This window comes from Rhinichthys klamathensis, unplaced genomic scaffold (genome assembly GCF_029890125.1).
Source record: "Rhinichthys klamathensis goyatoka isolate OS25496 unplaced genomic scaffold, OSU_Roscu_1.1 h1tg000850l_1, whole genome shotgun sequence".
Taxonomy (NCBI): domain Eukaryota; kingdom Metazoa; phylum Chordata; class Actinopteri; order Cypriniformes; family Leuciscidae; genus Rhinichthys; species Rhinichthys klamathensis.
In genome coordinates this window covers 125,343-247,238 of record NW_026607224.1, presented here as the reverse complement: position 1 = coordinate 247,238, position 121,896 = coordinate 125,343, and the positions used below count along the sequence as shown (strand labels likewise).

The 121,896-nt window shown below is 40.7% G+C and overlaps 1 protein-coding gene across 6 annotated transcripts; it reads left to right on the top strand.

Annotated features, from left to right (window-relative positions):
• Positions 1 to 22,352: 22,352 nt before the first annotated feature.
• Positions 22,353 to 111,929, top strand: garnl3 (GTPase activating Rap/RanGAP domain like 3). Of its 6 annotated transcripts, none has more exons than XM_056243834.1 (31): positions 22,354 to 22,857; positions 63,964 to 64,033; positions 78,035 to 78,109; positions 79,235 to 79,334; positions 81,235 to 81,353; positions 81,656 to 81,720; positions 81,826 to 81,889; positions 82,262 to 82,288; positions 82,426 to 82,501; positions 89,603 to 89,701; positions 89,805 to 89,908; positions 95,334 to 95,442; positions 95,635 to 95,680; positions 96,160 to 96,266; positions 96,745 to 96,860; positions 97,709 to 97,813; positions 97,915 to 97,989; positions 98,074 to 98,188; positions 101,172 to 101,198; positions 101,402 to 101,506; positions 102,205 to 102,321; positions 103,021 to 103,196; positions 103,308 to 103,466; positions 103,736 to 103,802; positions 103,878 to 103,985; positions 104,132 to 104,250; positions 105,083 to 105,218; positions 105,555 to 105,614; positions 109,201 to 109,419; positions 109,951 to 110,068; positions 111,113 to 111,929. In XM_056243834.1, exons 1-31 carry the CDS (start codon positions 22,757 to 22,759, stop codon positions 111,261 to 111,263), a joined length of 3,135 nt encoding a protein of 1,044 aa, XP_056099809.1. In that variant the 5' UTR covers positions 22,354 to 22,756; the 3' UTR covers positions 111,264 to 111,929. The 6 variants fall into 6 exon arrangements, with proteins under 6 accessions (XP_056099813.1, XP_056099811.1, XP_056099809.1 ...); XM_056243833.1 differs by having other exon boundaries at positions 97,691 to 97,813; XM_056243837.1 differs by lacking the exon at positions 22,354 to 22,857 and adding an exon at positions 49,634 to 50,015 and having other exon boundaries at positions 97,691 to 97,813.
• Positions 111,930 to 121,896: the final 9,967 nt, after the last annotated feature.

Here is a 121,896-nt window from a genome sequence, read left to right as displayed (position 1 = left end):
TAACCTCGGTTCTCTCTAGAAGAGGGAACGAGTATTGCGTAAGTTTAGCTTACGCTACGGGAAAGATTCATCTTCTCGAGATATTGAAGCCAAAAAATTATCCTTAATTTTGTATATGTTGTCAACGCAGTGCAGCAGCTAGCAGACCTAGAGTGGGCATTCTAGCGCGCTCATAGGCTGCCCTGCGGGAACTGCACAGCCTACCAGTGAGCCCGACGTGACGTCACGTCCAATCTAGCCAGTCCTCGCCCGCCAGAATGGGCGTGGCTTAGCGTATATAAGCGGGGCTCGGAGGCTGATTCTCTGGTTTTCATCGACTGAAGCGAAATAGCGCTTGTGGCGTTTAGCACGGCAGGTTACGCAATACTCGTTCCCTCTTCTAGAGAGAACCGAGGTTACGTTAGTAACCAGTATCGTTCTTTTACGAGAGGTTCTCTCGTATTGCGTAAGTTTAGCTTACGCTACGGGAACCCATTGTCCACGCCGTGTGCGCCCGCATCCACCTCATGAGTCACAACACTTCTGTGAACCCAGAAAGTGGGAAAAACACGCATGTACATAAGCGCGAGCATAAGCGCGAGTACTATGAGCGTATAAGCGCGTGTAAACAAGCACTGACAGGCAATACAGAGCGGCCGTGTGTGGCCGGTGTATAGGCATATATATAGCCCATAACCTGAAACAGCGCAGCTCAACCAGAAGAGCTGAATTCACGTGAGGGTAGTCTGCGCATGATAGTATCTGGACAGGGCTAGCCTCTCACTTAAACAGACAGCAGTTTCGCCTGCAGGGCGGGAACTTCTAGGTTATAAAACCTGACAAAGGTGGACGGGGAGGACCAGCCCGCCGCCACACATATGTCTTGAATGGAAATTCCGCTTGACCATGCCCACGACAAGGCCACGCCTCTAGTGGAATGAGCCCTGATGCCCAAGGGGCACTGCAGACCTTTTGCCGTGTAAGCGGCTGCGATTGCGTCTACTATCCACCTGGACAGGCTCTGTTTCGAGGAGGCGAGACCTTTAGTGCGCCCACCGAACGAAACAAACAGCTGCTCAGAGCGCCTGAATGGGGCGGAGCGCGTAATGTACAATCTCAGAGCTCTGACTGGGCAGAGGAGATTAACATTACTTTCACTATCGGATGCTGGCAGAGCCGATAGAGAAATGACCTGTGCTCTGAATGGGGTGCCAACCACTTTGGGAACGTAACCATGTCTAGGCTTGAGGATGACTTTAGAGTCATTCGGGCCAAACTCAAGACACGACGCGCTTACAGACAGCGCGTGTAAATCCCCCACGCGTTTGACTGATGACAGTGCGATCAGAAAAACAGCTTTGAGCGACAGGTATTTTAGGTCCGCTGTGTCCAGGGGTTAAAAGGGGAATGCTTTCAGGGCCTCTAGGACCAGTGAAAGGTCCCACATAGGAACCGAGGGGGGGGCGCGGGGGGTTCATCCTTCTGGCTCCTCTGAGGAAGCGGATGATAAGCTCGTTTCTGCCTATTGAATGGCCATGCATTGATTCAGAGAATGCTGCGACAGCCGCCACATAGACTTTGAGCGTGGAGGGGGATCTGCCCCTATCCAGCAGCTCCTGAAGGAAACTGAGCAGCCGCGGGACCCCACACGCCTGACCACAGGCCGAAGACTGGTCTGCCCTCGAGGGTGGCGCCCCAACCTGCGTTGGACGCATCCGTCGAGATGACCTTCCTGTATGAGACCGCCCCCATAGTCACTCCCCTCTGGTACCAGTCGGCCGCTGACCAGGGCTGCAGAGCTGTGATACAGCTCTGAGTCACTCTGATCCGCTCACGACCCGACCTCCAACTTCGGTGTGGGACACGCGCGGCCAGCCATTGCTGTAGCGGGCGCATGCGTAGTAAACCTAGCTGGAGTACCGCCGAGGCTGAAGCCATCAAACCTAGCATACTCTGGAATTTTTTCAGAGGGGAAACGCTGCCCGCCGTGAATGACATGGCCAGTTGCCGGACACAGCGCGCGCGCTGTGTAGACAGGCGAGCCGGCATGGTCACTGAGTCCAGTTCTATTCCTAAAAAGGAAATTGACTGACTGGGCAGTAATGAGCTCTTGGTCCAGTTCACCGTGAGACCTAGGCATTTCAGATGGCTGAGAAGCGCAGTTCTGTGAGATAATAGCTCTGTCTCTGACTGTGCTAGAATCAACCAATCGTCCAGATAGTTCAAAATTCGCACGCCCTGAGTTCTCAAGGGGGCGAGAGCCGCGTCCATGCACTTCGTGAAAGTACGGGGTGCTAGGGACAGGCCGAACGGCAGGACGGTGTATTGATAAACCCGATCGTCGAAGGCGAATCTCAAGAATGGCCTGTGACGGGGTATTATCTGAATCTGGAAATAGACATCTTTCAGATCGAGAGATATAAACCAGTCGCCCTGGCGAATGTGCGCGAGGAGTTGTCTGGTTGTAAGCATTTTGAACGGTCTTTTCATAAGAGCTTTGTTCACATGCCTCAAATCCAGTATGGGTCTGAGTCCCCCGTTCTTCTTGGGCACGAGAAAATAACGGCTGTAAAAGCCTGACTCGCTCAGAGAAGGCGGTACCGGTTCTATGGCCCCTTTGCACAGCAGTTTTGTTATTTCTGAGCGAAGTAGGTGTGCTACTTCTGCTTTCACTTTGGTCGGGGTCCGCGCTCGAAACCGAGGGGGACGGCGAGCGAACTGTAACGCATAAGCCTGCTTTATAGTGCTTAGCACCCACTTCGATACCCCTGGGATGTTTTCCCATGCTTTTATATGTGCAGCTAAAGGTAGAATGGACTCCGGGCTCTGGTCGCCGCGCTGTGTGGGCTCAAGAGACTGAACCGGAGGAGCGGGCGCAGCGCACCGCTCTGTGTGCTTATATGGGGCGGCTCGCTGAAAACAGTGACAGGCTGTTTCATATGCAGCTTCCCGATTTACTGTGAATGGGGGGAGCTTTGTGATCACATTGTGATGCTCGAGCGGCGCCTTGAGAGGTGTGCAGGCTTGTAAGCGCGGGCGCTCGTGGGCGGACGCGTGACTTACAACCATAGATTGACCGGTATGAGCTTGCGCTTTGTGGCGTGTGTTTAACAGCACTGGCGAAGCGCGAGTTAGTAAGCGTGAGCGCTTGTGAGCGGGCACGAGACTTACGTTTATATTGTGGCTCATGTGGGACTGCGCACTGTGGTGCGCGCGGCTTGGCCGTGTGACAGAGCGGGCAGATAGAAGATGTGTGCACGTGGGCACATCTGCTATGGGCAACACTCGAGCAGCATTTGCCTGCTTCATGAGAGTGGGCTCTATGTGAGACACGGGAAGTGTTGTGTTTACATGTAGTGGTGAACACTGGGTTGTGGGCACTTTTACTACACATAAAACACCTTCGGCATGAGCCGGATAACCAGATAACTTGCTCTTTATGAGATTTCTCTGGGTCGCCGTAAAAACGGCGTTTGTGTGCAGGCGAGCGGGTTGTGTAACCGACTCATTGACTGCAAAATGATCCACTGCAGTAGCCTGAGATGAGGGGACTGACAGGGCTAGAAGTTTTGACGGTGGTCCGGCCGCGGCGAGACACAACCGTCTTTTTCCTCCTGATGGTGCTAGGAGGGCTTCGCGTGCTCAGGTTTCAACGCGATCCTCGGCCGAGGCCCTCGTGGGGGGTGCGGCCTGCTGCGGTTAGCTGAGCGCGATCTAGGGCGGCCGCCCTGTCGCTGCGAAGACTGGCTGTTCTGTCTGGGCTGAGCTGGGCGCTGCGTGGCGGCTCGTGCAGGCGGCTGGTCACGTGAGCGACCTGCAGCGGAGCTAGCGCGACGCGGCAGGAACAGGTTCATGGCTTGCGACGTTTTCTGAACCTCAGAAAAACGTTCGACGATCCCGTTCACTGCTGGGCCGAAGAGACCGGAGTGTGAGAGAGGGGCGTCGAGGAAAACGGATCGCTCAGACTCTCTCATGTCAGCCAGCGTCAGCCAAAGGTGCCTCTCAGTTACAGTTAACGAGGCCATGCATCTCCCCAGGGCCTGGGCCGCAGACTTGGTAGCACGAAGGGAGAGATCAGTCGGGCTCCTCAGGTCCGTAACGGCAGCTGGGTCCCGGCCTTTCTCGTCCCACTCACGGAGGAGATCGGCTTGGAGAATTTGTAGAACAGCCATTGAGTGCAGGGCGGAAGCTGCTTGTCCGGCGGCGGTGTATGCGCGACCGACAAGGGCAGATGTGGTCCTGCAGGCTTTAGATGGTAGGGCAGACTTTGAGCGCCATCTCGCGGAGGGCGGGCAAAGGTGCGCTGCGACAGCTTCCTTGACCTTTGGGATGGAGCTGTATCCAGCTCGGCGGCGCCGTCCACTTGGGAGAGCGACGCGGAGACAGAGGAATGAAGCCTCGCGGAGAAAGGGGCATTCCACGATTTAGCCAGTACTGAGTGCAGCTCACGGAGGAAGGGCGCGGGCCTGGAAGCGGGCGCTTGGCGGCGGCAACTCTGAAGAAAGCAGCCATCAAGCCTGTTGGGGGCGGGCTCCTGAGGCGGTGACCACTCGAGCCCGAGGCGGTCGACGGCCTGTGACAGGAGGCGCTTCAGTTTGGCTTCCGCTCCAGCGCGTGTTCTCCCATACTCCTGAATAGAAGAGGAGGCGGAGCGTTGAGAGCTCGACCAGTCCTCGCTATCCGAAGCTAGGATGGAACAGCTATCTCCTGCGGCGGGTCCATCCGCGTCGTCCTCAGACTCGACGGCAGGGCGGGCCGTAGCCGGCGGCTGCGCGTCAGTGAGAAGAGGCAGGGAGGGCGTCGGCGAGGCTCGAGGGAGGGACTCCGGCGAGCGCGTCGCAGCGGCGGCAGGCTCCTGCAGCCTTTGTGAACGGCGCTTCTTTTTCCTGCGCGGTGCAGCAAAGGGCGGAGAGATAGCTTCGTCCTGGCAGGCTTCGAGTCGAGCCCGCAGGGTCGACATCGGAAGATCCTCACAGTGCTCACATCCTCCCGAAGAGAGGGCAAGAGCAGCATGTTCCTGTCCCAGGCAGAGAGCGCATATAACGTGGCAGTCTCCGATGCTGAGAGGGGCTCTGCACGAGCCGCAAGTGGACCGAGGCATCTTTAAAAAGACGCTCGTGCTCATTTAGATGCTCGGATTTGCAATGAGAAAAGGATACAACACCGGATAGCGTAGCTCGCTTCGGAAGGCTGAAGGTGGCGAAGGCGGCCGGCTTCCTCAGTCACTGTCCTAGCTGGCTTTGTCGCTGTTTCAACGGCGGCGGCTTCTCAAGGTCCAGCGATGCGAGCAGCTTCGCTGAAGAGATGAAAATCAGAGAATCAGCCATTCTGGCGGGCTAGGACGCGGCGAGGGCGCGAGCGTCCTCGATTAGACGTGACGTCACGTCGGGCTCACTGGTAGGCTGTGCAGTTCCCGCAGGGCAGCCTATGAGCGCGCTAGAATGCCCGCTCTAGGTCTGTTAGCTGCTGCACTGTGTTGACAACATATACAAAATTAAGGATAATTTTTTGGCTTCAATATCTCGAGAAGATGAATCTTTCCCGTAGCGTAAGCTAAACTTACGCAATACGAGAGAACCTCTCGTAAGAGAACCCATGAAAACTATTGCCTAGCTTAAAGTCACAGAGCAGGGTCACCGAGTCGCATGGTGCATTAAGGTCGCCAACGCTCTGCAGATTTCATGATGAAGAGCTCTAAACTATCACTGGCATTAATATCAGCACAAAAACTGTGCAGTAGAAGCTTCATGGAATGGGTTTCAATGACCGAGCACGAGCAGCTGTATGTAAGTCTCACATCACCAATGCAAACCATCAGATGGAGTCGTGTAAAGCACACCGCCACTGGAGCAGTGGAAATGTGTTCTGTGGAGTGACAAATCACACTCATCTATTTGGCAGTCTGATGGGCAAGTCTGGATTTTGTGAACACCAAGAGAACATTATACCTGCATGATTGCATTGTGCCAACTGTAAAGTTTGATGGAGGAGGGATATTGGTGTGGGGCTGTTTTCAGGGGTTGGGCTTTATGCCCTTTACTTCCAGTGAAGGGAAATCTTAATGCTTAAGCATGCCAAGACATTTTGAACAATGCTATGCTTCAAGCTTTTTGAGAACAGTTTGGAGAAGGCCCTTTTCTATTCCAGAATGACTGTGCCCCAGTGCGCAAAGCAAGGTAAAGACATGGTTGGATTAAATTGGTGTGGAAGAACTTTACTGGCCCGCACAGAGCCCTGACCTCAACCCCATCAAACACCTTTGGGATGAACTGGTACAGAGATTGTGAGCCAGGCCTTCTTGTCCAACATCAGTGCCTGACCTCACAAATGCTCTTCTGAATGAATGGGCAAAAATATATACATTTCCTTTCAAAAGTTTGGGGTCTGTAAGATTTTTTAAAATGTTTTTGAAAGAATTATCTGCTCACCAAGACTGCATTTAAAAACAGTAAAGCAGTAGTATTATGAAATATTTTTATATATTTTAAAATCATCCTATGGTGGCAAAGCTGAATTTTCAGCATCATTACTCCAGTCTCCAGTGTTGCATGAACCTTCGGAAATTCTTCAGAAATCATTCTAATATGCTGATTGTCAACAGTCCAGTCATCTTGTCAGAAACTACGTTTCCCAGCATCCCTCCCGTCCCTCACCTGCACTCACTCTGCCATCACCCGCACCTGTTTCCCATAAGCTGTTCAATCTGGACCTGAATAAAGCACACACCTCAGTCAACCATGTTCAGTGGCCATATTCACAAAACATCTTAAGGCTAAAAGTAGCTCCTATCTTGCCGATTTAGGAGAAACTCTTAAAAATAATGGGTGTGTCAGTCCTAATTTTAGGACTCCTACATTTTTGCTCTACGAGTATTTCACAAAGCATTTTAGCACTAAAACTAGTTCCTAAATCTGTGAAACATTAGGAGTAGTCAAGAGGACTCCTAAATCATTAAAATAAAATCACAAACAATCCTAATCATGGCTGTTCCTGGCAATCCGCCTCAGAAATCCGCCCAAAGACACTGTACACCACTGAGGCAATAGCAATAGACCCTTGGGTGCGGAACCTTTTCTTCATAATTGCAATACATATTTTGATTTATAGATTTTAATCTATGAGAAAATGCCAAAAATAAATATTTAATAAATAAATAAATAATGTCCGATTACCTGTGGCAGTTGTTTTCTCGAGTTCACACTTACAAATGAATAGTTAACAAGGGGATCGAGGGCTTCGATCTAGGAATTTAGCCCAAACCCAGAGTTCTCCCCGTATCCCCAGTCCAGAGTGAGGAATGGGGTGGCGGAGGGATTCAGAAAACTGTAGCGGTAACTAGGTGAGTCGGCTCTCGGCTGTGTGCTATAGCCTATACCTCCTCTCGAGCTGATTAGATAGATAGACCGTTTGAACGTGCTCCTCCCGAACTTTGTTCATAAAACATAATTTGTCGCTTGAATTCTGCATTCTCTTGAGATGCAGACATGTAAGAGGCTGACAATTAGCTGAAAATATTAATTAGTGACACTTAGCCTACATTTTAAAACCTTTATTTGAATATGGCAACATATTTATTTTAAAATCTTAGTTTAAATATGATAACATTTTTATTTTAAAATCTTAATTTGAATATGGCAATGTTACCTCGTTCTACAATATTTATATCACTGACAGAGACCCCTCCTCCATTAGCCAATCACTGTGATCATAGTTTGTAAGCGTGTACATCATCCATAGCAACGAGGTCGACCCCACCCTTCTCTTAGCTTAAGACTTGTCTCTATTCCTTAGTAAAAGTTAGTTTCAGAACTTTTACTGCCATTTAGGAGAACTCTTAGTGGGTAAGATAAAATGTTTTGTGAATACGGCCCCTGGTCTCCAAAGCAGATTACGGAGTACTTACCTTATAGGCTACTAACTGATGTGTTGCTCAAGAAACGTTCCATCGTGACGACGAATGGGGTTTCGCTTAAGCCTAGTTCACACTACATGATTTTAAAACGTCGGGCTGAACTGTGCGGTTCACAATGACTTGCTCTCTGTGAAATCAGGAGTGTTCAAGTTGTTGAGCAGGAGGTAACGCACTACACGAGTTGACAACAACTCTGTCACCCAACGATTCTATCTTGTCTACAAACCACGTTTTGTCACGAAAAATCACGCGATTAAACGAACCGGAAATGACGCGAAACAGCACGCGCACAAATACCCAGCGAAGAAGACGAAGAAGAACACAACACGCGAATATGGACATTAGACTAGTGCTGCAAACTGTTTGCGCGATGATTTGCTCTGAGAAAAAACGCAAAAAAAGAAAAAAATAAGATTTACCCGGTGACCTCAACCCATGCCTTGCTCTGATTGGCTGTAGCTCATAACATCACGTGAGGTTGAGCCGTGCGACAGCTCTGGATATCTAGCATGCTAGATATTTTTCTGGGCTCGGCGACGCGTCTGCGAGCGTCTTTGATGCGTTGTTGGCTCTTTCATAACAGATTGGCGAGCGTTCATCGCCCGCTAATCGCCCGCGATTTGCACACGATAACACCCTGACCTGTCGGCGAACTCAACGATTTGCAAATCGGGCTTAAATCGGGCTTAAAATCATGTAGTGTGAACTAGGCTTTAAGCCGAGTTCAGACTGCACGATTTTCAAAGTAGTCGGGTCACTGTTCTTTTCACACTGCGTGACTATCTGGGGTAACATTCTGTTGCTGCTGTGTTCACACTGAACGATGGCTCGGCGACAGGAGGTTTCACACTGCATGACTTTACAAAAGAAAGTATCGCCGACAACTTCTGCCTGGTCCGCAAACTATGTTTCACAACCAAACACACGTGAAAAGTGATAAGGAAATAACGCAAGATCACGCGTGCGTGAGACCGGAGTTCTCGCACGAGACTCAAATTGTTATTAAAAATGATAGCCTGCAAGAAGCTTGCGATCCCAATTGTCTGTGCGCTGATTTGCAGTGAAAAGGAGAAAAGAAAAACAGATTATGCAGGAGGAAATGGTTGGGGAGACGAGAGCAAGGATTGTGTGTTCTGCAAAGAGAGTTGGGGGTAAACAAAATAATTTTGCAATGTGCTGCTGGTCAAGCAAATGTGTAGGCTACTTTGTTTCTGTTTGATATAATTGGATATATATCTATTAAAATACTGATATTCTGGTCTAACTCCTCCCCGAACATCATGCGCAAGATACAGAACAGTATTTTGCTCTCTCATGTCATGTCGGCGAGCCAAAATCGGGGCTAAAATCGTGCAGTCTGAACTCGGCTTTAGAAACCCTATCAACTTCGAGTATACAAAACGAGCCAATGGCAAAGAAATGCCATGGGTCTGCGGAATTTGCATGGCGCAACTCCGACCCACCTCGTGGGTATAAAAGGAGGACGCAGGCAATATGTAGGTATGTTTCTTCGCTGAGGAGCCGAGACTGAACTCAGGCGGTCCCCGTGATACAGCGGAAGTGGCAGGAAGACGGAACGTCTCCGTTCCCTACTCAGGGAACGAGGATTACATACGTAACCGAGACGTTCCCTTTCGTTGTCACTACGAGTTCCATTGTGACGACGAATGGGGTTTCAGTCTAATCACGCCACCTTCACAGCTGTCTTCCAGTGCCCTGCGTAATTATTATTATTAAGGTTTATTCGGTTACTAAACATAGAACAGAATGTATGTACAGCAAATTCATAACAAACAAAGAAGGTAACCGAACGGGTATAGGCTGAAGCCGTGGCTTATTACGCCTACCCTATTTACAAAACAACATCTACCCATCAAAATTTGAACATAAACAATATACATGTATAAACATATGTATACATACACACATTATACACATACCTACTGTATACTCATATACATACATATATACATACAAACATTCAAACCTCTGCACTTAATTACAAATATTTATTTATTACTTGTGTTATTTACATTTATTCACAACAATTATACATAAACTTATCTTGAACAATTTTTCTCAAGCATCCAAATATTTGTCAAAAATTAGGATTTTAAACAGTTTTTTAAAATAATAAATGGAATTGCTCCTCTTAAGATCATCGGTGAGATCATTCCACAAGTCGACCCCTTTTACCGAAATGGTGTTCATTTTAAAGTTTGTTCTGACCATTTGTTTTTTAAACATGTTCTCTCCTCTTAGGTTATATTTCTGTTCCCTGTTTTCAAAGAAACATAGTATATTTTCAGGCACTATTTTCCTATTAACTTTGAACATAAAGACGCCAGACTAAATCGGAAAATTTTATTGCTTTAAATTTACAGAATATAGAATTTGTCGGTTCATTATACGGTGAATGATTGACTATCCTTATAGCTTTTTTTGTAAAATAAAAATAGGTTTTGTGTTTGTGGTGTAAGCATGCCCCCATATTTCAACACAGTAAGAAAAGAATGGAACAATAAGAGAACAATACAGAATATACAAAGAGGGCGTATTTAAAAAATACTTGGTTTTACTTAAATTAAAGGATAGTTTATTTCGGTCAAACCATTGCTTAATTCTGGATAGTTCTCTGGTCACATCAGTAATTAATTGATGAAGATTATCCCCAGATACATACAGTGTTGTGTCATCTGCGAATAAAACACATTTTAACAAATCGGATACCTTACAGATGTCATTAATATATAAAATAAACAACGTAGGACCAATCAAAGAACCCTGGGGCACCCCACAATTTACTTTACGCATTTCTGATTGATGCTCATTAAAATGAACATATATATCAGACACATACATCGAGGAAAAGTTCCTACTGATATATTCGCAACTCTTTATGTTTTTACTTTTTGATTCAATAATACCTTTTGCCAGATTGACACCAACATTCACAAAATAATCATTGAATTCGTTTACTATCGCCTTTGGATTTCTAATAAGGACTTCATTGTCATTTATGAAATAACTTGGACACTCTCGTTTATTATTCGTTTTTTAAATAATTTTGTTTAGTACTTTCCAAGTTCCTCGCATATTTTGCTTTTGTTGTTATAAGAGGGTATGAAAATATTGCTTTTTACTATTTCTAATAATATTTATCAATTTATTTTTATATTTTTTGTATTTTTCTTTCGACTCAATAGTCCTTTTTTTTAAACAAATTTTGCATATACTGTATTCTTCTTTTTGCATGCATTTTCAATATCTTTTGTTATCCATGGCTTTTTTGCTGATTTATTTTCTTGGTTGTGAATCATCTTCATGGGGCAATTGATATTATACAACTCAAAAAGTATCGTATGCCACATTTGCATCACTTTAAACATAAATATCAGACCAGTTTTGGTTACTGAGTTCCTTTTTGAATTCTTCAATATTTTTTGCCGTACATCTTCTTATGAATTTATTAATGGTCTGGGATTTGTTTTTTTTTCGTATAAAAAATTTTGGAAATATTGCAAACACTGGCAAATGATCACTAACATCCCTAATAAATAAGCCCCCAACAACCTTTTCCTCAAGTCTGTTGGTAAAATATGGTCTATTAGTGTTGCTGTTTCTGTTATAATTCTGCTTGGCTTATCAATGAGAGGACATAAATGATTACTGTACATTATATTTATAAACTCCGAAATACCTTTATGGACACATTGATTAAGTATATCAATGTTGAAGTCTCCACACACTATTTGTACTTTGTCAGTGGTCATGTTGTTAAGCAAATCTGCAATTTTTTCATTAAATGTTGACAAACGTGTTCCTGGTGGTCTGTACACCCAGTTCATAATTATATTACTGAAGTGTTCTACTTCAATTTCACTGGGGTGTCCAGCCGAAGGTGGAATATTTCAACCCCAGGGGTGGCAAGGTAGTTTGCCAAGGGAAAGACACATGCTCAGAGAGGCTTACAGTGGAAATTCACATGTGGGGGTCGCCCGGAGGGGGGGCCATGCACACAGAGGCACCTAGCCATCGCGCAGGCAATAGACACTGGCGTCGACGTCAGCAGTGCTGGAGGAACTCAGGGCTTATCGGGGAAGCTCACCTGAGGAAATATCGCACGTATCTAGTCCGTGGAGTGGAATGGCGAGCAAGTGAAGACACCTGAGCGGGTCCTAGTACTGGCTGGTTGAAGCGAGTACACGAGAGGACACAGGCTCCACTCCCTGCGTGCAGCTCTGCAGATGTCTGTTAGCGAGGCGCCATGCGCTAGAGCCCAAGAGGAAGCCACACTCCGGGTGGAGTGGGTTGTCACACCAAGGGGGCATGGTCGACCTTGCTGCTGGTAAGCCAAAGCAATGGCGTCCACTATCCAGTGAGACAACCTTTGGTTGGAGAGAGCCTTTCCCTTCAGCTTCCCACCATAACAGACAAAGAGCTGGTCTGAAGTCCTGAAACACTGCGTTCTGTCTACAGAAGCGGCGGAGAGCGTGTACTGGACAGAGCAGTGCCAAGGCTGGGTCTGCCTCCTCCCGGGGCAGCGCTTGCAGGTTCACCACCTGGTCCCGAAAGGGAGTGGTGGGAACCTTGGGCACATATCCAGGCCGGGGTCTCAGGATCACGTGAGAGTCGGCCGGCCCGAACTCCAGGCACGCTTCGTCAACAGAGAATGCGTGCAGGTACATTTATTATGTACACTGATAGCTGCAGGACTTCCCAACAGGGTAGCTACCTTGTGAAATTTTCTGATGACACTGCCCTACTGTCACTTCTTCAGGGGGCCCATTCGGGCCATGGAAGTGCCTTATCACAATTTGTGAATTGGTGTGATGATAACTTCCTGGACCTTAATGTGACAAAAACTAAGGAGTTAATCATTGATTTTAGAAAGAACCGTTTTAACCCAGAAGCCAGCATCATTCATGGCGAAAACGTTGAAATTGTAGAGACGTATAAGTACTTAGGAACCATGTTTGACTCTAACCTCAAGTTTGACAAAAACACAGAGTCAATCACTAAGTGGGGACAACAAAGAATCCACTTGATGCGGAAGCTAAATTCTTTCAATGTATCTCAGAGGATCTTATGTAACTTTTATTATTCATTTATTTAAAGCCTTTTAACATTTTCTTTTATCTGCTGGTTTTATGGATTGTCTGTGACGGACAAGAATAGCCTCAGCAGTATTGTTAAAATCTGCTCCAAGATCATTGGAGTTCAGTTGACAGACCTGAGCTCCCTCTGGAAAAAAACGGGTGCTCCAGAAGGCTAGACAGGTCATGAGTTATCCTGACCATGTTCTTGGTCAGGAATTCTGTCTAATGCCCTCAGGATGGCGCTACCTCGCTACCAGGGCAGTTAGAACCACTGAGAGGTCCCAAGAGGGAACAAGAGGAAGGCTCCTCTCAGGAACCTGATGATCAGGTCGTGCTTTCCCACGGACTTATCTTCAACTGCGTCATGATGTGCAGCAATAGCGGCAACATACACTTTCAGGGTGGAGGGAGACAGCCTTCGCTCCAACCCATCTAGCAGGAAGGAAAGCACGACACTGATCGGGCATCTCTGGGGGTCTTCTCGGTGAGAAGAGCACCAGTTGACGAAGAGGTTCCACTTCAACGAATAGACATGTCTCGTGGACGATGCTCTAGCGGAAGTGATGGTAGCCACCACCGCTGGTGGTAGGGTACTCAAACCTACCTCGTCCCATCCAGGAGCCACACGTGGAGGTCCCAAAGATTGGGACGAGGGTGCCATAGGGTGCATAAGGAGGTCCTTCCTCAGAGGAATTGGCCAGGGAGGTGCTGTTGCGAGGAGTACAAGTTCGGAGAACCAGGTCCGGGTGGGCCAGTGAGGCACGGCCAGAATGACCTGCTCCTCGTCCTCCCTGATCTTGCACAGGGTCTGTGCTAGAAGGCTCACTGGGGGAAACATATTTTCCATATTTGTGGAAGCCCCGTGGCCAGCTATGCGCCAGTGCGTCCATGCCGAGCGTGCCCTCGGTCAGGGAGTAAAACAAGGCGCAATGGGTCGAGTCGTGGGAGGCAAACAGATCTATCTGAGCGTCCCCGAACTGGTCCCAAATCAGCTGAACCGACTGGGGATGGAGTCACCATTCTCCAGGGAGGGGCTGAAGCCATGAGAGCTCGTCGGCTGCACAGTTCAGGGCTCCAGGAATGTAAATGGCTCGAAGTGACCTCAGATGCTTCTGACTCCATAAGAGGAGGTGGCGGGCGAGTTGCGACATACGGCGAGAGCGTAGACCACCCTGATGGTTGATGTACGCTACTGTGGCGGTATTGTCTGATCGGACTAGTACGTGTTGACCCTTGAGCAGCGCCGATCTTGCGGTGCAGAGCAAGGCGTACTGCCAGCAACTCGAGGCAATTGACATGCCATAGGCGCTGGGGTGTCCTGTCCAAGAGCCCGCGGCAGCATGTCCATTGCACATGGCAGCATCTGTTGAGACAACAACATGCCTGGAAACTCGTTCTAAGGGCACTCCAGCCCGTCGAAAGTTGAGGTTTGACCACGGGGTGAAGGTCTGACGGCAGGTCGGAGTAACTGGTACTCGGAGCGTGCCGTATTGCCATGCCCACCTCGGGACTCGGTCGCGAAGCCAGAGCAGAAGCGGTCTCATATGAAGCAATCCGAGCAGCGTTGCCGTGGCTGCAGATGCCATATGCCCCAGGAGCCTCTGAAATAACTTCAGTGGAACCGCGCTCTTGCCCTCGAATTGTCTCAGGCAAGTCAGCAGTGACTGTGCGCGCTCGCTCGTAAGCTGCGCGGACATGGCGACCGAGTCGATTTCCATACCGACAAAAGAGATCCTCTGCACGGGGCAAAGTTTGCTCTTCTCCCAGTTGACCCGAAGGCCCAGACGAGCTAGGTGCCGGAGCACTAGGTCCCTGTGTTCGCAAACCTGGTCTCGAGAGTGAGCTAGGATCAGCCAGTCGTCGAGATAGTTCAGGATGCGAACCCCGTGTTCCCGTAGGGGAACAAGGGCTGCCTCGACGACCTTCGTAAAGACGCGAGCAGACACGGCTAGCCCGAAAGGGAGAACCGCGTACTGGTATGCCTGCCCCTCGAAAGCAAACCGCAGGAACGGTCTGTGTCGTGGGAGAGTGGAGACATGGAAGTAGGCGTCCTTCAGGTCGATCGCTGCAAAGCAATCCTGGGGCCGCACACACTCGAAGATGCGTTTGGCTGTGAGCATTTTGAACGGCAGCCTTTGAAGGGAGCGGTTCAGGATGCGCAGGTCCAGGATTGGCCGTAACCCACCGGATTTCTTCGGAACAATGAAGTAGGGGCTGTAGAACCCGGACCTCATTTCGGCTGGAGGCACAGTCTCGATCGCACCCTTCGCCAGTAGGGTAGCAACCTCTGCTCTCATGATATGGGCATTGCCACCGACCATAGTAGAGCGGACTCCCCTGAAGCGGGGAGGAGACCATGTGAACTGAATCGCATAGCCAAGCCTGATGGTTCGTACGACCCTGCGGGACAGGTTGGGAAGCTCTAGCCAGGCTCCCAAGTACTGTGCTAGCGGGGTCATGCGAACCACAGACGTCCCCTTGGTGGTGCAGCGAAGCGGAATGACCAGCCCGGACGTGGACGGCATAGCGGCCCGGTGTGGGGGCACGGTCATAAACCGCACCCTGACAGAGGAGGCCAGGGAAGGACCAGCGTTCTGCGGGGGCTTGCTCTGCCAGGGGTCTGGCGACAGAGGGGGATGAGAGTGGTACGGTCCGTGGACGGCGCGCACTGCCGTCCGAGAACTCTGTGTGCTCAGGGATGGGGATGTCAGTTCTTTCTTTAACCATATTAGGGTGCTGCCCACTCGAGGGTGAGCGGCGGGGAGTGGAGAACAAAAGATTCTCCCCCAGCCCTCCACCGGGGGAAAAGGTGGTCCTGCTACCACCTCCTGAAAAGAACTGATAGCCATCTCTGAGCTGCCCGTCTCAGGAGCGCCGCTTAGTCTGGCGTTTAGCGGGGCTGGAGAGGGCGGTGGCGCCTTCCTGCGGCTTCCTCCACGACCGGGCCCGGGTGAAGGCTGCTGCTTGGGCCGGGCGGGAGTGGCGGGAGCCGCAGGAGGGCGCCCTCGGCGGCGAACTGAGTGAGGGTTCTGCGCCGGCGGCTGGGTGGAGGCAGCAGCTGGCCGCCGGGGCAGAATATGCTTGATCGCCTCAGTCTGTTTCTGGGTGGCTGAGAACTGTTGGGCGAAGTCCTCAACCGCACCGCCAAAGAGGCCGGCCTGGGATATGGGGGTGTCGAGCAGCCGAGACCGCTCGGCATCCCGCATATCAGCCTGGTTCAGCCACAGGTTTTGCTCCTGGACCACCACAGTGGACATCACCAGACCCAGGGAACTAGCGGTCACCTTCGTCGCCCGGAGAGTGAGGTCGGTGGCGGCGCGCAGCTCATCAAAGAGCCCTGGGTCTGTCCTACCCTCGTGCATGTCCCTGAGCATCTGGGTCTGGTAGACCTGCAGAGTGGCCATGGCATGCAGAGAGGCGGCTGCCTGTCCTGCGGCTCTATAGGATTTCGCCACCAGGGTAGACGAAAACCTACAGGCTTTGGACGGGTGCTTAGGTTCACCCCGAGAAGAAGCACTCTGAGAACACAGTTGCATCGCAACAGAGCGTTCAACCGGGGGGACCCCAGTGTACCCATGGACAATGGCCCCATCGAGGGGAGGAAAGGAGGAGGAGATCAACAAGCGATCGCGGGAAGACATGGGAGTCTTCCAGGATTTCGAGATCTCCTCATGCACGTCCGGGAAGAAAGGTATTGGGGTTGGACGCCGACGGGGATCGGCGGCCGCACCCAAAAACCAATCGTCCGGCCGCGAGCGCTCGGGACAGGGTGGAGGGTTCCACTCTAAACCGATGCTCGCGGCTGCCCGGGAAAGCATGGCAGTCATCTCAGGATCCGGCTCGACGAACGCCATATGCACACCCGAAGGTGGCAGTGCTGCCGAGTCTTCACTTCCTGAAGAATCTTGCCCACCTTGTGATGCTGCGATAGACATCACATCTTCCTCTGTAGCGCCAAAGGAAACTCGCGGGGTATCCGAGGATGGACCCGCGGGAATCCCCTGAACACTAACAGGTAGTGTCACTGGAGGGGGAGGTGTGGGGCACGGACAGATAGTCGGCGCCTTGTTCCACACCGTCACCCTCAGGTCACCCTGGCCACCAGCCGAAGTACTAGCTCTCGAGGAGGAAGTAGATCGGGGTGTGGATGAGGGGACTCTCACTCTTGCGAGATCACTGAGTCTCGACCTTAATGACGCAATGGTCATGTTCCCACAGAGAGAACATGAGTCATCCACGAGCGCTGCTCTAGCGTGATCAATGCCCAAACACGCAGAACAGCGATCGTGCCCATCAGAGTCAGAGATGAGTCAACCACAACCAGAAGTGCACGGGCGAGGCATCTTTAAAAAGACGTGCCGCGTGCAAAGCTCTTTTGTGAGAGGAAAACTCCACGGATGTTGAAGCGCCCAGGGAGAAACACACTCACTGGCAGACCACTACACAGATCAGCAGGTAGTATGCACTCGCTGGAGAACGCCGTCACACCAACACCGGAGAGTCGCTCGTCTCATAGCTGACAGTTGATCAGAAATGGCTTATGGAGTGAAGAAAAGCTCTTGGCTCCGAAGCGAAAACATACCTGCATATTGCCGGTGTCCACCTTTTTTACCCACGAGGTGGGGCGGAGTTGCGCCATGCAAATTCCGCAGACCCATGGCATTTCTTTGCCATTGGCTCGTTTTGTATACTCGAAGTTGATAGGCTTTCTAAGCGAAACCCCATTCGTCGTCACGACAGAACTCGTAGTGACAACGAAAGGGAACTTATTATCAATGGTTTTTCAGGATTCCTTGATGAATTCAAAGTTTAAAAGAACAGGATTTATTTTAGATGGATTTTTTTTGTAACAGTGTAATCTTTCGCTTTATAGAATCCAAGACTATGTGTGATGCAGAATGAATTATCAAAAATGACTTTAATGACTTTCAACTTTATCCTTAACTTTTAAGACAATGAACAAAAAGAGCAGATGGCTTAAATACACAGAGGAATATCATTAACAGATCAGGGAACATGAGAACTAATTAGAAACCATGACGACTAATAATGAACTAGAACGCAGGCAAAAGGTAACAGGAAAAATTAAACTGGACATGGCAATGAAACTAAACAGAACATGACTGTGACAAATGTCACCTGTGATCAAAAACAAATCAATTCAATGGCGGTGTACAGAATATACGTTAAAGAATGTTGTTCGCTTGCAAATAATAATAAAGTTTTTTTTTTCAGAATACACAGCTACTTTTGAATTGCTATCAATAAACAAAGAAGCTTTTTAGAAACAGATGGTGAAGTTACCACATCTACCAGCAGGGGTTGACGGGGTAATGCTAACCAGACAAACCTTGACTCCTTATTCTTTAAAAAAACACGCAGGTCCTCATTCATGAAACCTGAGCAGAATGAATTTTATGTAAATTGTTTGTAAAACCATGCTTATGTATACTCTGTTTATGTAAGAATAGGAATTCGTGCTGCATGTGTTTCCTGAAGGAAGCCCTTTTTTTTTTTTTTATATATATATAGGCATAGACTCGGTATTATAGGTCTATTTTCTTCCTGTTATCACATTGTTAATTGCCTTGTAAACCCATTACAGCTAATAATGATCTCAAAATCTCTATGTACATTAATGTGCTCCCATTCATCAGAGTCACACATTATCAGCTGATCAGTGCTTCCCAAAATACCCACTGACGTATCCAGGGTAACCCTCTGCTAAATACATGGAGGATGGGGTTTTTTTTCTTTACCAATTTCAAATTTACAAAATGATTTAATGCCTGACAATAACCAACATCTTAATCTGTTTGTTACTCTACATGTCCCTTCTGTTTCTCTTCTCTTACCCATCCTGCTGTCTCAGAGAAATTGACATGCTGCTTCCCAGCCAAGCTCTACACACACACACACACACACACACACACACGCACGCACGCACGTTCTCCTTCAGTGAGTGAAATGTACACGGTATTACCATCTGGACAACACGGAATACTTACAAGGTCTGGACACCATCTCTCATACAAAATATATAGCTCAAATAGGCATGTCATAGATTTTTATAAGTTTTAACTCACTTTGTTTGGCTGAGGATTTGATTCTGTTGTTAAGTAAAAAATAAAAAATCTGACTGATTAATGTCTTTGCCATTACTCTACTGACAAAAACATCTATGCCAAGTAAATCAAGGGCAGCTGGTTTGTTTAAAAGCTCTCTCTTTCTCTCTCACTCTCTGTCTCTGTTTCAATTTATGAGAGTCAAAACCAACAAAGCTTTATTGATGTGACTGTAATCATTACAGTATTGCTAAGGCATTCAAGTACTTAAATAGTACAGGGGTATAAAATAATAATAAGTATGTCATTAATTAATGTACTCACGACGCACATGTTGATAAGTGTGCTGTCAGGCAGACAAATATAAAACACACAAAGATGGAGACACACACATATACACCTTTAGAGCAAATTAAATGACCTCAAGCTTGATTTTTGCTGCCACTAGACAAGCATGAGTCATGCTCAGACAGTTATTCCAGTAACACTTAAAGAATCACTGTAACACACAAACACTAGCAGCACACAACTGGCAATGTTACAATTAAGTTGAACACTCTTGATACGTAGTCAACAACAAAAGACTTAAACAAAGGAAGCTTTTGCCTCCCTTGATGAGCTTATTTATTTTGCTGTGTTACTGTAACTATGAAAGATTATGTGGTTATTTGCACTGTATTTGCATCTAGCATTGCTACAGTATTTCCCTGCTGTCCATGACCCAATCAAAACAGACATGCCACCCATTTTTGGGTCCTGAACCATTAGAGAATTCTGCTCTGTTTGAGTCTTTTGTGAATCTTTTTATCCAGTCTTGAGCTTGTGTATGTGTTTGCTGTATCAATAACCTGATAACTTGACCTGAGTTTTAGTATATATAGTTATGGTCAGAATTAATGGCACCCCTGGTAAGTATGATCAAAAATGGCTGTAAAAAAATAAATCTGCATTGTTTATCCTTTTGATCTTTCATTAAAACAATTTGCAAAAATCGAACCTTTCATTGAAGTAAAAGAATTGAAAGTGGGGGGTAAATCACATTATGAAATAAATGTTTTTCTCCAAAACACGTTGGCCACAATTATTGGCACCCTTATAAAATATCTCTGAAGTATATTCCCATTAATATTTACCTATTTTTCTTTAGCACACCAGGGTGACTAGGAACATGAAATTGCTATGACTTCTTGTTTCACAGGAGTTTAAATATGAGGAAACACAAAGGCCAAATTCCCTTCATCATTCATCACAATGAGTAAAACCAAAGAATATAGTTCTGATGATTGTTGAGCATCACAAAATAGAAAGTGGCTGTAAGAAAATAGCTAAAGAATAGAAAATCCCCATTTTGACCATCAGGGCAATAATTAAGAAGTTCCAATCAACTAAAGATGTTACGAATCTGCCAGGAAGAGGATGTGTGTCTATAAGGAAAGTTTGAGTGGCCAAAGACTCTCCAAGGATCACAGATGGTGAATTGAAGAGATTACTTGAGTCTTGGTCAGAAGCCTACCAAAAAAAAAAAAAAAAAAATCTACATCTCCACATATTGTTTGGGAGGGTTTCAAGAAAAATCCTCCTCGCTCATCCAAAAACGAACTCCAGCGAAATCAGTTGTCAGACACGACTGGAACTTCAAACGGCACAGGGTTCTGTGGTCAGATGAAACAAAAAAAGGGGCTTTTTGGCAGCAAACACGCTAGATGGATTTGGTGCACACAAGGATAAAAAGTACCCCATGTGTACAATTTAATATACCATTGGATCTTTATTGTTGTGGGAATATTTTTTTGCTGGAGGTCCTGGACATCTTGTTCAGATACATGGCATCGTGGATTTTATCAAATATCAACAGATAAAAAATCAAAACCTGACGCCTTCTGCTAGAAATCTTATAATGGGCCGTGTTTGGATCTTCCATCAGGACCACGGTCCAAAACAAACATCAAAATCAACACAAAAATGTGTTACGGTGCACAAAATGAAGCTTCTGCCATGACCGTCCCAGTTCCTTGACCTGATGAGTGGAGTGAACTGGAGAGAAGAAGCACCAACATGGATCTGGGAATCTGAAGGATCTGGGGAGATCTAGGGTGCCAATAATAATTGTGGCCAACGTGTTTTGGAGAAGAACATTTATTTCATAATGTGATTATAAATATATATATATATATATATATATATATATATATACTGTTTAGGCCTATATATAGTGCTGGTCAGAATTATTTGCCCCCTTGGTAATTATGATCAAAGATGGCTGTAAAAAGTAAATCTGCATTGTTTATCCTTTTGATATTATTATTATTATTTATTTATTTTTACTTTTATTGAAAGTGGGGGGAATTCACATTATGAAATAAATGTTTTTCTCCAAAACACATTGTGAACAATTATTTGTCCCCTTTTATTAAATACTTTTTGCAACCTCTTTTTTTCCAAGATAACATCTCTGAGTTTTCTCCTATAATGCCTGATAAGTTTGGAGAACACCTGACAAGAGATCAGAGACCATTCCTCCATACAGAATCTCCCCAGATCCTTCAGATTCCCAGATCCATGTTGGCGCTGCTTCTCTTCAGTTCAGCCCACTCACGTCTGGGGACTGGGTTGGCCATTGCAGATGCTTGGTTTTGTGCTCAGTGACACATATTTGTTTTGATTTTGATGTTTGTTTTTGGATCACTGTTCTGTTGGAAGATCCAAACACGGCCCATTATAAGATTTCTAGCACAGGCTGTCAGGTTTTGATTTTTATCTGTTGGTATTTGATCGAATCCATGATGCCATGTATCTGAACAAGATGCCCAGGACCTCTGGCAGAAAATTAGGCCCACAGCTTAAAGATACAGCAGAGTATTTCATTTTACACATGGGGTAGCCTACTTTTTTATCCCTGTATGAACCAAACCCAGATTAAGTGTTTGCTGCCATAAAGCTCTTTTTTTTTTTGTTTCATCTGTCCATTGAACGTTTGAAAAGTAACTGACACTATTGGAACTTCAAAGGGACGGGTTCTATGGTCAGATGAAACAAAAATATAGCTTTTTTTTGTATCAGTAGCTATCTGCTTTGAGGTTTGGCACCCTGAGTGAGTTCTTCAGAATAGAGTGTAATCTGACACAATGGTTATAGGTAAAGAAATTAATAAAGAAAGAAAAACAGTGTCTCACTGTTATTATACTGTTCTCACCAGAAAAGGAGGGAAAAAATTACAGCGCGTAATGTAGGCAACGTTCATTTGAGAGTCGCCGCCGCCCCACAAGAATTCATGTCTTTTCTTCCATTCTTCTGGGTAGACATTAGGACCGCGCAGACTCTGCGGCTGGAGCGTTATATTACTCCAGTATACATGCCCTAAACAACGGGGAACTGGGGGATCGACCAGGAGATGATCTAACCGACGACTTTTTGCACTTTTGATCCAAAGGAACCGGTGTGGATGGAGTTTACGAATCCCTTTACTCAACCCGCACATTTTACCCTTTTGAATCATATCTTCTCTGGCCGCAGAAAGTGTGTGGCTCACTTTTTGGTTTTCCCGTGGAGGAGGACCCTCTGTTGATCCCTCTGTGCGCCCTCTCGGTTCTCCATTCGCCAGACGCGGAGCAGAGCCGCATCACCATCATCATCAGCGCTCGCGCTGCCTCTGTGTCTCTGCTCGTGCAGTCAGGACCCGTGTGCCCTGCTATCCCACCACCATGAATTCGGATATTAACATGTACTTGGGGCGAGAGAAAACAGGGATAATGCGAAAGAGAGCCCTGCTACTCAGGAAAGGCTGCAGTTTCGAAATAACGAGGTGAGTTGATATGGGGAAGGGGGTTTTATGTGGGGAGTGGGCATTTCCGAGAGCACCGCATCATCCGGTTACCGGATGGTGGGATTGTAAATTATCACAGCAGTGTGTGGGGCATCTGAGATAGACATGTTTTACTCAAGTTTGTGGGTTTAGACTAGCTTTCAGGGGGATTTGGCATAGACCAGCAGCATATTAAAGTGTCTTAAGGCTGTCGCAAGGGATCTCAGAGTCAACAAAGCTTTATTGGCATGATTTTCAGCATATATTGCCAAAGCATATGCAGCATTCAAATTATTGCAATAAACAGAAAATACAATAACAGAGAATACAGATAATACAGAAAATAAATAAGAGTAGAAATAAAAAATGGGAAAATTGAATATAATGGACATTGACATATGGATATAGCCTACGTGTGTGTGTGTGTGTGTGTGTGTGTGTGTGTGTGTGTGTGTGTGTGTGTGTGTGTGTGTGTGTGTTTATATATATATATGTATATATATATATATATATATATATATATATAACCTATACATAGGCTACATACATACACACATTTCTTGAGAGTTTAGACGCGAGCCATGGTCCATTAAACGCTGAGACATGAGCCTTTAACGGCAATAACCCACTTTTTCCATCGGGATTCCCCATGAACAGTCGTGAGGAGATCCGGGTTTTCTGTTTGCAAAACAGAAGATGTTCTCAGAGAGCTAAGGTTTGAGAATCATTCCTTCCTATAAATGCACATCTCGAGTATCGACCCGTTGCTCTTGTATTTGCAAGAGTACCTATTGTGTTTTCAATGTTGTTTTCCATTTCTGTCAGTGAAAGTGAAAGGATGATAGCATTGTAAAAGCTCATGCTCAGTAATGGTTCTGCATCAATCACCAACACAAGCACTGGTGGTTCAGCACATGAATGTAGTGTGTCTGTGTTGTGTCAGAAATGCAGAGATAGCCTACATGAAGGAGAGTGGTCACACCCCATTTTGGCCTATCTCCTGTGTTAGGACCATCATAGTGTAAACTGCAGTGTTATGCTGAGACAATACTGTATAGCAGGGGTCTCAAACTCAACTTAACTGGGGGCCGCTTGAGGTAGAGTCGGGGTCAGGCTGGGCCACATCAAGTATTCCACAAAAAATAGTATTCAAGTATTCCAAAAAAGGAGCACAACTGATCCAATCTTCTCAATATTTATTATTAACGTTTCTTCTGAACTGTTCCTCTGAATTTGAACATTCCTTTCTGTACATGATTGGTTCTTCATGAGCTGTCCTTCTGACAGTTGAAGTTCATTTTACAAACTTTCTTTGCTATAACACATATTTGTGATATTTATATTTGCTTATGTCCTTTTTATTTTCTCTATACAACACATTAATGATATTGAATGTTTTTTTTGGAAGGCACATTTCCTTTTATTATACTTAGAAAAACAATTATTGCTTTTGAAATACAAATATTTGCAGTCATGTCTGCCCGTCTTATTGAATTGTTTCTACACATGTATAGTGTCTCAAATTACTGACTGCACAAATCAGAGCAAACCTTCTTATCAACCTGTTGGACACATATTACAAGCTCAAAGTGATTATTCTCACATTGTTTTAGGGTCTCTCTCCAACACGTCGCTCGCGAGCTACCAGTAGCTCGTGGCCTGATTGGTGGTAGCTCGCCAAGGGGCCGTTCACATATCGCGCTCACATATTTTGCGCGCTCAAGTTCGTTATTTCAAATGTAGGCGCGCGGTAAGCGCGCTCATAATTGAAGCGACGCGCTCATTTTTTCCAGGCGCAGTATGTTTGTACTTCGCGGTTGTCTATGACAACTATTGACAACAAACCCACCGTAAGCTGTCACGAGACTATCTATGGTAGCCCATAAGGGATAAAAAAAAAAAAAAACTCGGCACACGCAATGACGGGCCGCACTAACATTAAAATTTAATGTCAAGTAGGGGGCCACAAAATATCACCCCGCGGGCCGCAAATGGCCCGCGGGCCGCGAGTTTGAGACCACTGCTGTATAGCCTATTTCTAGGTCTAGGTCATTTTGAAATGAGAGACCCTATATGCACAGTAGCCTAATACAAGTTATGCAACACTGCATTGGTCTTTCATTAAGTTGCTCTTTGTCGAGTAAAAATTTACCACATTACTGTGCTCATATGTTATTATAATTGATTAGGCTTATAATAAGGGGTGTGCATGTGCGGTATTGACAAAACATAATAATGATGAACAGATGATATTTTGGTATTTTGGCAGGTTTAGGACTACCGTGGACAGTTAACTCCTAAAGTTTTTGTTATTCATCATATTCTGTGTGGTGGTCAGTTTGCAGCAGTGACAGAAATTACATTTTCCAATAAGTTTAAATAGATTTTTACCTTTTATTTGCATTTTTACCTTTATAAGAGCAATATTTCTTACATAATTAAATGTAACCTATGCAACATTTATTATGTCAACTTATTACATTTAATCAATCATTTCAATTAGAATAATAAGACACTATATGGCTGTTACCAATCAAATGAAATCAGTATCAACAAAATCTGTCTTTGCAATGCAAAGGAAACAGAAGCTGCATCTGCAGTGGCATTTGTATTTACACAGACTCATTAATTGAGCTCAGAGGTGACATGAATGCATTTAACCTGCTGTTACAAATGCATGTTTTGAAGTTTTAAAAAATAAAACATTAATGATATATGAAATGATTTTAAAATTGAAAAGATACTTTAAATATGAAACCAAAACTGCCAGTAGGTGGCGGCAAGTCACTGTTAATGAGCGAATCATTGAGTCATTAATTCAACCGATTTGTTCAAATGGACTGATTCATTCAGGAATGAAACACCTCTGGCTCTGTGTGCTGCTCAGAGACACAAAACAGTTCTGCAGTAGCTTTGTTTGGACCTATTTTCATCTGTGAAATAGAGAAAAGCAGGCAAAATTGTGTCTAAAATGTAAGTCACTTAATTGTTTATTAAACTAGTATATTTTTTTATATTTTGGGAAAAAACAACACTTTTTGTGTGATTGCTTAACTGTATCATATGATATAAATAAATAAATAAATATAGCCTAAAGGACAATTTTACTGCATTTTAATTTAGTAAATCACGCAGTGAGAGACTCTAAATGGGTGCATCACATTATGAAATAAATGTTTTTCTCCAAAACACGTTGGCCACATTTTTTTGAGTAAAATATCTCTGAAGTATATTCCCATTAATATTTACCCTTTTCTTTAGCACACCAGGGTGACTAGGAACATGAAATTGTCTATGACTTCTTGTTTCACAGGAGTTTAAATATGAGGAAACACAAAAGCCAAATTCCCTTAATCATTCATCACAATGAGTAAAACCAAAGAATATAGTTCTGATGTGCATCAAAAGATTGTTGAGCATCACAAAATAGAAAGTGGCTGCAAGAAAATAGCTAAAGAATAGAAAATCCCCATTTTGACCATCAGGGCAATAATTAAGAAGTCCCAATCAAAGATTTTACGAATCTGCCAGGGAGAGGATGTGTGTCTATATTGTCTTAATGCACGGTGAGGAGGAAAGTTTGAGTGGCCAAAGACTCTCCAAGGATCACAGATGGAGAATTGCAGAGATTACTTGAGTATTGGGGGTCAGAAAGCCTAAAAATATATATCAAACAACCCCTATATTAAACCAAAAAAAAGGGCTTTTTGGCAGCAAACACGCTAGTGTTTGGTGCAAACAGGGATAAAAAAGTACCCCATGCCTACGGTTAAATATATGGTTGGATCTTATAAGTTGTGGGCCTATTTTTTTGCTGGAGGTCCTGGACATCTTGTTCAGATACATGGTATTATGGATTCTAACAAATACCAACAGATAAAAAATCTAAACCTGACAGCCTGTGCTAGAAATCCTATAATGGGCCGTGTTTGGATCTTCCATCCGGACCATGGTCCAAAACAAACATCAAAATCAACACAAAAATGGGTAACTGAGCACAAAATGAAGCTTCTGCCATGACCGTCCCAGTCCCCTAAACTGAACCCTATAGAAAATGAGTACACAAACAAGAAGAAGCATGAAGCACCACCAACATGAACTTGTGAATCTGAAGGATCTGGGGAGATTCTGTATGGAGGAATGGTCTCTGATCTCTTGTCAGGTGTTCTCCAAACTCATCAGGCATTATAGGAGAAGACTCAGAGATGTTATCTTGGAAAAAAGAGGTTGCAAAAAGTATTTAATAACAGGGAGCAAATAATTATGAAACAAGAAGTCATAGCTAGACAATTTCATGTTCCTAGTCATTCCTAGTCAAATTTTGGCCAACGTGTTTTGGAGAAAAGCATTTATTTCATAATGTGATTTACCCCCCACTTTCAATTCTTTTACTTCAATGAAAGGTTAGATTTGTGCACATTTTTTAAATGAAAGATCAAAAGGATAAACAATGCAGATTTATTTTTTACAGCCATTTTTGATCATATTTACCAGGGGTGCGATTAATTCTGACCACAACTGTTTAATATGGCTGATATTTCTGGTCGTCAAATTTAGCCAGCGGAGCGATTTTTTTGTATTACTCATATTGCGCATTCTAGACAGACTGTCAATCTGTTATTTAGTGGTGGAGATTGTTCAGAGACCCTTTCTGCTGGTTACATAATTATGCAATGTGGTGACAAATTTCTGTCTTTGTAAGTGAATCGTTGAATCATTCATTCCAAAACAATTAATTAAAATCACTGATTCATGCAGGAACAAAACAAGGGACTGCCTTTATGAACAAGTCATTGAACCATTTACTCAACTGAGTTGTTCAACAACACTGAGTCTTTCATAAACTAAACAAGTGACTGGCTTCATCCGAATAAGCATACTTCCCTACCATATAGTAAGCAAAAAATAGTATGTGATAAGAGTAGGTGAAAATTATCTACTCTTCCGGCGACAGTCTAAAAGTGCACATTCAATAGGCACTTTACTATCCACGGGAGAGGATTTGTGAATGGTAGTGAACTGAACTGACGTTGCTAAGTCACATGACAATGACAACATGATGAATTTAGTACATCTGGGTTACATTCATAGGACACACATTCATATTATATACTATAGAACACTCATTTTAATGTTCTTATTCAGAAAAGTACCTACTCATAGATTATGCGATTTTTAATGTCATTGAATCATTCATTCAACCGTTTCAATTAATTCAAGAGCAAAACTAATGTGTATTGCTCAGATACGCAATGGCTATACTTCTACTGTAGTCTGGCTATACATTTTGAATTATTTTAGTTTGTGGTCCAAAATTAGACAAACTGGCAATATTGTGTCTAAAATGTAAATATTAACTTATTGTACATTGAAACATTACAAAAATCAACTACAGAGAGTGCATCAAGAATGCTGTTGGTCTGAATATATCAGCTGTGATACTTGAAGCACTTGCAGGTAATTAGTTACCTAAAAACATAAAGTCTGTAAACTATGACCAAAAATTGCTTAATATCTTCAATAGGCTCCATGGAATGTACCTTATTTCTATACAAGCTACACAAATCCCTTCCCATATAAACCACAAATTAATTGCTCCCCAAACAAGCAGCAAATTACTCTAGTGGACAGACGTATTGTGTTCAGACAAGGGCATTGATGAGGAGGAGAATCCATTAGCCCCTAATGACATGTAGGTGAGAGGCTCACTGCTTTCATTTTATTCTTCCATAATGTTTTATCATGAAGACAGCCTTTTCTCAAGTGCAAGAGTATAACATGATCATGCAATTGTTTTGAAGGCCACACACAAACACACATGCACAGTACTGTGTCTCTTCACAAAGAATGTCTTGTGAAATGCAGTGAAATTGGTGAAGGCTGTTATAGTGACAAAATAGTGCTGTCCATTATGGAGTTCTATTCTATGGTATGTTTGTAACAGCTTTCTATTTTGCCTAATTTGCTACCTTTTTTTCTGTACTGAACACTACTTGAATGACAAAGTCCTCCTTTCTCTCTCTCTCTTACTTACTAGGTCCTTTCTGTGCTCATTCATGCACCATTTATGTTGCTCTCGCTTATCTACTTACTTTTGTAGCCTCTCTGTCAGGAATCAGTTGTAAACACCTCTAATGGGACTTTAATTTCCTCAACATTATAAATCATTCAAGACACAAAGATACCTGTTGTTTATTCTTGTCTTTTTCAGTCATTCAAAACAAATAGTCAAACAAACTAAAATAATAAAAAGTAAGAAATTTAGAATCATGAGATAATCAATTCCAGACTCCATGTATTTTTAAAAAAAAATAATGAATTATATTTAATTACAAGACATTGTATTAAATACATACAATAACAGAGCCTCATTGTGACCATAGAACGTATAGCAAAGCATTTTATAGCCATTTTTTCCTTTTCACTATAGAGGAAAGAGAACTAATGTATTCTTGTGGATTGACAGTGTTGGTTTTGTGTTACCTACCTCCTTTGTATTGTCGCCATAAAAAAAGCAGAAATAACAGTGGACTGCCAACGCAACGCTCTCCACAGGACAATACAAGAAATGATCACTGCTGATGTAGTTAAACACAAATCTCCACATTCACAAACACGCCATAACTTTTTATGGCATTAACACTTTATTTGACAGTGTCCTTGATGCACATCTTACATGTACTTACAGCCTAATAACAATAGTATAAGTTATCAATTGATGTTATTTATTTGTATAATTACACTCTAACAAGGACACCCTAAAATAAAGTGTAACCAAATGTTCATGCCACATTTATGTCTTGATTTTATCCTGTCCTTCTGAATTTGAGCACTCATCGCTAAGCAATCTACAGTTAATAAACAGTTATCAAACACAAGCCTGCCTCCCCCTGCATTCTGTAGTTATTACTAATGAGAGAATGGTGAACATAGAAATGAGAGTGAGAAAGTTCATGGCACCATTTAAACTGTTAGGGTGGAGATGACACTCTATGACTCACACTGAGTTCATTTGTGTTTGAATGTGTGAATGTGTGTATGCTGATCAGCTGAACACAAACTCATCCAGTAACCTGAGCAAGAGCCTGTATAGTATCTCATGAATCTCATTTGAATCATTTGGATTGTGCCTGCAAAGAGACTAAAGAAAAGACTAAAGTTCTGGTTATTTTCAGCCATCTCTCTTTCTCTCTTTGGCTTCTGAGCAGCCCTGCAGTTTGTACCAATCTGATAATACTAGCACTACAGCTAACACTAATCACTCTCAGCTGTGCGGTCTGCATGTGCTCGAGCACAACCTCCTCATTTGCAGAGAAAAATAGACGGAAATCAAGCAGAGGAATAAAAGAAAGAGTCCCGCTCTGATTACAGCCCTATGTAAACTTTCATTCCGAGCCCACATATGCTTCCATTTAAGGTTTAAAGACGCATACCTACACATTAGTGTTTTTCGCTCCAGGAAGCCTCACTAGGAAAGACTCTCTTCCCGTTATAGCAACCTGGAACGCACCCAGCGTAGGATGGATGGAGCTTTTTGGAGTTTAGCCTTTTGAAAATACTGGTGGTTAGCTCCCCACCACAAGGGCATTCACACTGGGTGTGTGTAGCATAAATTTAGCGGTGTGGGTCTGTGTTAGGATGGCTAGGGAACTTTAAATTGGTTAACTTAAATTAACCTTAACTTTTTCTATAAGACTGATCAAAAAGGGAGGGGGGAGGGGGTTAGAAATGCAATCACTGGAGGAAGTGATGTACTGTATGTGTAATGCCCTCTGACATAATGTTATATGAAGGTAGGCCTATTTAATTTGACTGAACAGAGAAGTAAAGGAAATATTTTTCAAATGTGAAGTTGATGACACTTTTATTGTTTATTTAAAGGGGTCATATAATGGTGCATGCACTTTTTCAAGTTGATTGTACTGAAATGTGTGTTGGCAGTGCCTGTACACAACCATCATATAATGATAAAAATCCATCCAGTGTTTTTGTTTTAATCTCCTTATATGTTTTCCCCTGCCTCAAATCGAGCCGTTCGACCGTGTGACGTCACACGGTCGGACTCCCCTCCCGTGATTGTTGATTGACAGGCGCGTTTCAACACAGACCCGCCCTCGCTCGTGAGCCAGCTGTCAATCATAGTCTGCGCGGACCGGCGCGGTCATTGTTGATATGCTGGAGCACTGTCTATGAGCAGAATGGCGTCTAAGCGATTGTGGTGTTCTGTTCTTGGGTGCAATAAGGAACCCAGCAGTCATTTTGATGTTCCTAAATCCGAACCGCTGAAGACGCAGTGGCTGAGTTTGTTTTCGAAGGGAATATTCCCCACGAGCAACGTCAATGCTTTCATGTTTGCGCGAATCATTTCTCACCAGATTCCTTTATAAACGAGGGTCAGTATAAAGCTGGTTTTGCTAAGCCGCTGCTCCGGATCAGTACCAGCTATTCGTGTTCCTGCTGAACCTCTAGAACAACTGAAGTGAGTGTAACGTTTTATTAACCTTTATATTAATATTTATATCTTTGCAAATCGCTTCACGATGAATGAGTCTAAGGTTTACACTCAGGGTACATTACTGCATGTTTTCTATGTATGACGTTCTCCATATAATTCATAATCCCACGTTTATAATGAACAATGCGTTATGGTTATTGTGTTACAAACGTGTACGCACAGAACAGAGGGGCGGGGTGAGCAAAGCTCATGATCATTTAAAGGCATATGCACTGAAACGGCGTGCTGAAAATAGAGCTGTTTTTGACCAGGTAAAATAAGTGTTTTCTTACAATACTAATGAGAATTTTTAATTAAAGTATATTACAAACTTTTAATTTAGACCCTAAAGAATCATATTAGCTTGTACAAAAATGGCATTATATGACCCCTTTAAACAAAGTAATGGGGTATATTAAAGTCCACCAATAATTTTATCTCTTAAAACTCATTTTTGATCACCAAAATTACATATTTAAACGTTTTTTCCTGTGAAAAAAAATTATTCATGCCTTAAAATAGCTTGAATGCAACTCTACACCCATGCTTCATTTAGTATCCGCGGATACATGATTATGCTAATTAGCCCCGTCTCCACTCACGCCAACTCACAGATTCACTCGGTCAACTTACTGAGGTAAACGTTGCACAATGGTATCGCTCTTTACAACGTCGGACACATAACGATAATTAATATGATTAGCCTTTTAATTGACTATGTTATGAAAACGGGTAATAATGTGTTGTTAATGTTACACAAACTATGTCCCCGTTCGCCATCTCAGTCTGCCTTCTAACTATCATCTGAAACTCTTTGAACAACTCAGAATGGCAGTGGAGAAAGGCATAGTTCACCATAACATCGCAATATACATCATACACCCGCTATATTGCAAAATCCACCCGATTTTTCATGTCAACAAAAAAATATATGGGGATAACCTGGCATTTCTCGAGACTCCCCTGCTAGTTCGCTGTTAAAGGTGCTGTATGTAACTTTCACTCTACTAAAGCATAAAAATACCATATATGTTTGCCGAAATTAAGGAAACATGCTGAGTTCACATACTCGTTTCTCTGAAAAACACTTCTACAGCCAGTTATTTTACTTTTAAATGTGCATTCCGTGTTGGAATGTCTGTTTTTGTTTTGGTCTGTGTGATCTCGCCTACTGCCAGCTCACCCTATAGTATTTCGACACCCCGGGATGCCAGTTGACAGCGTATTGCAGCCATTGCAGCCAGCAAACAAACTGGGTCAGAGGTTGCAGATTCTACCCAACCTAAAAAGCCTCGGTATCCATCTAAAAAATCTTTATGAACGAGACCATATTAAAACACGGATAAATCAACTCGTCAACTTACTTAGTGTTTAAGTCTCCTCGGCTTTCATTGTCAAATGCGCTCGTTCCCGTTGCGTGTCCTCAAACTGGCAAGCGTTGAGTCTGAGCAGGAGGGGGCGGGGGAAACAACGATCTTTTGAATTTGGACTGCAGTGCCTATTTGGACCACTAGCTGTCATTCTTACAGACTGCACCTTTAATGATATGCTTAAGCCCGTCGGCACATTGACGTGATTGGTTACAAGGTAGTTTGTGACATCAGAAACACCAGCGATTTCAAACCACGTTTTTGAGTATTTTTTTCACTGCAGTTTGAAGGAACTTTAGTTATTCAGCAATGGTGTGTTGACTTATGAATATGCAGATGGTTTGTCTTAAAGCACATTGAAAACACCAAATAGATATAAAAACAACATTCAAAATTTGATTTTCACCACAGGGGGACTTTAAAAAATGTCCCTGGCTGGTGTGTTAGAGCAGGTCTGGAAAGGAGCAAGGTTGAGCTTGTATCAGCTAGTCTATTTATGTATATAGTTTATCCATTTTGCCCCACCTGGTGGTCAGTGACCACCACTTCTGATTATAAGATGTAATTAATAAAGCAACATGTTTTCATATTATATGCAAATAATTAATGTAAGTAAGTATATAGTCACATGATCTTTTTAAAATATTCAGATACATATTTTCCATTTCTGTTACATATTTATCTAATGAAAATTATCGACATTTCAGTATTTGCAGTTTTAAGAATAGAATTTCACATAATTTTATTTCAAAAACATTTTTGTTGAAAAAGCCTACATTATTATCTACAGTAAGCAAAAAGTGACTGAGCGTGATGGGAATCATTGGGTTGGAATAAAATATAAAACTATGTGAGTCAGAGTACTAGGTGCTTTAAAGGGATAGTTCACCGAAAAAACATTTATTCTTTCATTTACTCACCCTCAAGTTTTTCCAAACCTGTATGAATTTCTTCCTTCTTCTGAACACAAAAGAAGATATTTTGAATAATATGGGTAACCAAATAGTTGATGGACCCCATTGACTTAGTAAAAAATAAAAAGCGCACCTCAGGAAAGAAAAGGCCTATGGAAAAAAGAAAATACTATGGACGTCAATGGGGCCCATCAACTGTTTTGTAACTGACATTCTTCAAAATATATTCTTTTGTGTTCAGCAGAAGATTTTTGGGTGAACTATCCCTTTAAATAATTTAAGATATTTTCTGTAACTCTTCCTAGTGTATATTTTATTGGATGGTCACTCACAAAAATCTCAGAGCTTGCTGCCTTTGGATGCCTCGCTTTCTGCCTTTCTTGACAGTAGTGAATTACCTCTAAATCAGAGGGGAAAAGTTTACAGATACCTTTTTAATGCAACTAGTCAAAAGACATTTTAGATCACATTGCAAACTGTATCTGGTTCTGCAATAAACACATATTACCACTAGAGGACACTGTGGTCAAATATATGGAACCCATTGGATTTTAAGACACAAGAACCAAGTCATAATTTGGCTGTACTTTCCTAGTCAGTTGATATTTTCGGAGAGATTTGTACTTGAGACAAAGCATTTCAACAAAAGAAAAAAGTACAAAAGAAAGGTAAATGGTCTGATGTTTACCTGCCAATGGTCTTGTAGTAGCCTATCATGATACACAGATTGAGGCACAATACAAATGATGGCTGGAAGTTTTGCTTTTAAAGGGATAGTTCACCCCAAAATGAAAATTATGTCAGTAATTACTCACCCTCATGTTGTTCCAACCCCGTAAGACTTTCATTCATCTTCGGAACACAAATTAAGATATTTTTGATTAAATCTGAGAGCTGGATCACTCCTCCATAGGCTTCTAAGGGATCGAGATAGTTCCTCGAGATAGTTCACGTAGTGGAACTGCACAGCGCTTCTGTGTTGTACGTCACACGTAGGCTCACTATTGGCCGACGCTGGTCATGTGTGTGATGCATGTGACGTACAACACAGAAGCGCTGCGCAGTTACACTACGTGAACTATCTCGAGGCCAACAGAGAAGGAAATGAATGGTTGAATAAAGTCGTTATTTTTGTTTGTTTTTTGCTCACAAAAAGTATTCTCGTCGCTTGATAAACTAAAGATTGAGCCACTGTAGTCACTTGGACTATTTTAACGATGTCTTTAAAAACTTTGGGGCCGGCAAGTTTCGATCCCTTAGAAGCCTATGGAGGAGTGATCCAGCTCTCAGATTTAATCAAAAATATCTTAATTTGTGTTCCGAAGATGAACAAAAGTCTTACGGGATTGGAACAACATGAGGGTGAGTAATTTCTGACAGAATTTTCATTTTGGGGTGAACTATCCCTTTAAGATCCAGCCTATAGTGTTCCCTAAAGGGCATCCAGATCACACTGATCATGCTGAGTATTTTGTCTAATGCATTTGCAAAAAAAAAATTAAGGAATATTTACTTTGGTACATTCTTCTTTCCTCAGGGAGAGTTTAGCCCTTAACATCTGCCCTCAGTCTGATCTGCTCTAAAATGCCAGCAGTTCACAGACTGGGCTCTGAAAATGTCACCCTGTCAGACACACACCATGACGAATGACCCCAGTCTTTATCATAATCAAGGGACATAACCTTTGTGCCACAGCTGCCCAGCTGCCAATATGTGCATTTATATGCATGCTCATGTTTGTGTCAAAGTCATGATTTTTCGGATCATCTATTCTACATCCAAGTTTAAAAGGGAAAAGGTTGCTGTCCTGTCCTATCTGGTCAGAAATGCTTTTTTCTTGTCCTCGTGTGTTCATTTAGAAAATTCTATATTATTTCTTATGTTTTTATGGAAGTTGTTATGGCTACTGTTTCTCTCAAACTCCCATGAGATTTTAACAAAACAAAAGGCACTCCTAATATAGCTTTAACACATTATTTGATGTTTACAGTGTCTAATAATACAATAATAATGATCAAACAAAACAAAACAATTTAGTTCTTGGTGTGTCTCTAGAGTCAGACCTTAGTTTCAGTAGTCATGTCAAAGCAATAACTAAATCAGCATACTATCATCTGAAAAATATTGCAAGAATTAGATGCTTTGTTTCCAATCAAGACTTAGATAAACTTGTGCATGCTTTCATCACCAACAGGGTGGATTATTGTAATGGACTCCTCACTGGCCTTCCTAAAAAGACCATAAGACAGTTGCAGCTCATACAGAACGCTGCTGCCAGGATTCTGAGCAGGACCAGAAAATATAAACATATCACACCAGTCCTCAGGTCTTTACACTGGCTCCCAGTTACATTTAGGATTGATTTTAAAGTATTATTACTGGTATATAAATCATTCAATGGGCTAGGACCTCAATATATTGCAGATATGCTCACTGAATATAAACCCAACAGATCACTCAGATCATTAGGATCACATCAGTTAGAAATACCAAGGGTTCACTCTAAGTATGGAGAGTCTGCTTTTAGCTATTATGCCAGCCGCAGCTGGAACCAGCTTCCAGAGGAGATCAGATGTGCTCCTACAGTAGTCACAATCAAATCCAGACTCAAAACACATCTGTTTAGCTATGCATTTACTAAATTAGCATAATAGTCTTTTTGCTTGTGTTTTGGGTTGATATTAGTAAGTTTTATAGAAGACAGAGTGGCAAAGCTGTACCTTTTCCAGAAAGTGTTGATGATAGTGACTGCAGTGCATCAGAAAATTAGGTTATAGTAAGAAAGGAAGAAGATCAAAGAGGATAGAAGCAGAGAGGTTGATGGCAGAGATTAAGAATATAAGTCATAGATTGTTGTGGAAGTCATGCATTTGGGTACTGTCACAGTCTTCGTCTGCACCAGTCTGTCCTTGTCTCTTCACTACACTTCCCAGAATCCTTCTCGTCTCCACACCTGTATTCACGCCCTCACTTACCAGCCTGTCCCTCGTTATCATCATCTGTGTCACCTGTCTTCACATCATTATGGTTCATTTGTCTCTGTATTTAGTTAGCCTCTGTTCATTCAGTCCTGGTCGGTGGTTGTTGAATGTAAGCACGTCAATGCTGATGTTTATGTTACCTTGGTGTGTTTATCCTCTGCCCGTCTGCTAGTGGTGGGCAGATCGAGGCTTTGTGAAGCAGTGAAACAGTTGAAGCAAATGTGCCATATTGTTTCGAGGCTTCGAATCAATCCGACACCCGCCTCCACGGCAACACCTAGTGGTCACTTGCAGGTGTTGATCTGAAACAACCTTTACAATGAGCCATTAAAAAATGTGTTTTTTTTTTTATTATTGTATTTTTCTAATATGTGAAGCTTGTAACCTGTAGGCTCTTCACATTGCATAATGTTATTTTGTTCATGAAAAATGAATATTAATAAAAGAAATCAAGCCACAATGTCTCACTTTCTTAAAGATTTTTATTCAAAAATATTAATTTCTCTGCTGTCGAAAGACTCAGCCTACTTCTTTTTTTTACAGATAATTTCTCCAGCCTTTGAAAAAATGCTCTCACAAGGGACACTTGTTGCTGGTATGCAAATATATTATAATATATAAGGACATACAAATGAGGAAAGATTACTGCTCTCTCTTTCCAGTAAGTTAGGGGATCATGAGTTCTGGGCAAAAACGCATCGTTGAGGTATTTTTTCACTTCTACTGTGGCATCAGCTGTAGCATTGTGTATCATCTGGGTTTCACGGATACGATTATGAAAATGTTCCCATAAACTGTAATGTGTTTCAACTGGTGTTGATGATGATGATGGGCCTGATGTTGACATTTGTGGCTCTGAATGAAAATGAAAACAGCAATTAGTAACAAATCCTAAACTGACGGCACAAATATATTGGAAAAAATAGTAGCCTACTGTGAAAGTAGCCTACTGGTTCATTATTTGGAAACCATCCTAAACAAAGTTATGTTATGAATATGTATGCTCAGTGTGCAGAGAAAGATAAAGTGGATTGTAGAACTACTACAATTAGAAAAAACTCAATTATATCTCGGCTGTAGATTGGGTACTCATATGTAGACCTATAAAATGTATATTCACAGTAAAGCTGTTTTTATCTTGATTGGCAGTTGTGATTAGGACGTTAGGTAGGGCTTGGCCTATGGACTTTCTAAACAGTGTCCCAACAGTTTGTTATTATATTTCAATTATAATTAGCCTATATTTCAAACAATGCATACCTTGCTTAGATGGCCCAGCAGTGTCAGTAGCAGGCCTAGGGGGGATGCTATCCTCTGCACCCTGCAGAATAGCAGGATGAGTGCTTCTCAAATAGCACATCATGGATGATGTATTGTTGAGGTGGCTAGCTCCCCATCACAATACACACATCTCACTTTATTTGGGGTTTCTAAATGGAAATGCTCCCACACCACATATGTACGGCATCTCTTCTGTGGAGCCTCCATTTTTATCTATCTATCTATCTATCTATCTATCTATCTATCTATCTATCTATCTATCTATCTATCTATCTATCTATCTATCTATCTATCTATCTGTCTATATATATTTCTATCTATGAATCTATTAATGTGTCACTATACTCTATCTGTCTCTCAGTCAATGTGTAGCCTACATTTAAATGGAAGCCTAAATATAACTAAACAAATCGCACTATAAATGTCACTATATCCCCAAAAATCTGCTATCTCAAAACCAAATTCCGCTTACAAAAACCCACGATGTGAAAATGCGTTGACTTCACTTTTATACTGTGTGATTGTGTGATCTGTTCCTGACCGACCTATCAATCAAACCCTGACTCGGCGGACCATGCCACCTGTTGAAACACTCAGAAGCTTCATTTAGCCGTAGTCACGTGACGTGGGTGTTTTGAATCACGCTTCGGATCAGTGTTTCGAATCATCTGCGCTTCGGGATCTCGCAAAGCTTCGGAACGTCTGTTTCGCGTCAGCCATCCCTACCGTCTGTCTGCCTATACCTGTTTCTTGAGTTGTTTAATAGTAAAGTTTATTTGAATTGGAAATCTGGACTCTTGTCTTCATCTACCTTCACCACACCCGTGACAGAACGACCGACCAAAAAGTAATGGAGGACGACGCGATGGATGCTTTTCTGTTTGATCAGAATGGGAGTTCTCTGGAGGAATTTGTTGAAGTTTACCTGCATCTGCATCAGGACGTTTACTGGGAGGAAGAGGTCTTAAAGCAGCGGTTCTGGAGAGGACTGGATGATCCACTAGCCCAGATACTGCTGCTCGAAGACTTATATCGACCTTTTGCTGAGTTTATGGACAGAGCTCTTTGGGTTTGTGGTTCTTCCCTCACAGTAACACCAGCTGATCCAAAAATAGCTGAGCCAGTTCCTGTCATCTGCCCTGCCGAGCCAGCTCTTCATGTCAGCTCAGCCAGATCCACCGAACAGGAGCCCCGTATCCGCCCCGGACTGGTTGCGGGATCTCCTGGTCAAGAGCACGTAAGCTGGTTCCGAATAGCGCTGTTCTGACGTCCAAGTTGTTCGATCCCCCTCTTACAGCCGTCAGGCGGGCTCTAAGATATGCTTTTCCTTACCATTCTTCACACTATATGCCCATTCTACAGAACCATATCCACATCAGTCCTACCGAGTCCGCGCTTTACGTTGCGCCCGCCGAATCGAAAACTGAGGGCGTGGTGACCACCGAAGTAGAGACTCTTCAGGCAGCACTTGAGTCTAGTCTGGAAGACACTGTGCTCGTTGTGATGTCCATGGCTGTTTTGTGTGTGTGGGCAGCACTCACATCTGTTACAGCCTCTGAACCCAGCCCAGCCGAGCCTTCACCGCTGGTTCCGTCCAGCCCAGCCGAGCCTTCACCGTTGGTTCCGTCCAGCCCAACCAAGCCTTCACCGCTCGTTCCGTCCAGCCCAGCCGAGCCTTCGCCGCTGGTTCCGTCCAGTACCAAGCCCTCTTGGCCGCTGGTTCCGTCCAGTACCAAGCCCTCTTCGCCGCTGGTTCCGTCCAGCACCAAGCCCTCTTCGCCGCTGGTTCCGTCCAGCACCAAACCCTCTTCACCGCTGGTTCCATCCAGCACCAAGCCCTCTTCGCCGCTGGTTTCGTCCAGCACCAAGCCCTCTTCGCCGCTGGTTCCGTCCAGCACCAAGCCCTCTTCGCCGCTGGTTCCGTCCAGCACCAATCCCTCTTCGCCGCTGGTTCCGTCCAGCACCAAGCCCTCTTCACTGCTGGAGTACGTCAGGCACGCAGAGACTGTTCACGTCCCGTCTGCCCAGCCAGAGACTATGCATGTCACGTCTGCCCAGTCAGAGACTGTTCACGTTCCGTCTGCCCAGCCAGAGACTATGCATGTCACGTCTGCCCAGTCAGAGACTGTTCACGTCTCGTCTGCCCAGCCAGAGACTCTTCCTGTGCCTGAGCCAGTGTCTGTTTCTGTGTTTGTGTCTGTCCTTGTGGCTGTTACTGTTCTAGTGGCTTCTGTTCCTGAGCCGGTGTCTGTTCCTGAGCCGGTGTCTGTTCCCGATCCTGAGCCTGTTCCTAATCCGGGCACTCACCCCAAGCATTTTTCTTCGTCCCGGCCGTCCAAAGGTCCACGGCTGCCCGAGGGGTCTTCGCCGCCGTGGCCGCCCGAAGGGTCTTCGCCGCCGTGGCCGGCCGAGGGGTCTTCGCCGCCGTGGCCGCCCGAGGGGTCTTCGCCGCCGTGGCCGCCCGAAGGGTCCTCTTCGCCGTGGTCGCCCGAAGGGTCCTCACTGCTATGGTCGCCCGAAGGTCCGACTGCTCCGCCGTGGCCACGCCCACGTCCTGCTCCGCCATGGCCGCCTGGACCATCCTGGAGTCCGTCCTGCTGCACCCGGTCCGCCTTCCCGTCACGGACTCCAGGATGCCCACCCTCCCACCCCTGTTCTACAGCGTGAGGACACGCCTACCGGGAGGGGGGTGTAATGTCAAAGTCTTCGTCTGCACCAGTCTGTCCTTGTCTCTTCACTACACTTCCCAGAATCCTCCTCGTCTCCACACCTGTATTCACGCCCTCACTTACCAGCCTGTCCCTCGTTATCATCATCTGTGTCACCTGTCTTCACATCATTATGGTTCATTTGTCTCTGTATTTAGTTAGCCTCTGTTCATTCAGTCTTGGTCGGTCGTTGTTGAATGTTAGCACGTCAATGCTGATGTTTGTGTTACCTTGGTGTGTTTATCCTCTGCCCATCTGCCTGCCTATACCTGTTTCTTGAGTTGTTTAATAGTAAAGTTTATATGAATTGGAAATCTGGACTCTTGTCTTCATCTACCTTCACCACACCCGTGACATGTACATTATCCTATGCCAGTTTGGAAGATGTGATCCAGACTACAAAGGTCAGATGCCCTTGGTCAGATGTCATTGCCTATTGGCCTCACTACACTGACAAGCAGGGATGGTCCAAAAATGATGACTTAAAGGGGTCATATGATGCAATTTCTTGTTTTCTTTTTTCTGTAGTCTGTTATGTAGCTGTTTGTGCATGTATAAGATCTGCAGAGTTACAAAGCTTAAAGTCTCAAACCTAAACAGATATTCTTTGTAAAAACACCTTCCTAAAACGCTTTGTTCAAACACGTCCCCACAAATCTACGTCAGTCTGTGGGGGCAGAGTTTCATAACACCGCCCAAATATATATGCAAAGAAAGAAGGCGTAACTTTTATTCTTGCTGTATTATTGTTGCTGCCGGCGCCACCATGTTGTGGAGATGCTGTGTTTTTCGATGCGAAAGCCAAACTACTTTGTTTGTCCTTCCAAAAGAGGACACAATTAGAAAACAGTGGTTAAGCTTTATTTACAACACTGTTCCAGGGGTGCGTTTCCCAAAAGCATCGTTGGCCAACTATGATCGCAATTTCCATTGAACTCTATTGGTAACGACGGAACTTGCGACCATAGTTGGCTTTGGGAAACGCACCCCAGAACAGTGCAACCAAAATATTCGACTGTGTGCTGTGCATTTTTCGGAGGACTGTTTCCAGAACCTGGAAGAGACAAGGCCGGCTGTGCATAAAAGGTGATTCTAAAAAGTGGGGCAATTCCATTTTTGCAAGTACATTCTGGTGCTTCTGACTCACAGACACAGCTTGTAAGTATGTTAACTTTTCATATTTAAGAATTTGCTACTGACTATTCAAACATGAGTTTTGAGCAGTACCTATAGAGTAGCGCTTGTAGCGGTAACGCTTGTTTGTCTTTTCTACGATCACAAATGCAGACATGGGGGACAAATGCCCCCCATCCCATTGCGTAAAAAGACAGTATAAGTCATTATAATCAGTAATTATGTCCCCAATGAAATAAAACCTTACCAATCTGATACGTTCTGGTCCAGTCGCGAGATGGGCGTGGCAGAGCGGCACGCTCCATGTGACAATCACCCCAGCCTGCCGCCAAACCCTCAGACAAATAAATATTGTAACTGTGGTCAAATGTAAATTAACTTGTGCCTATTTAACATTATTCAAAAATTATTATTTACTTCTGCAATTTGCCTTTATTAGCGATTATCATCAATATGATTACACAGATACTAATTAAACTAAACTGAGCTAGACAATGGCATCTCTGAATTCAATAATGAAATGCCTTTAACTGAAAATTGAATGTTTAATCTTATTATTATACATTACTGACACTCTATCCTCCAATTTGATACTGTTAAGTGCTTTGACACAATCTGTATTGTTAAAAAGCAATATTTCACGAGTTCACATTTACATATAATTAGAGTGGATAAGATTTAATGCGTATATGGCGTGCTGTCCGGGGGGAGGGCTCCGAGCTCGGAGTTTGGCCCGAACCAAGAGTACTGCCCCCTATGTAAGTCTTTAGGCCTGGAAGTGTGGAGAAGGGGCGGTGGAGGGATGGTGCTAAACTATCAATGGAGTGAGGTGAGATTGCTGAATCTATATATGCACCTCTTATCATTGATTGCTGAGTGCACTCCACTCGTGTTAATTAACTGAACGTGCTCCTCCCGAACTTTGTTAATAAAACATCATATAAATAAAGGTGACTTGACTTCATGCCGATCCAGTGAGCATTGTTTCCGCGTGTGATGCACGCACGTTTGCGTTTAAATCTGTTCATCAAATTACGTTAATGTATTAACCAGCATTTATGACCGATGAGCAATGCATTTGTTACAGTATATTTTAATCTTTGATAACAGCAGGTAATAAAAATACAACGGATCATGTTAGCTCTGGTCCAATGAAAAAATATTAACAGATAGAACTCAGGACATTTTTGTTCATGTAAAATATACCTCATTGTCATGTTCTAGACTTGTTTTATTTAGCTTTAAATAAAAAAATACCCCCTTAATGTGGCAGTTTTTTCTCTGTGGTATCGAAAATGGTATCGAATATCGATATTTTTCAAGGTATCGAATCGAAGTTAGAAATTCTAGTGTCGTGACAACACTACGGGGCACCCGCGTCCAGACCACTGGAAACTCCATGTCTGGTCCCTGGACGGGATGCGGAGGTTTTAGGTGATCTACCACAAGCTGTTGTAGACACCATCACTTCTGCAAGAGCACCCTCTATGAGCCATGCTTGCGCTCTGAAGTGGAACCTGTTCATTGAGTGGTGTTCTTCTCACCGAGAAGACCCCCGAAGATATTCAATCTGTACCGTGCTTTCCTTTCTGCAAGAGGGGTTGGAGCGAAGGCTGTCTCCCTCCACCCTCAAAGTGTATGTTGCCTCTATTGCCACACATCACAATGCAGTTGATGTAAAATCCATGGGGAAGCACGACCTGATCGTCAAGTTCCTGAGGGGCGCGAGGAGACTGAATCCGCCTCGCCCCCCTCTAAACCATCTTGGGACCTATATCTGGTGCCCACAGCACTGCAGAGACCTCCCTTTGAGCCATTGCAGGCAGCTGAGTTAAAAGTCCTGTCTATAAAAACAGTTCTCCTGCTTGCTTTGGCCTCTATCAAGAGGGTAGGGGACCTGCACGCATTTTCAATCGACGAATCGTGCCTGGAATTCGGGCCAGCTGACTCTCACGTCATCCTGAGACCCCGGCCTGTATAGGTGCCCAAGTTTCCAACCACTCCCTTTCGGGACCAGGTGGTGAACCTGCAAGCGCTGCCCCCAGAGAAGGCAGACCCAGCCCTGGCTTTTCTCTGTCCCGTCCGCGCTCTGCGCCTGTACTTGGACAGAACGCAAAGCCTCAGGACCTCAGACCAGCTCTTCGTCTGTTACAGAGACCAGCAGAAGGGAAAGGCTTTCTCCAAGCAGAGGTTGGCCCACTGGATAGTGGATGCCATCGTCTTGGCGTACCAATCCCAAGATGCACCATGCCCCTTCAGGTTGCGAGCCCACTCCACTCGGAGTGTAGCTCTTCCTGGGAGGTGGCACAGGGTGCCTCGCTGACAGATATCTGTAGAGCTGCGGGCTGGGCAACACCAAACACGTTCGCTAGATTCTAGAGCCTTCATGTCGAGCCGGTAGCTTCCAGTGTGCTCTCTTCTCATATAAGCCAGTCAACACCGTAGGCCACGCTCGAAGTGTCGGCTTGCTCAAAGTCAAGTCAAGTCAAAGTTTATTTATAGAGCACTTTTAAAAACAGCAAGTGTTTGACAAAGTGCTGTACATTTATATCCTATATCACTGCTACAAACAATCAATGACACAAAAAATAAAAAAAATAAAACCAAAGCAATAAAACAACTCTCACATAGCGTCAAATCCCAAACTGTAATAATAAGTTTTAAGACTAGATTTAAAAGCAGCAAGTGTCTGAGCCTGTCTGATATACAAGGGCAAATTGTTCCAAAGCTTTGGTCCAGCTACTGCAAATGCTCTTTCGCCCCTGCTCTTCAGCTTAACCCGAGGGACAACTAAAAGCAAATGGTCAGCAGACCTAAGCGCTCTTGGCGGCGCATACTGCTTGATCAGTTCAGACAGATACTTCGGTGCAAGACCATTAAGAGATTTGAAAACAAACATCAAAATCTTAAAATTAATCCTAAAATGGACAGGCAACCAGTGAAGAGAGGAGAGAATAGGGGTAATGTGTTTCCGCTTTCGCGTACCCGTCAACAGGCGTGCTGCTGCATTCTGGACCCTCTGCAATCTGGAGAGAGAGGCCTGACTAATGCCTACATAGAGGCCATTACAATAGTCCAGACGCGATGAGATAAAAATATGAAGCAGTCTTTGAAAGTCTATAAAAGACAGGAAAGATTTAACCTTGGTGAGTTGTCTCAATTGGAAAAAAACTAGACTTAACTACTAAGTTAATCTGTTTATCCAATTTAAAATCACAGTCCATAATCACACCCAAATTCTTAACATATGGTTTCACTAGTGGATTCAATTCCCCAAGATCCACCTGTAAGGATTCATAAGTGCCACCCGGCGTGAACAACATGACTTCTGTTTTACTTTCATTAAAACTTAGGAAATTCAGTGCCATCCAGGCCTTAATTTCCTCAAGACACTGTAATAGAGGCCCTAACGTATGAGTGTCTCTCCTTTTCAAAGGCAGATAGATTTGCGTGTCATCTGCATAACAATGAAAAGAGATACCAAACTTCCTGAAAATATGTTCCAGAGGGAGCAAATACAAGGCGAACAAAATAGGCCCCAAAATGGAGCCCTGGGGGACCCCACACGTAAAAGAGGCCGATGAGGAGGCAAATTCTCCAAGGCGAACTGAGACAAATATGATTTAAACCATGCCAACGCAGTACCCTCAATACCAACACATTTTTCTAAGCGTGTAACCAAGATCTTATGGTCTATGGTATCAAATGCAGCGGACAGATCCAGTAAAATTAGAATCGCACAGTTCCCTGAGTCAGTAGTAAGTAACAAATCGTTTGAAACCTTTAACAGTGCAGTTTCTGTACTATGCAGGGACTTAAAGCCAGACTGAAACACTTTATGGATACCATGTAGATCTAGGAATGCATTCAATTGTCCAAGTACAACCTTCTCCAGTAATTTAGACAGAAACGAAAGTTTCGAGATAGGTCTAAAATTAGCAAAGACTGTGGGATCCAGGTTAGATTTCTTGATTACTGGTTCCACTGATGCATGTTTAAAAGACTTAGGTACAACTCCCGAGGCCAGGCTGCTATTAATAATCGCAAGTACAGAAGGACCAATAGCATCAAGTGAATCTTTTAGAAGACGTGGAGGAACAATATCCATGCAACATGAGGAAAATTTCGTTTCCACAAAAAACTCCCTCAGAGAGGCAAGAGACACCGGCACAAACTGATCAAAAACAGCTGTGCGCTCAGAGGAAACGGATAAAAAAGTCAAAGGCGGGGATATATTAGATCTGATAGCCTCAATCTTTTCAATAAAAAAGTGTAAAAAATGTTCACACAACTCGGCGAAAGGTTCTAAACAAGTAGCTTGGGGAGTGTTCAGAATAGCATTAATAGTACTGAACAGCACAGCTGGCTTATGGGGATTGTTACAGATAACATTAGAGAGATACTTTGATTTCTCTAATCTAACAGTTTTCTGATATTTAGACAAATTGTACTGTAAAATATCAAATGAGATCTGTAATTTATCCTTCTTCCAGCGGCGTTCCGCCCTTCTGCATTCCAGCCTTATCGCTCGAGTAGTAGCATTCAGCCACGGTTGAACTCAAATTTTTTCACGAATCGTCCTGAAAGGGGCAACTGTATCCAAAATATTTTGGCAAGTTAAAAAGAACGATGTAGTTAGTTCTTCGGTATTTTGCCCACATGCGGGCATTGAATAATCAACTTCATTTGCATTAAAAGCTTCAGAAAATAATTGAGCAGTTGAAGGGTTAATCGCCCGACAGCGACGTTGAGGGACAGTCACTTTGGGGTCACGAGAAATACATATCTCAAATAAAACAGGCAAATGATCAGAAAACGTGGCATCACAGACTTCGATGTTACTAATAGGCTGCTACTAATTGCTGCGCCATTTCCCTCCTATGGACTGGATACGTGCGCCATTCTTTCTCCAGTTGAGTTCCCCGTTGAACCCTGTTGAGTTCCTCCACACCCCTCCACACTCCCCAGGCCTAGCACTCGTATGCATTGGTGGAACCTGTGCTAGGCTGGGTCCCATATGTTGTGATCCCTACGGTGATCCCATATATGTATTCTTCCATGGTACGGCTCCCTGCGGCGAGCCCGTGTCTTTCCCTTGACAGAGCCCTCTCTGCCATCTCTGACCGGGGTTGTCTCCCCCCTGCTATAGGCCAGAGCCACCTCAGTGACATTCCATATGTTGTACTGCCGGAAACGCCCAATCCATATGTGTAACTTCCACATGATACCTCCCTACGGGCAGGATGTGGCTTCCGCAGCGTCTCCTTTTCCACCGAAAGGGCATGCTTTCCCAGTGTTATCCAAGTCTGTCTGAGTGGGTCATTCGGAACAGCAGTGGATTTCCCTGGCCTAAGCCCTGTCCTATCTCCGCCTCAGGGATCAGGAGGCTTTCGCTAGGCACTGGAAGGTGGCAGCACTGGGTGGCTTGTTAATTGGGATCCCAATCAGTACGGTACGTCCGACTCATGTCGAACGTGACCGAACTGAAAGGGAACGTGAGTCCCGTCGCCACCATTGCTGGACCATCGCTGACCCCGGGCTTCGCTCGGCTCCTTAGCGGAAAAACAAAAATGCGCTGTACCTGTTGCTCATTATATGCTCGTGCTGCGAGGCAATCGCATGCCAATATGCATTGGCTCGTTTTGTTACACTCAAAGTAGATTGGTCTCTCAAAGTGATCCCAATCAGTACGGTACATCCGACTCACGTCTCCGTTCCCTCCTTCAGGAAACGAGGGTTATATACGTAACCAAGACGCTCTAAGTGAATGAAAACATCCTGCAAAGTTTTAAATCTGAAAGTGCACCGTATATAAAGTTATTGTCTCTCAAAAGAATGGACTCTGAGTCAATTAAATGAATCGTTTTTCAAACGAGTCCTAAGCCGTTTTGTTGTGATGTCAAGACGAAACATTAGCATATTGCCCGCCCCTCTTATTGCGCGTGCAGACACCAGGGAAAACTTGAACCCTCTTAATCACTGCAGCTGATTCCTGTGGATACTGGATAGCATCATGTCGAGAAGACGCTGTGCACTAAAATGTGAAGGTAAAGCCAGTTTTTTTTTCACTGCCCAAGGATGAGCATATGAAGAGTTGTTAAAGTTCATCTTTACAACGATTCCACAGCAGTATAGCCCGAACCTTGTGTTGTGTTCCCGTTATTTTACTGACGACTGCTTCTTTAACTTAAATGCGTTCAACGGTGGATTCGCAAGCCGGTTGTTATTGAAAGATGGGTCATTACATGCACTAAGTGTCAAAAGCACAAGTATTGCAGAAACAATACACCTCCTTGCAGTAAAGATTTTCAGCCTCGCTTGGCATTACACAGTTCCCACACATGCACCTAAATAAATTCAGTAATTAATTGACGCGTTACACTGAACTAACAAATGGCGAAAGACAGCAAGATTAATCAGATTACAGCACGTTACTTATCAGACATTCTTACTCCGATTTTGCATGTTCCATCGGCCTGAAGTGCCATAAACTACATAGACACTTACCATTGAGAAAGGTCCTGATCCAGTTGTGATTGCGATTTGACTTTCTGGTTCATCAGCAACTCGTTTCCTCGTCGGACTCTGGCTCGAATTGGTAAGGCAAAATTGATGCCATGTCTGTTCATACACTGTATACAATTTTCAACACTTGACAAGCCGTAATCCAGTAATACACTGCACGCAGTATATACCAATCACAATGGACTGGGTCATCTGACCAATCACCACAGATTAGCGTCAAGAAAAGGAGGGGATTTGAAAAATTAATCATTGAGCGAATCCTTTGGGAGTCGTTGAGCAATTAAGGTAAAAATAAATGCATATGACAATGAAAGTGTTTTTTGTCCTTGCATGTAAACCTGTTGTTGGGGACTCCCAAAACAAAAATAGGAACCTTTCAAATGCCATAATAGTGGTACTTTAATAGAGTTTTTAATGTTTTTTTGAAACACTAAGACCTTTTTACTACTTTTCACTACTTTTCAGACTGTGAAAATGCATTTGAATGTTACATTTCAGACAATTTGCCAAAAAGAATTTACCCTAATAGGACAAAGTCAGTTATAAATGATGGCACCCTTAAAAAAGGTCAAAGGTCAGATGTAGAAAACTAATTCAGAAAAATTATTTTAGTCTTAAATATATGTAAAATATATAGTAATTTATTTTTTTTAGCTTTGATTTCACTATAACTCCCATAGAGGGTTAGTGACTGTTAAACAAGTCAAGTTTACACTCAAATATCACCCCCTTATTAATATTTCTAAATTACTGGATAAATGTTGGTAGCATATCATACTAAATAACGAAAAATTACAAATTAATGCAAAAACTTGTAGGCCTATATAAGCATGCAATATTATTAGCATATTATTCAAAGGCTGTTTGATTTCTAATTATGCATTTGCATTATTTTCTTCCACTAAAAGGAAAGGGTCCTAATGAATTTTGATGCATTAGTAATGTTTTTATTGTGCTTTGTACAAATAGAAAATGTACAATTAATTATAAAACATACATTAATTATAAAATCGACCTATAAGCAAATCGATGTTAAGGCTCTAAATAGTCTACATTTTTGATAGTTTTGATGCAGTTATTCTTTCTGTTTTCACCCAAAAATGAAAATTATGGCACCAGTTTCCATGAAACCCAGCATTTAGCAAATGATTGGAATACTCAATATGGAAAGTGTTTTTGTTGATGGTGCAAAATGCTGATTTTGTATAGCATGCTGTCAGTGAGGGTGCTTTGCATCAAGGCTGATCAATGTGGGAAAAGATCGTGCTGTGCTTAAGTCTGTACTTGGCAAGGAAACACACAATATGTTCATGTGATTTTGGGCCCACTCGATCTTTGCTCTCCAAGGTGTGTGTGTGAGAGAGAGAGAGCAGAGGATCAGTGGTGTGGTATTACAGGATTATCTATCAACACATTTCTAGTTCTCAGGTATACAGACAACAACAAATACTCACAGAAGAATTCTGCCAGACAGTTATTTCTGTGTCGCTCTATCGGCCTACTTTCATTTAAAAAAAAAAATCTTCTGATGGTCCACAACATTCATGATGGGAGCAGTGAAAGGGTTTAAGTCGACTTACGAGGATCTTGTTGATGATGAGCAATGAGGATGTTAATAATGTTTTTGTTGTTTCAATGATTGACATCTTTACTTTTGCAAGGATTTCAATTTTGCCATTTTGAGCTTTTTTTCAACCCTCGGAAGTCAAAGACTCACCCATGATCTACTTAAAGTGTCAGAACACCAATAGGTAAGGGGGGGGGGCTGATTGTATTGATTTTATATTGGAAAATCCCATTCAGGGTTTTTTGGACACATTCTTTCACTTTAGCTGCTTTCACTTTAGCTGCTTTCACTTTAGCTGAGTAGATCTAATGTTTGAATGTTGGTTGCAGATGCATAACTGATACCAAGCAAGTCTCTGTGTATGAAAATACAAATTCAATTTGTATGCAAATAGAAATGTAGTTTCAGAAAGACTTATGTTTAAGGCATGTACTTGGATCAGCGTTGTCAGTTACAAAGCAGCAAGAAGAACCAGGGACAGTTGTACTTTCCCAGCCATCTGATGTTTTTGGAAAGACCTGCGATTAGCATTTAAACTGACGTAAGGTATCTTTTGGTTTATCAAAAGGATCCTATTTTACACAAAAGAGAATTGCCAAAGATATTGCAATAGTACATATGATATATGTTGAGGCAGAATAGAAATGTTGGCTAGAAGCTTTGCTGTGGAGCTGATATTGCCTCAAGCTATGTGGGGTAAATTGCTGTTTTATGTAGTTGTGTGATATTGTTTAATTGTATAATATAACAAAGTCTACTACTGTTATTCAAGGTCATATCATACATTTTAGTGTTAATGTTACACTGAGTGTTTTGCACTAACAATACTTAGAAATTGGTTATTTATGACCATTTTCCACCTTCCACCTTATATATTATTAACTATAGTAAAAATAACATTTTAATATATTAAAACATGAGAAGCTTTTAATACCTTTTGCGAAAAGGTGGATCATATCAATATTGCTATGTCCTGTCGTGGGACAATTCTGCAATATATACATTTGTGCTTCATTTTTTTTTTTTCACTCAAAATTTCTATACCCTGCACTCCACCAGAAGTTGCAGTGGCCACTGAGGCTAAATGCAGAAGCTATAGTGCATATAGTAGATTCATAGAATTTCATGCGTCTGTGCCTCTAAGACTTCAACAGTATGTAAATGTCCTCTTAGCATGTGAAATGTACTCACAAACTATACTTACATTGCTGTCAATAACAACAACCGCCTCTTTGCAAAGTCTGAAACACTGTTTCTAACATTTCATTCTTTATTAAGAAAGTTTCAGCCAAGTTTCTGAATAGTGAACGGGTAGTGTTGACGTGTGAACATAGGTGGGCAGGTGAGTGTATTTGTTCAATTCAGCCATTGGACGTCAGAAAGTTGTGGAGCCATTTTTCTGCTGTCAATAAATATATGTTTTACATTCTGAAAGTATGTTTTTAGAGTTTTAAAACATTAACAAAAGAGTGATTGTATGTGCCCAATTAAAGTTGTTATGCAGTATAATAAACATGTTGTGAAGAGAATAATGTGTTTGCATGATCCACATTTCAGTGAGACAGATTTGTTTTTCAGCTTATTGCTCACAAGATCCCCTCTTCCACACATACTTTGAAAGTTTGATCTGCTTCAGTATTCAATTGCTTCACTCTTCCTGACCACACATTCAAAGCATATCTCTTTAACAAGGACACAACTACACAAACACAGTCCTGTCTAATGTGCTATTCAGCTGGAAGAGCCAATGTGAGATGAATGCTGTTGTTCTCTCTGTGATGGTGTGCTGAATTTTTCAAAGACTAGCTGTTTCTAATGTGACTACCGTGTACCTGTCTGTTGTTTAAAGTAGCATCTGGATTTTGCGTGTGCGACTTTAGTCGAAAAATGTCATTATGGTTTAGACTGTTGTGTAATATTTTTTTGTAACATGTATGCGTGTGTATTGTTGTGAAGTGTGTGTGTGGGGGACCTGTATGTGATTACTGCACCTGTAATTTGAACTCTTTTGTTGACAATGAGGTGCTCAACCGCACATTTCATTTGGTGCTATAATACCCACAAGCCTCGAGACAAAAGAGTTTAGGTTACAAACACACACAAAAGCCTGTGCACACACACACACACACACACACACACACACACACACACACACACACACACCTGAAAACAAACTATTCAGCACACAAACACCACATGCATGCTCAGCTAAATTTTATGTACAATTCTAAATATAAATGGTTTGACTTTCTTCTGTTCATCAGTTTCCAGACAAAATTTGCAGTTCTTTTATAACTTTACATGTTTTCACTGCTTTTTCCCCAAGTGGATTGCATAAAGTCATTCAAATTCCTTTATAAATTGATTAATTTAATAATTAATTGTGTCCATACACTTCAAAATATCATCTCAAAATATATCACATAAAACACATGGTTTCCAAATCTATTCATTACCTCTTCCCAATCATCCCATTACTACCTGTGATGTCATCAGGGAGGGACTTGCATACCAGATACACACTGCTTATGTTACTTTTGTGTTGGAGTTTGTTTATTGCAAGTCTCAGGCCTTGTCCACACGTTTTTGTTTGAAAACACATATTTTTCTCTCCGTTTAAGCCTTCTGTCCACACTGAGACGACGTTTTTAGCAACGAAAACGAAGCGTTTTGAAAACGCTCTCCAAAGTGGATTATATTATTATTTAGAGCAGTGGTTCTCAACCTCTCCTGCAGGGACCCCCTGACACACCATGTTTCTGTTTTAACCCTGAAATGGCACACCTGATTCAATTAATTAAAGGCTTAATGAGTCATTATTAGAGTAGGAAGTAGGAATTAGTTAATTGATCAATTAGTCAACTACTCATTAAGCCTTCAATTAATTGAATCAGGTGTGCCATTTCAGGGTTAAAACAGAAACATGGTGTGTCAGGGGGTCCCTGCAGGAGAGGTTGAGAACCACTGATTTAGAGGTATTTAAAAACGATGATGTAAGTTTAGTCATTTGACGCAAATTGAACCCATAGATATTCATGTTTATACCAGTATTGTGCCTATGTGCTTTCATATCACAGTCCTGCGGCAAAACATGAGAGCAGTTGTGTTTTAGACCAAACATATTTGGTGAGTGAGTGCGGCCTGGACGCATCAATGTTTACTCCAAATCTTTTTATTGGTTTTCAGTGACAGTACAGAATAAGGCATCATAAACAGTAGACAGTAAGATATTGTCCATTATTAATCCCATACATCAGGGGTGCCCAACCCTGCTCCTGCCGATCGACTGTCCTGCACATTTCATCTCCAACCCTAATCAAACACATCTGCCTTTAATTTTCAAGTGATCTTAAAGACCTTAATTGGTTGCGTCAGGAGTGTTTGATTAGGGTTGGAGATAAACTGTGCAGGACAGTCGATCGGCAGGAGCAGGGTTGGGCACCCCTGCCATGATCACCCCCCTCAATCCAATAGCTGGAAAAAAACAAACAAGGAAACAACATAATTATGAATTGAAAAAAAATATATATATATATATTTTAATTATATAATAATATATATATATATATATATATATATATATATAATTATTAAATCCCCCCTACAAAGATCCTTCTAATAAGCGAAAATTATGTACCATTGCCAGTTACAGGTGCACAATGATTGTAATGATGTAAAATGATTTAAGTGAACCAGAGAGTGAGTAATAGTATCTTAACTTTTCAAGTCCAATACAGTAGAAAATGTCCTGTATCCACCTTTCATGTGTTGGAGAAGAAGCATGCCTCCAATTAAGAAGGATGGCCCGCCTGGCCAAGATTGTAGTAAAAGCAATGACAGGCCCAGTAATACTGCTGAAAGTTGGGAAGTACAAGGCCTCCTTTAGCTTTAGGAAGTTGCAGAATTGATTTCTTAACGCGAGCGGGTTTATTCCCCATATAAATGAAAGCAAAAGACTGTTGAAGCCAGTAAAGGAAGATTTACTAATACAAATTGGTAAGTGTTGAAAGAGGTACATAAATTTGGGCAGAATAACCATTTTGACCAAGTTAATGCGACCTACAAGGGATAAAGGGAGAGAGGCCCACAGATATCTAGTTTGGACTTGTCCACAAGCAGTTGAAATTTTTTTGCAAATAGATTATTATATGAATTTGTAAAGAACACCCCCAGGTATTTTAAACCATCAGGCGCAATCTTGAAGGGTAAGAGTGATAGTGGAAGTTTTTTAGCTTCAGAGTTAACAAAATTTATCTTGTAGCCAGATAGACAACTAAATTTGTCTAGGATATCTAAAACTGGGGGAAGAGAGGCAGCTGGGTTTGAGACATACAATAAAAGGTCGTCAGCATAAAGAGAGAGCTTGTGAACTAAACCCTGGTGAGAAATTCCCTCAAAGCCATTGTGGCTGCGGAGCCAGATAGCTAAAGGTTCTATGGCTAGATTAAAAATCAAAGGAGAAAGGGGGCATCCCTGTCGTGTCCCACGCTGAAGCGAGAAATAGGGTGATCGTATGCCATTAGTATGTACTGATGCCATAGGAGAGTAAAGAAGTACGATCCAGGAGATAATATTAGAAAATTAGAAAACCTTTCAAAAAAAAAAAAAAAAAAAAAACTTTTTTTCCCCCCACCCTATCGAAGGCCTTCTCAGCATCCAGAGACACAATAATTTTGGGTAAGTCAGATGGGCGGGAAAAGAGAATGTTGAGAAGCCTTCTAGTTTTTAAATCTCCAAGGATCCGAGAGTCCCAGTTGAGAGGCGTTGTTTAGCACCACATGATTGCTTTTGTTAGAGTAGACTGTTTAGAGGAAGACCTGTGTCCATGGATACATCTTGAACCAAGTTAAAATCCCCTCCGATAATTATATGATGTTCATCTTCTTTGGGTAAGCTTGAAAAAAACGAAAATCTCATCATTGTCCCGTATATGGAAGCTAAAATTACTGGTATGTTACAGCGCTTGCCCGAGACCATAACAAAACGGCCATTTGGATCTATAATAGTCTCAGTGTGTTCAAACATAACTCTTTTATGAATAATGATAGCAGCCCCGCGAGCTCTCTGAGAGAATTTAGAATGAAACAGGTGAAACATGATCTCTTGATACGGAGTATATCTAGCGTTTGCAGGTGAGTTTCTTGTAGAAACATAATATCTGCCTTAAGATCCCGTAAATGATCACCAAAGTGATCACTGCACTGTTGATCCCCTTGGTGCTCCAGGACACTAGGCGCAAGTTCCCGTCCCCTAACATGTTGGTATTAACCATTCTGAGAGGTTAACGAAACAGGATAGCATTGAACTGGCAGAAAGCATTCTGGATCTAAATATAGGAGAGAAAAATTAATAAATAATAATTTAAATAAAAGTGAAAAGTAAAGGGAGACCAAATTCCCCAACTAACCACCCCCCACCCACCTTCAACAACTAACTTGCCTGAGCACTTAGTCTCGACTTCCGCTACCACTTCTATCCTTCTGGATCTCATTACACTGTTCCAATAGTAAGCCCTATAAAACTTGAACAAGTTCAAAACATAACTTTTTATAGCATAAAATTACAAAAGGGAAGAGCCTCAACACACCAAAATAAATAAATAAAAATAAATTGAATAAAATGTATTATATATAAAAAATAATAATAATAGTTTTTAAGGTGCAATTGCCAGCTATGAGGCAACCAAGTGATTTTGCAATACAATAGTATGAAAAAAAAGAAACCTTAAGATAAGTAAATAGGCTAGTCTCTGCATACACATGGACATATAAAAGTTGGCCCTCAACCAATGCAGTGAGTAAAAGAGATTAATGTAAAATTATATAGAATAACCTGAAAACAGAAGAACAAAACAATGTCAAAAATAATAACAATGCATCTGTATATTCAGGCATGCATACATAAATACGGCAAATCAACGGAGTAATCAATGCAATATGCATGTCTTCAGCCAAAACGTAAAACAGAAAGTTACCAATAGTTAGACCTATTGGGCGGTTAGAAGAACTATTATGCTTTCCGACTCCCTGGTGTGACCGAAAGAAGAGGAAAAACAAAGAAACAAAAAAAAAATGCAAGGGGAAACAATTGAAATAGTTCCTGCAACTTGCATCAATTTAGCCGCTAGATTGTCGGACAAGTTATGGCACATGATCTGAGGAGCGGGCAGCTGCAACAAAGTTCTCAAAGTTAAACAAAGACAAAACTGAAGTCATTGCGTTTGGAAACAAAGATGAAGTTCTCAAGATGAATGCATACCTTGACGCTAGGGGTCTAACAACTAAAAATCACAGGAATCTCGGTGTGTCTCTAGAGTCAGACCTTAGTTTCAGTAGTCATGTCAAAGCAATAACTAAATCAGCATACTATCATCTGAAAAATATTGCAAGAGTTAGATGCTTTGTTTCCAGTCAAGACTTAGAGAAACTTGTTCATGCTTTCATCACCAGCAGGGTGGATTATTGTAATGGACTCCTCACTGGCCTTCCTAAAAAGACCATAAGACAGTTGCAGCTCATACAGAACGCAGCTGCCAGGATTCTGAGCAGGACCAGAAAATATGAACATATCACACCAGGTCTTTACACTGGCTCCCAGTTACATTTAGGATTGGTTTTAAAGTATTATTACTGGTATATAAATCATTCAATGGGCTAGGACCTCAATATATTGCAGATATGCTCACTGAATATAAACCCAACAGATCACTCAGATCATTAGGATCACATCAGTTAGAAATACCAAGGGTTCGCTCTAAGTATGGAGAGTCTGCTTTTAGCTATTATGCCAGCCGCAGCTGGAACCAGCTTCCAGAGGAGATCAGATGTGCTCCTACAGTAGTCACATTCAAATCCAGACTCAAAACACATCTGTTTAGCTATGCATTTACTAAATGAGCACTGTGCCACTGTTTTACTGTACTTTATTTTATTTTGTATTCTAAACTGTTTTAATTATTCTTATTTGTTTTGATTATTTTAATTTCTTCTATGGAAAGCACTTTGAATTACCATTGTGTATGAAATGTGCTATTTCACGAGTTCACACTTACATATAATTAGAGTGGAGAAGATTTTATGCGTATTTGGCGTGCTGTCCGGGGGGAGGGCTCTGAGCTCGGAGTTTGGCCCGAACCAAGAGTACTCCCCCCTATGTAAGTGTTTAGGACTGGAAGTGTGGAGAAGGGGTGGTGGAGGGATGCTGCTATATCAATGGAGTGAGGTGAGATTGCTGAATCTATATACCTCTTATCATTGATTGCTGAGTGCATCACTCGTGTTAATTAACTGAACGTGCTCCTCCCGAACTTTGTTAAAGCTGCAGTCCGTAGCTTTTCCTCTTTGTCGCCATCTCTCTGTTCGAAATCTGTAACTGCAGTGATTCGCGGAATTATCATCTTTACGTGGGTTGTAAATCGGCATGAAACAGCGCGGATGAACACAGTGTTTTGAGGCGAGTGCTGCTGTCAGTCACCGCGCTGTGTGGATACTGTCATACAGAATCACAGATTCACTTTTTGAAAGTTTGACCAACATAAGAATTTTCATAAGAAAATGTCTTCTGAACAAGTAAGTAACATCCATTTTTGTTCTGACCAACTAATAGGGAAAAAGCATTCGACATGATAAGCTTCGTTAGATTTAATCAACGCGATTTACAGCAACCGTGCAAATTATAGCCTACTTTGTTCTCAAATTGTTCATGTTAACAACATCACATCAGCATTGCGTGACTAATGTTAAATTTAATGTGTTTTATGGTTACCTGTGTAGTTCAGAATTCATATTCTCCATAATAGCAAAACGAGAAAGGCACAACAAAGGAAACTCCATAACTGTGTGAATTAAGAAAACGTACTGTTACACGATTGAACTATTGAAATGTCTTACTTGTTCAGCAGAAAAAAGCCGTCTCTTCTTCCGTTTTGAACCCCTTCAAAACACGGAGTTCACGCACTTTTCAAAAGCCCCGCCGATGTTTAAATCCTTGTTTTCGCATGAGACGGTTTGTTTCTCTTTCTCTAGCCACCTTAAATCCGAAGTACGAAGTCTTTTGGGTTTTATAACTGCTGAATCTCCAGTTGACACTGATGATTGTTGTTTGGATCTTTCTGGATCCGCCATAAGTTTAATTATGTAAAGTGCTGCGAGAAAAGCCTATACATCTAAACATCTCGTCACGTGCAGTATAGCCGGCTAGCCGAAACTCCTTCTTTATGTGTACGGGTGTGACGTAATGACGCAAAGACATGCTCGAATTTCCCGCGGAAACACACCAGTACCACTGGAATTAAAATCATTATTACAAGCTAACCGTTTTGAATCTAACTATGGCAAGCAGATAGTTTTGACCACTGGCAGAATAAGTTTTTTTTAATATAATTATTTTGGATTATTTTTAACTTAAAAAAGCTACGGACTGCAGCTTTAATAAAACATCATATAAATAAACTTGCCTTGCCTAAATAAAATGATCCTGTCAGAAGAATTACATAATAACTTGATTATGTATTGTTCTGTCTGTATCATCTGAGATTTGTATGAGGGTTTATGCATGCGCTGCAAGATGAATTTAGCGTTTTACGACATTCAGTGAGGACAAGGAACTTTTGGAAAATGCTTGAAAACGCTAGTGTGGACAGAGAGCAGTTTGAAACGAAAACTCTGTTTTCAAAATCTATCCGGATTAATGTAGACGTAGCCTCATGCTCGTCTAATAGCATGATGTTCTATACTAGTAATAATTATGAAGAGTAATAAACAGTCTGAAATTAAATCTCTGCTCACTTCCTATTGTATATCTCAGGATTCTTATATTCCTTAATATACGCAAGTCTTTCTCTCTGTCTCGCTAACTCAATATAGCATTTAAACTATGTGTGACATCATCAGACAGTGAGGGTGAGTCAAGAGAGAGAGAGATTAAATGAGAAGAAAAGGTTATTGTGTGAACAATGACCTCATTGCACCCCTTACTTCTGTGCTAGACAGGAGGATTATGGATAGACAGTGGAAAGAAGAATGAAGGTTATGAGATCATAAGGGCAAAAAACACTGTCTAGAAACACATAAACAGCAGGAGGGATGCTTTTCATTAGTGGTTGGTGTTCTCAGTCCATTTTGTGAATGCAAAGTGCGTAGCGTCCTTGGAGACAGATGTCAAAACATGCACACATTCATATCTCACATGCATTCAAACACATATGGCTAATGCTCTGCCTTTTGAAATAAAACCCAGTGGAAAAATTACGGTTATCCTCATTTGACTCAAAATGTGTTTTGCAGAGCTGGTGACAACAGTTATTCCTTTACATGATAAGTCACAGCGACATCATTTAAAATCATGTCATTATTTAAAATTGTGACATTATTTAAAATCATGCAAGTTGGAATCTTTCTGATGTAAATGAGTGTCATGAGGAGAAGTTCAACAGCATGATGATGTTGGGTACCGTTACATGCTGTTCAACACACCATAGGCAGTGCCTGTGTAAATGCCTCAGAAATTATGTTGACAGCAAAACTAACAGACATGGAAGGAAATTTTGCTAATAAAAAGATGCTCGGTATTTCAGTGAATGCACTCAATTAATAATAATATTTCACCCTTTAAATCACTTTGCCACAAAGGCAATTAATAAATTAAAAGAGAGAGAGAGAGAGAGAGAGAGAGAGAGAGAGAGAGAGAGAGAGAGAGAGAGAGAGAGAGAGAGAGAGAGAGAGAGAGAGAGAGAGAGAGAGAGATGTGAGAAACTGGCATTGTCTATTTCTACAGATTAATTGGTTAACTCCAAGATTCATTTTCAAGTCAAAACATTAAATACAAGTCAATACAAAAAATAAGTATTTTAGTTTGTGTGAAAATAAAATGTATTTACTCAACAGCAAAATATAGCCTAGGCTTTCATGGTAAATTATTGTTAAAATTATGTTTTAATATGCCTAGGCTATATAAATTAGCCTATGTATGAGTCGCCTTAGCATTTTAATTCACTGCATGAACCATCACATTTATTTAGATTTAAAAGTTTTTTGTTGCTGTTATTGTTGTTTGCATTTGATGTATAGCATTAATAATTTGGTGTGGTGTGTTACCCCGATGATGTGTTGTGTCCGTCGCTGCTCATTTATCAGCTAGGCTACTTCAATATTTTCTCGTCTTTTATCATTTTACAACGGGTCTACTGCTGAGAGAAGATGTGGTTGACAAGCTCCCCACCTGACTTTCTCGGTCACGAGCACGGCGCGCGGCGTGAGGGGACTCCAGTCCAGGAGAATCTGTTTCTTGAATGTTCAGTTACGCGTGAGGTGTGTCCTGTGTGTCCATATGAATCTAACCACTGCTTCCATCAGGTGTATTAAAGAAAGCGACCGCCGACCGGCAGAAACGCGCTACTGCCATTAGCCCACCAAAAAGGCAGCGCAATGAAGGGATACAGCAGCACGCGCAGCTGTAGGGAAAATGATGGTTCCTAATCTGTCTCTTTGAAATAGAAGAATAAGAAAAAAGGCGAGGGACAGACGAACTTGGACTGCGGGGAAAAATAACATCGCATGGGGCCATGAGCGCTGCAGACCCTGCAGCGAACAAACTGTTGAGTTTCAACCAACGGTAAAGCATTCAGTTACTGTGTTTCATGTTTATAAATATTGATATTTAAAACGAGATATTCAAACGAGATATCAGATGTTGGTTTGTGGGGGTTATTATGACACAGTCATTGCAGCAGTATCAGGGGTTATAGCCTACTACTCTACATCTCATTTCAACGTGCAACAAGCGGCTCCCTCCCAGGAGCGATCAATCAACATAATTAGATGCGGATATTGGAAATATGCACTTGCAACTTAAATCATTAATTTCTCTTTTTACAAACTGTTATTTCAAGCTTATATTTTAATTATTATACGTGTGTGTGTGTGTGTGTGTGTGTGTGTGTGTGTCAATAATAATTGCGGTCTAGTAATCTTAAAGGAACACTTCACCGAAAATTCTGTCATAATTTACTCACCCTCATATTGTTGTTCTAAACCCTGTATGACTTTTTTTTCCCGTCAGATGTAAAGCAGAATGACAGTCTCAGTCATCATTCACTTTCATTGTATGGAGTAACTCATTTTGTTTTACATCTCATTCTGTGATCAGAAGTCAATATAGGCCTACAGATTTGAAACAACACGAGAGTGAGTAAATAACAGAATTTTAATTTTTTGTGTGAACTGTCTCTTTAAGAAGAAGCTGTGCTCTTATTTATCTTCAGCACCGCAGTAATATTTGTACATTGTCCACACAAGTCTTTGCATCGCAAGTGTTCAGAGTAAATTCAGGTGGTGAAGAGAAAAAAGTCACTGTTTTGTCTTAACCTGTAGCAGGATACAGTCCTGATGAAACACAATGTTTTAGACTTTCCCATGCACTGTGTAGTGGGATACTAGTGCGGAAAAACAGTAAATTATTCATGCGAATGCCTCGGTAGAATGGACATCCATGCACCACAGTGACTGGTGTCACCGTAAACATGATGTTTTCTCTGATTAAAATATGAAAGAAAAGAGGAACGACCTAAATATTGATTTGCTGTTCATTTTAAGACGGTATTCCTTGTCATGTGACATTTGTGAGGCATTCGCAATCATAGCAGGTGGTTTTCCTGAACACCGCATCGAATCTGAGGTAATTTGAGGCGAGTGTGATGTCACTTTGCAATTATTTACATGACAACTAATGTAACCTCAAATGGGTACAGGTAAAAAAACGACAACTCCACCTGACATGTCCCAACTAAATGCAGCAGAAGTGTATCACACATCTTTACAGTAACAGCATTATTTTTACAAAACAACACACATAGGCCTAACACTCAGCACAGAATGACAGATCATGTGTCAGCGCTCTTTAAACTCACCATATAATTAATATACAGACTCAAATTTCAGCTAGCCTGTTACTGAATTATCACCACCAATCCCAGAAAAAATACTTTATGTTTGTTGTCAGATGTTTGTTGTCAGACTGTCTGTGTCAGCATCACTTGTAACCTTTTCTTCGGTCATATGGCAAGACATCAGAGATGCATGGTCTGAAAGTGTCTGAGGCATTGAGCTGTGCATCATTGGAAACATGATATCATGCCAAATCATTTTCACTAAATTATTATTGCAGATGCAGAACAGGAGTGATTACTGTTAACAAACTTGACCGTATTTGGTTTCTAAGTATCACCAGAGGGTAATGGCTACGCTAATTATGTCATGCTGTTGCTGTCATCATTATCATAATCTCAAACACGGTCATCTGCCGGTCACTACAATTTAGGATTTCTTTTCATAAAAATAATCTCATTTTTGTGACATCTTTCAGATTATTCTTTTTATCAACAGAACCATTCAATCATGAGCGACAATGAAAGTTTTTTTGAAGATATGAATGAAACAATAGGACGTTCTGCATCTTAAGACGTCTTTATGTCCTCAGCTGTTAACTGTATTCTTATCCAGGGTAGTATGTCTGAATTTAGTAAAGCAGCTTTCCTTCAGCCCCGTGCCACAGTAAATCATCTAGTGATGAGCCACTCCTTTCTTGTTCTCGAATCACTTGTGCATTTGTCTTTAAATGCTCTCAGTCAAAGACATGCTTCTAGTAACTGACTGTAATTCAACAGTGGGTCAGTCTGACAGGATTATGAGGCCATTTCTGAAGTCGACCTTTTCTCTCATTTCATTTTTCCCCCTCTTTCAATTAACCATCTTCCTTACCCCATCTGAGAGCCATTGTGCATAGCAGAGGTGCATAGGAAATGAGGCATCTATGTTTAAACTTCTTCTGAAGCCACATAAAGAATGCATGTGCACTTGCAATTTCAACATTGTGTATAACCATGACCGCACTGGATCTGCAGAATTCAGGATTTCATTTATTATTATTTTTTTTAATATTTTGGCCAATTTTAGCTACAAATAAGAGTTGTTAAACACATTTTTCCATATTTAAATCCAGCTCAAAAATGCAAACCATGTCTGCAGATTCCACCTGTTTATATCTTATCACAACATGCGCAGTATCTCTTCTGTTGTCCGTTAAGACATTCTTAGCTGCATTCTGCACTAATGGAAACATAATGATAGCCCTCACACAGAGGAAATGTATTTGCTCACATGCACTATTTACATTGCACTTGAAGTGAAATGGCTATAATAAATGTAAGCATTCAAGTGGCTCAGCATATACTGTACATTATTTAAACCTTATTCAGAGGAGATGCTGTCTTCGATAAACCACGTATTATGAAAAAGAAAATAATTTGAGGAGTATACTGCATATCAGTTTGCCAGAATCACAAGTAGTTAGCTAAAACAGCAGCATTATTAAAGGTGGTTTTTAGGTGGGACGGACTATGTGTTTGTCCAGCCAATGGAGGACAGGGCTTGTGTGGCACAGGGTGTGTGTGTGTGTGTGTGTGTTATATATATATATTACATTATTTAAAGTTATATTTACTTTAAAAAAAACTATTTCATATAATTGTTTATACTATTTGCAATAATAGCTGGAAATAATGTAACTCCATAAATGCAATGCACACACTTTTGTTGAAAAACAATGGCTTATAAACATTTGTTGTGTTGCTATAAAAAGGCACCTCAATGACTTGACAGGGCAAGAGATTGTTCTGCTAGTGGGCCATCCTTATTGGCAGGGAAAATTTGGAAAACCTGTTTGAAAACATTACTATTTTTGCTATTTTGTTTGGTGATGGTAGTGGCACAGAAATGACACACCTTTAGTGCCTTTATGGTCACTGACCATGTGGTTCTCGCTCTAATAATCTGAAACAACCACACTCAAAAAGTGTCAGACTGCGACATCACAGGGTTGCGAGGTGGAGTGGGTGGGGCTTCTACTTTTTGGAATGCAGGTTTCTGGTATTGAAACTAAATGCTGTATCTGTGTGCTCTGTATGTTCACATACGATAAGTCAAATAGCAAAGAATTTCTCTGTAAGAAATCACATTTACAATAACAAACAACACACAAACATTCAACATTTCTTTCCAAGAGAATGAAAATATATTTTTGTGCGCAATTAAACATCATGAAATCAGTTCGAATTGTTATATGCTCTGTTTTTGCAGCTCAGCATCAGAGGATCTTGGATGCAGGAGAGGAGAGTTCAGCCGGAAACACTATGGATCAGTTGAACTGGTGAGGACTGTCATATTTTAGCTCTTCTGTATATATGTACATATTCCACCTCCTCCTTCTTCTTCTTCTTCTTCTTCTTCCTTTTAATCTAATCTATTTGTCTTTGCCTGTGCACTGCTGTGAACGCAGAAGCTTCGTGTTGCTCCTTGATTTCTTATATATCTGTGTTATACATCTGTGGTTCGGTCTGTTACATCAAATGAAATTTGTACATCTTTGTAATTAAATTGTTCTTGAGATGAAGTTCAAATAAACATAATCTCACCCTAGCAGGAGCTTTGCAATAGGTTAAATAGCCACAAGTATAGCATCATTTATATTATTCAGTGTTTCAACTGGTCAAACACATGCTGTATTGAGTTGGTGGGGGTGTGTTACTTTTCAGGGGTGTCTGTCTCTCCTAGATATTGTTGCATGGAGGAAGTGGCTTAATACCACACTAGATGTTACTTCCTATGCGAAACGTGCAAAAGGTTTGTGGGTTGAAGGAAATGGGTGACCTTGTGTCAGATAGAACCATGTCACAAAACCACATACATTATCATGCGCGGCAGATGGAGAATGTAAATGTGTGTGAGAAAAGGAGAGAGAAGGGCATTTGTTACTGCATGTGCCGTTGTTCTTAAGTATCTAAAGCTACAGTGGCTTCCAAACGTCTGAGACCACAAATGAAAATGCATTTATTGTTATTATAAATTATGTTATCAGCATAATAACTTTGTTGTTTGGAAAGTTTCGAAAAACACACATCGATCTCAGAATATCTTAGTATTTGGATAATTTTGTTGTTATTGTTTTTACATTTTTCAAAATCCCAAAACTTTATTTTATTTTTTATTTTAAATTAGGTTATGAATCCTAGTTTTTTTAACACCACTTTGATTGTATGACCATGATGTTATGACATTAGTATTGGTAAGATTTTTTTTTGTGTGTGTGTTGAAGATAAAAATTTAGCATAATCTCATAATTGCCTCTTGCATAAGAGTACTAACTACATTGCGCTCTGTAATACTTGATTCGGTTTGGTCAGTCGCTCATTCTGATATTTCTGTCCAGGGCAATGCTGATCACTCTGTGAATGTGTTCTGTTTCTTCACAGTTTCTACAAGGCAGTAAAATATTACATCTCCAATTGTCATCTCAAATCAATATTTCATGTTCATGTTTTTTAAAATAATTTACATAATTATTCAGAAAGTCGTTACCACAAAAATAAACATAGAAAGGTCGATCCTGGACTCTCCACACTCTCGTTCTTCTCACATAATAAAATAATTTAAACAAATCAATATTTCATGTCCATGTTTTTTTAAATAATTTACATAATTATTCAGAAAGTCATTACCACAAAAATAAACATAGAAAGGTCGATCCTGGACTCTCCACACTCTCGTTCTTCTCACATAATAAAATAATTTAAACAAATCAATATTTCATGTCTGTTTATTTATTTAGTAAGTAGCCGTGTAATATGTTTCACATCGCATCCCTCTTCTCTCTGTTGGGGTTTATTTTGCGGTAATGGCCATCTGATTGCACATTGCCCGTTGTAATGTGCAATGTTACAACGTTGCCAGTTGTAAATTTTAAACAAGAAATATCCAGTTTGTAAAAAAAAAAAAAAATGAATGCATGCAAGCCACATTTACTTTTGTTATGTTGTCTGTCTTCATTTTTCCATATGATTGTTTTGTTTTTATTCTGTTTCTTTCTGTTTGTTTTGCTTTGCCGCATTACTCTTATTAAAACAGGCTGAGGTTACTATGAAACACGCTTGTACTGTTTCTCTCTTTTTCTCTAATGATTGCTGTGCTTAATTACATTAATTATTCCAGAATGTGTGTAAGTCTATTTTTGGTTGGAATCATTGGTTGGTGCGTGTATTTATCTGTCTGACAGTGTTATTCGGTTATATCAATTATTATGTTATACTGCTAATTGATTCTGTTATGGTTTTCATGCCAGTGTTTGCATCATTTTACATTTACGCTTGCATGTGTGTGTTTTGCAAAGTTTAATAGTGTATGAGGGGAAAATATCAGTATTGACCGCCATCATCACATTACTATACAATTATACTGTGCAAACATACACAGGGTAGTAGCCACACATACAGATTACACACATACTCTGATTGTCTGAATTATGATCAGAGCATGATTTATTGGGACATATATTGTGTCTATATACTTTTTCATTGGCTGCAACCTGAGAACCAAGGAAATGCTCTTGATGTTTTAGTAGACGTAATTTCTACATGCATGGCTGGCTATCTGTATGTTTCAGTCAGTTTATGTAAGTGCATTAGCTCTAGGGATCCTCGTATAGGTGATGTTATGACCTCTAAGTGCAAAGTGTGTATGTTAGTGTGTATGTGTGTCTATGTGAGGGTTTTAAGTTAAAAGCTTCTCAAGTGCTCCATTCTCACATTATTGTATGATTGCCTAATGTAAACATGACTGTTGTTAAGACACTATTACATGCCGATCAACCATTTCCAGAAGTGGCTAGACATCATCTAGAAACTCTGCAACTTATAATCATATGGCAAACTCAACCAAGACATTAGACCTGATCATAGATCAACACCCAAAGCCAATGCAATATTTTTGTTGGAAACCAGAATATGTGCTGCATTTGATAACTTCTCCATCATTAATTAAGTAACATATGCATGTGTGTAGTATGGGAATTATAGAATTTTGGTGATCATGGAACAACATTCCTGTCTGTAAATTTATTCCTAACCATATCCCTACCCCTAAACCTACCCATAACTTCTCCCTAAAATCAGAGGGAAATGATAGGTGACATAATTGTTGTGACAAAATTGACATAAACTGTAAACTTGTCCCTCAAATCTGATTGGTTGATTGGAGCGTTGTCCCAGGGTCAACAAAGATGTTGATCCAGGAACATTATCGCAATTGGTAAAACTAGGTTCTGCATAGTATGAATACAATCTGGATGAAATGCATCAGCCATGTTGACTTTGGACATACTACTCATTTTGACATAATGCTTTTCTTATAGCAGACATATTTGGATGCTGGGACTGCAATGCCAAAGGTTGACTACTTAATTAACATATATGAGATACCAAGAAGATACGATTCCAACCAAGGCTGTAACCATATCTCGAACATTATAGGGGGAGACAAATGTCACAAATGTATGGTCATTTTTATTTATAATATATTCATTTTAAAATGTGCTCACATTCACTCTTAATCGTATACCTAATATGCAGAAAATGGCTGTTAATTTTTCTTGTCTTTAACATTCAATTACCAATTACATTAAAATAATTACATAAATAGTACTGTATAGTCTATGTTCAATCTGAAATATGACAAAAAAAGTTAGTATAGTATAGAATAGTTTGCATCACTGGATATTACTGTCAGTCACTTAAAGTAACAACAGGTCGTTTTTTGCTCTCGGGCTCCCCCTACAGTTGGGAAACAGTATTGTCCTCTACTACTGTCGTAAACTGTCATCCTACATGCACGTGCATTTGTTGACAACCATGATAGCCCTGAACACTGTAGGAGGAGGTCACATGCAGGTGTTCTCGCGTGTGTGAAATGTCTTCATCCCAGGTACAGTGGCATATATTTCAGCATGTCATATGAATATAATTTCATGTGTTTTATTTTTTTTATAACGACAAATGATCGCGTTTACAAGCCAGCGTCATTATAGTAGCCTAGTCTATTGGTTACCGTTTTACTGAATCTATATGATACTTCAATGCAATGTTTGAGTGGTTGATAATAACCATATATCGTCAATATTATAATATCAAGCTACCATAAATGAATCTGCAAATTTTACAAATCGATTTGCATTATAGCTTGAGGCAAGACAAATAAACAAATATCACAGACATGTTAGGTATCCTAAAATATGATTTTATTAATAATCTTCCTCCTTTCTTTGTACATGTTGAGTAGACTACACTTTTTAGGTCAAACATTTGCTATTGGCATTTCATCGATTGCAAAGTTCAAATCAGAACGAGAATACTAGCTATAGCTAACCATCAAAAACTAGAATATCGTTTACTAGCTACCAGATTGATAATTCGCTACTACTCTAGCGAATTAGAGAGGTTAGAGAGAGGCATTCTTTTTTCGATGGGGGGTTCGATGCTCCCTGCACACGCAAGGTCTCTCGCTCGCTTTCTCTCTCTGGCGTCCGCGCGCGTTGCAGCACAGTCTCTGTCTCGCGTGCGCGCTCGCTCTAGATTCCGGGAGATTTGAACTAATTTGCGGTATAACTTGTCGATCACGAGTGGCTCAACAGGTAGAGATCTATAGATAAACTCATCTTTCAGGCATTTGACCGACCGGGTTGACAATTTAGCGTGAGAAACCGGGGGTGTGGCGTGTGAGCGTGTGAAACCAATCAAAAGCGGGTGTCTCACGGCCAATGCGTGAGAGTTGGCAGCTCTGCAATGTTGATCCTCGTTCTGCCTTTAACGCGATCACTTTCTCTTTTTCTCTTTTTGCTTTGCTCCGATAAAACCTTTGCTTTCTTGTTTTTCTGTGCTGCTTCGGCCATGACTATAACATTTGGCTCGCAAGTCCGATTTTAAGGAAGTGGGGGTGGTGGTGGAAGTGACGTATATGCCGTAAAGCAGTCGAATTTTGTAGTTCTCTTTGTTCGCCGGTTACTACCCGAAACCCGAAGTTTAAAAGTACGATTAAAAACGCTACAGGCAGACGTGTCATTCAACCTATTGTAAGTCGATGTACCATCACAAGAGACTTGGAAATATATTATGAAGGCTGAAAAGTTACCTGTTGTTACTTTAACATTTCTATCGTAAAACAGTTAAATATTAAATGTATAGCTACTTCTTACCTCGTACTCTTTTACTGTTAAAACTGAAGTGTTCAGCGTCTGTGAAGAGCCCACCTTCTTTGATTTGATTGACCATCACTATCATTTTGAAGGGGCAGAATTTTTTTTGCATCCTAACAACTATGAGAGTTGTGTGTAATGGAGTGCAGGACAGCAACATCAATAATATCCAATATTGGTGGGGGCAATCTGGCCATATCTGATTATTGGGGAGGACTTGTCCCCTCAATGTCTATGGTGGCTATACAGCGGTGGCCCGTTTCCAGCTATATGCATGATTTTTATAGTTTATAGCAGCATTTTGTAAATACCTAATCTTTCTAATCAATCTCTAATCCATGTTTGATGTTTAATATACTGTACGTTGATTGTTGAAAAACTGGGATTGACATGGAAGAGGTCTTGTACCAGAGCTTGTCGCATCACACCTGGTCGCCTGTAATCAGCATATGAAGCATATGGGGTTTTTCAAAGAGAGCAGATGAAAATGCTTTGTCATCATCACAGCAGCATCACTGAAGTCTATGACAGTATTTTTCTCAGCATGAGTCTGTGAAAGCAGATAACATCAAAGCTGAGAGAACAAAGCTGACCTGCAGTGCACACCTGTATAGGTTGAAGATGTGTTGAAGAACCTTTATAATCCCAACAGAAATCTGATATGGAGTGGCTTGAATGCCCCTCTTTCATTTCATCACCTTTTCTCCATTCAGACTCACTGCTGTATGTGCTCTTCAATGCCTCAATGTATCTCATTCAATTTCTCTCTCTCAGTCACTCACCGTTATATTTCTTACTTTTGTATGTGAGGATTTTCCCTTTCTGGAGCTTTGTTTGATTCTCAATGAACATTTATAAATACCTTTAAAAACCAACCAGATGAAGAGATCTTGGGTTTTTTTAATTGCACCTGATAGAGCAATTGATAGGAGTAAATTCATTATTATTCCATTTCTCGAGAAATAAGCATTGTAGTCATTAAGTAGTCACATTTGCTTGGTTATGTCTAAAGCATACAGTGACTGGGAGGGGACATGTTCGGTTCACTTAGTTTTGTCGTGGCCACGACATATTAACTTGTGGGAATGTGATAATATGTCATGGCCACGAGAACATTTTGTCGAGGTAATGACATCCTTATGTTGTGGCCATGCAATGTGAAGCCTTGGCCTTGCGATTCGATGTTGAGGGAATGACCATTTCCCGTGACCACGTAAACAAACCTGATAACATTTTTGGGATTGGGATGACCTGGATTTTCAGAAATGGATATTGATAAATGACAATTTTATTTTGAATTAAGGATGACAAAAATCTCACACCCCACAGCCTATAATCATAATTAGTTTGAAAAGGAATAAAAGTTGTTGCCGTTTTACAGTCTCTACTGGTCATTTTAGCTGCAAACTGCAGTAAATTGTATATAGGTGCATTTTTTGAGTTTTTCAGAAATGTAGAGGCATGTTATTCAAATGAGTCTATGTTGCAACCGCCTTATGTTTCAGACACAACCATCATATTTTGGTGTACAAAAATGATTGTATTTTATATATATATACAGAATATACAATATACACAATAAATATGAATACAATTCATATAAAAGACGGAGTTGGACCTCCATATTTACATGCTGGCCTGGCACTGCGGTTTAGTAGTTTATAATTAATTATCATTTCTGATACTGTTTCTTTATAAATACAAATATCTCTTGAAGATTATCCCCTGATTTTTAGAGATAGTTTGATTGAACTTATATTGATACTTGATACAAATATAATAACAGATATAGCTGACTGGAGAATTAAACATGTACTGTATATAGTCACGAGGGTTTCCCTCTGGCCTTATTGAAATTTTTAATAATGCTGCATGACAAACACATCTCACAGTATGTATCTTCTGCCTGTGACTTATTGCTCTTATTATAATAATTTGATTCCAACCAAGTAAAAACGCCTTCAGACCCCACACACATATGCTGAGCAGAGGGAGGTTGGCTGCAGAGTGACTGAGGTGTAAAATTAGCATGTTGGGATCAGTGGAACATGTTGCCTGCAGCTCTATCATTTGGAGTGACTCATGCTTACTGTGTCCAATGTTGTGGGTGGGTCACTTTCTCAAAGATGGGACAAAATGAAGCAATCTTGAAGACATTTATTAGTTTAGTTATGGATTGTCTGAAGGTTGTCAAATACTTTGTGTGTAGTTCTGGTGAGAAATTGTTTGCGGGGTAAAGAACAGCACACTTATACACATCAAGCCATTATGATTGGTTCATTTACAGTATGTGTGGGTGTGTGTTAACAAAACTAAATTAAAACAAATTTTATTATTTTCTCATTCTCCCTCCACTCTACTTTTTTCTCTCTTTTACCACAGGTTCATTCAGCTGTAGTGGACAAGTTCATGTATGTATTGTGCAGACAGTGTTGGCTACTTTGAAGTTGGTGACAACATCAAACTTAAATAGGTAGATTTATATGAAATAAAACAGAAAAGCCTTACATATGGAGCTGGTTATTTGATGCAATAGAGGCATGTTTTTACAATGATCTTATGTTGATATTCAACCTCAGGATGTTCAAACTGGGTTGATACTTTTCATAACATGTATGCAATTAAACTGTTTAAGTAGCAAGAAATTATAATAATTAAAGTAGCACAACACTTGCAGTGATTCATTTCCTGCCACTTCCAAAAAATGATTGTGATTATTTTATGGTAATTGTAGGCCTTTTTTTTTAAGGTCTCATTGTACATTAAACCTGTTCTGTATTTCACAATTTACTCAAAGCTCAGTTCCACTGTGTAGACTGATTTAGATTATGGAAATGTTTCCTTTTGTTTTCCTCTCAGATTCAGATGCTTTGCTTTCTCCATGTGTGTCTCTCTCCATATTATTTCCTCATCTCATCTGTCTCTTTCTTTTTCTAGCTCTATTGTGTGAGGCATGAGAACTACCAAAGCTCTCTAAAAAGATCAATGTTACAATAGCATTGATTCTCTTGCTCTCTTTCTTGCACTCTCTCATGCTTCTCTGATGTGTGTGTGTGTGTGTGTGTGTCCTGGTAAACCATACATTATGGGGACAAAATGTCCCCAAATATGGCAATATCCAAATTCCTTGTCCTTGTGGGGACATTTTGTGTGTGTGTGTGTGTGTGTTTTGAACTTTTGGTTGAGTTTGGTAGACTGTCCTGTCATTATCCTGCTATCATTAACCTCATGGCATTTATCGAAACACCTTAATAGCATCACAGAATGTCACTGAGCAAAAGAAGAAAAGAAAAAACTATCTCATGAGACAAGTAATTGTGTCTCTGTGTGCGTAAAGAAGATTCCTGGGGTGTGCAAGTCCATTAGAGGGAATGTTGTTTATCAAAGGCCTGTGTCATGGGCAAATGTCAAGTTGTCTCAAGGGTTTTGATCTAGCTGCATCTATTTTCAAACACTATGAAATATATCCACAGAACCTTTTAATAATTTACCTACAGTACAACTGATTTGCTGTTTTGCAGTTAATGTAGATGCACTGTTCTGCACTTTAATACAGGCTGAAGTTTTACTCTGCTCAAACCCAGCTAACAAAATATTCTCTAAGAATGTTTTGCTAATGTCCCCATTAAGTTAAGAAAACGTTGGTTGCATCCGAAAGCATAAAAATTCTGCTTCAGAGGTAGAAATGCTTCAAGGCATGTCTAAATCTAATGTTAGCTTTACTTCCGGTCTCCTGAGATACCTTCATCTGATCAAATTTTAAAGGCAGCATAGATGTATCCTTCACTGCCTTTGATATCCCACAAACCTGTACGTTCCTTTCCTTTCCGTTTCTTTGGCAGTTATGCTAAACAATCAAGATGCCATCTGAAAGTTGTGTTTGGTGGTCAGTTTGTGAGTAAATGTATGTTTTTTGACCAACTTTTTCCACTTTTGATGTCATTTCTAGCAAGAAATTTGTAATTAAATATTCACTTTATTGTCACCAAAGCTCTGTATTGTTGTAGATCATTAAACCATTATGCTGCCTCAGAAGTCTGTCCAAAATCAGTTTGGTGAGGTACCTTCTTGCGCAAATGCTGCCTACAAACCTTGAGTAAATATATGGTAATGAAAAATAAATATACCGAAATATATTTGAAATACATTTATTTTATGCTAAGTATATACATCGCAATACAAAAATGCATCAATGTGTATCGTGGATAGTGACAACATGTATTGTGTGTAATTCACCCAAAATGAAACAATTTCTATGTGAGAAAAAATTCAAGTTTACAGAGTTTTAGTGTCAGTACTACATTAAACTACTATATATAATGTTGAATATAAAATGCAATGAGGGAATATTTGTGGGTCCTGATAATACCAAATGTCTTGTTACCAGTAAAAAGAGGCCTACATTATTTTAAATATATCTAGTCAGTGACAGAGTGCAAGCATATTTGTCTAAAATAATTCTGTATTTTCAGCTTCAGAATCATGAATATTTTTTTCGGGTGTCACCATTGTCCTGTGCATTGGGTTACCTGCACTATGTCCAAGCCTATTCATTCCACGCCCAATGTAATACCAAATTTAGCATTTTAATCAAGAGTAAGTTTTTTTGTTAACCTTTTACCAAATGTCTTGGAGTATCGCAATAATATTGTATCGTGAGTTCAGTATCGTGATATGTATCGAATCGTGACATGAGGGTATCGTTACACCCCTACTAAGTATTCCACAAATACATTTACGTATTTATGTGCTTAATATAAATACCCTGGATTTGTACTTTTGGCAATTAAACTAAACTGATATTCTTAAAGTCTGCTAAATTGGAACAACCAATTTTGTACTTAATGTAATTTAGTTATCCAGAAATAGTGCTGAGGTCTAAATAAAGATATAGTTAAGTATATTTCATTGTGCTAAAGTGGAACTATTGCAAGTATACTTTAGATACACTTTAAATATCTTGAATTTAAAGACTTATATTCTACAGAGATCATACTATCCTTACTAATAGTGATATCAAAAACATTTTAGTCTTAATATTAAGAAATGTGCATTTGGCAATAAAGAAGTACTCCAAATAAAGTTGAATTCTAATATTTATATCAGTAAGTCTTAAACGATATGTCAGTAAATATGTTAAAGGGATACTCTACCCAAAAATGAAAATTCTGTCATCATTTACTCACCCTCAAGTTGTTGCAAACCTGTATGAGTTTCTTTCTTCTGCTGAACACAAAGGAAGATATTTTGAAGAACGATTGGAACTTTGGCACCATTGACTTCCATAGTATTTTTTTTTCTACTATGGAAGTCAATGGTGCCAAACAACTGTTTGGTTCCAATCGTCCTCAAAATATCTTCCTTTGTGTTCAGCAGAAGAAAGAAACTCATACAGGTTTGCAACAACTTGAGGGTGAGTAAATGATGACAGAATTTTAATTTTTGGGTGGAGTATCCCTTTAATGGTTTAATGGATTTGTAGTATACTTAGTATGAAATGAATGTACACTGAACAAAATTATAAACGCAACTCTTACGAATTGCTCCGAGACATGAAGATGAAGATCCAAATGCAGACTATTCAAGAATAGTCGTATAGGCAGGGTCAAGAATCAGCAGACAGGACAATGGAGAATACACAGAGGGAATCCAAGGAACAGGCAGAGGTCAGGGCAGGCAGCAATAGTCCAAGAACAATCCAAAGTCGAAAACAAACACGGGAAAACGCTCAGAAATGCAGACACACAGTACAACAAGACTTCACAATAAGTGAATGTGAACACCAGGTATTTATGGTGTGAACTAAACAAGATAATGAGAAACAGGTGAATGAGATGAGTGCTGATGAGTCCGGGCAGTGAGTTATGGGAAATGTAGTTTGTGAGTGAAACATGATCATCTGGTGTGGAGTTCCCTCTGGTGTCTCTCAAGGGCACTCCAGCTGGTGACCGTTACAGCAACACTTTTGTTTTTGCCCCCATTTTTCATGAGCTGAACTCAAAGATCTAAGACTTTTTCTATGTACACAAAAGGCCTATTTCTCTCAAATATTGTTCACAAATCTGTCTAAATCTGTGTAAGTGAGCACTTCTCCTTTGCCGAGATAATCCATCCACCTCACAGGTGTGGCATATCAAGATGCTGATTAGACAGCATGAGTATTGCACAGGTGTGCCTTAGGCTGGCCACAATAAAAGGCCACTCTTAGCGTGCAATTGGCATGCTGACTGCAGGAATGTCCACCAGAGCTGTTGCCCGTGAATTGAATGTTCATTTCTCTACCATAAGCAGTCTCCAAAGGCGTTTCAGAGAATTTTGCAGTACATCCAACCGGCCTCACAACCGCAGACCACGTGTAACCACACCAGCCCAGGACTTCCATATCCAGCATCTTCACCTCCAAGATCGTCTGAGACCAGCCACCCGGACAGCTGCTGCAACAATCGGTTTGCATAAAAACCGAATTTCTGCACAAACTGTCATAAACCGTCTCAGGGAAGCTCATCTGCAGTTCGTCGTCGTAACCGACTTGAGTGGGCAAATGCTCACATTCGATGGCGTCTGGCACTTTGGAGAGGTGTTCTCTTCACGGATGAATCCCGGTTTTCACTGTACAGGGCAGATGGCAGACAGCGTGTATGGTGTCGTGTGGGTGAGCGGTTTGCTGATGTCAATGTTGTGGATCGAGTGGTCCATGGTGGCGGTGGGGTTATGTTATGGACAGAAGTATGTATTGGACAACGAACACAGGTGCAATTTATTGATGGCATTTTGAATGCACAGAGATACCGTGACGAGATCCTGAGGCCCTGTTGTGCCATTCATCCACGACCATCACCTCATGTTGCAGCATGATAATGCACGGCCCCATGTTGCAAAGACCTATTAAGCATGTTTTGGATGCTCTGGATTGGCGTATACGACAGCGTGTTCAAGGTCTTGCCAATATCCGGCAACTTCGCACAGACATTGAAGAGGAGAGGACCAGCATTCCACAGGCCACAATCAACAACCTGATCAACTCTATGCGAAGGAGATGTGTTGCACTGCGTGAGGCAAATGTTGGTCACACCAGATACTGACTGATGCAGCCGTATTTCTGAATGTTCTCTGAACATTAAAAACGTCCAGTTATTTTTAAATGTTTTAAAAACATTTTTTCTTGGTTATCCAAACGTTAAGGGAACATTCCATTTTGCACACATTATGGGATTGTTACTTTTGAATGTTCTCTGAACATTCTAAAACAAGTAGTAACATTTACAAATGTTAGACAAGCATCCAACATTCCATGAACGATGTATAGATAATGTTTCTGTGCTATCGTTTTGAGAACATTATTAAAGATCAGGTAACTTTGAACGAACATTCTATTAACATTACTGGAAGAACATTTGTTCATAACTTAGCGAGAACCTTGCCAGAATGTTAGGGGAGTTCTGATGTTAGCTGGGAATATTGCAACTCTATTGAAAAATATACAGGTAAACCCAATATTAACACGTATTACGTATTATTAGCTAATCATAAGAATACAAGCATGCATTGCATCATGAATGAATGAATGAATGAGGCATTTATATAGCGCTTTCATATGTACTATTGTACACCCAAAGCGCTTTACAATCATATCAGGGGTTCTCTCCTCAACCAGCACCAGTGTGCAGCATCCACTTGGATGATGCGACGGCAGCCACAGTACAACGGCGCCAGTGCGCTCACCACACACCAGCTATATCATGTCAGTTCAGATATCAGAGCCAAGTGACATAAGCCTTCTTTATATTAATTTTTTTTTTTTACATTTTGGTCTTGATTTATCTCAACTAGGATGCCAAATTAGTGCTTATTAAGTGATTAGTGTGAAAGCAAGAATCTATCTAGAATGATCTTCCTGGACCTTTGGCATTCTCGAGCCAAGGCAGACCATCTGCCACACACACATACAACAAACTTGCACCCTTACAGCTAGTCTCTCTAGCTGCAGTGCAGCTGCGGTCTGTTTATAGCAGTTTGGTCTGCCAGATACAAAGAAGAGGGAAGAGAAAGAGAGAGAGCAAGAGAGGGAGGCAAACCAACAGGTGGAAAAGAAAGGTGAGAGAAATGTGAGGAGGAAAACAAGGTGACTGAAGAAAAAGGAAATGGGAGAGGTTCTGTGTTCTGTTGCCTAGCAACCAACATTGTTCCATCTGGGGGGATGTTGCAATTTTACTGCAAAGCCCAGATTACATCGTGTCAGGTGCAAGTGATTGTCCCACATACACACACAATATCTGAGCAGACTTTCACTGATACTACTTCTCTTACAGATAAAAACATGTGTGTGTGTGTGTGTGTGTGTGTGTGTGTGTGTGTGTGTGTGTGTGTGTGTGTGTGTGATTAATGCTGCAAACAGAAGGACCAGACACAGGCATCAACAGATTAGTCTGATTCTACATTGAAGGGTTTTTATGTATCAAACTCATCTGTATGTGTGTTGAGTGTATGTCACAGCAGATTAGATATGCTGCCTTTTCGCTGTCTCTCTTGTGTCTTTTTATATGCATTTCTAAAGCAGTCTTAAACTGCTTATGTTGTTTCTTAACCAAAATAATTGAATCGTAAAGAGAAAGATTCAACAGCAAAGAGAATGAATAGAAGGGAGGCAAGTCTGAGGTTACAATAAAAACTTGATACTACCGAATGTTTTTTTAGGACAAGTTATTTACACTAGTGTTCAAAAGTTTATACATTTTTTAAATGTTTTTGAAAGATGATTCTTATGCTCACCAGTGCTATATTTATTTGATCAAAAAGTAAAAACAGTAGTACTGTGAAATATTATTACAATTTAAAAAAGAAAATTCTATTGTAGTATATTTTAAAAAGTAATTTATTCCTATGATGGCAAAGCTGAATTTTCAGCATCACTACTCCAGTCTTTAGTTGTGCACGATCCTTCAGAAATCATTGTAAAATGATAATTTGCGGCTCAAGAATCATTTATTATTATTATCCATGTTGAAAACCGTTGTGCTGCCTAATATTTGTGTGGAACTGCATTTTACTAGACTTTTGAACCCTAATGTGTAGCTCTTCTACTTGATGCAGGGAGTCTCACGTTCATGATGTATCTGTGTTTCTCCTCAGCTCATCTCCAGTGATGCAGACGGGGCCATACAGAGAGCTGGGAGGTTCAGAGTGGAGAATGGTTCAATAGATGAGGTAAGATACTCATTAAATATTGTGTGGTCTGAAATGTGTGTGTGTATGCACTGTATGTGCTGGATTGTAATAGACCACCAAGCGTTACAAAACTATTATGAAAATTACCAGGATAGAGGTTAAACAGCCCTTCAATTGTTGAAGCTCTCATGACCATGGAGAGATTCAATACGGTTTTGAACTCATTCGCATGCATACTGATGGCTGGGGGTTCAAGTCAGTGCAGGACTGCAGGAACGGGGGCGCTACAATGTATTTAAAGAAGAAAAAAAGAGAGAGAGAACAAATATTCATCTTCTGGCAGTGAGAAACAAACCAAAACTGCCAGCTTTTGTGTTTTGCGAGTGTGTCTGTAAGGTGTTTCAATGAAATACACATGCATCAGCAAAAACAACAATCTAAGCAAAGCGATTCAATCAATCCCCAATGTTCTCGCTCTCAATTCCTCCCCCTCTCTCTCTTCCCTCCATCCACTTGTCCTTTTCATTTCAAGCACCAGACTGTAGCTATGACAACCTTCATAGCTTTATCCCACCAAAACAGACCTCTGATTGGTTGTTAATGATTTAGGGTGGACTGGCACCATAGCGATTAGGGTTCCAGACCCTCAGAGTAGGAAAGCTGTTGTTTACACTGAGTTTGTTTTTTACAATTTGTCAGCATGAAAATATCAATTGGAATTTGTGCTGGAACATGATGGGATTGATTATTGGGTGAGCAGAGGTATAACCAGACATGTCGTGTGTTCACATGTATATGTGTGTTCCCTACCACAAAGCTTTTACCACAAAAAAATTGTCTCCAAGATAATGTTATCTAGCTGGCTAACATAGAGGTTTTTGTCAAATTTGCAAGAATGACTTGTGATAGTCTTGAATTATGTCAGTAAAAAAAAAAGTGAAAAAAAACTGCAAACCAATCGGATATGTGGTTATGAAATCTGTAGCTGTAATCATTTTTCGAGCTTGTTACACACTGTCTTTTTGTAGAGAAAAAAATATCTTTGTGAAAAATCTAAAATTGTCAATAAAACTTTTTTTGCGGGGGGTTACAGGGCAAGTACAAAACAAATATTTACTGTTGAGTCCTGTACCTAGTTAAATTCTTGGTGGGGCTTTTCTGCAGACCTCTGACTACACGCCTGGAACATGGAGGAGAACTGACGTCCATTTGGAGAACCCAGAGTACCACACCAGATGGTACTTCAAGTACTTTCTGGGAAAAGGTGGGATTCCACTGACAAGTATTGAATATATGCACACATACACGCACAGATTTACTAATTCACTTGTACTGTATATGCATACTGTACATGCACACACACATACATGTTGAGATTATACTCAACACATGGAGAGCATAAATGTGGCATTCTTTATAAATATAAAACAAAATTTATGGGAAAGAAAAAGTTGAATTAATAAAGGAAATAATTGAACAATGTTTGAAATTAGTCAGATTGGGTTGGGAATTGAGTTCTTATTCAGAACCAGTTGCATCTTATTTAAAACAGTGGAGACAAATACATTTTATTACATGTGGTCCTGTTAACAATTTTCAAATGTCTGCATTCTCGTGCTGAGGAGGACGAAGCACCAAATAATGGTATTTTATACTAGTGTTTTATATTTTATACTAAAATATTATGGTTTACACTCTGCCATACACTTCATCACTCTTTTCCTTTTCTCTGTCTTTCTTCATATCCCTTCCTCGCACACAAATACAAACACTGTTGTTCCCACACACATTCCCGAGGCAGATTCTGCATTATGTCTCTTTAATTGATTTAAATCACTGCAAATAGCTTTCATTCAATGAGAGAGAGACTGAAAGAGAGAGAGGGAGAGAGACAGAATATTCTACAGAGGAAGGGTGGAGATGCAGAGACAGACCAGATCTTGTCTTCTAATTGGATTTCAGCCTCTTTTCATTTGTCTTCTGTCTGCAAACCTGGACTGTCTCAATCCAAAATATTCCCTTTAAACAGAAGGCTTCCATCCCTTCCTTTCTCTTTTCCTCTCATTCTGAGGCTCCAGGAATAGATCTAAATAAACAGGCGTCTTCACAGTCACATCTCTGAGGAGTTCTCATGGCCACAGTGCTTTGGTATCAGCATCATTGTGCAGGCAGCACGTCAAGAAGGCTCAAGTTACAATATTCAGAAAAGAAAATAGAAAAATAGAAGTTAGATTCACTCGTTCTATTGATGCATTGATTAAAATCCAACTGGTTCATATGCATTGGTCTTAACATATGTTAATTGTAATCATTTGTTAAAATCATTATGTCACATTTCTGAAGCGCAAAATAAAAATGCATGAGCCAACTGAAATATAATGACACACAATAGAAGATTTGAAAAGACAAGGTAGTGAACACATCTAGTTAAAATTTATAATTAATATTCAGTTAAAATGTTGTAAGGATATGTTACAGAACAATATGCTTAAACAGCATAAAAAAATATCTAAAAAATATATAGCTCCTGCCTGTAGTTGGTTAATACCAGCAGTAATGTTCTACAATGTTGTACGTTGACGTTGTACGTAGTCATGTCATAATCACTGCCCCAATGTGTAGTGAACCAGGGTCCTTACCAGTGGCCGGATTCGTGTACACGATTTACTGATTTACATGCTAGGGAGTTGATTGAGACACACACATTGTCTGGTTTGCCTGAATTCTAGTCATTCATTCGTTGTCATTGTTTCTAATTAGTCCACACCTGTTCCCTGTTCTGTTAATCATCTTCCTCTGTGTATTTAAGCCTTCTGTCTTCCTCAGTTCATTGTCTTGTGTTAATGTTTAATAAAAGTAGTATATCTTTGTTCATTTTACATCACACAAGCAATCTATGACACAGCAAGGATGCATTAAATTGATCACAAGTGTCAGTAAAAAAATTATAATAAATGCTGTTGTTTTGAACTCTCTATTCATCAAAGAATTCCAAAAAAAAAAAATGTGTTTTTTTTTAGCAGCAAATCAGCATATTAGAATGATTTCATGATTCATGTGACACTGAAGACTGGAGCAATGGCTGTTGGAAATTTAGCTTTGCCATCACAGGAATAAATTACTATTTTTTTTTTTTTTTACTTGTCTGTCCCTTCTTTCTGTAGTTCACCAGAACTATGTGGGGACGGATGCCGAGAAGAACCCCTTCTTCCTGTCTGTGGTTCTGTCTGACCAGAACAACCAGAGGGTCCCACAGTACCGAGCCATCCTCTGGCGCAAGACGGTGAGTCGTGTGTGCGTCACTTTTGCTCTTAGCAGTGACTCGCATAACAGATTGACCTCATCGTAAAAGTGACTACACTGTTTTGTTCTGTTGTCTCAAAGGCCAGTATGTGAAGACTAAATGCCTAAAAACCCTGAATGCACAGTGACATGGTATTAAATGTCACCTTCCTATGAACAACAAGGTCTCGGTTATATACCTTGTGGCGTAACCTCCAGCATTACTGGCTTGCTGTCTTGTTATGCCATGTCACATTTCGCTTTAGATTTGTATAATTTGTGAAATCTGTCCATCTCTTTCAGGGTACTCTAAAAATCAGCCTTCCATACAGTCCGACAAAAACACTATCAGTCAAATCTATATTAAGGTAAGTCTGTCTGTAATGCACCCTATTTGCACATGCGAAGATTTAATTTGAGCAAAATAAATTAAAACGCATTAATTTGCCCCTCTTGACCCTTTCATCCACCAGTGCTATGAATGTGGATCGTTTCGAAAAGAGCCCGAGAGAGATCCTTAACCCAGAGATTCAGAAGGTGCCCACCCACACCTGTCAATCAACATTACATGTTCTCTGCTTTGTTAATTACTGTCTATTTTTGCTCTGGTTTGTTGTTCTGCTTCATAATCACTTTAGGATTCAAACGCAGACACTGTCTGAGCTGCTATTGCTCCAGAGAGCTTGGCTTTTGTGGAAATGTGTGCCGCTAATCAAAGGCCATTGTCAGTGGCATTCAGATACTTGAATGCATGAACATGCTCTCTGTAATGTTTGTGTAACTCACACTATTAGTGCTCATAACTGGTGTTTAGAAATTTAACCTTGATGGAAACTGATTGTTTTATTGTACTGGGATATAATGATTTGATTTGAGCTAAACTGTTATTTATTTATTTATTGTTGGCAGGACTTACTGGTGCTGGAGGAACAAGAGGTCTGTACTGTCAAATGTGTGTATGTGTTTGATTTAAGTATGCAATGCAAATAAATGACCTTCTTAGTGATTTCTAAATCAATTTCTTAGTGAATTCCCCCTGAATGCTCCTCACATGTGTTTGTATGTTCTTACAGGGCAGCGTAAACTTTAAATTTGGTGTTCTTTATGCCAAAGATGGACAGTTGACAGATGATGAAATGTTCAGCAACGGTGAGTGAACAAAAGGAAATGTATTGCACTAATTACTATTACGATGCCAACTGTTTCAGAGGGTCGATTACCACATTTTGATGTCCAATGACCACGAGAGTAATGAAAAGCAAGCAGTTGTACTAAATTGTACTATTTTACTCTTAAGAATGTTGAATAACAATAATCAAATACACTGTGTACATGTTCACCGTCAAATAATTACACAAATGCAAAGAAAATATACATATGAAGAGCGTAGGCCTGCGCAAAATAAACAATGAATTATTTCAACAGATTTGAATTTCAAGGATACAGATGTTAGCTGGTCTTGTGATTAGGCAGTGAAAACAAAGATTACAACAGTCCGTGTTAGTCTCTACAGTTCTTTAAGATGTTCAGATGTCCAAATAGTTTTGTGAAGTTGGTCGTCGAGCTGCAGTCTCAGGCCCTGATGTATGATGAATCCTCTGCGATAATAAATGCAGGTGTATAAACTAGGATGTGTATTACTATGAGTAGTATTTATCTCGCAAATGTATGACTCTCAAATGTGGTTCTACAATAAACAAATAACGTAATCAGTAACATAAAACTGTATAGATGTGCAATTAACACGGCAGAAATGCTGAGACATTACAGCTCTATAATGGCTGATCACATTTGCCACTATTAACATAATATTTCACACAATCAGGTAACCACACTCTCATATAACATAAAATATAATGTAGCAGCCGTACATCAAGCTAAACAGTGAATAAGTGACACAATAATAATAATATAATGAATACTCAAATGTAACTCACAGTCTTCAATGACGCACATTCAACAATCGTCATCTTATTTTACTGCTTTACGGGTAAATATGATCCGCTTTCGCGCGAACTCAGATTAAACCACACCTCCTCACATTCAAATCAATGACCAACATAATCGCTGCACAGCCATTATAATAAATGAACACAAAATGAACATGGGCTTTTTTACAGCCGCCCCCAAATTTGGTATACAAATTTGCCTGTAGTAAAATCTACTACTGCGTATCTTCTGAGCCCTGCAGTAAAGCGGGTAATCTAATCAATCGGGCAACTGGTCGAGTGTAAGTAGGATCTTTCACTTTAACAACAGCAGTTCTAACTCTACCATCAGAGCTAGGAATGATGGATGAAACAGTACCCACTCGCCAGACCGCTCTCGGTAACTGTTCGTCAGCTATAAGAACTACAGTTCCAACTGTACTATTCTCTCTCTCTCGATTCCATTTCTGACGTGCCTGTAAAGTAGGCAGAAAGTCATGCACGAAATGCTTCCAGAAGTGATCACTGAGAATCTGGCTGTGTCTCCACCTCTTCTGACTGAGCAGATCAGCCTCAGGATAGACCACCTGAGGTAATGAGGAGTCAGGCCGCCCCATCAGCAATGAATTCGGAGTCACAGGATCTGGATCTGCCACATCACTGGAGACATAACCCAAAGGTCTTGAATTTAAGATACCTTCAACCTCTACTAAGACCGTCCTCAATACCTCTTCAGTGACAACCTGAGCACCCAGTGTGGTCCGTAGGGCTGCTTTCACAGACCTCACTTCTCTTTCCCAGGAGCCCCCAAAGTGAGGAGCACTGGGAGGATTAAAGCGAAACCTGATCTGTTCTTTGGCTAGTTGTTCTCAGGGAGTGGGTTGTATCTGACTGAAAACTTCTTCCAATTCACGACTCCCCCCTTTGAAATTGGTTCCCTGATCAGATAGAAGCTCGTAGGGCTTTCCCCTACGTGAAATAAAGCATCTGAGGGACAACAAGAATGAATCAGTGTCCATATGATCCAGTAGATCGAGGTGAACCGCTCGAGTGCTGAGGCATTTATAGAGGATACCGCACCTTTTCTCTGTACGATGGCCTACTTTTATTGTAAGGGGACCAAAACAATCAACCCCAGTGGAATAAAAGGGAGGTTTGAATAACCTAAGGCTGGAAGGTGGAATGTCTGCCATCCTTGGAATTTCTGGTAGAGACCCCTCCACTTTTGGCACTCAGGGCAGTAATGCTGATGTTTCTTAACTGCCTTTCTCTCTCGTAAAATCCAGAACTTTCGCCGTAGCGCGGCAAACACCCGTCCAGGCCCAGGGGGAAGTAGTTGGGTGTCATAGAGCTTAATGAGGAGTTTCACCACTGGATGAGTCGAGATAAAACCACAGGATGTAGAACATCTTTGGCCAGGCTGTCACATCTTCTAAGTCTGCCACCCACTCTGATCAGGTTGGAATCTTTGTCATGCTCAGGTGAAAGTCCTACCAGCCGACTGCTGGTTGAGAGAGTCTTTCCTTCCTTAAGCAAGGCAAAATCTTCAGGGAAGTCTTGCATTTGACAATGCCTCAGAAGAGTAAATTCTGCATCATGGAATTCATCTGCATCTGGTTGTTCTCTACTGCCAGCTGCCCCATGCAGGGACTGAACTGTGGCTTCTAGAAGCTCTTGATAACTATTGAATTGATGGAAGTCTGGAATGGCAGGTATTGCAGTCTCGTTAAGCAACCCACTGAATACAGGTTTCTTAAGCTCCTGACTATCATCAAGGGTTTGACCTTCAGGTGCCTTTGGCCAAATGCAGCTGGGTTGCATTAAGAAGGCTGGACCCTGCCTCCAGCGAGTGTCTTGAGCCAGTTGAGTCAATGCCAAACCTTGTGTGATGTCATCAGCAGGATTATTCGACGAATCGACATAGCGCCAGGATTTTGGGTCTGACAACTCTTGTATTTCACAGACTCTAACTCCAACAAATACTTTGTACCTGCAAGAATCAGATTGCAGCCACGCGAGGACTGCGGTAGAATCGGACCAATACACAATGTTGTGGATGTCTAAAGTCAGCTCTTTCTTCAATACAGCACCCAGCTGTGCTCCTGTCATTGCAGCACAAAGTTCTAAGCGTGCGATGGAGAGCTGCTTCTTTGGAGTGACTCTGGATCTTGCGGCCAAAAAGGCTACCGCAATATTGTTCTTATCGTCCTCAGTACCCAACTATGCAACAGAGCCATAGGCTCTCTCAGAAGCATCGCAGAATACATGAATGCTGCGACTCTTGATTGCAAACTGAATGCTGGAGCTGTAACATCTGGGCTGAGAGATCTCTGATAACTGAGGGAGCTCATTCTCCCACTGTTGCCAAGCAGCCAGTAATTCAGCAGGGAGGCAAGGGTCATCTTAGCCTTGTTTCTTGCCCCAGAGCAATTGCACAATGATCTTAGCCCTTGTAGTGAAAGGAATCAGATACCCAAGGGGATCGTATTGCTTTGCAAGTGTGCGGTAGATCTTACGCTTGGTGGTTTCACCTTCCTCTTTCTGGTATGGTTTGTATGCCAAAGTATCAGATTTGCAGTGCCATATCAGTCCCGAGGGTACGCTCTTGAGGATTGGCTGTTTCTTGGTTAATCCAGATCTCACTGCTCTTTGATTTTAGCTCAGACGTAAAGTGGTTAATGACTGTAGGAACATTACTGGCCCATTGTTGCAACTCAAATCCACCCTCCATTAGTTGGTGCTGTAATCTGTGTACTAGTTTCTCGGCCTGTTCTTCATTTGGTACACTTTTTAGACAGTTGTCTACATAGAAACTGTGTTCAACAGATTGACGCACACCATCTGTTGGTTCAAGGTAGTTCCCTACTTGCGACTGAAGGGCAAATGTAGCACAACAGGGGCTACAGGTGCTTCCAAAGGGCAAAACTTCCCACTGATTGATTGTTGAAGGCTCAGCAGTATTGCCATTACGCCACAGAAATCTGAGGAATGGCTTGTCTTCATCAAGGAGACGGACTTGATGAAACATGCCTCGCACATCACTGCAAACAGCTACAGGGTGCTCCCTGAAACGGAGGAGAACTCCCAACAAGCTTGCCCCGAGAGTAGGCCCAGGTAAGAGATACTCATTCAGAGACTGGTCTTGGAACTCGAAGGAGCAATTTAATATGATACGGTCCTTCCCATTATGATAGACCATATGGTGTAGTATGTACCACGAATGAGGACTCAATTCACACTCCTCGGATGATAGTGGGGTGACGTAGCCTGCCTGCAGCAACTTCTGAATTTCAGTATTATAAGTGGCTGCCCTTTGTGGCTCTCTGGATAATCGTCTCTCCGTACTACATAGGAGAGCCAGGACAGCTTCCTTTGGCGCATTCAACAGGGGAAGTAACTCTTTCCAGTGTAATGGTGTAGCGCAGGGGTCGGCAAGTAAGGTTGGCATCGGGCCAAAACAATTTTTTGACACTAGATAGCTGCTTGCTCTCCTCTCTCATTTCATGAATACATGAGAGAACATCAGCATTCATTACCGTATTGACCTGCTCATCTGCAAATGTGAGTTGCCTCTGAGGATGACTAAGCTGTCGAGTAATTCTGCGCGGCCGAACCACCTTATCCTCATTCCCTCTCTGGGTCTGGACATCATCGCTGAGACGGTTAAAGCATCCGGCTCGAAGGACTATTAAATGAACAAAAGGAAATGTATTGCACTAATTACTATTATGATGCCAACCGTTTCAGAGGGTCGATTACCACATTTTGATGTCCAATGACCACGAGAGTAATGAAAAGCAAGCAGTTGTACTAAATTGTACTATTTTACTCTTAAGAATGTTGAATAACAATAATCAAATACACTGTGTACTTGTTCACCATCAAAGAATTACACAAATGCAAAGACAATATACATATGAAGAGCGTAGGCCTGCGCAAAATAAACAATGAATTATTTCAACAGATTTGAATTTCAAGGATACAGATGTTAGCTGGTCTTGTGATTAGGCAGTGAAAACAAAGATTACAACAGTCCGTGTTAGTCTCTACAGTTCTTTAAGATGTTCAGATGTCCAAATAGCTTTGTGAAGTTGGTCGTCGAGCTGCAGTCTCAGGCCCTGATGTATGATGAATCCTCCGCGATAATAAATGCAGGTGTATAATCTAGGATGCGTATTACTGAGTATTTATCTTGCTGATGTATGACTCTCAAATGTGGTTCTACAATAAACACATAACGTAATCAGTAACATAAAACTGTATAGATGTGCAATTAACACGGCAGAAATGCTGAGACATTACAGCTCTATAATGGCTGATCTCATTTGCCACTAGTGTTGTCAAAAATATCGATATTTCGATAAATATCGATACTGAAATATCTGAACGGTACCAATACTAATTTCCCGAAGTATCGATACTAGCCGAGCAGTCACTTTCACTTCTCTCAAAAGGCGCGTTGACAAACACCACACGTGACGCACTCGTCTCATTCGCTCTGGTTAAATAGCAAAAGTGAAGTGAATGGAAAGATGGCGAGGGCGGCGCCCCCGCGACCGGCTTTGGTTGATTGTTGAAGGGGCGATAAAGAACATCATTGATAAAGAACACCGCGAGCGGGCATGTCGGAGAATAGCGCGGACACGAGCTACACACCGCGAGCGGGCATGTCGGAGAAATAGCGCAGACACGCGAGCGGGCTGCGGGCACCCAACAGATTGTTTGACTATCAATAATCCCTCACATCACTCATTTTTTAAAATTATTGTATAGGTGAAAACAGACTTAAGGAACAGGCTCCAGGGGTAGGCTTCTATTTAGCAGCATATGCTCAGCATCAGGGGTATTTGTTGTTTGGACAGACCTGCCCCCACTGCTAAAAAAAATCCTCAAGGAAACACTGTAACTCTTCTCATTTTAACTTTTCTGAAACATTAACCAAGATGGCCTAGTATTGTTGTTGATAAGAGTCTGTGTGTTGTCTCGTTTTAATTCTTAAAGTTAACATAATCTGACTGAGGAATCTTAGACAAGTAAATATTGTAACTGTGGTCAAATGTAAATTAACTGGTGCCTATTTAACTTTATTCAAAAATTATTATTTAATTCTGCAATTTTCCTTCATTAGCGATTATCATCAATTTGATTACACATATATTAATTAAACTAAACAGCTAGACAATGGCATCTCTGAATTAAATAATGACATGCCTTTAACTGAAAATTTAAAGTTTAATCTTATTATTATACATTACTGACTCTCTATTCTCCAATTTGATACTGTTAAGTGCTTTTTTGTTACAGTATATTTTAATCTTTGATAACAGTATAGGTAATAAAAATGCATCATGTTAGCTCTGGTCCAATTAAAAAATATAAACAAATAGAACTCAGGACATTTTTGTTCATGTAAAAATACCTCATTGTCATGTTCTAGACTTGTTATATTTAGCTTTAAATTAAAAAAATACCCCCTTAATATTGTGGCAGTTTTTTCTCCGTGGTATCGAAAATGGTATCGAATATCAATATTTTTCAAGGTATCGTATCGAAGTTAGAAATTCTAGTATCGTGACAACACTATTTGCCACTATTAACATATTTCACACAATCAGGTAACCGCACTCTCATATAACATAAAATATAATGTAGCAGCCGTACATCAAGCTAAACAGTGAATAAGTGATACAATAATAATAATATAATGAATACTCAAATGTAACTCACAATCTTCAATGACGCAGATTCAAGAATCGTCACTATGGAAACTTCAGCGCGAAGTTTAATACCATCCGCTGCCAATCAAGAGCACAAATATTCTATTCTGCAGTTCACAAAGTGACGGTGCTGCAGAAAGAGATTTTAATCTATCTTATTTTACTGCTTTACGGGTAAGATTGCAGGACCTCAGCTTTCCCTCAGGATCCGAACGGAAAATATGATACGCTCTCGCGCGAACTCAGATTCAACCACACCTCCTCACATTCAAATCAATGACCAACATAATAGCTGCACTGCACAGGCAGCCATTATAATAAATGAATACAAACTGAACATGGGCTTTTTTTCTAGTGAGCACAGAACCTATAACATACTTATAATACTAAATATATCTGTGTAATAATATTAACCAATAACCAAATAAAATATTCTGTTTCACTTAGAAATACATCATATTACGGAACTACAATGCAATTAATTACAATTCACACTGATTTTAAAATATCTGTGAACAGAATAAGGTGGCTCACACTTGATATCTGTTAAATTTATTATTACTTTACAATCAAGTTGATTTTCTAAGTTTTTGTACTTTTTTCAGAAACAGGAAGTGAGACCTTTGACAAATTTCTGAATCTCCTTGGCGACACAATCTGTCTGCAGGGCTGGGCAGGGTATCGAGGAGGACTCGACACTAAAAGTAGGACAAATACACATACATACGTTTACAAATCAACTATCAATTAACCGTATTTTACTAATTCGTTCTCTCTCACTTTCTTTCTCTCTCTCTCTTTGTTTAGATGACACTACAGGAATGAATTCCATCTACACAGTCTATCAGGGTCATGAGCTCATGTTCCATGTTTCCACCATGTTACCTTATTCTAAAGAGAACAAGCAACAGGTAAGTTGTAGAACACATAAGCTATATTGGCATATTGGTTACTGGCCGATATTGATGGTTTATTCTAATGCAAACTGCTTTTCAAAAGTTTGGGGTCTGTACATTTTTTTTTATGTTTTTGAAAGAAGTCTTGTATGCTCACCAAGGCTACATTTATATGACACAGAATACAGTAATAACATTATAATTGTGAAATATTACAATTTAAAATTACTTTTTTAAATGCAATGTAAATCTGTGTAAGTCCATGTACACCTACTTTTGAATAATTTGATGTGTCTTTGTTGAATTAAAGTATTAATTTCTTTTAAATTTTTTAATCGTACTGACCCCAAACTTTTGAACGGTAGTGTACATTGGTCAGTATTGAATACTGTAATAGCCAATACTGAAAGTTTAATTGTTCATGCTCATTACCTGTACCATTAATGGTACCATTTTTAGTTTTTGATTACCTTTGTCATCATTTAAAGTTTACTTAAAGTTAACCTTTAAAAACACTAATACTTTAATTAAAAACACTGTCAAATGAAATCTTAGCATGTCTCAAAATACCAATTTTCTTACAAGAAAAAACACACTCTCCCTTGTGAACAGTACTTGATTCCTTCCAGTCAAGTCTTTCACCTGTTCGGTGTGTCTGCATGCTGTTAGGGTCAGCAAGAGACTTTTAGCGTGTATGAGCTTTTCTGCTCTTCTCATAAGCGGTTCAGCATTGGTAAAGGTGGTTATTGACATGGAGGGCTGAAGAGGCTCTCGGCTGTGGAGTGCCAAGACCTTGAACCGACACAAATACTTTGAAAATCCTGCTATTGTGAATGCTTCCACAGGCACAAGAGCTCTACTTGTACTCAATCATATGATCTGATAGAGTGAAAAAGAAAAAGTGAGGAACGGAAGGAGAGTGTGAGGGAGAGAAAAGGGATTACGGTGTGATGATATAATCAAGAGTAGAGAGGGATATGAAGTGAGAGAGAGTGAAGTGATTGACGCTTGTTGTAATCAGGATATGGAGCTGAGGGGGGGAAAGGGGAAAAAAGCAACAGAGAAAAGAGAGGGAGAGACTGACCGCTGTGATGTCCAGTGCTTTTGGATGTTAAATATAGCCTGTTTTCCCCTCACCACCTACTGAGCTACAGACTGGCTCCTTTCTGCCTCAACAAACACACACAGCATCATTCAAATTTCTCTTTCATTTCCTCTTCTCTGTGTATTTGTTCTGCTCTCTATTTGTCTTTATCTCATTCTATTTGTAGTTTTACATGGATGTGTTGTTGTTTTTTCGATGGTGTTTGGAACCAGAATGTCCCTCTATAGTCCTATTCAGAGAGGACTGGTTTTAGAAAATGAATCCTGGGGGATGGGCTGATAAAGATACTCTCAGAATTATTTTCATGTTATGGCTGATAATAAACTTTTATACTATTTTGTCTAAATAAGTTTAAAATAAAACACTAAAAAGTAAAATCACTCGTTTTAAATGCTGCAATTTAGGCATCACAGCTTTAGAATGTACAGTATGAAAAACTGTTCTTTACCCAAAAATGACAATTCTGTCATCATTTTCCTCATGTCATTCTAAACCTGAATTACTTTCTTTCTTCTGTGGAACATGAAGAACGATATTAAAGAAGCTAGCTATTTTCCATCAAGGACAGTAATAGGGATTGCATGAACGATATAATCAATATGAACTGTTGTATGGAGAAGTTTCTTTAAAAAGTATCCTACTGTGTTCTAAAGGAGAAATTAACAACATGTGGGTTTGGAAAAACATGAAGGTGAGCTAATAAAGACCTAATTAAAAAATTTCAGTGAACTATCCCATTCAAATAATCCTAGAGGGCTTAACCATGCTTGACTATGTCAAACCGCTGGAAACATGTAGGAGTCAGTCATGAAAGCCTGTTGGTATTGTTCAAGTGTTATGCTTGTCACTGGAAGGATGTTCTGTGTGACGGGGAGGGGATGTGGCAGAGAATCATAATTAAGCTCTCAGTGGAAATGAATCTGTCACTACAATAAGTAAATACTTATTCCTGTCACAGCTCGTGGTCAAGCGCATGTATCTGTGTCTGGATGCGTGTGTTTCTGTGTGTGAGAGAGAAAATGAGATAGATACTGGCAGAGAGGGGAAGGTGAAAATGAGCCATGTAGTAATTGAGCTTTAAAAGGGTGTGTGTAGTAATTGAGCTTTAAGAGGGTGTGTGTGTGTGTGTGTGTGTGTGTGTGTGTGTGTGTGTGTGTGTGTGTGTGTGTGTGTGTGTGTGTGTGTGTGTGTGTGTGTGTGCGTGCGTGTACGTGCTCTTGAGATGAGATAAAAGCTCCTTTTCAAGCATAATGGTCCAGACTCATTAACAAGCACAATTATCCTTCCTGGCTAACGGGCGTGAGGTGTCAGAGGGCATTAGGGATGTCCAAACTGTCATGATTCTGCCATCATGTCTCTGTTTTCTCTGGTCTTGTGGCAGGATCATGGCAGACCCATGTTTTATGTACAAGCGCATGGTCTGTTATTTGGACCATGTGCTTGTGTTGTCTCGTCTCGTAACCCCGCCCCCTTGTTATCCTCGTCTTGTGATTAGTGTCTAGTCAGTTTCACCTGTCCTCGTCATTAGTGTTCCCCATATAATCCCCTTGTGTTTGCTGTCCTGTGTCGGTTCATTGTTTGACGTAGTGTGTTTCTATCTGTGAGTATTTCATAGAGAAGTGAGTTATTCGAGAAGTGTCTGTTCGTGTCTTTATTTTGTTCCTGTCTTAGTCTGGAGTGTTCTACCCTGTCTTGTTTGCCCCCTCGTGGGTTTTTGTTTTCCTGTTTATGTATCAATAAATCCTGTGTTCATTGCATCTGCTGTCTGCGCCTGGGTTCACCTTCCTCTACATAACAGAATGAACCGACCAATACCGAACCCAGCAGACAGTATGCCTTCGCCTATCGACCATCATTCTGACGATCTTATACATTGGTGGCAGGAGGCGATTTCCGATTGTAGGAACGGCAAACTTCCGTTCTCTCCCCAGGGTGAGCGGTCCCTGAGAGAACACGCCCGGATCGTGGATAAGAGGCGTTTCTTCTTGCCCGAGATTCTGGTCAATCGATACCTCATCGCGGGCCTGAATGATCTGCCTTCTCTGGCTGAACGGGAGAGACTCGTTCGCCGCCCTTTCCAGGAGATGGTGGCCTGCTTGTCTAGGAAGGATTCGCAGGTAACCACCATGTCGTCTTCTCCCGGCACGCTGCCAGTGATCCCGGAGGGTCGCATGATTGGTGTTGTGATGCTTGGGGACCAGGCCAGCTCCACCTCGACTCCTGTGACTCCCGCTGACCTCCGAGGTAAACGAGGGAGACGGGTTTCTTGGGATTCCCCCTCGGAGTCATCGTCTTCTGAGCTCACCCAACCAGAAGTTGTCTTCCCTGTTCCTGTCTCATCTTCTGTTGAGCCCTGTCAGCCGTTTGCGAGCCCTGCTGTGACCATTGCCTCACGGTCAAAGAGAAAGAAGAGGAAGAAGGGAGCCTCTTTTCCTCCGTCTCTGTCTTCCCTTGAGCCCGCTCCAGCCAGCGCCGTCCGTGAGCCCGTTCCGTCAAGCGCCGTCCACGAGCCCGCTCCGTCAAGCGCCGTCCACGAGCCCGCTCCGTCAAGCGCCGTCCACGAGCCCGCTCCGTCAAGCGCCGTCCACGAGCCCGCTCCGTCAAGCGCCGTCCACGAGCCCGCTCCGTCAAGCGCCGTCCACGAGCCCGCTCCGTCAAGCGCCGTCCACGAGCCCGCTCCGTCAAGCGCCGTCCACGAGCCCGCTCCGTCAAGCGCCGTCTATGAGCCCGCCTCAGCAAGCGCTGTCCCAGAGCCCGCCTCAGCAAGCGCTGCCCCAGAGTCCTCCACTGCGAGAGTTGCGGCTGATCTAGCCGCTAAAGAGGTTCTTCAAGCTGTTTCTGCTCGTCAGGAGATGCCCATCTTCATTGCTGCCAAGACCCTGTCAGATTACCTGTCTCATCTCGCCAAGATCCTTGAGGTCCCAGTCTGTCCTGTCTTGTCCCCAGCCCCCGAGTCTGTCGCCGAGAGCGCGGCACCCGAGTCTGTCGCCGAGAGCGCGGCACCCGAGTCTGTCGCCGAGAGCGCGGCACCCGAGTCTGTCGCCGAGAGCGCGGCACCCGTGTCTGTCGCCGAGAGCGCGGCACCCGTGTCTGTCGCCGAGAGCGTCGCACCCGAGCCTGTCACCGTGAGCGCTCCACCTAGTCCTGCCCTGTCGCCTGCCATGTCCCCTGTCAGGAGTCCCGTTACCTCATCCTCTGTGTCCTCTATGTCTGAGCCTGTTGCTGCTCCCTCAGATGCAGTATCCCCATCTGTTTTCCCGGTCTCCCCCGTCTCCACTAGTCCCCGGACTGTTTCACCATTTGTTCCTGTCGCCACTTGTCCCCGTACTGTTTCCCCTGTCGCCACTAGTCCCCGGACTGTTCCCCCTGTCACCACGAAACCCCGGACTGTTTCGCCCAAGCCCCGTCCTTGTGTGTCTTCCTCCAAGTCCCCCCGGATTCCCCGTCCTCAGCCCTCGTCCCGAAGACCCAAGACCCCTGTCCCGCCCATCCACCCTGGACTGTCTCCCAAAGACTTTGTGTTTCCTCCACCTCCTCTACCCTGTATGTTGTTTTTGATGTTTCACCCTAACCCTGTTATTGTTTTTTCATGTTTGCCTTTATTAGTGTTTTCCATGTTTTGTTGGTTCGTGTCTTTGTCACAGTCTGTCATGTCCCGTGTTTAGTTTCCCTTTGAGGAGCGTCTGGAAGCCGCTCCTTAGGGTGGGGGTTCTGTCATGATTCTGCCATCATGTCTCTGTTTTCTCTGGTCTTGTGGCAGGATCATGGCAGACCCATGTTTTATGTACAAGCGCATGGTCTGTTATTTGGACCATGTGCTTGTGTTGTCTCGTCTCGTAACCCCGCCCCCTTGTTATCCTCGTCTTGTGATTAGTGTCTAGTCAGTTTCACCTGTCCTCGTCATTAGTGTTCCCCATATAATCCCCTTGTGTTTGCTGTCCTGTGTCGGTTCATTGTTTGACGTAGTGTGTTTCTATCTGTGAGTATTTCATAGAGAAGTGAGTTATTCGAGAAGTGTCTGTTCGTGTCTTTATTTTGTTCCTGTCTTAGTCTGGAGTGTTCTACCCTGTCTTGTTTGCCCCCTCGTGGGTTTTTGTTTTCCTGTTTATGTATCAATAAATCCTGTGTTCATTGCATCTGCTGTCTGCGCCTGGGTTCACCTTCCTCTACATAACACAAACATCCACACACAGACCAAACTCAACAAACACACACCTAGGAATGTACAATGATTTTTTTTTTTTTCATTTAGTACTGGAAAGAAAAAAGTTGATGCTTTTTGAAATGTGCTTCGGACATGTATGATTATAGCTTTAATTATTTCGCTCTGTGCAGGTAGAGAGGAAGAGACACATAGGGAACGACATCGTGACCATCGTGTTTCAGGAGGGAGATGACGCCTCTCCATCCTTTAAACCCTCTATGATTCGCTCCCATTTTACACGTATCCTTTATCCTCAAACTGAGTGAAACTGCTGAAATAAGTCACTAAGTGGCAGTGATTAGGCTTTTTATGGGTGAGTTGTTTTTATGGGGGGGGGGGTGTCTAAATTATTTTAGATTTTTGTGTACATTAATAGTTATGCATGTGGGGCTATGATTTCCTTTACGATGATTTCCTTTACGTATCCCACAGATATTTTTGCCTTAGTTAGATATAATAGCCAGAATGATAGTTACAGGTATGTGTGTGTTTGGAGGTTTTACTTTTTGTGCATAGCATATATGTAGAAATGTGAGTTATTTAATATTATATTTATTAAATTTTATTTGAATAATATATTAAATACTATTATATTGTATATACACTACCATTCAAAAGTCAGTAAGGTCAGTAAGATTGAAAAAAGATATTAATACTTTTATTCAGCAAGATTGAAGAGACAGTAAAGATTATATTCTTGTATAATATATATATTTTTTTTTTATCATGGTTTTCACAAAAATATTAGCAAAATAATTTCAACATTTACAATAATAAATGTTTCTTGAGCACCAAATCAGCATATTAGAATGTTTTGTGAAGGATCTTCTTTTTTTTTTTTTTTTTACTGCTTTTACTGTATTTTTTATCAAATAAATGCTTTTTCAAAACATTTTTAAAATCTTTCTGACCCTAAATGATAGTGTATATTTGTATCTTAATCATTTTATGTTGCAGGTTGAAGATTTTCTCAGAGGAGAGTGTGCCGCTATTTGGCCCACCCCTCCCTTCCCCTCCAGTGTTCACAGACCACCAGGAGTTCAGGGACTTTCTACTAGTTAAATGTTAGTAAACTCACCAGTACATAGAGTCATTTTACAGACAGCATGAAATCAGTTGTTTTCATAGTCATTCATCAAAATGTAACAACTTGCCTCTGAAACAACACTCTGATGTAACCAAAAAATACAAGCAATATCAAAGCCTATTAATACTGATTGAAATCCCCTCTCCAGAACCGAATGAAATCCCATCCTACTAAATGGGTTTCCTACTGAATGTCCTGTTTCAGTCAAAAATAGATTATATTGCGGAATTTAAATTCATTCCAAATCCAATTTCATGGCATTTCAGTACACAGACCTCCTGTTAGAATACACACCTGTTTTTTTCTGTTGCCAGCTTTAATGATTTGATTTGGCTCATGAACTCCGTAAAGCAGATGCTTTCATTAAACAGACCTTGTAAAATGTGTCATGCTGTTTTTCCTAAGGGTGATTCTGTTACATAAAACTATTACCTTTATCCTTCTGTCTCCTGTAGTAATAAATGGAGAAAAAGCCACTCTTGAGACCCCCACTTTTGCTCAGAAACGTCAGCGTACGCTGGACATGCTGATCAGATCCCTGTACCAGGATCTCATGCCTGACATGCACAAGGTATGGACACATAATCTAGAACAGTGTAACAGTGTTCTCAACCAAGGGGCCAAGGGCATATTAGGGGGCCTCAAGATGTTTTGAAATTATTTAAGATAAGCCAAAACAAGTAAAAATCTAAATATTTCTTATTTGAATAATTTTTCTAGTTATGCTAAGTTCTAAAATATTTTATCAACCTGAAATAAAATATATTTAAAAATCCTTAACCAGTAAATCGCACAAAAAAAATGGAAAAGTCATGGGGTCACTAAATATTTTTGTGGACAATGAGGGGCCTTGGAGTCAAAAAGGTTGAGAACCACTGATCTAGCACAATACTTTCCTGTATTGCTCTACATTTACCCTCAAGCTATTACCTTACTTCCATTTCCTGCCATATACGTTTCTTCTCACAATTCTCTTCTATTCATAAATTCAACTCTTTCAAACCACTTAGCTGTCAAATGTACTTTCATTCTGTTGCAGCACCCTGTCAGCTGGTCCTAGAGCTGGATACTGTCTTTATATTGTTGTCTATTCCTGTTTCTATTCCCGATTACAAGGGTTAGAAAAATCAGGAGCCGGTTGTGCAGAGAAATTTTTATATTTTAATGAGAAAAAAAGACCTGCAGCAAAACAATACGAAGACAATAAAATCTTGTTGTTGTGTTGTGTTGGAATCAGAATGTGAACCGTCATTATTTCCTTATGATTCCGAACCCAATGTACAGTATTACGACTGATAAGGTACAGTGGTGTAAGAATTGTTAGTCTCTGTTTTGCTCTGTCTTTCTGGCTGTTTCTGGGTCAGTCTCTCAGACCCATATTCATCTCTACCACTCCCGTAGGTTCCCTTCTCTCCGCAGAACATGCTGAACCGACGCTCATTCAGTGATGTACTGCCAGAGTCGCCCAAATCGGCCCGTAAAAAAGAGGAGGCACGTCAGGCTGAGTTTGTACGGGTGGGACAGGTATGATGTATACATCTATGCAAATATGACATTCCACATAGGAATGAAAGAGAATGTTACAATACGAGGAATGTTATTAATAAATATAATATTGTGTCCAGGCCCTGAAGCTTAAAACTATAGTTAGAGGTGATGCGCCCACCAGTCTAGTCACTACTGGCCTTTGCAGGAAAGAGGTGAGGGGCAAGAGGAAAAAGTGAGGGATGCTGTTATTTTGCATACGGTTCATCTCTAACAGTGTGTTCCTATGTTTTCTGCAGCCATGGGAGTCACAGTCGTTCTGCAGCAGCTTCCCATATGAAATAGTCTGTGGAGACTCATGGGGACAGTCATTACTGGTCGCCACAGATTCAGCAGGGGTCATGCTGCTGGAGGGTGAGAATGCTTTTTCATGAGAAACAACACAGCTGGACAGAGTAGCGGTTTTCTTAAAAATGACATGTAAAGACAGACTGACTGTAACTTTCACCAGCTTCTACATGGATAGATCTACAGTACATGGATCATATCAGTGGACATAAACACTGAGCTGAAATGAGTTCCATACTCAAGGGACAGTTAAGGAAAAAAAATGAAAATTCAGAAAAAAATCAATTATGTATTCCGTTGAACACAAAAGGAAATGTTGATGCTGCTTTTTCTATAGAATAAAAGGGAACAGCAAGCAGGGGCTGCCAAACAATTTGTGCTCTAGCTTTCATTTAAGTGATGCCACATGTCATTGGTCGCAAGATGCAATAAATTTAAATGTAAATTCAAATTGGACAAAGATTTCAGGGCTATAGTAAAGGGGAAACCAAGTAAAATCAGAAACCAAGGAAACCGAAACTAAACAGAGCAGGGAAACAGGAACTAACTAAACAAAACAGAACATCAAAATAAGAGTTGGTTACCGAGACCGTACTCACTCCTACTGGAAGGGGCGTCCTCGTGCCGTAACAGATAGGTAGAGTGTGGAGGATTGGAGGGGGCTTTGGAGGAGGGCTCAGAGCTGGTGATGGACAGGGATGAGACGGAATCAGTGGAGAGAAACACCATGGTGGTGCCGACGGCAGGAGGATCCAAGGTGGAGCTTTGGAGGTGGAACCAGGGTGCCTGAGGAGCAGAGAGGCCGGCAGACCAGGGCGACGTCCACAGCCCGGAAGCCCAAGCTGGAGCTGCTGGATTGCAGGAACGACCGGGGCATCGAAGGAGGGGAAGCCCGGTGGAGCCGAAGGGGTGGAGGGTCGAGGCCCAACCTGACACTTGGAAGTCCGTGGCGGAGGCAGAGCGACGACTTACCGAGGCTGACCCATAGGGACAAGGAGGAGTCTTAGGGCTGACGGACCACAGCGGAGATGAGAGAACAAGTTCAAGGTGGAGGTGGGGACTTATCCTCATGCCGAGCTGGTGGTCGGAAAGCACAAGCTGGAGCCAAAGAGCCGCACGGAGTTAGCGGCGGGGGCAGAGCCGAGGAGCAGGAGGAGGAGTTGGGACCAGGAAGTTGGGTGGGAACATCAGAGGAGGAAGGACTCGGGATGGAACCGGAGCATCTAGACAGCCAAACTCGACCGGCAAAGAGGTTGTCATTTCGAGAGTGGGGACTCGGGAGGGTACTGGATCCGCAGACCACAGGTCTATAAGGCATGGTCCGCTCCTGGCTCTGGGATGGACTGGGCAATGCAGTTCGACTCTGGGACGACCCAGGTGTCAGGTTCGGGCTCATGATGTGTGGCATATGTGGCATTGATGGGCTTCTCCTCTGGCTCACAGATGGTGGGAAGTACCGACCCCAAGTACTTCACCAACGTCCTCCGCATCACTTAACTATACTCATTTTGAGGGCCTGGTATTCTGTAACGTACTTGGCAAGGATGAGCAGAAGAAGACCTTAGCTATAGTCCTTTAATCGAATGACACAAAAAATCACAGTAGTAAACAAAGGCAGCGTAACAGCTTGTATAAATAAACACAAGACAATACCGGACAAGGAACAGAACCAAAATCATGACTTCAAAACTAAGGAGATAACAATTAACTAAATATGACACAGCTGATAATTATAAGTAACCATAGAAACAAACAGGGACATAATCAGAAACCAAGGAAACCAAAACTAAACAGAGCAGAGAAATAGGAACTAGTCCATAACTGTGACAAGGGGAGCATTTTCTGTAAATAATCATTTGAATTTCCATTATGTTCCTCACATAAAGCTATCACATGGCTTCAGAATACTGGAAGAAAATAAAATACAGCCAAATGGACTAGTGTTCAATAATACATTAAGATACTTATGGTTCTTTTTAGTCATTATGACTTTTTTAGCCCCTGGTCATCATGTAATTTCAATGAAAATAAATATGAAATTAATATGCTAAACATTTCCTTTTATGGTCTATGGAAGAAAGAAAATCACGCAAGGTTAGAACATGAAGGTGAAAATATTTTGACAGATTTATTTCTTTTTAGGTGAACCATCTCTTTGTATAAAAGTACGCATGTGAAACGTTTATAATATTTTTGGGTCTATTCAAATCAAATCAAATCAGGTTTATTTATATAGCACAATTCATCTATCAAAGCAATTCAATGCGCTTTACAATGAAAAATAATTAAACATCATAATAAAAATACAAGAAAGATTTAAAACAATAAGATAAAAAGACGTAAGAAACTGTAAGGCTGAACAGTACAGCTAGGTTTAAGACCTCAGTCATAAGCACGTGAAAAAAGAAATGTTTTCAACTTGGATTTAAAAATCAATACGTTCGGGGCACATCTAAGATCTTCTGGTAATTTGTTCCAGTCGTGTACAGCAGAGATGCTAAACGCAGCTATTATATGTGGGAGCTACCACAATGAAATGTACACAACCATTTAAAAGGTGGTCGCTAAAAATTTTGTTAGGCTGCATTTATTTGATCAAAAATACAGTAAACTACAATTTAAAATATGTTAAAATAGAAAAGTTAATTTATTTTCTGCAATGGAAAAGTTGAATTTTCAGCATCATTACTCCAGTCTTCTGAGCCACATGATCCTTCAGAAATCATTCTAATAGGCTGATTTGGTCCTCAAGAAACATTTATTATTGTCAATATTGAAAAGAGTTGTACTGCTTACTTAAACAGTGATAGTTTTTTCAAGATACTTTTATGAATAGAAAGTTAAAAAGAAAAAAAATTAAAATAGAAATATATTTTGTAGCATTATAAAGGTTTTGATCAATTTAATGTGTTATTGTTGAATAAAAGTATTAATTTCTTTTTTTTTTTTATCTTACTAACCCCAAAACTTTGAACAGTAGTGTTTGTATGGTGTAGATGGCACTTTCATTTAACTTGCTGAATCTGATCAAATCTGTCCTCCCTTTTAGCCTCAGATCCACTGTTCTCCAATGCAGGTATGTGTAGCATGCCCACAACACTACAGTGGATATAAATGCTTATAAATATTACAAAGTATTTATACATGTTCCCAGTACATTTTTGCAGTGACAGTTAACAAACGTGTCTGTTAATCAAAGCAAGTGAATCTCATTGGGGGATTGAGTTTACATGCAAACCACAAACCAAAAACATAATCTTTATTTGCATGCTGGTCTAGATTCACCAACCCTGCCTCCGGTGCAGGTATTTGACAAGACCTTGACAGTCAAACAATTGCACGTTCTTGAACCTCAGGACCTCCTCATTGCAAGAGCAGATAAGGGTAAGATATGTGTTTGTTTTTATATTTATATGAGCAATAAATATGGCACAATTCTTATGTGGGTAGAAAAAGGGTATGGAACAATCTGCCAAAAAAGAGAGTGTAAAAAAAGAGAGACCAAAGCAAAGTGGTAAAGGAATCTCTTGGTCCTTTGCTCTAATGAGCTTCTTTATCCAGCTGGGAATAGCACAAAATACGGTAGTATTCAAACACACACACACACACACACACATAAGGGCATTACCTTTGGTTCGCATTGTCTAGACTTATAGCTCATTATAAAAAGAACCAAGAGTAGAGATGCATGTAATTTAGTCTCAACCATCATCTTCTATACTGATCATTAGTTCAAGACGGTGTACAGCAAGCTCTCACACTTATTGGGAATCACAGCTTCTGCAGAGGGAAAATAATGAATCCGTTATCAACTCCGTCACCAAGCAACTTTCATTCACTATGACAGGCATTTGAAATACAAACATGTTGCATTAGCTGAGACGTCATTCAATTAGATGAGACGGGTCTCTCTTTTGTTGCCAGGGTATTATCATATATTAATGGTACTGAAAGCTTCATTTGTAGAATTCACTAAACAGCTGAAGTAGTCAAGCTCATTTGAATAACTGTACCAGGAATGTATAAGAGTGCTTGAAATTTGGTTTAATTTCAATTTATGTCCAATTTAAACTCTGTTGCAGGGAAAGACGCTCGACTGTATGTTTACAGGCTGAGTACTCTCAAACGAGGGATAGAGGAGCGGCAGCTTGTCCGCACCAAATATGACAGTCGGGAGAACAAGCTTGAGAAAACCAAAGGTACAAAAGACTTGTCTATGTAGTATATTATGTAAGCAATAAGGTACGAGATCTCGATCCTCTAGAGGCCATGCTGTATTGTGAATAAATCATGGCTGAAGTGCGTTGTTAGACACGACGCAACGCTTCTACTAAATAGTTCCTCTCAGTGACTGTAAATGGCAAGACAATGTTTTTAGGTGTAACATGCCTCTTCTTGTGGAGCTCAAATAAAAACAGAGAATAGGAACTGTTCTCATCCACTGTGTCATTTTTTTAACACCATATGTGATATTTTCACACACACATATCTGCTTATCTCTCAGCATTAGAAAACATCTGTTTTTTGTATTTTAGTTTAGTTCCGACCGATCCGCAGCACAGCGCGAGTTTGCAAGCGTCATTACAGTGTAATGACGCTTGATGGACATTCAGTACCATACCTGAAACAGAGAACTATTAAATACAGTAATATTCCCGGGCTTCCACACAGACACGTCACTCGCATAATACATTTAAGTATATATGTTCAATATTTGCTCAGTTGTAAGGCTGTGTGCGCAATACAAAGTGACATAACAAATAGCATCACTGCTACCATATCTTGGACACTGTTTTTGTGGCATGAAGTTTTTAATAATTAGATATGATTTCCAAGGTTGTCAAAATCAGGAATACACATTGCACACATTTGAAATGAACAGAATTGTGTTTCCTCAGGTTGCCATCTCTACTCCATAAACACACATCATGGGGTAGAGCTTAGAGTCGTTGCGGCGATAAGAAACAAGCTTCTTCTGATCACCAGGAAACAGTCACGCCTCGATTGCCTCAGCTCTATCGCTACAGTCACAGGGGCTACTGACTCACCTGTGGAAGAGTTCCAATACATACGGGTAGGTTAACTGGATTTTACTGTCCTTTGTAGCTCATAGGAAATATTCTCACAGACATTTAGCTACTTTTAAGCTCTCAACATTTCCGATGTTTGATGTCGCTTGTCTTAGGAGATCTGCTTATGTGACTCCCCGGTGGTCATGGCTCTGGTTGACGGCCCAACTGGAGAGAATGACCACATGATCTGTGTGGCCTACAGACATCAGTTTGACCTGATCAATGAGAGCACAGGAGATGCCTACAGACTACACCATGTAGACTCCAACCGGGTGAGAATATTAACATACATTATCATTCAAAAGTTTGGGTTCAGTAAGATTTTAGAAGAAATTAATAGCCAATTCAGCCAAGAACGCATTAATCAAAAGTTACAGTAAAGATTTATACTGTTACAAAATAAATGTACACATTCATATAGAGCATTCAATATAACACAATCCAAATATCCACTATATTATACAGTAAGTTCAACCACTTTCAGTTTTTAATTGGTAACAGTAGTGTCTATTATTGACATGGATACTTAACTTTTTTCCAGGTGAACTTTGTTGCTGCCATAGATGTGTATGAAGATGGAGAGGCTGGACTTCTTCTTTGCTATAACAGTTAGTGTCAATTTAAATGTCAGTGATTGTATCTGTGTAGTCAGATCCTCTAATGCTATACTTCTCTTCTAACAGATATTTGCGTATATAAGAAGGTGTGTCCGTTTAACGGAGCCACACCCATGATTCAGCCCAACTCTTCAGACTTCCATTTCAGCTGGAACCAAATGCCCAATGCTATTGGTCAGTACCTTTAGGACATGCATTTCAGCGAGTGCTTGAATATTCTTTATTATTACTACTTTATCTTCATTTCAACACTCCTGTTGCATTTGCATTAGTGAAAATAATTGAGATATCGCCCTATTATGTCACTTCCTGTGTCACAGTGTGTGCGTTCCCATATATCCTCGCATTCACCACCGACTCCATAGAGATCCGGCTAGTTGTCAATGGCAACCTAGTATATACAGCTGTCGTTCCAGAATTGCAACTGACTGCGTCCAGAGTAAGTGTTCAATCCATAAGGCTTTATTTTTTTTCCAAATACATTATACAGCTGAATATCTATCAACAGGTATACAGTACATACAGTGGGGTCCAAAAGTACATTTTATTTATTTGTTTAGTTTTAGACCGTATTTAAAATCTGATGTAGACCTGCAAATGAACAGTTTTACTAGAATGAATAAAAACACAAAATAAAAACAAATAAGAAATACTTAAAATAATTAGTAGTGAAAAAATGTGATGTTGAACCATTTTGGACCCCACTGTATCTGATTTATGTATTTATTTGATATATGAGGCTTGTCTTTTTGTTACAGTGTATAACTCTACAATCGTTATGCAGCACTGTTCAAACATTTTGGGTCTGTGCGATTTTTTTAAAAATGACTCATGCTCACCAAGGCTGCGTTTATTTGACCAAAAATACAGTGAATTTTATTTATTAATATTATATAATATTATTATTATTTAAAATAACTGTTTTCCGTTTTAATATATTTTAAAATGTAATTAATTCCTGTGATGGCAAGTTTATTATTATCAATGTCGAGAACAGTTGTTCTGCTTAATATTTCCTTTTTTGTTCAAAAGAACAGAATTTATTTTAAATTGATTTTTTTTTTGTAACAATATAAAAGTCTTTACCGTCATTTTTTATCAGTTTAATAAATAAACTGATGAAACCTTACTGACCCCAAACTTTTGAACGGTAGTGCAAGGAGAAATTCTTAACTGAAAATATATTGATGACAGTGTCATCTCCTTTATATAATGCATTCCTCTGTCAGTCACGTTTTATATTGTTATTTCTTCCTCTCTTTTTTCTGCAGTCTGATATCTATTTCATCTCGTCAGCACCTATAAACTCTGCCTCTAACTGTAGCTCCAGGGACACTAGTTCCCAGAGTTCCCCTCAGACTCCCACCGGCTATGAGATGCCCGTCTTCCCTTCACCGCTTGGAGATGGTACGCTTCTGCTCTTGACGCAACATGTACACAATTTACCTTAGAATTTTCTTAAACTGAATTCCAATGCTATTGAACTTAGGTATTTGTGTTTAGGATTTGATTTGAGAGAGTGTGATACTGGGCAAATTCATGTTTAGGATTTGATTTGAGAGAGTGTGATACTGGGCAAATTCAGTGTATGATATGTTGCTTTTTTTTTTTGCTGTTATAGGGTAGCGAGTTACGTACATGCGAGTCGTCTAACTCTCTTTGTGAATTGTCTTACGGTGCTTTTGTCTTTTAATCTGTGCGTGGGTTGGGTTGATATATTGCTCTTTTCCATCCCTGGTCCAGATTGTATTCGGATCCCCTACGGCACCAAGCTATCCCTCTACATGTCTAAAGACTCTGAAGGTACTGCAGGCACTTCTGTTGCCTACATTTCCCATGCTGCCTCACTAATGCACGTTACCATGGGGACTCACCCTGTCTATTATTCAATTAACAAACGCATGCAGACGGTGTTGAGTGAAATGTGCAGCTAACATAATGTGTCCCTTCCTTCTTGCAGTTTCACAGAAAGAATAACAAAGACAGATAGAGAAATGGTGGCATGAGGAGTCTTTGGGGGGAAAGACTGAAGTGAATGAGATAGAGAGATGGCAGAGGAAATCAATAGACAGAAAGAGACAGATACATAGAGACTTTAGGGAAATGGGACACATTTGCTGCAGCATGAGTTACAGATCGCTGCGTCACCATGGATACTTTTGTCAGAGCCCCTCTTCTCTTCATCCACACACACACACACACACACACACACACAGTCTGGACGGCCCTCGAGAGCTTAGCACTTCTGTCTACACACGCGGCCTGAAGAGGGCCGTCAAGGGGCTGTGACAAAATACACATCCTGGTGTTTTGAAACATCCAGCCAATTGTCTGTGGCTGCCATTTTTGCACCATGGGAAATAGACTGATAGCATATGATGACTTATCTCAACATAATATTCACATTAATAGTTATAGCCTACATGTTTTGGTAACACTTCATATTAAGGTTCAATTTGTTAACATTAGTTCATGCATTTGGTATGATGAACTAAAAATGAAAATGACTTTTACAGCATTTATTAATCTGTTCATTTCTATTTAAACATTTTAAAAAAGTCATGTTGTATAAATCAACAATAATATAGGCTATTATAAACAAACATGAATTAACAATACTATATTTTTAAATTAACAATATTCTGGATTAATGGTCATTGTTAGTGCATTGTACCCAATGCATTAGCTAATTTTAGTGAATTTAACTCTAAAGCGTTACCATTTCTTGCTGTATATTTTTGTTTTTGATATACTATTAAATTGTGGGTCGGTAATTTTTTTTTATGTTTTTGAAATTTTTATGCTCAGCAAGACTGCATTTACGTGAACAAAAATATAGTAATATTGTCAAATATTATTATAATTTAATTGAGTTTATTCCTGTGATGCCAAAGCTGAATTATCTTCAGAAATCATTTTAATATGCTGATTTCATGCTCATGCAACATGTTTGTGCTATATACATATATACAGTATGCATATATATTATGTATCATGCTGTCCCATGGAGCAAAGATGTCTGTGGAATACTTTCAATGTATTCCAGACGCACGCATGGATTCATAACGAAATAGTCCTGTGTTTGATTATGACTCTCTAATTATTCTAAATGAACTTAAAGGGGAAGCATTCGTCCCTGCCTGGAAATCTGTATATGCTGTTGGACACTGTCATGTCTAACCAGATCCTTGCTCTTTTATCTAACATGACTACAGTTTCCAAGATTATTGTTTGTTGCTACTAAATATATGTGTGAATTATTTTCTCCAAATTATCATGCCTGTGACAAATATCCAAAGCATAATTAAAAAAGGTTTAAAAAGATTAACAAAAAAATATGAATACAGTATTCAAAATAGCAATCATGCTTGTGCACTGGTATCACCAACATACTTCATATGCATAATAGCATGTATTATTTCTTATTTTTCTTATTGAAGCATCTTACCCAGACAAAAGTAGCATTTGTTTAAGGTTTATGTCATGTGCTTTAGATTTTTATTGTGTTGTTTCTTTATTATCTTTATTTATATATTTTTGTTGTTGTTTGTTTATTCTTTTTTTATTGAGACACTATTAATATATTAACCCTATTGTGTTGCAGTGGCCTAGCAGTTAGTGCCATTCCATCATTTCCTGCTCTCACTCACTTTTTACATGGAATTGTTCAGTAATATGCCAGCACTGATCAAGTGGTTTCCCTTTTAAACACCTGCCTTTCCTAGTTTCTGAGGAACAGAAAAATTAGACACTCATTTTCTCAACAAGTCTTTAAGCGGTCTACGTGAGGTCAAGTCATTGTTTTACAAGACTGAGTCAAGAGTCAAGTCTTAAACTTGAGTCTCAAGTCTAGTGGATAAAGATGATAATCAAGTGTTGTACTTTTGTGGACTTCTACTTCTATCATTGTAAATGTGCTTTTGTTTGTTTTCATGCTAATCAATAGCATTAAAACAAAAATCAATAATGTAACCGATCAGACTTTTCTGACAATGAAACTTCTTAAAAATCTCATTCCTGGTCTGACTCAGTAGGCTTTGTTTTGTCTATCGGGTTAAACTAACTGTATTACTGCATCTGGCTCAGAATATTTGAGACAGTAGACAAATTTAAACACATAAGATTAGGCTCAATACCCAAAAAACGACTGTCAGTCTGTCAACTCTGAGTTGAGTCACAAGTAAATGCTATGACGTCTAAAAACAGTCACAGTCTGACTCACGTCCAAGTCATGAGTCTGAAGTTCACACTTTGGAGGGGGAGGGGGGGGGGGGATACTCTAATCAGAATCACTGTGTCCTAACCAGACGTGATGTGATACGTTTCCTGATACAAGTAATTTGTCTGTCTGAATGTAAAAAAGCAGTGTGACAATCAGAACATAGCTAATGTTCAATTTATAGCGAGAGTGAGATTTTGGAACAATGACATTTCACAAAAAAGCAGGATTACATAACAGTGCAACGCTAATAGAGACATGAAATAGTTTGGTAGCAATGTTGCAGTACACATGGGTGTTGTGTTTGTACATATATTTAAAAGTTTCGAGTCAGTAAGATTTTGTTTTGTTTTTTAAGAAATTAATACTTTTATTCAGCAAGGATGCATTAAATTGATCAAAAGATGAGTAAATAAATAAATGTATAATCGTCTATTTAAATTCTATTTTTTTTTTTACATTCTTTTGGACTTTCTATTCATCAAAGAATCCTGAAAAGCGGTTTCCATAAAAATATTAAGCAGTTGTTTTCAACGTAATAAAAAGTTTCTTGAGCACCAAATCATCATATTAGAATTATTTCTGAAGGATCATGTGACACTGAAGACTGGAGTAATGATGCTGAAAATTCAGCTTTGCCATTACAGGAATAAATTACATTTTAAAATACATTAAATAGTTATCTTAAATTGTCACATTTCACAATATTACTATTTTTACTGTATTTTTCATCAAATAAATGCAACCTTGGTGAGCATAAGGGACTTATTTCAAAAAACTAAAAAATAATCTTACTGACCCCAAACATTTCAAACGTAGTGTGTGTTTACTAATAGACTGCTGTGTCTGAATTGTATTAAACTGTTTTTAGTTACCCCACTGATACAGATTTAAAGTAGATGAAACAGTTGTTTTCATTTAAGCTAATTACAAAAGTGTGGCACCAGCAGTGACTTAGACTGTATTTCTATATATGTGTCTTTAAACACAAGGCGATGTGTGTACATGTTATGTTTTATTCTGTGCAGAGTAGATATTAATGTTCCTAACAGCAGCTCTGCTCCTAGATCGACCACTGTGGTAGTTACACCATTTATTCTAAAGTCTCATTCTTTAGCCTTCCCTCTCTTCTTTTCTGCCCCTTTCCAACCATCCCTTTCTTTCTTCAAGGTGAAGCTCCCTCAAAACACATCTACAAGATTCCGTTGAGTAACCTAGTTGGACGGAGCATAGAGAGGCCCCTCAAGTCTCCGTTGGTCAATAAAGTGCTCACGGCACCTGTCCCAAGTGTACTCGGCCCCGCTCCCATGATCGCAAGCACAACCTCGCTCTCGCTGTCTCGCATGGAGATCAAAGAGATCGCCAGCCGCACACGGAAAGAACTGCTGGGTGAGTGTCTCTGTATTTGTGAGCTCTTGAACTGAAAGCTATCATTACGTATGTGTGGCGCAGTGGGAGGCTGGCATGAAATGTACCGAATGAAATCTGCCACAGGATAAGTGCCTCTCTTTGGATGTCTGTTTCTAGGGTTGGACAATAAAGCTCCAAGTGGTGCAGCTCAGTATCATTTATTAACGTTTTAATCGCGTGTGATAAAAAAAACTGCAATGATACTTGCATACTTGATCTGTTGTAATGCTTGTTCTGCAGTCAAATTGAGATGAGATAGACATTTTTCATTATGAAGTGTTGGAGCGAGACATCCTGATCACACATTAGATAAGCTGCTAGATCCACTAGGCTGCCACACTTCACACCCCACATACACACACACACACACAAGAATGACTAAGTGGACTATAGGAAGCGCTATTGCATCTCATCCAGGTGCATCTTTAATGTCATCTTAAAAATTCGGCGTAAAATACAGTAGCATAAGAAGTCTGAGTTTGTCTATAAACTCTGTTGTACCTGTTGTAGGTTTAACTGAGGAACCCAGCAGTAAGGCAGACGGTAACTCAGTGAAACAGAGAAGAATAAGCAAAAAGAACAAGGAGGAAGAGCAGAGGAGAACAGCGGAGATCAGCGCCACTGACCAGTAAGTGGGTGTAGATGTTCGGTGTGTGGGGCTGGGAGATATACTGAATATTCATTATATAAATAGTTTGATTTATTCCATTGATTTATTCAATTAATTTGAAATCATGTAGTGAAATATTATATTACTAATTATTTATAGCAATATTTATTGACATATGCCGTAAGTTTGGGGTCAGTAAGATTTTTAATGTTTAAAGTACCATTTCAGTTCAATTCACATTTATTTGTATAGCGCTTTTCACAATACATATCGTTTCAAAGCACCTTTTAGAAAATGTTACAAGTTATCTGTTATCAGAGTTTGACTGTGTCAAAGTAATGGTCATATGGCAAAAATGAACAGTTCTGAGACAAATCATGCAGTTAGTTAAGACGTCCCTCACCAAGGCTGCATTTATTTTATTGAAACTAAAGTAAAAACAGTAATATTATTACAATTTAATATATATCTTTTCTATTGTAACATTTTAATATGTAATTTATTCCTGTGATGGCAAAGCTCAATTTTCAGCATCATTCCTTCAGAAATCATTCTAATATGATGATTTCTCAAGAAACATTTCTTATTATTTCTTATTAAAAACAGTTGTGCTGCCTTATATTTTTGTGGAAACTGTGATGCATTTTTTTCCTGGATTATTTGATAAGGCAAGTTTATTTATATAGCACATTTCATACACAATGGTAATTTAAAGTGCTTTACATAGAAAAAATTTAAATAATCAAAACAAATAAGAATAATTAAAACAGATAAATAGAAAGTTCTACACAATTAATTTGAAATAGAAATCTTTTGTAATAGAAATCTTTTGTAATAGAAATATTTTACTGTCACTTTTAATCAATTTAATGCATCCTTGCTAAATAAAAGTTTTTTTTTTAAATCGTACTAATCCAAACCTTTTGAACAGTAGTAGATATTGCATAGGCTGAAAATATTGAGCTATACTTTTTTTAGCTATATGCAGCTATAAGCTTTATTCTGCATGTTAGATGCAAGTATACAAGTGATGTATACTGACTCTGAGATATCTCCAATCAGAGTGGGAATGGAGTCTGTAGAGGGAGAAACTGACGTCCAGAGGATTTGCTCATCTGGCTCTGAGGTGGAGCCACGAGAAGATAGCCCACCCACGGCCAGCCCTTTTACCATATCCACATCTTTTGAGGAGGATATTTTGGACCTTAAGTGATGACAATCACAGTCTGTGGATTAGTCAGTGCACCTCTCACCTTACAAATCCTCTTACCTTTTATTTTATATCATTCTTTTTTTATCATGTTACATTGAATTTTGAGTTTTTCTTAGTCTGCTTACTTATTTGTGTGTGCAAATGAATCCCCAGAGCTTTAAACTAAAAGGAGTTTACAGTATGGTGATGTCAATCTTCACTCCTAGTGTGTGTGCGTGTGTGTGTGAGAGAAAGAGATCCTGTTTACTCTAAAAAAAAAATATACTAGTAGAAATACAACAAAAAAATCTGATTATCTGCGATCATTTCAGAATTCTGCTCAAAGAAAAACTGACCAAAAATGTTACAAAACCCCCAAGAATCTGAGTTAGTCAAAGTTTGATTTAGTGTCTATGATTAATGAGACACATTCTCCATCAGCTTTGGGACAAATATGTAGCTTTGTAGCAAACCTGAAGCCATATGAACAGAAATAGAACATTTAAACAATTTTGGCGTGAAAGGTTTGAGCCAAAATCTAAGGTCAAGACAAAATAATATTACTTTTCACTCGAAGACCTGATTGTAAGATTGACGCTCCTAAAAACAATGACACATATTTTTTAACTCCTTATTTTGTGTTTTTAAATGTTTTCTATGTTTGTGATTTGTACATTGTGTGATTATTTCAAAGTTGTAAAAAACTATATGCATCTCGGACCAGATGCACATGAACATATATAATTATATATATATATATATAAATATATATATACCTTTCTCGTTCTGTTGTATTATGGAGAAATAAAACTCACTTCTTGTGTATATCAATGTTATGGTCTAACCTGCCTTCACCCTTACCATGCTTTTAAACCCTGACATGCAAACCCTTGGCAGAAACGGCAGGAGTCTCCCACAAGTGCCATTTTCTACTGCACACATAAACCACTAGCACCCTCTATCAGACTGACCATGAATTACATTGCATGAGGCAGAAGCCAACAAAAATCATTAAAGAACACAGTTTGGTCACAGCTGGTAAATTTGCAGCTGTTTACTATGCTAACAATAGCATCCGCATTTACAGGTACACAGAAAAGGGCTCTGGATCACCTGCATGCCTCCCTTCAATCCCACTACAAAAATATAAGGGATTTGATGTATTAATGGTTTAGAATTAGGATGTATTATCTTTATATTTCTCATGAATTTGGTATAAATTGAAAGAAACCGCCTGGAATTCAAGCCAGGGTCACTTAGATTAAAGCTCGGACTCTGGGTTACTCAGCAAAATATTATATGTATATATATATATATATATATATATATATAGTATATATATTTTAAGGACGTTTAGATATTTTGACTGAAGAACAATACAAATATCAGAAAAATTATTATTGCTGTGTAATGTGTAATAAGAGAATACTGATTCTGCTGTTTACAGTTCAAACTCAAATATGTTTAAGAATGTCAACAAAGTGACACCAGAACACAAGAGCCTCAGGAACAGCACAAGAGGAGGAGCAAGTGTTAAACTGCTTAGCTGAATGCATGCCCCCCACCCCATACACACCTCAACCTTTCTTCATCCGAATGTGAACCACTCACCACTAGAAGCATTCTGAACTAAAAAGGGAAAACTTGGAAATATTTTTGTAAATGATAAGTTTTACATATTATGTATTAGCTTTTAGTTGTTCTTTGAGGGGAATAGAGTGAGCTAGAGACTGATGGAATATATTTTTCAGGGTTTTTTTTTTTCTTCCTTTGGCATACTGTTGTCTTTCCCCCTCCCTCTGTTCACTATCCTAACTCTTTTCGCAGTGGTTTTGTATCTATATCAATATTAACTGTTTAGACTGTTGCAGAAACTCTGTGATATCGGAAAATAAACAAAAATGCATATAAAAAAAAACACCAAGTGTCTTAAAATATTGTATTGCCATTGTTTTTAATGCCAAGTACTACTTGTAAATGTTTGTGTTTCAGATGTGGCCTCAAAAATATTATTATTATAGCATTTATTTGAAAAAGTGCTGTAGCCCACTGCTGTAGTTAATATTGTTCATTGAAATTAAATAAATATTTATGAAATTTGACCATGCAGTTTGTGTTTTAACAAGTGTAAACAGCAGACAACAACTACAGACAACATTTAGATCATATATTGACTATTATATATCTTAACATTTTTTGTTGTGTGGGTTTCCAATATTGAACTGTTTGCTTTTTCATTAAAACAAAGATACACATGCCACTAATATGAATGCTATCTAGGTAGGCAGCTCAATAGGTTGTCAAGGCTGCAGAGAGTTAGGGTCAGCAATTTATTAATCCCAATTTAGGAACCTGTAGTTTATGTAATTTAGTCATTTAAAAAAAGTGATTGTACTACCTCATTTTGCAGAGGAAAGAAATTACAGATATTATCACCATTCCTTGAGTATTTGATCTCTAAAAATGCTTTCAACATTAAAGTGTCATCCCTGCTTCAGCAGTGTTTTTTCACAACTCCGATTTGAAAAGGGTTCTAAAAAGTTATGTTTTACACTGACCTATAGGTGGTAGTATTGTTGAATCAAACTGGTCAGCGATCAACAGCACACATGGGTCACATAACGCAATACTAGTACCTACAACCAAAACTTCTATGAGTTTTTAATTCATCAAGGTTTGTTGGAAAATATGACAAAATAATAAATGAATGTGAGGAGAATTTCGTGTGAAATTATTAGTATTCTGTGCATTATTGTAATTAATTAAAGGTACAATATGTAAGAATTTTGTGTCAAAATATCCAAAAACCACTTGCACAATGTTATATATTTCTTTCAAGTGTGTACTTACATTATCCTAAATGTTTCCAAGAATTTGTAAATTCAGAGAAATTCACAATTTAAAAAAGTGCCCGTCACTTGTCGCCTGTCAATGACGTAATATCCGCGTTATCCCTGGTTTCCGCTAGCACTGCCATAGTAACCATGGCTACAGACGTGGACAACTGCGTAACGTCTAGCGGCACTCTGTTGTTGTTTCGTTCAAACATTATCGACGAGGCAAGCAGACTTTGGGACAAAAGGAGAAATAAAACGAGGATCAATATCGGTGTAGCGTTTTCGAGATGCCGAGAGCTTCACGTCCGCTACAAACTTCGACTTGACAGAGCTTCACGACTTGACAGAGACGCCGCTCTTGCATGTACTTTATTAAACAGGTGAGCAAATGTACATAAAACGAATCAATGTTATATATCTCAACATAATCAAATGTTAGAATATGATCAGTATGTTATAATGTTGATCTAGCTTACTGCTAGTCTCATACAGCCAACAAACTAACACAGAATAACATTATAACTTTCAACACACTGAAATGCAGTTTAGTATGATAGTGTAGACCAAGTGAAACAGCGCTGCGTTAAATTAAATTTGTCAAATAAACTGTCCAGTTTGAGTAGTAATTCAGCACTTGCGGGTAGTTCGGTAGAATGAAATGTCCTCATTCCTTTATATCTGCGGGACTCGCGTGTGGCGCTGATATCTGTCTCTCATTAGCAACCGCGCCCTGCTTCATACCACAGTCATGTTAAAAAACATGAATGTTACTCATTCATAAATATTGTTTCCCATAAACATTATTGGATCCATCGACATGACAATAAGTTCCATGATTCCGCTTATTCACTGCGTCATCAATCTACACCTTTGTTATTATAAGAGGTTAGCGACCCCTAGCGGCGAAAAAAAAACTTATTGTAGTTTTAACTTAGTGTAACAGGTACACAGAGTGTACTGTTAAAACGTAAGTATTGTTTATTATAATTCACACAAAATTGTTTATTTTCATATATCTGGTATACTTGCCTGAAGAATGAGCGTTTTTCCTCTTTAATTGCAGTGATGTCATCATGAGCCTACACAATTTCCTGTTTTGTCTCCTCCTCTTCCTCTTGGCATTGTTAATGCACTGAAGAGGTGCGTTATTTTTGGCTCCTGTTAATCTTAATTAATCTTAATCTTAATTAATTAAACTAATAATTTTAATTGTTGCTTTTGTGTCTAAATCTTCACTGCAATTTATGTGTATTATGTTATTTTGCTTATCTGTGTGGTTATTTTTTATCATTTTACCCTAAGTTATATTTTTGACTTTAGCCTATATATGTGGAGATGAAAGCACATGGTGATTAAGTTTTATAGAGCAATATAAGGGCTCTCTGTATTTCTTCCTCTTGGCATTGTTAATGCACTGAAGAGAGCAATATAGATTTACTCAGAGGCTGCTCTTGTTTGTTTATATCAGTAAATCCAGTGAAACCGCCGCCTGTTGTCCCGTGTCTGTCTCCACAACGCTACACAACGCAGACAAGTGTTTTTATAACTGGTGTCGCGAGCCACCGGTTACATTAGCAAATAAGCATTTATGACGTGAATAACTAGTATTTCTAAACAGAAGTTCCGCACAGACTCAACCTTCTTTGGCTTATAGTTAGAATAGAGTGGTGCAGGTATGACATCACTGTGTAGGCCAAAACGTGGAAGCGAGTTTAGCATTTTAGCACTTCAGGTTTCATTGAATGAGATTTTGGTTAAATAGCTGAAACAAAATCTGTGGTGAATTTAACACTTCCCAGTGTCCAATAAAGAATTTGCAAAGGGGGTTGCGCATTTAAAGTGGATTTATTCTGCAAAACAGGAATTAATCGTTTTAGTTACAGCCCTCCTGGTTATCACACACCATCACTCACGGGGAAGTCTCGCTCTCAAAACTCACGCGAGACTTAACACGTTTTAAACATTACATTAGGCTTGTTTGAGATGCGCCTTGCCTCGTATGGGCGGCGCCATCTTTTGAAAATCTTGGGAAATCCTAACCACGCCCACCTTCTGGCCAATCCATATATGGGTAAAAGGGCGGGCTTTGTGTGAGACTGAGCCGGCCGGTGGACGCGCCTCTTCAGCCAAGCAGCCTCAGCTATCTGTAACGTTACAAGATCGACTGGCAGACTAGGCTACTTTTTACAGTCTATGGCTACTACATTCACTGCAAAGCTGCTGAACACTCCAATGTGGGACATATCAGTCTATTCTTATGTTACATTTATTCATTTGGCAGACGCATTTACAGTGTTTCAAACGTCAGTTATAACCGGTTATAACCATAGGCATAGGCGTAATTTGCAGGTGGGACGGGTGGGACATGTCCCCACCACTTTTTGCCAGGGTCGATATTGTCCCAGGAATCAATATCAAAATTGGTCCCCACCAATTTTGAACTCGGACGCACGCTTTAATCTGTTGTGGAGACTCTCTATTCGTTCCGGTGATATCACAAAGTAAAATGCACACAAACGTGTCCCTGCTTGTGTAAGGAACTTAGCTATAGGAAATATTAATAATCAATAATAACTTATGATTAATTATTAATATTTGGGTCAGTTAATTGGATTAACTTGACATGGCTAAATTAATATTACAATCAATTGATCAGTTCGTCCACGAACTCTTTTGATTATTAATTTATTCTAAGAAAAGGGTATCTTCAATGGCCACAGAAGAATAATTATTTCTTAGCATGTACAGCGCTTTGAGCATGTAGCAAGATCAAGATCGTAAAAGAGACTTTGTTTGCAAGCAGTGAATCAGAACCAAATACATAAAGTGCACAAGTTTTATTAACTAAATCATAAACATGAATAAACTAAACAAACATACATAAATACATGTGTAGGAAAAAGGAGTGAGAGATGGAATGATGTAACGATGGAGAAGATCCATTTAACTATGAGAAGAACCAACAGCATTTCATTTTCACATTTCATTGAATTGAATACTTGCATTTGTAGTGGGAACAATTCTTGAAGTTGTGGAAAATTTAAGTCGTTGAGGGTTCCGGCAGTGGCAAGTGGCAGTTGTTTGAAAGTTATCTTTCTCCATGAGCACATTTGGTCAAGGCCTGGGGCCCTGGGCCCTGTTGAGGCCACGCCGAGCACCCCGGAGAAGTGAGGAAGTCAGAAGAGTGGGTGATTGGAGTCGTTGTTGGTTGGAGTCCTGGTTCCAAACTCCTGAGATTGTCCTTGGTTCTTTGTGAGAGAGTCTTCTCTCTCCTGCATGACTGCATATCTGGTTGGATCAAGGCCTGCTGAGCCCTGGGCCCCCGTGGGGGTGGGGGTGGGGGGGGGGGGGGGGGTTCCCCAGTATCACCAGAAACAGTGTTGCGGCTGGATGAAAAACTAAGAGAGAGAGGTCACATGTGGACTGTCCCTAATAAAGCCTGAGAAAAGATCCAACCCCTAAGGGTTGACTGGACCAATAAGCAAAGTGAAATGTCCGAGTGGGAAGGTTACTCTAGTTAATTTACGAGTCTTTGTCCCAAGCATGGTTACCTTCATTAATGCTCAGATAGATATAACACATCCACACTGCATTCTAGAAGAAGGTGATGTACATCAAAGTGTGAGTCATTAAATGAGGATTAATTAAGTAGGAGGCATGATACATGTGAGGTTACATTGACCGTTAGTTGGTTGTATACCAGGGTACATACCATAATATATACATAATAGTACACAAGACAGTAAATCATTTACACAATGCTATGAAGCATGTTCATTTATAGATCAGTTAGTCTATGATTAATGCAGCAAAGTCTGTTTTAAAGAGGGTTTCTGTCTCCCCATTGTCTCTCTCTTGTGCACGTGGCCACATTCCTGAGGAGGTCGTAAAAATCTTCTTATCAGCCCTGTAACATGACACTGTTTCTGCCCTTGTGTTCGTTTCATTTGGGATGTTAGTTTTGGAGTTTCATAAACCTTTGTATATAATGAATAATTAGTGTGTGTCTGATGGGTCCAGACTCTACACATGATATACAACCACTGATAAACATAATTGGTTTTAATGAGAGAGAAAAAAACAATACGAGTGCGGATTAGAACCCAGAACCTCTGACACGCTTGGCAAAAGTTCTGCCACTGGACCATTAAAGTGCCTGCATGTAATTGTCAGACTTATTAGATCTCATTAAACGACAAATTAAACACAATGTACTATTTAAATCGATTGCTGGACATCGGTATGTTATTGTACATAGGTACATCTGATTTATGATTTAGCATTGTATTAGCCCCCCAAAACCCCACCTGTCCCTACCTCGGACGCTAACTTATCTGAGGCGATTTAATGCTAACTGTTGCAGTGCCACTGCCCACAAACATTGATGCTAAATAGTGCTAACTACGTGAAATAGTAGTGGAATGTCACTTACCGGAAAAAATGGAGCGAAGTACTCCTACAGTGTCGGTTAGTGCAGTTTATAGCAGAGCAACCCATTTTATGAACGATATTTCAAAACAAATGTTCAGAAAGGATACAGAGGTGGTATGATGTGTTGTGTCAGATCATGGCCGAGACGTCAAATTTCAGGAATTCCACTCGACGCAGCCCGTTATCAGCTGTCAATCAAGCTGTCAATCAAAGTTAACCACGCCCTTATTTGTCATACATTTTATATCTAAATACGATCTAAACTAACGAGTTAGAAAAAAATTCACCCCCCTCACAGTCAGGCACTCGGAACCTATCGAAAAATACAATAAAAGTCCATGGGACCAACCTGTAAAAACATGAATTTATGCTGTGAAAACGGCCATTTTAACATGGGGTCTATGGATATTTGCTCCCTTTTGGGACCTGCCCCTAGCGGATTTTCGATGTACTGCAGTTTTTCACACTTCTGGGTGCACACGTGCAAACTCACTAATCAACGCATAGCACGGTTAATATAACACACACACATATCCCAGACAGCAACATAGTTTCGGCCCAGATCCGGTCCACACCTGGGCTGCGTGGAATCCACGTGTACCAGATGTGGGCCGGATCTGGGCCAACTCTATGGTGTTGTCTGGGATATATATAGGCCTATATATATATATATATATGATTCACACTCTATGCAAACACTTCGGGAATATACACATAAACATTAATACACAATTGTCTCACAAACTTTCCACCAGCTTACCTGCAAAACAGGAATTAATCGATTTAGTTATAGCTCTCGTGGTTATCACCAAGGGGGTAATCCATCGACCGGAAGTTGAAGCTGGCCGGGTGCCGCCATGTTGTAGCAGAACTTCACTTGCGTTACCATTTCCATTGACTCCCATTCATTTTGGCGTCACTTTGACAGCGAATAACTTTACATCTGAGGTGTTTAAAGACTCCATTTGTCCATTATTTATTTCTAAAGAAACACGACAATGTATAAAGGGCTCCATTACCTTCTATGTTACATTATGGCCCCGTAGAAACAGATTTAGTAAAAAATAGGCTAACGATTGCGTCATAACCACTCGACTCTCTGTCGCGCTGTACAGAAATTACCGTACAGACAGGAAGAGAAGCTCGCAGGCAATCGGGGGGACGTCCCGTCAAGGGAGAAGCCCATAGATAATGAGTCCATAAAAGCAACGGAATTCTTACTCCTGCTCACTCACGCCAAAGAACTCTTTGCTCAAGTTCCCCGTCTCTGCAAGATTAACGTTGGCAATTTTCACGCACAGCTACTAGAAGATTAACGTCTGTCAGACAGGTTGCTCACGTCATCAAGCTTAGTTTGAGTCGGTTTGAGTCTGCGCGTCAGGAACGGAAGTGCTCAAAAATCGCTAAAAATGGGCTTCAACTGTCTCAACTGAGTTCCAATGAGATGGCTCTGTCCACTTCTTATACTGTCTATGGTTATCACACACCATCACTCACGGGGAAATCTCGCTCTCAAACTCACGCGAAACTTCACGAGAACTCGGTTCCATAACCAACACCACGCAACATCGCCGCCACCTGCTGGTGCACTAGACTGTAACATTTGTCACTACACATTATATATGACATTCTTGGAGTGCAATACTCCAAGAGAACACAAGCTCAAGACACTTTAGCGTTTTATTCTAAGACATAAAATACATCAGTATTACCCATTGACAGTAAAAGAAATGGACACAGCGACCCCATAGATTTCAACGGAGAAAGTTGAAGCCCATAAAAGCACTCACTTCCTGATAGCCAAGCGCACTGCGCAGGCTCAAACTGAGCTTTGACGACGTAGAGGTCACATGAGCAACCGTTCTGACCTTCTAGTAGCTGTGCCGAGACAAATCTGAATTGAAATCTGAAACAAATCTGTTGTTGAAATATTTTGTCCCGTTGCTTTTATGAACTCTCTATCTATGGGCTTCTCCCTTGACTTTATGCCTCCATGTCCACCCGATTGCCTCATAGACAGTAAACGATTGCCTACGAGCTTCTACTTCTGTCTATACGGTAATTTCTCTACTGTGCGACAGAGCGTCTTGTGGTTATGACCCAATCGTTATCCTATTTTTACAAAAACGGCTTCTACGGGACCATAGCGTAAGATACAAAGTAATGGAGCCTTTTATCCTTTGTCCCGTTTCTTAAAGGAACACTCTGACTTTTTGGGACTTTAGCCTATTCACCTTATCCCCCAGAGTTAGATAAGTCCATTCATACCTTTTTCATCTCCGTGCGTGCTATAAGTCTGTTTGACGCACCCACCGCTAACCTAGCTTAGCACAAAGACTGGATGTAAATGGTTGCAGCTAGCATACTAATCCAAATAAGTGACAAAATAACGCAAACATTTTCCTATTTACATGTTGTGATTTGTATAGTCACAGAGTGTACAAAAAACAAAGTCATATGAGACACAGACATATTTTAACCGTATAGTTAGTTAGTTAGTTATTGTTTATTTGAGTGTCAAACACCTTTTATGGTGCCCAGCCCTCATGGGCTTATTAGACACAACAGCTTCACACATATCACCAAAATAGCCACGTGATATAAGACAAAATCTCCAACATAGTATAACTAAACCACAAAGATAAATACACATACAAATAGAGATGACATACGGGATATCATACAGGATACAGAATACTTTGCCGTAAACACCAGGCTTTTTCTATAAATTTTGCCAAAGCAAAAACATGATTATCAAACAGCCAGCACAAAATCTCCCCTTCATATTTCCAAAATATATCAGGATTTTTTAACTGAACTAATTCAAAAAGAGAGTTCCTTAAATCATAGTATAAAGGGCAATAAAAAACAAAGTGAAATTCATCTTCCACAACCTTGAGATCACAGAATTCACATAAACGTAAATGTTCAGGTATACCCTTAAATCGACCCACTTCCACTGCCAGAGGTAAGGTACTAGTTCTCAATTGCGCACAGAGAGACCTCTGCCTTCTCTTTAAATTAAGGAAAATATAAGGTTCTGTTACAAAATCATTCTTAAACTGAACATAATTTCTGAGTTTTGGCTTCTCCCATATATCTTGTTTCCAGTGATTTTCATATCTGTCTGACATCCTTTATATTACATTGAAGCTTATTGTAGTACCTTATATGCAAGTCAGACACAGAAAATATTGACAAAACTTCTCCACACCAGGGGTGATGATTTGCTCTGTCCCAGTTAAAAATTTTCTTCGTTAGCCTTTCCTCTGGCAGACTAACAAGACGGTTCCACAATCGCACCATTTCACACCTTTGTTTTACAATACATGGATCCCATCCTGCATCTCCATTCACAGCTACCTTCGCTGCATATTTATGTACCC

Coding starts and splice junctions, on each gene's coding strand:
- garnl3 (XM_056243833.1), top strand. CDS start 22,757: ATGAATTCGGATATTAACATGTACTTGGGGCGAGAGAAAACAGGGATA. Junction 89,909..95,333: donor CTAAAGAGAACAAGCAACAG/GTAAGTTGTAGA, acceptor CGCTCTGTGCAG/GTAGAGAGGAAGAGACACAT. Junction 103,467..103,735: donor ACCATGTAGACTCCAACCGG/GTGAGAATATTA, acceptor ACTTTTTTCCAG/GTGAACTTTGTTGCTGCCAT.